Source organism: Manis pentadactyla, chromosome 5 (genome assembly GCF_030020395.1).
Source record: "Manis pentadactyla isolate mManPen7 chromosome 5, mManPen7.hap1, whole genome shotgun sequence".
NCBI lineage: Eukaryota > Metazoa > Chordata > Mammalia > Pholidota > Manidae > Manis > Manis pentadactyla.
The window spans coordinates 43,674,004-43,818,182 of NC_080023.1; the positions used below are offsets into that span (position 1 = coordinate 43,674,004).

The 144,179-nt window shown below is 41.2% G+C and overlaps 1 protein-coding gene across 8 annotated transcripts; it reads left to right on the forward strand.

The window, feature by feature from the left end:
- The first annotated feature begins 22,998 nt into the window (after positions 1 to 22,998).
- Positions 22,999 to 106,922, forward strand: KIT (KIT proto-oncogene, receptor tyrosine kinase). 8 transcript variants are annotated; one of them, XM_036895210.2, is made up of 21 exons: positions 22,999 to 23,175; positions 56,624 to 56,893; positions 59,485 to 59,766; positions 60,820 to 60,956; positions 64,834 to 65,005; positions 74,987 to 75,176; positions 77,575 to 77,690; positions 90,330 to 90,444; positions 92,059 to 92,252; positions 93,418 to 93,524; positions 93,619 to 93,745; positions 94,022 to 94,126; positions 94,220 to 94,330; positions 95,535 to 95,685; positions 97,563 to 97,654; positions 98,159 to 98,286; positions 99,316 to 99,438; positions 102,717 to 102,828; positions 102,944 to 103,043; positions 103,400 to 103,505; positions 104,660 to 106,922. In XM_036895210.2, exons 1-21 carry the CDS (start codon positions 23,109 to 23,111, stop codon positions 104,786 to 104,788), a joined length of 2,934 nt encoding a protein of 977 aa, XP_036751105.1. In that variant the 5' UTR covers positions 22,999 to 23,108; the 3' UTR covers positions 104,789 to 106,922. The 8 variants fall into 8 exon arrangements, with proteins under 8 accessions (XP_036751105.1, XP_036751109.1, XP_036751108.1 ...); XM_036895214.2 differs by having other exon boundaries at positions 23,000 to 23,175; positions 92,059 to 92,240; XM_036895213.2 differs by having other exon boundaries at positions 23,000 to 23,175; positions 64,837 to 65,005.
- The last annotated feature ends 37,257 nt before the right edge of the window (positions 106,923 to 144,179 follow it).

Below are 144,179 nucleotides of genomic sequence, written 5' to 3' on the forward strand. Positions count from 1 at the left end.
GACATTTTTAGTTGGAAAGATGGCAAAAAGCAGTATGCACACTCCCAGAGTTCACCTTCTGAGTTGAGAGAAGAGGTGCAGCTGTAGCCACCCACCTCAAAGCTCCCACAGAGTGTCCGTGATGGACACCAGAGCCCCTGGCAGCAATTCTGCCATGTCATCCTGAAACCCACAGCTAACCCAAGATCATCTGCTCTTTTCCCACCAACACACCATAGCCAAGGTTAAGGCCTCCAGAGGCAGACAGCCTTGGGCTGAACAGCTGCTCTGCTGCTCACTAGCCAGTGGCTAGAGGAAGCTATCTAACCTTTGCCCTCAGTTTCCTCATCTGTAAAATGGAGACAGTAATTTCCTACGGTGGTTTGGAGTGTTAAGTGAGATAATTCATCTAAAGCAGGGTTTATCAACCTCAGCACTATTGCCATTCAGCCTAGATAATTCTCCGTTTGTGGGAGGGTGGTCCTGTGCAGGCAGGATGTTTAGAAGCATCCCTGGACTCAACCCATTAAATGACAGTATCACCTCCGGGTGCTCCCCTCTCTCCCAGTTGTGACAACTAATGTTATCTCCAGGCCTTGCTAAATGTTCCCTGTGGGTAAAACTGCTGCCGTCCCCTCAAGCAATGATCTTTAGAAAGCTATGTAACACATGGTAGGTGCTCAGAATACATTAGCTGTTGGGAGCCACACAAAGACAACAAGATGGCCACAGTTCATGAGGTTCCTGCTTCACTTCCTGGAGATTAGCTGCGAGCCCGCGCGCGCCAACAAGAAAGCCCGCGCGCGCCAAGAGATACTCTTCTCCCCCTCCTTCCCCATTATCATATACCAATCAGAATGTAACTCGCTGCGCCATCCCTGCTATGCAGCCAATCCCCTGCTTACAAGTATCCTATGGCCCACTCTGCCCCTGAACACTGGTGTATATCTACCCCCGTCTTACAATAAAATTTGAGGGCTTGATCAGAATACTGTCTTGCCTTCGCTCTTCTCTCGCCCCCATTTTCTTTCAGGTCGGATCCCCCTCGTCCCCACAAATAACTAGGTCCCGCTGGACGGGACAAGTGGCGCCCAACGTGGGGCTCGAGGCGCGGATCCTTCGCAGGCGGACCCCCGAGTAAGATATCGTCTGGCCAGACCCCTTCTTGATGAAACAATAGGAGACGCCTTTCGCCGCTCACGGAGGTCGTCGTCCCTGGTGAGTACCGGCCGCCTTACAAGAAAATGGGAACTAAATTAAGTAAAGAAGCGGTCTTCATAGGAGACCTAAAAAGTTCACTTAGGGAGAGAGGAGTTCGAGTTAAAAAGAAAGACTTGGTAAAGTTTTTTATTTTTGTTGATGAAGTCTGTCCGTGGTTTATCATTAATGGCCCCGAAATTCATCCTAAAAAATGGCAGAAAGTAGGTAGAGATTTAAATGATTATCTTATCAAAAACGGCCCTGACTCTGTTCCTGTTTCAGTATTTTCCTATTGGGGTCTTATCAGAGATATTGTTGAAAATACTGACCCTGATAAACGTCAACTCTTGTCAGTGGCAGAATATTGCCTCCGCCCCCTATCTCGGGCGGCCTCAAAATCGTCTCTTTCGAGTGATTCCCCTGCCCCAAAATCAGCTAAATCCCCCTCCCCTAGCCCGACACCATCTTTGCTCGGTGCCCTCCATGATACCCCTCCCAAATGTTGCATTTATCCGCCTCTCCCTCGAGATTCGGACTTTGTCGATACACAAAAGGTTTTTCCAGTCGTGACTAAGAGCCAAAATGGCGAGCCTTTAGATCCGAGAGACGCGGCTGAACTAGAAGACGAAGCGGCCAAGTATCACAACCCAGATTGGCCCCTTGCCGCCCCGTCGCTTAACCCCCCTTCTTACACACCCCCAGTTTTGAAAAGAGCCTCTTACACTCCCCCTATTCGGCCTCCCAATGTTTGCGCCCCGGCCTTTTTGCCCCCGTCGGCCCCTCCGCTACCCCCTCCGGCTCCCGGTCCTGTTGGCCCCCCTACCAGCACTGAAGACCTAATAGCACAGATAGTAGAACAAAGAATAACTTGCCATCTCCAAAAATTAGTTGTCTCCCAACCAGTTCGTCCCGCATTATATTCGCAAAGGGGCCTCTCTAAGAAACCGCTTACAGCCACAGAACCTAAAAAACAACCTAAAAAACTGCTCTTTCCTGTTCTTACCCGGGCCTCCGCCCGCTCTGGCCCCACCTCCACAACACATAGCCCGGAGGAGGGCGATCTTGAAAGCGACGGCGAAGACGCCCCTGCTGCTCAGGAAATAGAAAGTGAGGGAGAGGAGCAGGCTGAGCCAGAGCCGGCCGAGCCTGCTGATGGCCCTAGAGAATTTCACAAAATCCATTTCAAAAGCTTAAAAGAGCTGAACGCGGCTGTTAAAGCTTATGGCCCCAATGCCCCTTTTACCCTTTCTGTTCTTGATTCGCTGTCTCGAAGAGGACATTTACTCCCAGGTGAATGGCTGCGTATAGTCTAGGCTGTGCTTACCCGTGGTCAGTTTTTAACTTGGAAGGCAGATTTTGCTGACCGCTGTCAGACCATCGCTGCTGCCAATGTAAAAGACCCTCATTCCCCAACAGCGTCCTGGACTTTTGATAAGCTTACGGGACAGGGCAGATATATCTCTGAAACCAGGCAGCAGCGCCTTCCCCTTGGTCTTTTATCTCAAGTGAAAGATGCCGCTTTGGGCGCTTGGATATCACTCCCTGCTTCCGGGACTGCTAACACTCCTCTAACTAAGATCACTCAAAGCTCGCAAGAAGACTATAGCGAATTTGTTAGCAGACTGTTAGAGGCCGCCGAAAGGACCCTTGGTTCCGCGGCTGCCAATGATAAGATTGTAAAACAGCTAGCCTATGAAAACGCCAATTCGGCATGTCGAGCCGTCCTCCGCGGTAAGACTCGAGACAAAACTCTTGATGAAATGCTGAGAATGTGTAGAGATGTCGATCCTTTTACATCCAAAGTCCAAGCCCTTTTAGCTGTAGGTGCCGCTGTTCAAACTCCCCCGGCTTCTTATCCTCCTTCCTTCCCCAGGGGCGCACCGCCTATGCGTAACTGCTTTAAATGTGGACAGCCAGGCCATTTCGCTCGCCAATGCCCTACCACAGCTCCTCCTCCTAGAGTTGGGTCAGTCCCCGGTATTTGCCCTCGCTGCCATAAGGGGCGGCACTGGGCCAAAGAGTGCCGTAACAATCCAACAAATCCTTTTTACAGTACCACAAATCCTTTCACCCCCCCTTTTCAGGGAAACGGGCTGAGGGGCCAGCCCCGGGCCCCCCAGCCAATTCCATTTCAGCCGGCCTCGGGGAACAGCCTAGCTGTAGCACTCCCGCCCTCTATCGGGCCACACCCGGGAGTGCAGGACTTGACCTCTGTGCCTCCTCCTCAACAATATTAACGCCTGAAGAGGGAATTACAATTATTTCCACAGCAATTTATGGCCCACCTCCCAAAGATACTTATTTTCTAATTTTAGGGCGAGCTTCCACCACAATAAACGGCCTTATTGTCCACCCTTCCTTAGTTGACAATGACTATACTGGAGAAATAAAAATTCTTGCTAGTGCCCCCCAGTGCCCTGTCAGCATTATGAAAGGTCAGCGCCTTGCGCAGGCGCTCCCCCTCCCTTTAAGTACATCTCACCCTGCTATTCATAAGCAGCGAGGCTCCTCTACCCCAGGTTCTTCAGACTTATATTGGATCCAAGCTATTACTAAAGAACGCCCCACTCTTAAACTTAAAATCCAAGGAAAAGTATTTGAAGGAATTTTAGATTCGGGGGCCGACTCTACGGTCATATCTCAGGCTTCATGGCCCTCCAGCTGGCCCTTACACGCTTCTTTGACCCATCTACAAGGAATTGGGCAGTCAAGAAACACCTTACAGAGCTCACAGTTATTAAACTGGGAAGATGAAGAAGGAAATACCGGATTCATTCAACCCTTCGTAGTTCCTGGGTTGCCGGTAAATCTTTGGGGAAGAGATATCCTTTCTCAAATGAAGGTCATCATGTGTAGCCCTAATGAAGTTGTAACACAGCAGATGCTTTCACAGGGTTACCTCCCTGGTCAGGGGTTGGGCAAACTAAAACAGGGAGATCCCAACCCGATACTGGCCACGCCTAAGATAGACCGCTCAGGTTTAGGGTTTGAAAAACATTTTTCGTAAGGGCCGTTGCTCCTCCTGCACTCCAGGCAGACAAGATTACTTGGAAAAGTGATGTTCCTGTCTGGATCGATCAATGGCCCCTTACCACTATAAAATTAAATGCAGCCATAGAGTTAGTGCAGGAACAGCTGGCTGCTGGACATATTGAACCTTCTACATCCCCTTGGAACACCCCAATCTTTGTAATCCAAAAGAAATCAGGCAAGTGGAGGCTCCTACAAGACCTCAGGGCGGTTAATAAGACTATGGTCTCTATGGGCGCATTACAACCGGGAATTCCCTCTCCAATAGCCATCCCTAAAGGGTATGTCAAATTAGTAATTGATCTAAAAGATTGCTTTTTCTCCATACCTTTGCATCCTGATGATTGCAAACGTTTTGCCTTTAGTATACCCATTACCAATTGTGTAGGGCCTTCTCCCCGGTTTCAGTGGAGAGTTCTCCCACAAGGAATGGCCAACAGCCCCACTCTTTGCCAAAAGTTTGTAGCCCAGACTATAGACCCCTTTAGGTTGCTCTTCCCCACTTTGTATATTATCCATTATATGGATGATATTCTTCTTGCCAGTCCTGACCAGCAACAGCTCTATGCGGCCAGTCAACAGCTAGTCACTGCCCTCCGAGATCGAGGACTACAAATTTCCCCAGAAAAAGTCCAGGTCCACCCCCCCCAACTTTTTTTAGGCTTTGAATTATTTTCTAATAAAATCCTCACTCAAAAAATTCAGTTAAAGAGAAGCTCCTTAAACACTCTTAATGATTTTCAGCGTCTGCTAGGAGACATCAACTGGCTCAGGCCTTATTTAAAGCTGACCACCGGAGAGTTAAAGCCCTTGTTTGATGTCCTACGTGGAGACCCTGATCCTTCCTCCCCCCGCTCGCTTTCATCAGAAGCACAAAGGGCATTAACCATTGTAGAGCGGGCTATTTCTGAACAGACCATTAGCTACTTCTCTCCACATCTAAGTTTGTGGCTGCTCATTTTCCCTACCCCCTTCTCCCCTACAGGAGTCCTTTGGCAAAACCATCCACTATTTTGGGTTCATTTGCCAGCCTCCCCCCCTAGAGTCTTAGCTACCTATCCTCAATTAGTTGCTGCCCTCTTACGTTTAGGCCGAGAGGCAGCTCTCAAGTTGTTTGGGAGAGACCCTGAAGTTATAACCCTCCCATACAATACATCTCAATTACAATGGCTTATTCAACATGATGATGATTGGGCAATTAGCTGCACCTCCTTCCAGGGGACAATAGACAATCATTACCCTGCAGACAGATTAGTCCAGTTCCTTCAAAAGACCCCGGTTGTCTTTCCCAAAAGGACTAAAACCACGCCAATTGCTGGGGCCGTAATGGTGTTCTCTGATGGGTCCTCCTCCGGTATAGCCACTTTCAGTATTAATGGGCAAGTTACTCGAATACAAACAGACCTCTCTTCTGCACAACTTGTTGAACTAACTGCAATAATCAAAGTTTTTGAGCTTTTAATAGATGCCCCCTTTAACCTTTACACTGACAGTGCCTATGTAGCAACCTCTGTTCCCCTATTAGAGACAGTGCCTTACATACGTCCCTCTACAAATGCTTCCCCCCTATTCGCAAAATTGCAAAAATTAATTCTAAACCGCGATGCCCCTTTTTTCATCGGGCACATACGCGCTCACACTGGCCTTCCAGGGCCGCTTGCCAAAGGCAATGACAGAGTTGATCTGGCAACTCAATTAGCAGCCTCTGTCACGTCAGTCTCACCCTTGGCTGCAGCCCAACGGGCTCATGAACTACATCATCTCAATGCTCATACTCTTAGACTCAAATTTTCAATCACCCGAGAACAGGCCCGCCAAATAGTTCGGCAATGTCAAGGATGTCTAACTCTCCTCCCAGAGCCTCATAACGGAATCAACCCCCAGGGGTTAGTTCCAGGAGAGATATGGCAAATGGATGTCACTCATTACCCTCCCTTTGGTAAATTAAAATATATCCATGTGTCTATTGACACATGTAGTGGTTTCCTATGTGCATCCTTGCAAACGGGAGAGGCAACTAAAAATGTTATTACCCATGTTCTCTCATGCCTGGCATATTTACCACCACCTAAAATCTTAAAAACTGACAATGGGCCTGGATACGCCAGCTCTAGCTTTAAACAGTTCTGTGCGCAGTTAGGTATTAAGCACATAACAGGAATTCCCTATAATCCCCAAGGCCAAGGCATTGTTGAAAGAGCCCACTTAACCCTTAAAAACATGTTATTCAAACTTCAGTCGGGGGGAGAAGTACTCTATCCGAAAACAGGTAATGCAAAGACACTCCTAAATCATGCACTGTTTGTTCTTAATTTCCTTACTTATGACTCCGCGGGTAAAACCGCTGCTGATCGCCTTTGGCATCCCTCCACGGCAGATAATTATGCACAGGCTATGTGGAGAGATCCGATGACCAACACATGGCACGGGCCTGACCCTGTGCTCATATGGGGGAAAGGACATGCTTGCATATATGATGCTAAGGCACAAAATGCCCGATGGCTCCCAGACAGACTCATTAAACTTCTAGACACAAATAAAAGCAAAAACAATGATTCTAGTCCAGGGCATATTAACCCCTGAGAAGCCTTCCCTTTCTGTTTAATTTCAGGAGGCAAGGCCGAAAGACCTCTCAGTGTCTCACCAGTTCCAAGCAAGAGACCTAGTCTCTGTGAAGAAAGCGCCTCAACCAGACCCGGACTGGCAAATAATTTGAACTGATAACCCTCTTAAAATTCGCTTGTGTAAAAATGATTGTGTCGCTAACAATTCTAATGACCCAGTTACTTCCCACCTTCCAGAACCCTAACCCCCATGAACCCAAGATACTCACATGGCAAATCATCACCCCGGCTTCCCAACAAGTAGTAGTCCAGTTAACAGGACAACACCCTAGGGGAACTTGGTGGCCTAACCTCACTGTGGACCTGTGCACTCTCTTCAAACAAGACCCTTGGCACGAGGGTAGAATAGGGATACCAGGATGCGGTTCCCAGAATTCCATGAAAGAACTCCAAAACACCTGCTTCTATGTATGTCCAGGCCCCCAAGCTGGCAGTGCCAAGATCTCACAGTGTGGTGGGTGGACAGATTTTTTCTGTAGATATTGGGGTTGTGAACAAACAGGGACATGTCATTGGCTGACAAAAGGTGCAAAGAGATCTCCTCTAAGCCTCATAAATATCCAGCGGAACACCTCGCAGAATACCGCTTGTACCCAATACCCGATCTGCAACCCTATTAACATCTCTTTCACAGATGCAGGAAAAAAGGCAACAAACTGGGAAAACGGGCTTATGTGGGGACTGAGACTCTACCAGAGTGGCTATGATAATGGAGTCTTGTTTATGCTCAAGCTTAAAGTAGAGCCTCTTTCAGTTGTCCCAGTAGGACCCAACACTGTCTTGCGAGACCAGCCGCGTCTCCCAGCCCCACCCGCGCCAACCCTAGCCCCACCTGCAGACGCTGCCACCCCTTCCTTCGCCTCCACTCTTAGCCGACCCACCTTCCTTCCTAGCACCGGACAGCGCCTTCTCAACCTCCTTGAAGGAGCTTTCCGAGTTCTAAATACCACCAACCCAAATACTACCAAATCCTGTTGGCTATGCTTTTCCTCTTCACCTCCTTACTATGAAGGACTAGGATTGTTGGGCAATTTTAACAATACGACCAGCCACGAAGCCTGTGGCTGGGGCATGCAGAAGTTAACCCTGACTGAGGTAACTGGAAAAGCTACATGTTTAGGAACAATTCCCTCAACCCATAAGAGTCTGTGTAATAACACCATACCCATAGTTACCTCGAGTGAATCTAGATATCTAGTCCCTCCCCGTCAAGGATGGTGGGCTTGTAACACTGGACTAACGCCGTGTGTTTCCACCTCTGTTTTCAATTTCTCCCATGATTTCTGTGTTATGGTTCAACTAGTGCCGAGACTTATATATCATGATGATCCCTCATTTGTCACTGAGTTCGACCCTAAAAATAGGTACAAGAGAGAATTAGTCTCGTTAACCCTAGCCACATTAGTGGGAGTAGGAATTGCAGCAGGAGTAGGAACAGGGACAGCTGCCATCATCCAGGGGAACCAAAACTATGAAGGGCTGAGAACCGCCATTGACGACGATCTAAAAACCATAGAACAATCTATTACCAAACTTGAAGAATCTCTGACTTCCCTTTCTGAAGTCGTCTTGCAGAATAGACGGGGGCTAGATCTACTGCTCCTAAAAGATGGAGGACTGTGTGCAGCTTTAAGAGAAGAATGCTGTTTTTATGCAGACCACTCCGGAATAATAAGAGATTCAATGTCCAAGCTTAGAGAAAGGCTAGACCAGAGGAAGAGAGAGCGAGAAGCTAGCCAAAGTCCCTTTGAGTCCTGGTTCACTAAGTCCCCATGGCTCACAACTCTGATCCCCACCATCCTTGGACCCTTAGCAGGACTCCTCCTTTTAGTGTCTTTTGGCCCTTGGGCTTTAAGAAAACTAACAGCCTTTATTCGAGAGCAGGTTGACCAGCTCGTCAAGCCAGCAGTTGCTGTTCATTATCACAGACTTACAGCCTGTGATGAAAGATCCGACACCGAACCAACCAATGCTCCCGGCCTCCAGTTTTCAACTTTACAGGCGCCTCAATCCTGGTACCATCGATTCTGGCACCGTAATTAATGTGGCCCATATGCTGGTCGGCCAGAACCAAGCATACCCCTAACTGTGAGGGTATGGGCATCGAGATGAGTGCGAGACAAAGTACCGCAAGGGAGGGTTCTTCCTAGAACCTCTCTGGTCCTCCCTGAGAATACGCCTGGCTTGCATAGAGGTTGGTATCCATATGTACATAAAGCCTTGATATATTAAGATTAATTTGGCTTTCAGCTCTGCCTCTCCTCCCTAAAAGATACCGAGAGCATTTGCGAAATGTTACCCTGCTGGAGGAGCCAGGCCTCTATTCCCTCACTCGATTAAGGCCCACCTTTCTGAAATAAATAGAAAGGGAGGAGATGTTGGGAGCCACACAAAGACAACAAGATGGCCACAGTTCATGAGGTTCCTGCTTCACTTCCTGGAGATTAGCTGCGAGCCCGCGCGCGCCAACAAGAAAGCCCGCGCGCGCCAAGAGATACTCTTCTCCCCCTCCTTCCCCATTATCATATACCAATCAGAATGTAACTCGCTGCGCCATCCCTGCTATGCAGCCAATCCCCTGCTTACAAGTATCCTATGGCCCACTCTGCCCCTGAACACTGGTGTATATCTACCCCCGTCTTACAATAAAATTTGAGGGCTTGATCAGAATACTGTCTTGCCTTCGCTCTTCTCTCGCCCCCATTTTCTTTCAGGTCGGATCCCCCTCGTCCCCACAAATAACTAGGTCCCGCTGGACGGGACAATTAGCTATTAGTATCATTTTGTATGGCTGTTAAGAAGCAGCAACTGTGCACTTAGGAAATCTCTTTGTTTCTTCCCTTGGCCTTCATGAGAAGGTGCGGACAAATGGTCAAATGCATGGAGTAGGAAAGGGTGGGCCACAAACTGTATAATCAGTTCCTGACAGCTTTGTTAAATGTAGTGATTTTTCTTTTATTCTGCCACTAAAGAAAAGAAGGTGACCCAACCCTTGGATCCTTTCTGATGTTGTCCAGGTTTTACCAGGCATGCAGATGCCTGAATGAAGAGAATGTTGTCATTTTACCAAGCCTGCTGTGTGAGAGAAGGAAAAAAATAATATGGTTAAATCACTTGCATGCTATTATAGAAGTTATGCTCTGGTGAGCCAAGCGGGCTTGGAATGTAATTTCCGTGTATTTCTTCACCTCTCACCTTCCACCATTGCTATTACTTAACCCACTGACCCAGAAAGCGCTTATTAACATTTAATACATGTTGAAGTGTTCATGGGCTTTGAACAAAACATGAAGAAGTTTTTGACTAGCTTTTAGCTCTTTGCCCTTGAACCATTACATGAGTAATTCTTCAAAGCCATCACTATAACCAGGGCATGGATTTTCTTGAAGATAAAAATGAACAATGTATGAAAAGAGCCTGCCCCCCTGATGCATGCAAGCCTTCATTCACTTAATGAATGTGATGAGTCCCTGCTATGCTGGATATTCTATGCTAGGGAGGCTCAGTGAGCAGAGGTGATGGTGGTTTTCCAGGTGTTCCTGGTAACGGGAGGCTGGGGCAAGGGGTTACTGAGAGACAAAGAGGCTAAGCAGGTACTCACACAGAATGGGCAAGTTCTAGGACACAGAAGATGTGTCAACAGTCACATCAATTAAAACACAGAGTGGGACCCCTGACTCCATCTTCAGGGTTCTGAAATATTGCGTCCACTCAAAAACAAATGAAAACAAAATACGCCTGATCCCCAAATGAATAAATAAGTGAATCACACCAATGCGAAAAATACAAAATCAATCAAGGAGAAACCTGGAAGTTTGTGACATCTGAAGTATGTAGTCCTGGTATACACCAAATGCAAAAATATTTGAGGATAACAATGTTTAATTTGACATAAATATTTAGTAATTCCTAAGTTCCTTCCAGAAAATATTTGGCATAGCTGAAGTTGGCAAATAGCAACTTATTCTTTTATTTTTTAAATTCTAAAAGTAATCCATGAACATCCTTGAATGAATGTTTAAACAGTACAGAAAGAAGAGGAAGAAATGATTCCACTACTAATACTCCCCACCCAGGCCTTAGGCTCCTCACCAGAGATAAGGCCCCAGGGGTCTGGGGTGTTTCCTTTCAGGGGTGTAGTTACATAGTGCGTGAAACTGTGCAAAACTGCTGTTTTGCTGGTGAAATGGTCAAATTACCAGCACTTTTGTATAATTCTTCCTAACCCTTTATATGGTTTGAGTCATATGTATTATTCTGCAACTTCCTCTTTCTAACATATCTTTAATCTTTATGAAAAAATAGAGATCAATTTTATTTCTTTGGCACATACATGTCTAAAAGGATTATTAAAACAATCATCCTGACACGGTAGATTAATGCTACAGAGAAGATGAGAGGCTGATGCTGTTGGTAGAGCTGTTGGAATTTTACTCATTATATGCCACTATTTGAAAAATAAACTGGCTGCCTGAGGTCAGCCAGCACAGAGGGCCCAGTCCTTTCTGAGGGGCCAGAGTACATGGGGGAGAAGTGTTTCAGTGTGGAAACAAAAGAACACCCCCACTCCTTCCCTGTGCCCAGGCTGGCTCTGGCTGCCTCTTGGAAGTCACCTTTCAGCCGTCCAGCATCCCCGTCTGCACAGTCCGGGCTCCAGGCTGTCTGGGAGAGAGGCTGGCTGGCTCCAAGACCCAGAGGCCAGTGTCTGCAACTCAGACAAAGTTTTTGTGTTAACAACAAATGTTAACTTAGTTTCTGATGACTGCTGGAGTCTTAGGATAGTATGTGATCCACCTAGATTATTGTTTGGTATAATTTTTCATAATTGCTGTTTTTCATAATAATGTCCTCAGAGGACAATCTGAGTGGATGCAGGAAACTCGCCTTTAAATGTCTGCTCCATTGTTTACTAAAACTGATAGCCTTCAACTAAATCACTTCTCCTCACTGGACCACAATTGCTGTTCATGGCTATAAAATAAGGATAGTAAAACATATCTTCTCATTTCTTGGGTGATTACTATATGCCAGGCACTGCTTTTAGCACTTGGCATATAGTAACTCATGTAATTGTCATCACATGTCACCCTTTGAGGTGGCTGTGACCCTCTTCTTACTCCATTTGCAGAGGAGGTGCCAAGTTTGAGTAACTCGTCCAAGATCACATAGCTAGGGAGTGAGAGGAATGAAACAAGAGGTGCACATGCTTGAAGGGTAAAGAATGAGTGGCTTGGCCACCCTTTCTTGGCCACCAGAGCAAAGAGCTGGTGATATTTTTTTCCTTCAACCATTGCGCCCAAATCAGAGAATCATAAAAATTTTGGAGCTGGATGGAACTTGAGAGATTGTTAAGGGCAAACATCTCATTTTAAGACAGGAAGACACTGGGCCCAGAGTATGTAAGGCACTTGGGCAAGGTTCAAGCTTGCCAACGGGCATGTGGGGGCATAGATTCTGTGCCTGCTGCTCTCAGGTCCATGGTTTTTCCCATTTGGTTAGATACCACAAACATTTTATTTTATTTTATTTTTTATTTTATTTTTCATGTCAATTGTGCTTTATTTATTTATTAACTTTATTATAGTTTTTTAACTAAAGTATCATTGATATACACTCTAATGAAGGTTTCACATGAAAAACAATGTGGTTACTACATTCACCCATATTATCGAGTCCCCTCCATGCCCCATTGCAGTCACTGTCCAGTGTATAGTAAGTTGCCACAGAGTCACTACTCAAATAGTTTATTTTTTAAACTGTTTATTGCCAGTAAAATAATCCACAATAATGGAGCCCCATGTCCCACCACCCAGTTTTAACAATCATCAACCCTGTAGCCCATCTGACTTCATCTACATTCCCACCCAGTCCCCACCTCCCAACCCCCCGCTGGATAATTTTGAAGGAAATTTCAGGTATCATATCTTTCATCATCAATACTGTATACATGTCTAAACTGTAAGGATTCCATTTTTAATAGCACAATATTATTACCACATATTAAAAACAATATTGCTAATATCATCACATAGCTGTCAGGGTTTGTTCAAATTGCCCCATTTGTCACACGCCTTTTTCTATAGTTGGTTTGTAGCAAGCAGTTTTGAACTTTCAACAAGTGCAAGACACCATGGAGGACACAGGGATGGGTAAAAAAAAAAATCCCTACACTTTGGTCTGAACAGTCAAGTAAGAGGTTGAAAAGCTGCTACTAAAGTGGAGCAAGTGTGTACTGGGTGCAGAGAGAAGCAGCCCAGTGTAGAGGCCTGCTGTTGGCTGCCTGTGTTCTAAGTCTACCTCCTTCACTAACTAACCAGGTGGACTTAAGTTAAAGTCACTTGACCTATCAATGTCCTCCTGTCTTTATCTAATAACAGACTTCAAAAGGCTGTTTGGAGAAGAAATGCAGTAACACAGGCAAATGCTTAGATCAGGGCTTGAAACATCAATTCCTCAATAAACATTAGCTATTATCATATTCTGACATTAAGAGCTATTATTAAGTCTTTTTTAAAAATTATTTTATTTTATTTTTTATTAAGGTATTATTCATACACACTCTTATGAAGGTTTCACATGAAAAAACAATGTGCTTACTACATTCACCTCTGTTACCATGTCTCCCCCATACCGATTGCAGTCACTGTCCATCAGTATAGTAAGATGCCACAGAGTCACTACTTGTCTTACCCATGATACATTATCTTCCCCATAATCACCCCCACACCATGTGTAATAATCATAGTACCCCTCATTCCCCTTCTCCCTCCCTCCGCACCCACCCTCCTCCAACCCTCCCTTTGGTAACTGCTAGCCCCTTCTTGGAGTTTGTGAGTCTGCTGCTGTTTTTTTTTCCTTCAGTTTTGCTTTGTTGTTATACTCCACAAATGAGGGAAATCATTTGGTATTTGTCTTTCTTTACCTGGCTTATTTCACTGAGCATAATATCCTCCAGCTCCATCCATGTTGTTGCAAATTGCAGAATTTGTTTCTTTCTTATGGCTGAGTAGTATTCCATTGTGTATATTACCACCTCTTCTTTATCCATTCTTTATCTACTGATGGGCACCTAGGTTGCTTCCATATCTTAGCTATTGTAAATAGTGCTGCAATAAACATAGGGGTGCATATGTCTTTTTGAATCTGAGAAATTATATTCTCTGGGTAAATTCCTAGGTCAAATGGTATTTCTATTTTTAGTTTTTTGAGGAACCTCCATATTGCTTTCCACAATGGTTGAATTAGCTTACATTCCCACCAGCAGTGGAGGAGGGTCCCCTTTCTCCACGTCCTCACCAGCATTTGTTGTTCTTAGTTTTTTCGATACTGGCCATCCTAACTGGTGTGAGGTGATATCTCATTGAGGTTTTTATTTGCATTTCCCTAATAATTAATTATGTGGAGCATCTTTTCATGTGCCTGTTGGCCATCTGAATTTCTTCTTTGGAGAATTGTCTGTTCATATCTTCCACCCATATTTTAATCGGATTATTTGCTTTTTGGGTATTGAGGCATGTAAGTTCTTTATATATTTTGGATGTTAACCCCTTGTTGGATATGTCATTTACAAATATATTCTCCCATGCTGTAGGATGCCTTTTTGTTCTGTTGATGGTGTCCTTTGCTGTGCAGAAGCTTTTAAATTTGATGTAGTCCCATGTGTTCATTTTTGCTTTTGTTTCCCTTGCTCGAGGAGATGCATTCAGAAAAAAAGTTACTCATGTTTATATTCAGGAGATTTTTGCCTATGTTTTCTTCTAAGAGTTTTATGGTTTCATGACTTACATTCAGGTCTTTGATCCACTTTGAGTTTACTTTTGTGTATGGGGTTGAACAATAATCCAGTTTCATTCTCTTGCATGTAGCTGTCCAGTTTTGCCAACACCAGTTGTTGAAGAGGCTGTCATTTCCCCATTGTATGTCCATGGCTCCTTTATCGTATATTAATTGACCACGTATACTTGGATTTATATCTGGGCTCTCTAGTCTGTTCCATTGGTCTATGGGTCTGTATTATTAAGTCTTAAAGCCACTTTGTAGTAGAAAGTTGGTATTTCTGCTTATTATGCCAGGAACAATCATACACAATAATAATTGTTAGGTATTATGTTGATGATGATGATTTGAGCCAGGAATATATGTTTGACTTCTTTTTAAAATGACAGAGTCAATTAATTTTAAAATCAAATAATTAAAATATAAAAAATATAAGATTATTAAAAAATTAAGTTAAATAATACAATAAAACAAAAAGTTAATTGACTTTGTAAATTACAAATAATGTGCAAGACCTTGTGCGCTCAAGCTCTTTCTGTCTCTCTCTCTGTCTCCTCTGTCTCTGTCTCTCTGTGTTCACACCCTCCTCCAAGCTAAGATCAGAAGGACTCAGTCTCTGTATAGCCTCATCTCCAAGGCATTTCTTTTCTTAAGGACCTAAGGTATAGAAGAGATGTGATTATGAACTGAAATGGGGTAGCAGCAGAGAGGTGGCTATAATCCCTGTGCTCAGGATAATGATTCATCCTGGATTGTTTGGTTTTTGCATGCTGTCCCCTTTCACTCCCCAAAGAGTCTTAATTTGGATTATAAATATGATCACCTTACCTATACCAAACTCAAAAAATCAGGCATGTCTTAAAAAATATATGGTTAGAGTCAACCTTCCTCCATTTATCCCCCTCTTTCCTCCTCCCCCATTGACCTTCCCACCTGGTATAACCCCATCTCCAGTCAGTTTAACTAGGCCTATGGCAAGCCATGACAAGAGCTACTTCTGTTACTGGGAATGCTTTCTGCTAGAGCACTGGTTTAACAAGGGCCATGCTTTATCACTATACTTTCAATTGTGAAAGTAGTTTCTATTAAATAAGAATGAGGGGTGGTTCCCTAATCTGAGATCTTTTAGTTGCAAATTTTAAGAAATTGTAAGTAGATTAAACAAATCTTGCTCCCTCCCTTACCTATCTACTTAATTTATATTATGTACTCTTTCTTGTGTGTTTTCGTTCCCTGTATTTACTCAACCATTTAATACTTTTAATATCAAAGTAAGTTTTTCTTACTTCTGCAATATAATTTATCAGATCCTAAGTAAAATATAAAAGGTGAGTGGTCATAGCACTCAGTACAAGATGAAACAGATTTAGATTATAAAAATTTATAACAATAATAACTTTTTAAAAAGAAGTTGGATTTCTTGGAGACAAAACAAACCCTGAAAAATAAAAATCATAGGAAAAAGCATCAGGTGCATAATTTGTCAGGAATTCCATATTGCAGACATGCAGTACCTACTGTGTGCACCACGACTGTTTTGAGCAAACCATTCAGAGAGATCCACAGTTGAATTAGAGCAGTTTCCTCAAAGAATGTGTTATTTGGTGGAGACTGTATGATGAGATTACAAATAATTTAATATAAGGCAATGAAAGATACATGACTTAGATGTATGAATCCTGTGCTGTGGGGATTTATGGAATGTGAATGTGACTGTGAAGTTTAGAAGTACTCCTAATTCTGGGAAGTACATTGGACTTGAATAGGAGAGCCTAGCAAATTTTTATTTGTTTATTTATTTTTATAAGTGCCCCAGGGGTAAGAAATTCTCAGCAGTAGCTGTTGATAATTATGACAAAGTAACCTTTAGTTTCATATTATAAGTGCTAAAATGTATGTTAACCTTAAAAACAAAAGCCAGTTATTTTATCAGCAAATATGGGTTTATTAGGGAATAGCAGAGAATTGCAAACTGGGACATGCAAGCTACAGCAAAACCATAGGCATGTCCAGAGAACAAAGAAAAAGGACACTCTTTCATAGAGGAAAGGGCCAAGTTGGGAGGGCTTGTGGGTTAAATTGTAATATTTCAAGAATATCTCACTAGGCTTTAGACATTTGCATATCAATAGGCGTTCAAAGGTGGAGAGAAGTATGGCTTTAGGGCGTTTGTATCATTTCTCAGGGGTGGAGAGAAGTTCATCTCCATATCAATGGGTAATTATTATCTGGGCAACTGAGGGCATGTCTTAACCTAAGAAGTTAAGGGCAGGGGGCTGGCCTGCTCCTTGGTTTTGCTGCTGCTGGAGCAGGAGAGAGAGAGATGGGCCGGGCTGTAGTTTGTAAGCAATAAACAGGTTTAAACTTTATTTCTCTCTTTGACTGATTTTGGATTTTAGAGGTATTTTGCCCCAGGATTTCTTCTCCCCGGATTTACAGGGCTGTTCTAAGCAAAAAAGGTCCACTGGTGTAAACTGGAAAGCCCATGTATCATATCATGGCTTCTCATTTTCTGGGCTGTCGTGGGGAGGCAGAAGGTGGAAACCTTTCTTGCTTTGGTTGCTTCTGGAGCAGACTGAGATCTATAAAGAGTGGTGGGCATGAGAGATTCTCCTGCAGGCCTCCTGAGGCCATGTCCATGAGGTTTCCCTTTATTAATTTTCACACTATATATGAGACTCCAGGGTTTTCAAGTTGACCTCACACACTTCCCCCATTCCTCACTGGACTTGTCCGTTGTGTTTTCCAATGTTCGTTCCTCCATCTTGGCGTTAGATTCTGTTTCTATCTCTCCTTTTTTTATCATTCTCACCCTCCAACTGGATCTTCAAAATTTCCTGCTCTGGTATTTTCACCTCAGGCTACAAATTGCTCAAAGCTCCCCAATCTCCCCTTGATTTCTTGTCCCATCCTCTTCTTTCTAATACCATTAAATTTCTTGAAAACTTATTAAGCAATAAATCCTTTGATCCATCTCTTCGCATCTAATGCTTTGCTCAACCCACCGAAGCCAAACTCTGGCCCCACAAACTGTGTGTGTGATGTGGTGGGGGGTAGTGAGAGTATGTGTTTAGTCACCAAAGACCTCTAGGTTAAGTAGGGAAATGAGTTATCGCAGTATTTAAGCACAGGGCCTAGGGAGTCAGCCTGCCTGGAGTCTAAATGCTGGCACAAATTTTGTACAAGTTTCTTAACTTCCTCGTGCCTCAGTTTCCTCAACTGTGAAGTGGAGGGCTTAGAATACCTAGCTCATAGAGTTATCATGAGATTTAAGTGAGTTAGTGTACATAAAGGATTTAGAACCGGCTGGGCATTGTCAGTTCTGATGGGACTACAGACTCCAACTGATGCCTTTTGTCCTTATCCTGCTTGACCTCCCTAAGATAGGACCCAACCCAACACTCCTACTTTCCTGAAAATCTCATTTTGCCACAGCCCTTTCTGTTTCTGCCTTTCTGATCCTTCCTTATCAGTTTTTTTTGCAGCTTGTCCCTTAAATGAGGGTGTTTCCCCAGCTGCAGACATCCACCCTTTGCTTTCCTTGTGGTATGCACTCTATCTGGGGTGATCTCATCCAAATCCTTGGCTCAGTTGCCTCCCTGAAGCCTGGCCCTGTCCTGAGCTCCAGGCCTGCATATCTAGCATTGAAGAAGTCCATAAGGACCTCAAACCCAACAGGCCCAACTCCAAATCCTTCACCTTCTGCTCCAACCCTGTTACCATGTGTTGTGGAAGGAAAGCACATTACTGCTTGGACCAGAAACTGGGGCACCATCTGAGTTCCTCTTTCCACTCACCTCCCACAGTACTGTTTGTGATCAGGGCCCACTGAGCATACTTACCTTCTCTCTTATTCAGCCCCTCAAATGATTCTCACCTCCAGTATCTTAATTCAGTTGACCATTTCTCCTGTTGATCACTGCATTTAGCTCCTTACTGTTTTCTTCCAGCCTCAAATTTTAGTCCCTTTCAACTTGTCCTTCACTGAACTTCCCCAGTTATCCAAAATGTAAATCTTATTGTATTTGGCCCCAGCCTAAAGTCCTTCAGTGACTCAGGATGAAGTTCACGTTTCTTGGCATGTGTGGTTTTTGATTGTCTGTGTGGTCTCAACTCTCCCCTCCCTGGCAGGCCCCATTTTCTTAACTGTGTTACAAGCTATTCTTCATTCTTACACGTTTCTGTGCCTCCAGCCCTTTGCATGTGTGCTTCCTGCTGCTGGAACATGCTCCTCTACCTGCTCTGCCTTCCTCTCCTCCTGATTCCTCAGTCTAACTGCCAAGGCTTTGAGGGAGCCTCATGAGATTACCATACAATAATGATTTAGTTGCTCATCTGCACTCAAACGTCACCCTGTGCACACCTCTGTTAGAGTCTGTATGAGAATTGAATCTTTGACCCCCTTATGTGGCTCTCTTCTGTCTCTGCAAATCCCATGAGGGCAGCATCTGAGTCTGATCTAACTTGCACTGCTGCCAGGCACCGACTGTGGCCCATCTGGCACATAGAAGGTGTTCAATAAATACTGAACAAAAGCTTGAACCAAGAGCATACACTACCTTCTTACAGCCTCACAAACTTGGAGGTCTTATTGTTTAGTACAGAGTCCACCAATAAGGATCATGTATTCATTTCCCACTTTATGGACAAGACTTTCAAATGGTTACTGGAAAATCAGGACTATTAAGTAGCAAACTCGAATAAGATTATACTGTTGATGAAGTAATTCTACCTTTAGAAATCTATCCTAAATAAATAACCAGAGGCAGAGAAGTTTAATTCATCAAGATACTCATCACCAAGTAATTTATGATAGGAAAAAAAAAACAAAACTGGAAGAAAAAAACTAGAAAAAAAAGAGACATGGTTAAGCATTCAGAATTATAATATATACATACTACTAAATATTATACTAACTTAATATGTTGTGTTTCCAAAGACTTTTTAATGATATGGGACAATACTTATATTATTGTTAGTGAAAAAGCTTGATAGAAAACTAGCAAATATTGTAAAATTCTAAATGATACAAAGGAAAAAAAAACCCTAACAAAAAGAAGAGAAAAAAGATTTAAAACATACCAAAATGAACCCTTCAGTCATTATATCTTGGGTGATTTTTGTTTTTTTTATAATGTTCGGTATTTTCTAAATGTTCTGCCATAGCATCTTTACTTTTATAATCAGAAATATAAAAATCTTCAAGTTTGAGATTTGGGCTGTGTGAGACTCTAGTGAACAGCTTTTGTTCTCTGCAGATCACTCCTCTGGTGAGAGTATCTCAATTTATCTTTGCACACACATTCCTTTCCATGTGTGCTTAGGCCTTGCAGTGGGGATGAAGTAGACCCCCAACCCCTGCTCCAGGGGTAAGGATGTAACTCAGACCTGGCCAGTTATCATATCATCATATTCCACCTGTCTGGCTTCATAACTGGTTCCAGAAAGGCATGTGACTTAAGCCAGGTCAGTACTTTTCTAGGAGATGTTTGTGAGGGCAGAAAACCTGTGTCTCCGTTGGTACTAATGAGCTATAAGCCTAGAGCTGCCTGAGTATACACATGGAAAGGAAGCAATACAGGGAAGTATTGTTGAAGGATGAAGCTGGGAAAAAATGCATGTGCAAGCACACATACACACACACACACACACACACACACACACACACACACACACACACACACACACACACACACACACACACACACACACACACACCACCTTCAAGTCCTGATGACTGAGTTCTTGCATCTAGAAAAGTCTGGAAGAGTATCATCCTCTGATTTTCCAGTTGTAAGAACTTTCCAGTTATTTTAGGCTTCTTTGTTTGCTTAGTTCAGTTTTAGCTGGGTTTCTATGAGCTGCAATCAAGAGTCAACACTAATACAACTATGAAAACAGAAAATTATAAAATATAATTCATGAAAGGGTCCAGGGCTGTCACAGAGTATGGAACTACTCTTATACATCCTACTTGAGATAAAAAACATTTCCATCACTGTAAATGTTTCTATTGGACATGATCTAAAATATAGTTCATTCTCATAGCAGTTCACTCAGCACCTTCTATGTCTCCTTTCAGTACACAGCTGGCAGGGATTATTATTAAAAATAGCTGATAATCCTAAAGGCACAGGGACTGGAGACTTTCTGCTGTACCTGGCACTAGGCCTTTAACTGCTGGATCTGAAGAGATTCAGGATCTCAAGGGATGGCTTGGGGTGAGGGGGCACTTAGCTATTTAAGAGAGTAGTTTTTTTCAAAAATCAGTATGAAAGGCTTTTAATATTCTACCAACCAATATGGCCAACTTGGTGTGCTCTGGCTGAACACAAGCAGATCCTGTGGTTTCTTATTTGGGTATCTGTTTTCCCTCCTGGACTGTGAATCTCCCCAGGCAGGGATTTTGTTTTATTGCTTTTGTAGGTCTTGTGTCTACCTAGGCACTCAATAGATGTTTGTTAAATGGTGAAGACGAATGGCAATCCAGCATTGTATAATTCCCCATTCTGGTATTTTTTTCTGATGGAAGTTTCTTGCCTAAAATTAAATTGCAATATGGTCTCTTTTCACCCACTCTTCTGAAGACTTGTTATTCTCTCCAATATCAGCTGATTGAAGAAGAAAATTGTAAATCTCTCTACAGGCATAATGTTGATATTTTAACTCAGAGTGATTTTTTTCTCACTACAAAATGGATTTTAGAAATAAATCAAGATCCCAGAAACTTATGATTGCTTTGAGTGGTAGCTTTTATCTCTGTCATTCTAAGAACAAGATGCGGTGTGATGGCCCAGAGCCCAAACAGAGGGCTTTGAATTTCAGTTCTCACAGCTGTATGACTTACACTATTTGCTAGGATATTGGGGTCTGTGTTCCCACACTTGACTGTAAGTATTGTGGCAGGACCCACATCTATTAATAATGGTACTTCAGGGCCTAGATCCTCCTGTTCACAATAAATACTTAAATGCTTGTTGAATGAATAAAGGGAAGCAATCATCCATATTGATCTACTAATAATAATTTTTAAGTGATTAGCTTTAAAAGTAATTTTTCTTAAGCCAGTTTAGATGTTATTAACAGTAAATAGGAGAGTTTTCAATATTAAAAATGAAGTGGCAGGGATGGGGAGCTGGTTAACTATGAATTTCAGATGTTACTTTAGAGAAAAGACTAGGTGTATCTAAATTGTTCCATCACTCTGATGGGCACCTCCCATTTGTTTTCCATTTTTAAATACCCTGGTTTATTAGAGTGCATAGGTAAAATTCCTCATACCTGGAGTCAGTCTTAAAATGACTGGGTACCCTGTTAGCTATGGGATCTTGGGCCACTTTCAGAACTAAAATAATAAACCTATCTGCTTTACCTAGCTCACAAGGCTGTCATTGTGAGCATGAAATAATATTCAATGTAATGAGGAACTATAAAATCCTATACAGATACTATTATTAGCTTGGATAAAGTACTTCCTAGGAAGTGGAACCTGGCTTAAAAGAATTTTACTATTATTTTGCTCTTGGGACAGGCTAAGAGGAACGCCGGAGTCCCCACCCTGGTAACTTTCATCTGACAGGCAGAAAAACTGTACAGGAAAAAAAAAAAAACAACAGCAAGAAAAGTCACCTAGAGGGCTTAGCATAAGGACTCTGGTGCAAATAGGTTTAAAAACTCGGGCTCCCAGAGCAAACTTTGCAGGGCGGCCCCTACCGCTCCAAAGCCGGGCTCCAGGAAGGTCTCCGCAGGGCTTTTTGGGCGGAGGCCACGCCGACCAATAGAAACGAACTGTGTTCTTGTAGGTTGAGGAGCAGGTGTAGATCCTGAGCATAAAGATTCCCCGTGCCCCGGCTCAACCTTTTACCTCCGTCCAGGCGCCACTCTTGGTCCCCCCTGACTAAAAGCAATAGAGAGGAGTGTCCGGCTCAGTTCTTCCCTCCCGCCCCCAATTCCTGTCCCTGCATCCTCTCTGCCACCAGTGGCGTCCAGCTGCCTCCCTCGGGAGCGTGCTCTAGAGGCGGGAGGCGGACCCTTATTATGTGGGGAGCACCTGCCAGGTGGCGGGCCGGCGCCCTAACGTGCGCGTGGTGCCCGGCCGCACAAAGCGCCGGCAGCACCACCATCGTCCGGGAGCCACCTCCCGCAGCCCGAGCACATCACAGGGGAGGAGGGGTGGAGAGATGAGATGAAGGGGCTCCAGGGTCGGGAGCGCGCGGCGAAGGCCGGCACGCTCTCCTCCTCCTCCCTGCGGGCTCAGCCCCAGGGGATTAGCACGTCGTAAGAGAGGAGGCCCGACGCCGCGGCGAGGGAGCAAGACCCGAGCGCGAGAGAGGGAGGGGAGGCGAGGAGGGGCGTGGCCGGCGCGCAGTGGGAGGGCGCTGGGAGGAGGGGCCGCGGCCCGCAGCTCGCTGCTCTGGGGGCTCGGCTTTGCCGCTCTCGGCACACTCGGGCGAGAGCAGGAACGTGCAACGGAGCTCCGATCCCAGCGCAGCCACCGCGATGAGAGGCGCTCGTGGCGCCTGGGATTTTCTCTGCGTTCTCTTCCTTCTGCTCCGCGTCCAGACAGGTGGGAGAGCGTTGCGGGCACTCGGGCCTCGCCTCCTGGCGCAGCCAGTGCCCTGAGGGCACCAGCACGCTGGGGTGTGTCGAGAGAGGTGGCTGCCGGCCCTTCGGTGCCGATGCGCCTCAGCTTCTGAGAAGATTCGAGGCGTCCCCCGAACTCTCCTGAGCCCTGCCTCGCTCACCTGCGCGAGGAGCCCCCCAGCCGCCGGCGCTAGGGGAGCTGAGCTAGGGGTCTTCCGGGATTGAGGGCAGCGAGGGGTCTTAGGAGAGACCGAGGTGCAGGCTGCGGGCTAGTTTGGGGGTAGTTTTTGTGTTGAGGGTGCGCGGGGGCCGAGGCGGGCGGGTTGGGGGTTCGCACCCAGCGCGTTATCTTCGCGGTGGGAGGCGCGGCCGCTGCTTCCTTTTGTTAAAAGTTGTGCGTGTGTGACCCGCGCACCCGAGAACGAGTCCGTAGGTTCTTATCCGCGCCGAGGGCAAACTTGGAGAGCCCTTTCTTTGCTCTGCGGCCGCTCCTTTCGAAACCGCGGGCGCCCTTTGTGCCCCAGAGCTGGGGACGGACGCGCTGCCGCTCTGCTTGGCGCCCCGGTGGATACCAGTCGCAGGCTGAGGCCCCAGACCCCTCGGTTATGCTTTTGCACGGGTAAACCGCGGCGTGTAGTTCTGGGGCCCGCCCCCGCTAACCTGGAGGTGGCGGCTACGGGGACAACTTGGGCAGGACGTGTGGAAAGCAGCCGCTAGGTTGCAGACTTTTTGCTTTATAAATTCCGTGCCAGAGGCTCGCCGCTTTCTGCCGCGGTGCTGTTTCTTTCCTGCCACGCGCCTCGGAGAGGCTGGCGGCTGCGTTTGCCGCCTGCTCCCAGGGGGTGGCGGGGATTCTTCGATCCGTGACCGCTGCCGTTCTCCCTTGCCCAGTCACTGCGCCTGGCCGGGCTGGCGGGGCTCTGCAAGCTGTTCGAAAGGTGTCTGCGACCTGTAATTTCAGGTCCTGTTTCTTTGGGAATTTCAAGATTCTCAACACTCCTTTCCCACGTGATATCTATATATCACCTCAGGGGAGGACTGAGGTGGGGTGCGGGAGATGGAGTGGAATTTTATGCACATCTACTTGGATCTTAAAGCTGTTGTGAAAATCCGGTTATATCCGCGTGGGAACTTGGGTGTGAAGGTGAAGAAGGAGGAATTGCAGGCTCTTGGTAGCCCTCCGTCAGATTCCTGTCCCTTCTTTCCTTTTTATCTGCATGTCGCTTGTGCTCGATCGAGTGCAGGTCGCCTGGCTAACCGGTGAAGCCCCGCTCCTTCCCAGGTCATTTTCCCCGATTGGGTAAGGATAAAAAGTGAGTCTTCACTGGAATTCAAAGGCTCCAGAGGAATCATCGCTAGGACCTATTGTGGGACTCAGCTGACTACTGGCCAGTTGTCCCAGAAAGTCTCAAGATGCAGCCCTCCCCCTTCCTAGGCTTTTAAGGCACTGAGAGGGCTTCCGTGTGGGGGAAGAGGGGCCTTGCATCTGTGAGGTAGCGGACATCCTGATTGAGTTTCCAGATTCTGTGGCTGATTTGACTGCCTGAGCTTCAGGTGGCATGTTTAGTCCTCACATCTTTGTGCCTTGGCATTTTGTATTTCAGTTAAGGTGTGTGAACTGGATGGCGTAGGGAGCTTCAAAAAACACACAGTGTGTCCCTTTTTAAAAATGAAATGAATCATTTGCTTCCTTCTTCCTCATAATTAGCCTTGCTCCATCCATTAGATTTTTGGCAAAGAAAATTTTAAGGTCTGGCTCCTGGGGGGCAGTATGGTACAGTGACAAAGCCTGTGCTGCCCTTCTGGTTCTCCTTTTCTCAGCCATTTGTTAGCTGTGTGCCCTTGGGCAGGTCGCTTAAATTCTGGGGAACCCAGTGGCCTCACGAAGACAGGCCTTTGTATCATAAAGGATCCTTTGAGTCCAAAATCCTCCTCTTGCAGTGCTCGGAGGACAGACTCTACACTTCTCTGAACTCTTTCCTGGATTCCTTCCTGCTTCCTTGAATTTCCACTCCTGATCACAGAGACCGCTTAGTGGTATCCTACTGGTCAACCCCTGGCTAAAGCAGAGCGATGTGATATATGCTGCCATCTCCTCAATCCACACATGCTCACCTGTTGTTTATCTTTTCAGGCTAGGAGGCACTAACCCCCACCCCCGCCCCCATATTTACAACTCCTGTGCCCAGCAGAATGCAGAATGAACCTGCAAAGAACAGTGAATCATATCTTCCCCTCGTTCCTGCAGGTGTGAAGCTAGAGTCATCCCCCACAGCTGGACACATGGACTATCTACAATGTAGATATCCTACTGGAAATAATGGAATAGTCTTATAAAAGGATCCCAGAAATTCATGTGTCTCCATTCCGGTCTTTCCCACTCATCCACACATTTTTTCCTAGGACTTTATAAATCATGTATGTTGTGCTGTTATAATTCATTTTCTGATGTGCCTTAAGTTTCACATTACATGTGAATGATACTGTGGTTGTTGCTCTTTAATTGGAAGCTGTGGGACAAGCCCTTTGCTGGGCCTTTTACCTGGTTTCCAGTCCTCAACAAGCCCTGGAGGTAGTACTGTTAACATCCCTACCATTTTACAGATGGGGAAACTGGCTGAGGATAAGTCAGTTCCCCCCAAAATCAGTGATGAAGCCTGAGATTGGGCCCATATGCCCAGTTGTATATTCATTCATATGACTTAACAAAATCAATTAAGTGAGATTCATTTCGAACTGTTTAATGAGTACCTGTTAATGTAAAACATTGTTGAAGGTTCTGGGGTCAGGATGGCCAAGGTCATTACCTCCCCAGTTTTGGTGAAAAAGATCTAGAATTTGCCTGTCTTGTGGTGTCTGAGTTAGTGTTCTTTATCTGAGGGAAGTGTTCACTGGGGGGGCAGGGGGGGCATCATTAAATGGTAGCTTCCCTGGGGTTTATGAAGACATTTGACCCTGGGTGTGAGGGCTTAAGGTGTGAGCTGCCCTATTCCAGTTAGGGTCCCTCAGAAATGAACCTAAGCCATCTTTAAAATGATGGTGTAAATTGGTTGACATTCTCCCCGTCCCCCACTCCAAAAATATCAAGGTGGTCTTAGTGCTATATAGGGTTACTTGTGAAAGAGAAAACCCCCAGTAATGAATGGGTCCTGTAACTGGCCATTTACCCTGCATGGGCACGATGAGATACGGCAGTTTACTACTCATAGCCTTTCTTCCCCCCAAACAAATGCTCTTCAGAAGGTGTCGCATATTCTGAGGGCCTCCCCTGGAGCATGTTCACATGCAGATGTCATTGTGCTGATGGATTTTGCTTTTGCTGCCATTGTTGTTGGCCGCTGGAAGTTGCTGTAAGGAGTTCAACTCATTTCCTCATGACTCCTCCCGCTGATTAAAAAGGACACCAGGAAATGAGCTGTGGTGTCCTGAGCGGAATTCTTGAAGCTGGACTGCAGTCCAGGGACCCCTCACAGGCAGTGGTCAACGTGACTGTTGCTTTTTGTCTAGAATGAGTTTAATTTAACAGTCAACAGACTTGGATGTGGGAAGTGCTTTATTTTACTGCATTCATGTATGGTAACTTTAAAAAAAAGGGATTGAAAGACATCTGAAGGAATCTTAAATTGTGAAATTTCATATGCAGTTTTCTGTAACTTGAATAGATATTTCTTGGCTGCAAATCCAGAGTGAGGAGGGGCCTACAAGGGAGTCACCCAAGGTAAAAGTTTGAATCTAGGGCAAATCCAGTGTAAATCTTTCTTGAAAGGAGAGAGGACTTGTGAGTCAGTGTGACCTAGCAGCTCTGATTTCTGGCATTTTGGATATGAGACAGCCCATCTTTTGTCTTCAGACTCTTAAAAAAGAGAAGTTGCAGGCAGATAGCCCATGGACATATTTTTTTTTTGGCCCACATGATGCTTTTTTAGAAAACATTGAGGCAATATTTAAAAATCTGGAGAATGTATATCAAGATCTAGATTTCTCTGTTCTTTTGAAGAATTGGAAACTGTGCTCCTTTAGATGGGATCCCTGCTCTTCAGGCAATATTGCTTTTTCCTGCCAGCCCTGAGGCATGTAGGCATTTTGCTTTGGGCTATAGTGAGTACAGATGGGACCACACTAATACCTAGTGGAAGGAGCACAGACAGAAGGAGTGAAGACCTCCTTTGTATTTGCCTATAGGCTCCATGGCTGACAGCTCTATGGCCTTGGAGCAGTTGCTTAACATTGATGAACTTTACTTGGTCATCCTAGTTTTAGCTGTGTGACTTTGGGCAAATTACTTGGCCTCTCTGTGCTGGTAAATGTGTTTTTACATATAAAATTTTCAGAATGGTGCTGCCTGGCATACTCACAGTTCAAGCTCAGTACAAATTAGCCATAGTTATTATCTGTAAAGTATTTTACAGATCAGACAGATCTTGGACATTTTTTCCCCAGGAAAAAAAACACCTACAGATTTCTCCAGTGAAAACATTCATACCTGCTAGTTTTTCCATTCATCTTATGCTTTAGCCTTCATGCTTACATTTTGATTGTGACACTCTTTTGTTAGATATCTTCCAGTGCATACCTTTCTGACAGGTTTTCAACACTTCTGCAAACTTTAAGATTTAAGCTAAGTTGTCATTCAGGGCATGTTACATTAGAGCTAAGAGCTTGGGCTCTGAAATGGACAAACCTGGATTTTTATCCAGTTCAGCCACTTGCCAGCCATGGGGTCTGGGATGAGACTTCATCTTACCCCTAAGCTTCATTTCCTCATCTTTTAAATGGGGATGACAAAATAGGGCTCCTCAAAGGAGCCTCCTAATGAGAGTATGCATGTCACGTGCTTAGCCCAGTGACCGTACCTCACAGGGAAAGCACCAGGACTCTACTATCAGGCTGATTTTATGTTCCCCTTTCAGCTTTGTCTGAGGGGGAAAAAAAAATGGAAACAATTTAAAACCAGATCCTATAGAGGCTTTTTTTTTTCTTTTTGTACTAAGATGAAGTTTATACATTTAATGTCTTTAGTGCTAATACATACTTTTTTGCTTGGTTCTTTGTTTAACTGTATACACAGTTTGCTTTCCATCAAAGGGGACACAGATTTCTGGATAGACGTTTTGGAGGGGGAAAGTCTAAATGGCCGTTTTCTTGAGGTGAATAAGCAAGTGTAGCTCACATAGGGTCCTTGAACCCTGTTACCTTTGGAGGTGGCAGTGAAAGCACCTTGAAAGTAAGGAGCTTTTTCTGTGACTGCTTGCACTAGCGGTGAGGAGCCCAGCTGAACTTGCCCATTGCCCCAGGCTAAGCGCACAGTGGTGCTCAGTAAATATCTGTTTAACATCTCTCCTATTCTCCAGTACTTGCATAGAGCTTTGAACATAATAAATGCTCATTTCGGATTTAGTTCAATGAAGATTTATCAATTCCTATGCCTTGGTTCTTGCAGGGACAACAGGTATGGGCTGGGGTTGGGGGAGGGACAGGGTTAAGAGCGCAGTCACCCATTTAAAGTAGAATTTGGTGTCATAAGAAGTCCAAAGTGCTTGGGCAGGATTTCAGAGGTGTAGAGTCTTATTTGAGGATTGTCAAATCTTTCAATTGGTGCGATGGCTGGGGGTAGGGAATTGGAAGAGAAAAGGCTCTCTGGTTAGCCTTGTGCAGCATTGGAGGGAGGGTATATTTAGGGTTGAGTTTAGTCCAGATTCTGAAAAAGCTTTGAAGTCAAGGGTAAGGTGGACTTGCCCCAGCAGTGGCCCTCCAGGCTTTGCTTACTAGTCCGGGATTGCTCACTCCACCATTCTGTCCAGTTGAAACACACCAGTCTGCTCTGAAAACTTGGACACCCTCTTGCTGTGGGCAGCTGAGACTAAGAGGTATGTGTGTGTGTGTTTAAATTTTAGTAAAATACACATAAAGTTTCCCATCATAACCATTTTTAGGTGTAAAGTTTAGTATTGTAAAGTACTTTCACATTATTGTGCAACCCATCTCCAGGGCCCTTTCCATCTGGCAGAACTGAAACTCTGTACCTATTAAATGCTGACTCCCTAGTCCCCTCCCCGAGCCCCTCCCAGTGATCATTCTACTTTCTGTCTCTATGAATTTGACTACCCTCGGGACCTCATCATTCAGTATTTGTTTTTGTGACTGGCTTGCTCATTTAGCATAACATCTCTCAAGGTTCATCCATGTTGTATTTGTGTGTGTATTTATGTCTATGTATATGCATGTGTGTGTATGTACATGTGTGCACATATCCCACTTTGTTTATCCATTCGTCCATCAGTTTTCACTTGGATTCTTTCCTCCTTTTGGCTATTATGAATAATGCTGCTATGAATGTGGGTGTACAAATATCTAAAGGAGAGTTTAAGGGGCCTCTTTGAGGAATATTAATCTCGTGGCTTAGAGCTGTGTGTCAGTGAGGAGGTGGTCAGGGGGATGTTCAGTCAGACTTTTGATTGCCTTTGGTTGAAGGGGTGAGGGCCTGGGTGTCAGGGTGCATGCTCTAAAAAGAAGGAAGAACATTTAATAAACATGAGGAAGATAAAGATGGTGAACTTAACTCACTGGGCAAATTAACTGGCACCCAGTGTGTGTCAGGTCCTGATGAGTTGCAGAGGAGCAGGAGTTACTGTAGGTGTGGGCAGCTGGGAGAACTGCTGGTTCTGTGAAATTAACTGAAATAAAGCCAAGAGGAGGAGCAGCCCTTTTGAGGGAGGGGATATGATTTGGGCTCTGCTGTTTGTTCTTTGAGCGTGTGCAGGCTGCATTTACTTGAAACTCAGTTTCGCAGACATAATGCTAATTACAAATGAAATTCTTCTTAGGGTTGGTCCACGTAAGAAATAAAACTAAACCCCAAAGTTCACAGAACATGGTTCTATAATATTATGGTGGGATTATAAAGAATTGTGTATTGTGTACCAATCATATAATGAAAAGTAAATTTTCATGAAAAGAAGTACATAGCAGGAAGATCCTGCATTTATTTTCTTCATTAGGCCATTTTTAAAGTATGTTTATTGGTTTTCTCAGAGAACAAAATGGACATTTGGGGTATAGAAGAGGACAGAGTTGATTAAAGCTTTGGGAAATAAGCCCTTTGAAGGTAACATAAAGAAATTGGATTTATTAAGCCTGGAGAAGATAAGGTAAAGGAAGTTTGAGTGAATGACAATCTTCAAATATTTATAGTACCTGAGTGAAGAATGGGACAGAATGGGAGTAGCTTATATTGCCCCTCAGGAAATTGAGTTTTTGTGGGAAAATTCTTTGGAAGGGTTGGAGAAAATGATTGCATTACCAGAGTGAGTTATGGGGACTTTGTTGCAGTTATGAGGAAAACCAAAATCGTCATTTTGAAATGGTTAGGTCCTGCTCACCTCTGCTGGTTTGAGGACCCTCTCAGGGCCTGTATGAGAGCTTTTCTAAATAAAATAATGAGCTGTTTTTCTTTTTTCATTGCCTTGGCTTGGGGTTAGAGTGTTTTTCATAAAGTCTGGGTTAACTCTAACCTGATTCACTGTTCTCTTCACAATTTTTGGCTGTATTGAAAATATCCATGAAGAACCCCACAGCCTAAACATGGGTTATTGATCTTTTGTGAAATGGGGGAGGGGGAAATCTAACCATAAAATGAATTGTGCAGTATGATAGCTTAAGCTGAGTGTCAAAGTAAGAAAAACAAAAGGAAGTTTGAGGTCTGGAGAAGTCCAGAATTGATCATAATTTGCCCTAACTGGAGAATGAGCATGTTCTGTGATCACCCAGCTGACTAGTCATTTTGATGAGATACCGCCAGCCATGCTGTGCACACAGGCTGAAAGACACGTACAGGTGAAGAAAGTCCTTGTCCCTTGATTACTCGGGGACGGGCTGTTCACTCTGGTTCACCCACCATCCTGACTTCTGACTTCCCTTCCTGCCTGTCCTTTCCCTTCCGTCCCTTCATGGTCAGGGCTCGATGGCATGTATGAGATCAGCCAGCTGGGGAAGGCGGTAGAAAAGAAAGTGCAATCCCACAGCTGCTAGTTGACGACACCGTTTCACTTGTTATGTCGAAATGTATGATGATATCTGAGATGTGATCCTTGCCTTTAAGGAGTCTAATTTCTGTTCTTGGAAAGTACTAGGTTGATACCAAGGTAAGAAGATTTGTAGTAAGATTTAAATGACAGTCCTGGTCCCAAAGCTAGGACACATATTCATTCCCATTGGAATGGACAAACAGGCATACTTCTTGAGTGCAATGGCTGATTCAAAGGAAGATGTGAGAGCTGAGTTAAATCTTGAAGACTGGGCATGGGAACTGGTCAGTGTGTGAACCCAAAGTAAAGGGTCACAGTGAGGCAAAGACTCCCTTAGAAAAAAATCTCTGTGGAGACAAAACTAGCAGAAGATGAGATAGGATAATTTTCAGGGCACCTGGATTTTTATTCTTCAGTAATTGCAGTATTTCCTACAATGCCATATGTGCTGAAATTTTTGTGTTATCTAGTTATGTAGTTACTTATTCAGAGAAATAAGTTAAAAAAATGGATAAGTACTGATCTTACTTTAGCATGTATTACACATATTGTATGTACAATGCAAATCCAGGGTAGGTCCATGGACATTCACTTTGACTTCCTTAAAGTTCCAAGCCTAACTTACTCTCCACCACCTTCATGCCCCCTCTAGCCAAGATCACAGAGAGGTTCAACATCTAATAGTGCCAACAGATGACTTTTGATCCTTTGAGGTTTTAAATATTTAGTGAAATAATAAACTGAGTATGTAGCAGTCTGCATAAATTCATTCATTAAACACAAAACAAAACAAAACAAAAGAGCAATAAGCAAAACCCCCACACCTTGAATAAGCATCCTGTGTGGTTTAGGACATGTTGAGATTTTTCCCTGGCTTCCCAGCCCTGTTTTAGGAGGTAATTAGAAGGTCATTAGGGGCACTGGTTACTGCCTTCCTCAAGCCACTGAGCCTTGGGGAGGAGGTGGCTGGAGAGGCAGAAGTCTGTGACTTAAGGAAAACGTTGTGAGTGATGGCACTGGCCAGGGAATACCTTGTTCTTGACCAAGTGGAAAAAAATTAGTAGGGAAAATGAAAAGAGAAGAAACCCTTACTCCTTTTTTTTTTTTTTTTTTCCTATTTTTAAGTTCTTTAGTGGGACAAAGCATCCCACTTCTTTTGGCTTTACCCCAGATGACTCCGGTTCTTTCAAAGGATGTTACAAAATTCTTCAAAACAATCTAGGGCTGCCAGTAATTTTAAGTATAGTGGCCTGTGTAGACTGGTAATCAGAATTGCTTAGCAGAATTAGAACAAAGGAGGCATCATCACATGGAACTTTGGAAATTATTTAGTGTCTTTTTATTGGAAGTAAGTATTTATTGAAAGGCATCTAATGTAATGTAGATTCGGTTTCTGGGGAGAAACATTTGCAGGCAATCAGAAGTGTGAAAGGTGGCCCATGGCACTGGCTCTGTTTATTCTGCTAGGCTAGTGCATGCTTAAAAAAAGAAAAGACTACGTTTTAAAATTTGAGCATTCTACTGGAAAAGCTATGGGTACTGTTAGAGTGATACCGTTGTGTAGTTTGCAAAATGTTTTAAGTGCTTTACCATCCTAAATTGCACAATGTAGCTTTCTTTTTTAATGACTGATGTTGAGTAAATGTACCTTGGCAAGATTTTCATTTTAAGAAATGACCTAGTAAATCCTCATCGACTGGTTTTTGGGCTTTTTGTCATTGTTAAATTAAACCAGGATTCTTAATTCCAAATACGTCACTAGAATAGCTACTTGAAAATGGTTAATTGGGACATTTAAATATCTTTAGTATTATATGTTAGTATAGTCAGTATATTCACTGCCGGGAAATAGTAGACACATTTCTAGCTTAACCAAAATGCATCACTTTCATAAAAAGTACCCCCCTCTCCTGTTTTTTAAAATAAACTAGCATATGTAGAAGGGTTTATGAATTTTTTAGTAGATCTGAATATGTAGCCTAATTTACATTCCAGCATTTTCAAGGGTTATGATTTAGAATGATCACCTTAGTTTTAGAATGACTGTCTTCTAAAGAGATGCTGACCAAGGGGGTAGATGCCATTAGGGCTACTGGAGTGGCCTGCCATCGGGGACATGCACCCAAAGCAGGCAGTAATCAACTTCTCTCTCCCTATGGGAAACCCAGAACAGCAGCTCCGGCCATAAAACTGAGGTGCTGAAGATTTACAGCTTCATTCTGGCCGCCCCTTCTAGTAGATTTTAAGTTGACCCTATACCAGGAATTCATAGATTTGTTAAAAAGTAATTATTAAAGCATTGGGGGGTACAGCAGTGAAGACACCAGGCAGAAAAATCCGTGTCCTTTTAGAACTTAAGTTATAGTGAATTCTTTTTTGTCACAAACCCAGGCTCACAAAGAGCCCAGAAAGAAAAAAAAGAATGTTCTAGGGTCTCTCATAGAAAGCAGGTAATTGAGACTTACTCAGTTCAGTATTCCGATCAATTAAGTAGGAAGCAGAAAAAGGTAAGTTTTCTCAGAAGATCAGAGGGACTGGGTTCCCTGGGAAGGAGGGGCCAGTGAGGCAAAGCTAGAGAACAGGGAAAGGAGAGAGAGAGATGGGGTGTGGAGGAAGGGCCTGCGAGTAGGGGCTGACCCAGAAGGGTTTTTTGGGGTGTCCGTCGCTGGAGTCCTCTCTGTCAGGTCCTGCCCTGGAAAGGGCTGCGCTGTGGCCACTGTTCCAGCTTCTCACTGCTGCTGTCTTTGCAGCTTCTGTGAGGGAGCCTCTTCTGCAGGCGTTTCTCATGATGGACCCACCAAAGGGGGTTGAGTAATCGTGTGCAACACTGGGGGACACAGGTAGGTGTCTTCAGTACTCTGGAGCCTTTAATGTGCCAAAATGTGACATCAGTGTGTAGGTTTGGAACCACTTTTTCCAGAATATACCAGAATGCTTTTTCACAGCTGAGAGAGACACTTCAGGGTTCCAGGCTGAATGCTCTTCGGTATGTCTCCAAGACGAGGTTCTACACCTCCAGTTTAAATTCTTTCATCTTTTTTCTTGCTAAAACTTGACCATCTTTGGTTTTAATACCTGTGTGCCACTGATGGCACTTTGTGCCTGACACTGTGCATGACCGTCAGCCATATTGCACATCATATTTCAACTGTCCTGTTACTGTAGCTGGCCCAAGTGAGGTGACATCAGGTTGACTTCATCTGACTTCTTGTGTTTTAGCCTGACGATGGCTTTTCAGAGGTCCATTTAGTGATAAAATCTCCAGTTTGAAGTCAAGGACTCCGTCCAAATAAGAATTGCCATGTTGAATTACTCAGCACTGAAGAGTTCCTACTCTGTCAATTCTTGGCTGTGGAGTAGGACCCTGCTGCCTTTGGTAATGTTTGTGTTGATCCTTGGGAGGGAATCCAAGGTAAATACTGTTGAGGGACCGAAAGTGGTACCCTCTCGAGTTCTGGGAGAAGGCATCCCCAGTGACCACAGTTTTGGTTGAAGGCATTAAGGACGGAGGATTCCTCAAATGCTTGACAGGATGTCAGTTAACAATTTTGATTGAACTACCAGCTTCAGGTATACTAGTATTGGGACTTTAAGTAATTATGAAATCAGTTGCTTTATTTGTTCTCAGTTTGTGAAAAAACTAGTTTCTAAGCCAGAGAATTCTTTTCATTCAGTGTAATCATCATTGATTAATCAGCATCTATTGTTTTGGGTGAGAATTTCAGGGCCTAAATTTAAACAGACCCTGTTTAAGTTTGCTGTCAGTTGACCAGGGAAAGGTTAAAAAAAAAAAAAAAAAAACTTGGGGGCCTACGACTTCTAGGCTATTCTCTGGGTTGTTTGAAAACCTATTAGCAGCCATTTTATTTCAAGTGGAAATGAACCTCATTAACTTAAAAAATATGTATTTTATTATGGAATATTTCACACATAGATAATAGTGTAATGAACCTTCATATACTCATCTAGCTTTAGCATTTGGATCAACAACCAGTCTTTCTGCTTTACCTCTGTCCACTTCAGCCTCCCATTACTTTGAAGCATATCTCAAGCATCATAGAATTTCATCTGTAAGTATTTTCAGTATGTTGTTCTAAAATCAAAGACTCTGTTTTCTAAACATAAAGTGACAGTGTCACTCCCTTCCAAATCAGTGTAACTCCAGTGTCCAGTATTCACATTTCCCCTATTTAAAATAAACGTAAATATACAAAGATATAAATATGTGATTGAATCCAAATCAGATCCCCATATTGCAATTGGTTGATACGGCCTTTAAGGCATTTCCTACTTGTAGATTCTATTCCCCTATTTTTTTTGAAGAAATTGAGTATTTGTCCTGTGCAGTTTTTTGACAGACTGAATTCTGCTGGTGGCATTCCTCTGGTGGTGGTGAACATGTTCTCTGTTTCCTGCATTTCCTGTACATTTGTAATGTAGAGGTTTTATCTTATTCAGTTTGGGTTTTAAAAAAATAAAGATGACTTAATAGATAGTGTGTCAGCCACCATTCTACTTTCTTTCACTTTTTAGGGTATACCTTTGGGGTATTTGCAACAATTTGTGTTTTTTGTTCTAATGGTTGACTTTATACCGCTACCTTTACAAATGCCCCTGGTTTGCTCTTTCTGGATGGCTATTGTCTATTGGCTTCCTACTATGACATTTAAATTAGCTGGTAGCCTGTTCTTTCCTCTCCTCTTCTCCCCCTAGCTTGGGATTTGAGGTAGGATCCTTTTGCTCCTAGTTAACTAACTATAAGGCAATCTGAGCATATTCTACTTTTCAGATAATCCTCCCTCCCCTAATTTTTCTGACAGCTGTACTAAAATTACTTTATCAGAATATACAACAGTCACATACTCTACTGTCTCCTTTATTAATGCCATTTAGTCTTAGTTCTGCAAGTAAATATATAGTAATACTTGCCACTAACCCATATGTCCTGTCTTTCCTGACATTTTGGTTTTCTGAGGCTCAGCTTCTAATAGGTGCCTCAGGAAGCATTCATGGGAAGTAGTTCCTGAATTACATGTTCAGAACAGCTTGCCTGAAGCCTTTTTTTAAAGTCAATTTGGCTGATATAAAATCCTTCCCCCATCTTTTCTTTGCTCAAGTATTTTTAATATTTTACTGTGTTTTTACCTTAAAGTGTAATTAAAATCTTCTGACAATCTTATTTTTTCCCCTCACACTTGGTATGTTTGCTTAGACACCCAAAGGAACGTTTTTTTACCTTTATTCTTTCGATTCCAGTAGTGTTATAGCGTTGACCATGCTGTATTGGTTTTTCCAGGGGTATGAAATGCCACTTTAATATGTAATTTCAAGTGTTTTCTTAATTTCCGCAGTAAAATTGTCTTACAATATAGCTTTTGCTATTTGTTCTACTCTTCCTTGACTTTGGGGACTCCCATTATGTGTATGTTAGGTCTTCTTTGCCTGTCTTCTATATTGACCACTTTTCTCTCAAATCCTTTTAATGTTTTCATAATCCATTTGAATTTAAAACTTTTCCTCCTTTCTGTCTTCTAATTCTTTTAAGGCAAATTAATTTTACTTGCTCTTGTGTTCTTTTATTTGCTCACTTCTGGAATGATTGTCTTTTGCTTTTAATTCTTAGTTCTTCCATTTCAAATCTTCATTTTTCTTCAACTCATTTCTGAGTTTTAAAATTCTGATTTATGCTGGTTTTTATAGTTTTCATTTATTTAATTTCTTTTAGCTCATTTTGAAATATTACATTATAGCTTTCAATTTGTGTCTTTCTGGCACAATTTCATTGTCCATACTAGGGATATGATTTGCTTATTTTTTCTTCAATTATTTAAAATTCAACTGTGATTCTTTTCTGTTACTCACTATGAGTTTTCCTATACTTTCAGTAGGGCCAGTATAGCTTTTCTAGCCTTACAGTTCCAGAGTACCTACTTAAAAGTATTCTCATAAAGTGGCAAAAAATACGGACTCTGTTTTTTACATCCTAATATCTTAATTTTTTTGTCCCCATTGCCACCCTCTGAATCCCTCACCCATCTGAACATTTCCTTTTTTCTCATTTGCTCATTTAGATTTATCTCCAGCGGTTTCTCCTCACTATGGGGCTTTGTCTAGTTTGTTAGGTCATGGGGATCAGCCTTCCCCCACTGCAGAATATTCCAGCACATTGCACATACATGGGTCATAATCCCCTCTGCATTCATTAATGAAATTAGCCTGCAAAATCCTCTGCCAGTTTCTGTGGGTGTCCTCAGAATGGCCCTCTGAGCTTTCTAGTAACTACCTAATGGCAATTCTTGAAGCTGTTGGTAGTTCATCCCCACCACCTGATATAAAGGGTTCCTGAGGATACCTTCACACCTGGTTCACTGTAGATGCCTGTGAGTTTTTGGTTCTGCCCTATTTGTCTGTCTTTATTGTTGGAGCAAGACAGTTATTTATACTGTTAACCACTATAACCACCGCTGGAATCTGTGTAGGCTTTTTAAAGCAAAATTTGGTAACCTTTGAGTCTTCCAGATCAGGACCGAAGTAGCAAAGTCTTAAAACATTAAATCACTGGCAACTGCCTTGAAAATAGTTTTCTTCCAAAATAAGTTTATAAAATATGCTATATAGAGAAAAGTTAGAGTATATAACCGCCTGAAAACTGGAATTGAACACTTTACAGCCTCCCTAGCATTAGCTTTCTAAGCTTGTTGTTTATGCCAAAATGTAATGGTTGAAATCATCTGAGTATCAGGAAGTTCATATCTAAGCTATTATTTCTCAGGAAACTGTATGAAAAAGTGACATATTTTTGCTATTTTTTTTTGTTTTGGTGTGATATTCCCTGAGTTACAAAGGAGATAATGCTATTCTATAGTTTTAAAAGCATTAAACCACATTTATACTTTTAATGCAATATAATAAAGATAAAATAATTACTTAATTATGTACATTTTTCTCTTCCAGTTTTTTCACCATTGAAAAATTTGCATGTCTCTAATTATAGTCATTTGAAAAAAGTGCTGCCAGGGCTTGACATAATATTAATTTAGATTTCCAAAAGTACTAAATTTCCTTCCTCCAACTTGAGTTTCCTTCAATTGGCCGTGGATTTAAATTGCATACTAACAGGTTACAATTTTAGAATTGGCCTCTTCCCGACCCTTGCTTTTAGGAATAGCCATTTTCCTAAAGCCATATAAGGAATAAGTAAAATTTTCTCAATGGACATATTGGACACATTTTTTTTTTAATTCTGGAAAATAGAGTGAGATCATTTTCAGATATTTCCTCTTGTTTTCTGCAAAGAGATTGAGAAGAAATCATTTCAAACACAGAGCTTGGTCATTAAAAATTCTTTGCAAAATGATATCAGGCTTAATGTATTGCTCTAAGTGAAAGTCACCCAAGAAGAATAAAGGCAAACGTGAGCACTCATTAAGCAAATTGACCAGCAAGTGTTCTGATGAATGTTGCAACAAATTTGAATGAGCTAATTTTGTCCATTAGTGTGCTTTTAGACCAATATGATTGCTTTGGTCTAATTATGTTTTATTTTGTTTATTCAAATGTAGTATGACTGAAGAATTAACTATTGCAGCAATTATCTGATTAGCAGTTTAGAAATTGGTGAATGGCATCTGCTCACCACGAAATGTCTGGTATTTGATAGGGCTGTGTTCAAGAACACATACAGTCTAAGGAGAAGCCTGTGCTGTTTGCAGTTTCTCACCCACTGCAAGTTGGGTGCTAGGAGGCCCTCACTGAAATAGAGTGGGCTGTGGACATGGGCTCTGGGTTCTCAGATGTAGTGCACCAGATTGAGGTCTGATGTGTTACAGAAGTTGTATTTGCCACCCAGTGTCACTATTCTGGAGTCCTGTAGCTGTGAGTGGTGAATTCTGCAACATTTCCCACTTTTAAAGCTTGGGGATTCGAGAAATCTGTGCCCGAGTGTCTGCCAAAGCTTGTCAGGGGGACCCAGTGCGAGGCCGATTTCTAGGTGTAAAAGCTAGGCAGATTTGCTCACTCAAGAAAATCTGCTTTTGCAGGTTTGCTTTGAGTTCCAAGACACAGATCCTGGTAATATTTTTTTGCTGCACTAATGCCACGGTTTTCTTCTGGTAGCTGACTGTTGAAGGGGAAGGGAGTAACTGGTTCTCCAGGTGGGGTCCTGGACCTGCAGGGCAGCATTACCTGGGACTTGGGAAGTGCATTCTCCCCCCCACCCCCCACCCCTGACCTATTGAAACTGGAAACTCTGGGAGCAGGGCCCAGCAATCCATTTTAACCAAGTTCTCCAGGTGATTCTGGTACAGACTAAAGTTTGAGAACTGCTTGTCTGGAGGGCAAAAATTACTGGGCTTTGTCACAGTGTTGGGCTGTGATAATTAAGAAGTTAAAGCCTGTGTGGCCTCTTGAATGTCAGACCACGGCAATTCTCAGTTCTCCTTGTGTTACACTAAAAAGATAGATAGGAGTTTCGGTTGGTCCAGACAGGAAAATAGACAATTGCAGTACCTCTGGACAGTGCCTTGATAGAGACTGCAAGGGGCCTTCAGAACTTGTGCCTGTGACGGGGGTGAGGAGATGGGAAGGCCCTTCTAGAGGTGGTATTTTAACAGGACAAATATGATCATGTCCCTCTGTGATTTAAACCTTTTGAAGACTTCCCAGTGCTCTTAGATACAGTCTCTCCATGTAGATCCCATGCAAGGCCTCCCTCACCTCCTTTTGATCTGCATTGTGTACACAGTACCTGCCTCGTCCTTTGCTCTCCGTGATTTCTTCCCTCCTTAAAGGTGCCCAGCTCCTTCGAGCTGCGGCCTCCCCAGGAGCCACCCCCCTGCCCACTGCCAGGAGTCCCACATTTATCCCTTGGCTCCTAGTGCACAGATCCCAGCTCCCATGTTTCCTTTCCAATCCTTTGGACCCCCGGGGTAGGTCAGGCCAGCTCTCATCCTACAGTGTACTTTTTCACACTTATTGCATTGTAATTACATAATTATTGGTTTATTGTTCACAAGCAGACTGAAATATATATTCCATTGAGGGAGAGACCTTACCTTGTTTGCTGCTGCCCAAGGGCCCAGCACACAGCCAGTATTCAGTAAATATTTTTAGATAAGTAACTGAGTGAATGGTGTGGTGGGGGGCATCCCATCTTTATCCCTGGGACATGTGGGCTGGTTATGCAGTTCTGATAGAGGTATCACCTAATGATATTTATTTATGGTATTTTATTTATGGGAGCAATTGCCTCCACTATCTAGTTACGACTAAAAGGCGAGTCCCTTGCACAGTGGCAGCAGAATCTCATAACTTGGTTCTAATTTGGGTTCTGACCTATGGGACCTCCGAGAGAAGTTCTTGAATATTACTCTTCCGTGGATATGGGAAAGGAGAGAAACCCTCTGATGTTGGAGATGTTCATACACCCAGGCCAGAAGCCAGCAGCAGGAGTGGTAAAGGTGGCACCTGGGAAGTTTTTAGGGAAATAATTGTTGCCCCCTGTCCCCTCAGGGCTCCCAAGAAGAGTTGCCTGCTTTGCTTATGGGAGTTGAAGTTGGGCATCAAATTTCTTCCATCCACAGAGATGCACTCCTTTGCCTTATTTTAGTCAGTTTATCTTGGCCTGGATAAAGCTAGGGTTTTTCATTCCTATCCTAGAAGGTAAAAGCATGGGATTTGCCTCCCAGAGACAAATGCTCTAATGCTTCAAGGTGGGGCATTTGTCTCAAATAAGAAACTAAGCCTGGCTAATATTAAATAGAAAGATTGCTAATAGCACACATGTGTGTAACTTATAAAAATACATATGTTGAGAGTGAGGGCTCAAACTTTTTTTTAAAGATAGGGGATTAAAGATGCTGACATGCTGTGGGAATCTTGCTTTTAATAGAGGAACCGATAACCTGCTATTTCTAAATTAGTTGGTGGTTGTGTTTGTTTTTTTTTTACATGGGAAGCTCAGTGTATTCTCTTGTACCTATTGTAAACTCCTGTTAGCTTAAGTGAGTGTAATAAACACGGTACATTTTGGAACAAAAACCACAAACACAATTTCTCAGAAATAGCTAAAATCAGAATAGCTGTCATCTGCTAAGCTGGCCAGGAGTATTGATAGTGTGAATAGCTATAATCCTGTGTTTGGGTGCCTATGTTCTTTATCAGGTACCATTTTCCCTCATGACTGTAGCTCAGCCACATCCCCTGCCTTCCTGCCCATTCAGAAGCCCAGCATGGCTCTAATGCTTCCTGTAGTCCTCTCTTGTCCTCCTTTGTTGCTGTCAAGCACAATAATTACAGCAAGTAGTAGTAACAGGGCCATTTATTGAATGCAAAGTACACACAGGATTTAGAGATGACATAAAAATTCAGAAATATTTTATCCCCAGTTTATAGACATCAAAACTGAGTCTGGAGAGATCAAGTACTTTCTCCAGCATCTCACAAAGCTTGGATTGGGATCCATGAGTCTGACTCTAAAACCCACCCTTTTTTCATCATATTCCTATTGCTTCACTTGCTCATGGAAGCTCAGAGAAACACCTTCATTTCATCTCCACTCTCGACTCACTTCCAGACTTTAAAATATTTCTGAATAACCTTACAAAAGTTGGAAGATTAGCACAAACTCCAGGACACCCTTCACCCAGAACCAACAATTGTTAATATTTCACCCATTTGCTTTGGCTATGTGTATATATACAATTACTTCTTCTGAACCAATTGAGAGTAACTTGCTAACATGCCCCCTAAAGACCCCTCTGAAGGAGACTTTGCCTTGTATTTTATGAGAACATTGAGGCTGCCTAGAATGAGTTCCTTCTTCTGCCCTCCACTCCAATGTGGCCTCCCCCCTTCGTCTAGGGTGGGGCCTTCCTCCAAGGAGGGACACGCTTCTCACTTTTGGTCTCAACCTTAGTCTGAATCCTTTACATTAAACCAAGATCCTAAAACCCCATCCGTCACCTTCCTGGAAATTGGTTCTCTCCAGTACCTAAAAAACAGAACTTCTTTTCTGACAAGGTAATGCAAAGGCAATACAAAGAGACTCCCTCTATGTTTCCACCTGTTCTGTGAGAAGAAGGGAGAGTGGGGATTTGCCTCAGCTTGTTATCCAGATCTGCAGCTAAACTGTTTTGCCCCCACTAATTCAAGTCTGTTTGCAAGACAGTTATCAATGCTGGTAACCTTTTCTCTGGCAACTGCGTGAGATAAAATTCCTCCTCCTCCTCCTCCTTCTTGTTTTTTTTTTTTTTTTTTAAATTAATACTTTTGTTTTTACTTCCTTTGGTGTAAACCAGTCCTGTGGCTGTAAAATGACATTTTGAAAGTGAAAACAGAAGGAAAAAATACGTTCCGTCTGTTCTGTGTATAGGATGGAGGAGAAGGCACAATGGTCCTTTATCTGGCAGGTCCATAAAAGGCAGGCTTTAGAATATATTCACTAGTAAAATGTATTGATTTACCTATTATGGTGAAAATTAGCCTAAATATCTATTTAAGCCAAGAATAATTCCTAGCATTTTTCAGAGTTAGAAAATGAGAGAGGCCTTTCAAAAATGTAGATCTCATTTAAAGACAGACTTTAAAAAATGCCCCAAGAAAGCAACCTAAATGTCAGGATGGATAAATAAACAAGTGTGGTATAAGCACACAATGAAATATTATTCATCCTTAGAAAGGAATGAAATTCTGACACATGCTACCACATGGATGAACCTTGGAGATATCATATGGAGTTAAATAAGTGATACATGAAAGGACAACTTGTATGAAGTTTCTTGAGAAGTCCAATTAACAGAGACAGAAAGTAGAAGGTGGTTGGGGGCTAGGGGTGGTGACGGAATGGGGAGTTGCTGATGAATAGGTACACAGTCTTACTTTGGGATGATGAAAAAGTCCTGGAGATGGGTGGTGGTGATGGGTGCACAACACTGAATGGACTTCATTCCACTCAGCTGTATAATTAAAAATGGTTAAAATGGTAATTTTGTTATGTATATTTTGCAATAGTAAATTTTTTTAAAATGCCCCCTACTTAATAGTATTTAATTTGATGTTATTAGAATTAAGCGTGATATAATTAGAAGTAGAGTTTATGAAGTCTTTTTTTTTTTTAAGTTTTCATTTGCTGCTAGCACAACCTCATTTCCCCTCCAGAGCCTGGGAATTGGTATTTTGAGGAATTCTCAGTTTCCTGGTAGGAGGAAATGGTCTGGTGATCAGTTAGTATTGGAGCCTTCTGCCACCACATGCACCCAGGACAGCGTTGATATGAAGGCAGTTTATACCCTAGAGGTCCTTCTGCAGAATCTCATGACAGGGCTCTAACGCCCTGTCCCTGGAGCGTGCAGCCAGGAGGGTCTGCCTGGAGGAGGTGAACCACCAGCACACAGGGCTCTTCCTTAGCACCTGTGCGGGTCTCAGGGTGAGGCTGGCGTTTGACTGGGTGGCTGACCCTCCTGTGCTCTCCTTGCCCTAGGCCCTTCTCCTTTGTTCTGCAGTCATTCTTTAAATTAAGGAAGTTAATGTTGAAAGAAGTCCAGAGCGTCACCCCTCCCCACCCAAACCGTGCAGATGGTGAGGGTCTTGTTTGGGTGTTTATTGTATTCAAATCCATAGTACTTCTTATCTGGGTGAGATTTCTGTAAGTGCTTTTCAGAACTCAAAACGCGGAAATCTACACACTTAACATGGGAGCTGTGCTGGGCGATTGGGAAAAACCCACTGGAAATGAGAAAGTTCCTCTTTTCTGCTGCAGGGATGGATCCTAATATATTGTGCTTGTCAAATCCAGACCTTATCTGACTCCCCAAAGACTGACTTGATGAAGGCGGAGAAAGGCTTCCTCTCTGTACTATGTTTGTCTGAGATCAAAAGGGGAAGTCCTGCTTCCTCAAACATTGGGTTGTATTTTTCTTAGGATGAGAGAGTAGGAAATAACAAAAAATAGCCCTAGGAAAGCCTTGCTGCTGGTGATGTTTGCATATCTAGAAGAAAATCTGCAAAATAAGCTGAGAAGGGTCTTTCCTTCAGACTTGAATGATACAAACATCACCAGCTTATTGTTCACTTAATAATAAGTAAGATCCAGAAATCAAATTCCATGTTTAGGTCCTTTTACTATTCTGTGTTCAAACAGTAGTTTCAAAACAAAGTAGGTTATTAGTTGTATTATTTCCATCATGAGTCACTGCTATTTTTTTTATTAAGGTATCATTGATATACACTCTTATGAAGGTTTCACAAGAAAAACAATGTGGTTACTACATTCACCCTTATAATCGAGCCCCCCCCATGCCCCATTGCAGTCACTGTCCATCAATGTAGTAAGATGCTACAGAGTCCCTACTTGTCTTCTCTGTGCTACACTGTCTTCCCCATAACTCCCCCTACACCATGTGTACTAATCATAATACCCCTCAATCCTCTTCCCCCACCCCTCCCCCTTTGTAACCACTAGTCCCTTCTTGGAATCTGTCTTCTGTTGTTTTGTTCCTTCAGTTTTGCTTCATTATACGCCACAAATAAGGGAAATCATTTGGCACTTGTCTTTCTCTGCCTGACTTATTTCACTGAGCAAAATATCATCTAACTCCATCCATGTTGTTGCAAATGGTAGGATTTGTTTCTTTCTTATGACTGGATAGTATTCCATTGTGTATATGTATCATATCTTCTTTGTCCATTCATTTACTGATGGACACTTAGGTTGCTTCCATATCTTTTCTATTGTAAATAGTGCTCCAGTAAATATAAGGGTGCATATGTCTTTTTGAATATGAGAACTTCTTTTCTTTGGGTAAATTCCTAGGAGTGGAATTACCGGGTCAAATGGTATTTCTATTTTTAGTCTTTTGAGGAACCTACATACTGCTTTCCACAATAGTTGAACTAGTTTACATTCCCACCAATTGCTATTCATTCTTGTGACAGATCTCTAAAATGGGGTTTCCTTATCTTGACCCTCATATCACCTGAGTACTTGGTTACAGATCCTAGAATCTTAGAGCTCTTGATGGCCTCTTTATAGTTTTTCAGATGAGAAAACTGAGGCCTAGAGAACCTAAGTCACTTGCCCAAGATTTAGAATCCAGAACTGCTGTATGTCCCCACCATTACAAACAAAGAGGTTGTTTTTCTTCACATCCTTCACTAACTGCTCAAGAGCAAATATAGGTTACATGTTTTATCTAAAACATACAAACATTAAGTATCTTAGCAGATACCAAACAATTAATACTTTGCTTGTCTCCTCCAACCTGAGAAAAGTTTTGACAGATGTCATATCTTCAAAAGGCATTTACTGGAAGCTTGAATCTTTGCTGACGGGCCCTCCTAGACGTTTCCCTGGAAGCTCAGAGAATGTGTAACTGTCTCCTTGATGTTGGGTGTGCTTTTCAAAAAGCAAAAGCAGCCCGAGGGCTTCTTCTCTTGCCACCAGAGGGCATGCTTGTGAATCAGTGATCATGGAAGGAAGGAGTTGAGGGTTCAACTACAGTGGAACTCCTGTAGGGCCATGTTGAGGGACCTGCAATAAAATGCTTCAGAGCAGAGACCGAGGCCTGCCTGGTTTGCCGGGGATTACAATAGCCTCCAGAAAAACAGACAATGCAAATGCTGCAGGAAAGGTGTGACGGGCTCAGGTGATTTTTTTAGCCCTAGGTTTGTCCATGTAGTTAAAGCAGAAAATAGAGGACTGACTTGGCCCTCAGGAGGAAACTGCTCTCAGTAGCAGAGGCAGGAAGGGTCCAAACCACAGGTGCCACCCACTCACCACTCAGGCTGAAAGCCCACAGAAAGTCAGGTGGGTGGGAAGGTGGGGTGGGAGTGGCCAGGCTGGGCTGTGCCTTCCCAGAAAAGGGCATCCTGGTTTGTGGTGGAACATCCCTTTCTAGCACCAGAGAGCCTGGTGAACCACCCACTCCTGCTTGGATGTCCATGGGGAATGAGACCCATGGACTAGCTCCTCTGCCACTGATATTATCCTGAAAAGACTAGGTCCAAAGAAAGAAGGTCTTGAAAATCGTGTTTTTGCCCTGCCTTTGGTGCCTTTGAGCCCCAGATGGGCTTATGTGTGCCTTTTGGCCACATGCACCAGCCCCTGAGGTCAGGCAGCCACAGCCTAGGAGCCATTGGCAGGTACGCTTAGCAGCCTTCTTTGCTAGTCATTTCTGTCTCTGTCTCTGCCTCCCGTTTCTTCTTTGTTGTCCTCCTTGGCCACCTGCCTCTGTGGATACTTGTCCCCCAAGTCTTCATCTGAGTTCTCTGGGAGTGTGTGTGTCTTCCATTTAATTAGCCACTGCCTCCTGGGTTCACTGACACTAAGAGTTCTCCCGTTTCCCCCTTTCTCCTGCCCCAGACTGGGCCTAGGCTGTCGCCCCCCAGCAGCACATGCAGTCAAGGTGCCTCTCCTCCCGCATCCCATGTCTGCGCTACTGTGGGAGAGTCTGGTGTGGGATAGGGCTGGGACATAGGCGATTCTAATGTGCAGGGTTGGGAATTAGTGATGTACGTTAAACGAGTATCCCTCTTCACTACTGCCAGTGACAGTCCTGTGTGCGGAAGATTTGGGAGCTGGTTCTCTGTCAGTTTCTGCTCTCCCACCTGCTGTCATGTCCTTTGAGATTCTAGCATTCATCTAGAAGGCCATCTGCCACATCTGGTCCAGAATTTCCTGGTTCTCAGTCCGTTACCAGCCAAGTCATTGCCATCTCTTCCCTACCCCAGCCACCTTGGGCCTTTCATTTCCTTCTTGGCCCCTTTATTCTTTACTCCCCACTCCTTCCCTGGATGATATGGACATCCCTGTTACCACCCGTAACCACCCTGTATGCTGATGGGTATAGTAGTATGTCTGTGACCCTGACCTTCCCTGTACTTCCCCTCCCCCCCAATTTCCAGAACATTCCTGCTGTCACCTGCTGGTTCACATGCCTCGAAATCTGTTTTGCCTCCTCCAGTCTTTTGGTGCTGCATCTCCCCATCACCTAAGCCAAAACCTGGGTGTCCTCTCCTCCTCCTCGTTTCTTTAATGCTCAGATCCAGTCTGTCCCCAGGCCCCCTTACTCTCTTCTCTGTCTCCACCACCTCTGGCTTCTGCTCTCAGCAGCTCTTGTCTGCATCTAGTCACTCTTAGCTGCCCTTGTTTAGTCCTGTCTTGTTAGTACTATCCTTCACTGCTCCCAGAGGGGTCCCCCAGTTACACCAGTAGCCATGAGGGCAAGCTCTCCCCTTTAAAGGAGGGCCTAAGGGGTCCTGCCCAGTCTTTCCCTGGCCTCAAACCTCTGTGCTGCAGCAATTCTGAATGATACTGTGACTCCTAAGCACACGCCTCACCCTTGCTGTAATATTTGCTCTTGTGCCTCCCACCCTCCCCCAGCTAATAGACCTCTCTCCTCTGCAGCGTAGCCAGGCCATATCCTTTCTTTAATTTGACTCTAGGAATCCTTTTCTGACCCCTCTTCTTGCCCACCCGCTCTTGTTTCCCTTTTTGTCTGCACTTGCTTCATCGTTCAGTAATTAAGTGAGCCTGTCTTCCCCGCTGGGCTCTGAGCCCCAGCTCTGTATTCCAGTCCCAGCCCCACCCAGGCCAAATGGTAGGAGCTCATTACCATTTCATCAATGAAGACGGGTTTCAGAAGTGCTTCTGTTGTTACTGATCCATCTTTCTTTGCCACTAATGAGTAACATCCCACTTTTATTTCTCTGTCCTTCAGTTCCCTTCTGTCAATTAGTTCATAATCTTTAAACCAACACTGAACTGCATATACCTAAGGAGCTGCTTTGTGAAACTGTGCTGCAGCTTAGTCTTTGTTATTTTGTGATTTTAAACTGACTCTCCAGAGGCTGATCACTTTACAATGGTATATGGTTATTGCTCGAAACCATAAACTGTGCCAAATATTGAAACAGATTTGTATAATCACTAAATGTCCTGTGCCTAATGTAGTACAGAGACCTAGCATATACAGGTAGAAAATTTCTTTTCATTTTTATAAGTTAAGTACAAATTTTCATTGTACCAACGAATTGCTTTTTCAGACCTTGGAGATAGGAATTTTAGCTGAATCAGAATCATGAGACTCTTTAGGACTGTTTTAAAGTTGTCCATGATTTCCATGCTGTTTAAGATTGGCAGTATTAGGGATTTGGGAGGTGTGTTTGGGAGTATGTAGTTGTATGGTAGTTCAATTTATTTGAAAGCTCATGCTTTTCCCCCTGGAAAATGCATTTTATTTTGCTTTCTATTTTATAATACATAATATAGTTGACTCTTGAGTAACACAGGTTTGAACTGTGCGAGTCCACTTATATGTGGATATTTTTCAATAACTATATTGGTAAATTGGAGATTTGCGACAACTTGAAAAAATTTTTATTTTCTCTAGTTTATTGTAAGAATAGTATATAATATATTTAACATACAAAATATGTGTTGTTCAACTGTTTATATTATCAGTAAGGCTTCTGGTCCATGGTAGCCTATTAGTAGTTAAGTCTTGGGGGAGTGAGAAGTTTTATGTGGATTTTCAACTCCTTGGAGGGACGGTGCCCCTAATACCCAACTGTTTAAGGCTCAACTGTATAGCACAAAACAGTGTTTAAAATTATTTGTCACCAAGCAGAATTGACCTTCTAGAAGACTCGTTGACAAGCACCCCAGATCAGAGCAGCACTGTTTGTAGGGTGGCGTCCCGATTGCCTCCCCCTATCCCGAGCCTCCACATTTCCGATGATGGTCATTCATGTGCACTCATCAAGCACCTTCTGTATTCTTTGTGCTTTGTGAGACTTGAAACTAGAGATGGATGTAGATCTTGCTTTAGATTCTGAGCACTCAGTTTGGAGAGGTAGGCATGGGGTCCTTACAGGACTAGCTTCTCCGGAATCACCACCACACGCCTCCTTATAGTCTGAGAACTTTGCCTTTGCCTTCCCCGTCCTTGACCACACACACAAATACAGATATGTACAGACACACGGTCTGCCTGGGTTGGCTCTCTGGCCCTTCCCCCTGGAGTTTTTCAGGGTCCTTTTAGGCCGAGTAATAGCTACTCCCTTGGAGTCCTGGAACATGTTTGTTTCTGTATTTTTATTTCATTTGCATTGGATTTGTCTCCTACATGAGGCTGAGTTCCTCATCAGCATCTAGTCCATTACTGTAGCAATAATTATGCAATAAATGCGTGTTGAAATTAAAGACTTTATTTTAATAGTTATGGAAGTGTGGCCAGTAAAATGGGGCCCCATTCGGTCCTGTAGTACATGGCGTCCTTCAGCGTGTGTGCATGATCTCGACTGGGTTCGCAGGCTCCCTGACCCTGGGCAGGAGCAGTGTTTAAGACCTGGTGGTTTTCACTGAGCTCATAATCTCCCTCCCCCTCCCTTTAGTCTATTTCCAGTATCATCAACTTGTTTTAAAGCCTCATGGGTGTTGTGGGCCATTACTAGGATCCTTCCATTTTTGTTTTTATCCAGTTTATTCCTACAGGGAGAGAAAAGTATGTCAGAAGCAGTAAGATATACAAATCATTAGCTTTTTTTATGATGAATTGTGGTTAAACAGTGCATGAACCAAAGAGTAGTTGAACTTCCATGAAGCTTTGAGCTTTTGCCTTAGTCACAGCTATTCCAACTCAACTTCCCCAAAACTAGAGGAGGCCTTTCTATGTGGGCTTTCTTCCCTGCCATTATTTTACCTGGTTCCTTATATTTGTGTTCAAAGGAGAAAAGGTTTTAAAATTACTTCCTTACTTTTAACCATAGCTATAAATCCAGTCTCTGCAGCTTTAGACATCTGTGGAGGGTATAAAGACCTCCGGAGGGTTATGGAGACTCCAGATCGCAGTAACGGTTGGCATGGTCCAACCACTGCAGGTGACTGGGGAGCACTCTGTGCTCAAGCAAGTCGCTCCCACTTACTCAGGTCATTGAGAGCCTCTCCAGTAGAAGCCCAGTCTGGACTCTCAGTTAGGCTTTTAATGGACGGATCACAAAAAAATACAGATATACCTTGAATATTTAATTTTCACTTAAGAAAAGAAAGATGGACAGCTGCATTCTCTTTGATGGAGAAGCAAGATCTTTTCTTTGCGATTTGGTGACTTTGAGTTTGAGTTGACTGATGGAAGTTCTCAGGGGAGTTTTGAGCTGCGGTCCTCACCACACCCCAAATGCAAGGTCTGCAATTTCAAATTTCAGTTTCCTTATGTGTGGGGCTTGTGAAACACCTGGAATGCAGAATTCCTGCATTTGTGAATTGGAGACCCTCTCCTGGTCTTTTGTTGTCCCATTTTTAATTCAGCAGTGGTCTTTTTAGTTGAGCCACACTTATGTAATGTTTCTTAGTTATCTAAGGATCGACAGCTCTCTTCCAACACAAACATGTACTTAATTGTTATACCAGAATGTCAAGTTCAACTTCCATAAACAGATTTGAGGACAAAGCCACATGACTCAGATGGTGTGAGAAGAAAAGCAAAGAGGTCAGAAAGAAGAACCCATAAGCCTTGAGCAGTCAGTCTCTTGGGCAGTGTCATCATGGTTTAAAACTTACAGGCTGTTCAGCCCAGAGAGTTAAAGGAGCTTCTACTCCAAATGCCTACTTAGTATATGAGGCGAGCAGAGAGAGGGAGGCAAAGATGCTGTTTATACCCTCAAGCACAATGTGTGGAACAAATAAAAACACCGACAAAATTAATTTTTCTAAAATGACATGGTTTAAAGCAAAGTTGAGGGGCTTACAAGGGAACACTTGGAGTTTGGAGTGGTCAGATGAGATGGAGTCAGTATAGCTGAGAAAGTTTGAGGGTTCACCTGGGCCTTGAAAAATTGTTGATTTTTAAATTTAATGTTCTCATTGTGGTAGAATACATACAATAGAAAATGTACCATTTTTAAGTGTCCAATTCAGTGCCATTAAGTACATTCACAATGTTGTACAACCATACCATCACCACTATCCATTTCCAGAACTCTTTTCATTTTTATCATCCCAAAACAGAAACTCTGTACCCATTAAACAATAGCTGTCCATTCCTCCTTCCCCTTTAACCTTTGTTAATTTCTGTTTCTACTTTCTGTCTCTGAATTTGTCCTATGTTATCTCACCTATATAAGTGGAATCATATAATATTTATCCCTTTGTATCTGGCTTATGTCACTTGGCATAATGTTTTCCAAGTTCATCCATGTTGTAGCCTGTGTCAGAATTTCATTTTTATGGCTAATATTCCATTGTGTGTCCATACCACATTTTGTTTATCCATTCATCTGGCAGTGGACACAGGTTGTTTCTACCTTTCGGCTGTTGTGAATAATGCTGCTGTAAACGTGGTTGTACAAGTATCTGTTTGCATCTCTGTTTCCAATTCTTTCAGGTGTGGTTGGATTTCATACATATTCATGAGGATATTCTGGCGTTTATCTTGAACTACCATTAAAATACTGCTTTGTTGAGTGTTTCTAAGTGCCCCTCTCATTGTCCCTTATTTATGCTCTTTGAAAGCAAGGACTGTCTTCCAGGTTCAGCACTCAGCATGGTACCTGGGATAGATACTTGCTGAATAGTTCCTGGATTTCCTAGCCCACAGCCATCACTCGCTATAGTAGTTGGTTCCCAGAAAGGTGGGTTTTGACACCTATCTTTTTTATTTTTAGCTCATTAATTAACGTGTATTTAAGGAACAGAAAACAGAACAGCTCTTAATATTAGCCTTACCCAAACATAATTAGGGAAGTATATTTTCTAATGGAAAGAATCCTAATGTAGCTAAAACCCAACTCAACAAACATGTTGAGCACTCACTATGTACCACATTTCATAATGTGTAGTTTCACAGCAATTTCAAAGCTCAGTTGGAATACCTTACTGGTATTGAATTTTAGATATAATAAAGGTAGTGCATATATTTATATATATATACACATACACATGTACACCTTTTAACGTGAATCTCTAGTCTTTTTTTATTGTAAGAATGTTATAGCATTCAAGGTGCTTTGGAAAAAAGAGTAAATAATAACCACAGTCCTGCTGTAGTATGTGCTCTTTTCATTTTATTGTGTGAGTTTGAGGGTTGAACATATAATTTGTTTTGAAAAATAAAGCCCTGAATGCTTCCTGTGGTAATTATTTTAAAGTTTTCTTTTTTGAAACTCTGGAAGTAAAGCAGAAACGAATGATTTCCAATTTGCAGTCTCCTTTTTCTTTGTCGGAAGATCCTCAGTAGTTTTAGTGGATGAATTAAATCATTCCCTTTTCTGAGTGGAGCAGCAGGATGGACATGCGCCATCTTTTGCAGATAGGTCAGTGGACCATTGACATTTGTTATAGGGGCTGGGTGTTTAGGAACCTGTCATTCCTTCAGTCTTTCATTATGTTCAGTGATTGAAGGGAATGCTTTTATGCCTGTGCTAGGGGAAAAAGTACAATTTAGGACCCTTACTCTGAGGGCTCTAAGACCCTGGATAGGTAGAGCAGGCAGGTCTAGAAGTAGACCACTATCAAGCATCCTCAGTACAAGCCAAGCGGGTGATGGACTGGCCATGTTGGAGGGATTTAGTGGGACGGGTGACTGACCTGAAGGCTTAGGGAACCACATTCATGAAGACTGGGCTTTCCACAGGACAAGAAGGTGAATAGATGGTGTGTCCTGGGAACAGAAGCAGGTAGGTGGGCATAGTGAGGAATGAAGAATGTTTGTGTAGTATCCTTAGGATCCTAAGGATCTGTCTTACTGGAGTGGTAGGTCCATAGGAGACAGCTGGAAGTCAATCCTATAGAAGGGCTTGCTAAGTGTACACAATGTCAGTGTTAGCTGCTGCTGCCTCTGTTAGGGTTTCTGAGGCCTAGAGCAGGATTGTGATGAAGGAGGTGTTTGAGGCTAATGGATCTCAGGGTCCTGAGGTTTGGTGAGATGGGCATGGAGTGAGCAGAGGCTGGCTGCATGGAGGTCCTTTAGGGAGGGATGTTATCTCTCTGAGAGGTGGTAAATGGCTAGGCTGGGATCGGGCAGCAGAAATGGAAAGGCACACAAGGATGTGTGGCAGAGGTTTGAAGGAGGGATTGCGAGGATTTGCTGCCAAGGAGGGAGAAGTCAGGCAAGGTCCTGTTTGGGAAATGATGGAACCTTTCACATCTGTAGGAAGTGAGTAACTCAGGATTGACTGGAAGAGTGATAAGTGGTTCTGTTTTTAGAATAATTGTGTCTACTATTTATTAAGTGTTTTCTGTGTGTCCAAGCCCAGTTCTGAGTGTTCTACATAACAGTGTTATGAGGTAGGGGCTGTTACTGAGCCCCCTTTAGAAATGAGGAAACTGGGGCAGAGTTGATTAGTTACTTGCCTAAGGATTACACACTTGATAAGTGGCAGAGGCAGGATGCAAATCTCCAGTCTTAACTCAAGAGCCAAGTGCTTCCCTAGTCTGCTTTACAGCTTCACTATAATAACTAGCATTTATTAAAAACTACCCAATCCTGTGTTAAGCTCCTTGCATGTGTTTACCACATTGGAGTCCCGTGAGAACTCTGAGGTGAAGGCATTTTTATCATCATTTTCCAGATATGGAAACTTGGACACAGAGAGGTTGAGGGGCCTGACTTAGGTCACACAGCTAGGCCTTACCTATATTGGCACAGTAGGTCTCGTGGAAGTCACAAATATTTATTCTACTGAATTGTAATATCTACATATTCCCCTTAGATCTTCTCAGGAGAAAACTGAATTACTTGAAATATATTGCAATATAAATTTGTTAAGAATTTTTGGATTGAATTAACGATCGACATCACTCATGTTCACTTGGATCTACTTCCTTCTTAAAGGGCATAAATAATTGAAATAATAGTATCACCATTTATTGCTGTGCCCATTTTCATTATTTAACTCCCTTTCAAAATAATCCCAAGCACTCTGTTTCCATTCTCTGGCTGCTCCATTTGGATGCTGAGCCCAGTGGGCACAGACAGTCTTGACTACAGCCCTTCCTATACTGTCGGTGCTGAGCAACATTTGATGGTGATAATTGGCTTTGCCATTTCCTATGTGCACCAAGCTTCTTGAGTGTCTTCTGCTGTGGGGCCTCCTTTGCATGACCTCATGGAGCTACAGTTGATGCTAGGGTAAAAGTTACCCAGATGAAATACTTGGATAACAAACTGGAATTGAGACTAGTCAGCTCCACCTCCTGCAGGAGATAGGTTCAGCCCTTCTTCAGAACATCTTGGGCCCATCCCTCCCCACAAACCTCCTTCCTTTGTCTTCGATGCCAACAGGTTTCCTGTTTTCTTTAATGGACTTTTGCCTTGCTAAACTTTCTCCTTATTTGACATCAATCCATTACTCGGCCTTCTCCTGCCATAGCTCTCCAAGGAGAGGCCTACGCTTGCTGCCTCCAACTTTGGAGCAAACAGAAATTCCCACTTAATTGAAATTGTACTCTGGGATTTCCTGTGGTCTCTTTCTAACCACATTTAGGGGCTTTTGTTCACTCCCTTTGATCTTGCTCAGGGTCAGCCCCAGGACCCACCTACCTTCTCTTGGAAACCTTCTGATGTTCTGCCATCCTCCCCTCTTAGCTTCTCTTCTTCCTTTCTGGTGGTGGCTGTGTGTGTATGTGTAAGTCTCTCTTGAATGTTTCCTAGAGCCTCTGAGGTAGAAGAGCTCTCTAAGACTGGCACTCTGTGTGTTCCATTTTCCCCCATAAGCCCTTTTCCTCGATTATCTGATCCTGTCTTAACTTCACACATAACGGCTCCTCCTCCACCATATGGTTTCCAGGTTGTTAGGTGAGAAGTCCCTCTACCACCCAGGTAGCCCCTGGGAGCAGGGCTCTTGCCAAGGCCATGCCAACGCCTTTCTGATCATGTCTCTCCCCACCCCATCCACCCAGTGCTTGTGGAGAGTTCCCTGGTTCAGCTTACTTGCTCTTGCTGCCTTTGCCTCCCACCTACCCCTTTCTTCACCTGGCCTGGTTTTTACTCCTCTTCCAGAACTCAGGTCATTTCTAGTCTCCAGTGTGTGTGGAGGTGGCACAAACCCCATGCGTCTGAGCCATTCCCCCCATGATCCTGCAGAAGTGATTGAAAGCCCCCCAGGGAGTCCTGTTATCCTGTTGCCCAAACCCACCTCGTCCAGAGCCGTTTTCTTCCATCTCTCTCTCCCAGGTCGTATGTGAGTTAACCTTTTATATTTTTCATTACACTATGACCTATAATCCTTAATGTTTTCCTCTTCTGACAGTATAGTGCATCTTCTTCTTTAGTCTCAAATCCTTGCTGTAGGTTCTTGTTGTTTCTGCCTACCTGAGGACCAGAGCATTTCACTGATTTCCTTGACCTTGTTGACCTCTGGTGTCTCTGTTCATGTCAGTTTTCTACTGAAAAACCTCTAGACCCTCTACACAGTATCTCTTGGTGGTGTATGTCTGTCTTCTCTTTCACCTCTTATGATATTGTGCAGGTCCAGCCCACCTCTTCCTTTTCTTAAAGTTCAGTGTTCTTGTAGCTCTGTTTCACTTATTCCGATACATGAGCAGTAAGTTCTTTAAGCTCTGGAGTGTGTAAGGACCATGTGTCACACTTACAGGGCTTTTCCCAGCAGCTAGCATGATGCTTTGCATATCATAATTAATGAACATACCTTTGCATTCATGCAACACATATATGAATGAGTGAGTGAGTAAATTGGCTGCTGTGATTTTTCTAGTGATTTTTCTAAGGTTCAGGTTGTTTATTCAGAGTCTGAAGTTTGCATCTTTACACTGGTTTCCTATCTGACAAACCTCTATAGGCATTAGGTTGATCAGGCTGCAACCCAGAATGTACTATGAAATGCCTCATGGTCTGATCTTTAAAATGGGACTTTTATTTTTTGCCTCATTGTTTGAAACTCAAATAGTTGCCCTTTTGATGAAATCACCATATAAGGAGAATTGCATAGAAATAACTGAATTCACAAGGCTTTAAGAAAAAGCCAAGCTATGTCATGGTCATGTACATTTTGCCAAAAGAAGACAGGACCATAATTTTTATAGTGTGAGATATTGTTTTTGCTGTTTTTAAGCTGTGTGACAGCATGTCAGTACCATTGTGATTGACCATATTCAGGATGGAAACTTGACCCAGTTGTATGTTTAACCCAGAGAAGTTCATGGCATCCAGCAAGTCTTGGCTTGCATACCAAGTATGCCCCTCAGGATTAATTGAGGGTTGCAGAAAATAATTTAATTTTCTAGATGAACTTAAGAAACTTTAAACAGAACTCGTTCTAACCATAAATAGCAGGACAGCTTTGTCCTATTTTTATTGTAGAGTACACAGAAGATGGAAATCAATATTGGAAGAAATGCTTTATTTCGCCAAGGAAAAAGATCATACTCAACACAATTCTCATTTTTCTTGGCAGGCTCTTCTCAACCATCTGTGAGTCCAGGGGAACTGTCTCCACCATCCATCCATCCGGCAAAATCAGAGTTAATAGTCAGTGTTGGCGACCAGATTAGGCTGTTATGCACTGATCCAGGATTTGTCAAATGGACTTTTGAGATCCTGGGTCAACTGAGTGAGAACACACGCAGGGAATGGATCATGGAGGAAGCAGAGGCCACCAATACAGGCAATTACACATGCATCAATGAAGGCGGCGTAGGCAGTTCCATTTACGTGTTTGTTAGAGGTAAATGCTTGACTTTCTTTAATGCTGTGCTTTAGAGACCTTAATATCCTGTTCTTAATTATCTATGACATACAGATGGCTGAGCCATAGAGAAAATATTACTGGCTGGGTCTAGAAAGCCTAAAATAAATTTTTCTCTGTTAGCTTCCCTCATCTTCTGGTACACAATAGCTTTGGTGTGACTGTGGATGAAGGTCTGCAAGGCTGTGATCCTCTTCCTAAGGAGATCAAAGGATGGTTAGCCCATTTGTCCTGGTGCTGTGCGTAAACCCTGAGAGTAAATTATGCCCTTTGGGAAAGTGGCATTTTAATGCCTTGAGATGCTAGATACTCTCACTAAGTAAAAACACTTCAGGAAACCAAAGGCCTCTAGAGGCCTAAATAGGCCTGCACTTCAAAGGAATTGACTCCCTTTTAGGGAGTAAATTCCAGAAAAATAACTCAGTTAGCCAAGTACCCCATGGCCTTCCTAGGTTCTTAGTAGATGTCAGTTGATTGATTAAAAAAATTGTGACCTCTTAGAAACAAAGGAAAAACATAGTTGGATTTCTGTATCCCATTCCCTATGATGAATTCAGTGGTTCATCTGTGTTTGTGCTTTGAACATCCTTATCAAGAGGATGTTTGTCATTGAGGGGCTTCATGGGGTAATGAGGAGGAGTATCTTTTTGTTGGTATAAAAAGCCCAGTACTTAAAGGTTAAGAGACCGACTTGGGTTTCAGAGGAGAAGCAGTCCGAGCATTACTCCTGGGTTTGTATAATTGTAACAGGCCAGAGCAGGCCGCATCCATGGTATTGTCAAAGGATAGTGAATAAATTTATTCTAGATTGTAGATCTGAGCAACCTAGAGAGTCTCAGTTCCTCACTACAACATACGGATGAGATGACCAACTCTGTCTTCCGGATAATTGTTGTTCAGGAGGCAGAAATGTGCAAGTTCCAACTCTATCAGGGGTTGATAAAATTGGCTCACATGTTTGCCCTAAAGAAGGTTGTTAGGAAATTGATTCTGCCTCTTCCTAGTTTATACATTATTCTTTCCTAGGCAGGTAGCTGAAAAAGAAATACACATTAATAAGTCAGAGCTTAGCCTCTGGTATCGTTCCATCATTGTTGACCCAACCTGTGTGCTGTTCCTTGACGTTCAGGAAAGTACTCTATTTATAATTTTTAGGTGGTAATGAAATATCATTGTGTTTATCAGTAGGGTGAGTGGACAACTGAGTAAATGGGGAGAACTGCTGAATTAGCTAAATCAGTCTCACAGAGCTCACTGGGGAATTCATCTTCAATAACTTAGAACTATAGACTTAACTACTACTGATGTAAGATGCTTGGATACTTAAGCAATTTATGTTCTAGCAGTGGAGGAAACTGGGCATTGTGGGAGCTAGACTCAAACAACTGAGAAAGAGTAGGTGGGAAAATAACCAGTTATGGCCTCAGACCATAGTTCAGCCATCATGAAGGTAATTTATTTGCAGGACAAATTAGTAAGGCTGGGAGGGGCATAACTCATTTTGGAAAGCTCTTTTTCAGAATTGGTCAAAGTGAAATGTTAAGTATCTTTAAATGGTGTCAAATTGATTTTGTGGAATACCTGATTTCTAGATGGAAAGGACATCTCCAAGACATTATGAATGTACTCTGCTGGCCCAACAGTATATCTGTATGATCTTTCCACAGTAGGGGTGGCAGGATAGTGTGTGTGCGGGATGAGGCTTGTCTTCGCTTCTACGAGGTCCCAGTCTGCCTGAGGCTTTTCCAGTCCATGCCTCGTGTGCAGATATAATTAACAATACTGCTTTGACTCACAAGTGTCCTGGTTTGGACCATAAACCATATGCCACAATGTTCTTGAAACTCTTACACTCCCTTTGTGCATAGGAATTTCTTTGATTTTCAGAAGTTTACATTTATACGTAAGTTTCAAGGAGCACAAATAGAGGAAGGCCCACATGTTATTTGTACTGGGTGACCCACAGATAGTTTTCAAGATTCTATTCAGAAGCTGAAAGATCCTGGAGACTAGAAACTCTGCAAAGGGGCCCATACACAGGGGTAGGAGGAAGAACGCCTGGCCTGGCACCATCAGACTAGCTTATTCTTGGCCCATGCTACTTGGAGTATTACCTGTTGTAGGAAGAAGAGTACCATTGTTATAAAATACTCTCAGAGTTTCAAGAGCTCATGTTGTGGCTACCAATCAGACTGGGGTTTTCAGTTCTGCTCAGCCATTTCTGGCGATGTCATTTTAGGAGAGTCATTTTTTGAGACTTCAGTTTCTTCATCTATAAAATGGTGATGATAGTGTCCATCATATAGGGATGTTTTGAAGAAGATAAATGATAAATGTTTTAAATAAAGTGTGTAATGGTCCAAGCTTTATGCCTGACATGTGGAAACTCTCATAATAAATATTAGCTCTTGCCTGTTAGTATTACTTGGATAAATTCTAGTTTTGTTTGCAAAGGAGCCATTTAGGCTACTAGGGGTTGTTATTATGAAAGGCAACGTTTTAGATCTTTTAAAAATGTTTTCAGTGCCAGTGACCGGCCATTCAAACTGCCTATTTCTGATGTGCTGTAGATCCTGCAAAGCTGTTCCTCACTGACCCACCCTTGTATGGGAAGGAAGGCAATGATACGCTGGTCCGCTGTCCTCTGACAGACCCAGAGGTGACCAATTACTCCCTCACGGGGTGTGAAGGGAAACCTCTTCCCAAGGACTTGACGTTTGTCACTGATCCCAAGGCCGGCATCACCATCAGAAACGTGAAGCGTGAATATCATCGGCTCTGCTTGCACTGCTCTGCAAGGCGTGATGGCAAGTCAGTGCTGTCGAAGAAATTCACCCTGAAAGTGAGGGCAGGTAGGGCCCCTTTCTTACTTTCTTTTGTGAGTCAGAGAATCTGTTGATCAAAAGAAGACTTCTTGCTTCTTGCTGGTCTATCTTGGTATATATAGGGTAGCTGGCTCTTTATCAGTTCCCCTGGCTTCCAAATAATGTGAACTTTTTGTGAGTTCTTAATTTCACAGGCCAAACCCCACATGACCAGCCATGACCTCCACTAGTTCTGTCCATATGTTGGCATTTGGACCTCAGGACACCCCAAAGTTTAACAATTGCATGAAGTGTTCCTTCTAAGAGAAACCCCTTGGGGGAGCTTTACACTGTTTGAAAAGATTAACATACAGATTATCACTCCTTGATTTACTATTGGTATATGAACTGACTATCTCTTCCACTCTTTAATTTTAATGCATTCTCAAACTGTTCACAGTCTAAGGGGGGGGAAGAACCAACTGACTGACTATGGACCTCTTTTTGTGGCATTATATTAAATATTTTGGTAGCTGGAAGATAATCCAAATTTTGTATTTGATAGATCATCTAATTCAAGAGTAGCTGACATTCAGCTATTGAGCAGTTTTTATTAAGGCTTTTGAAAAAGTATGCTCATTGAAATTACAGAAAGTTCAGTGATTAAAACCTGGGGTTTTTAGAAACAAGCAAGATACTATTTTTAAAGCACATAGGAAAGAAGCCTGTTTGGTTAAAATCATGTAATTAGTTGTAGGTCACATCTTCATGAAACCAGTCAAGGTTGTGTGAGGCAAGATTAAAGCCACTTTGCTATGTTAGGGCTTCTGCCGGTTCTGAAATAGCATTTTCCTGGACCATTATTATCTAAAGTAGACATTCCTATCTTTTTCACTCCATGTTAAATGAGTTTACTTGAAGGATGCATGCTTTAATTGCTGATGTCTTCCCATATGCAAGTAGTACAGATTGGTTATTACCAAACTTTATATTTTATTTGAAAGATAACAAAATAAGCTATGTGCATTTGAAGAAAAGTGGTGAGTTAAAATACGCTATAATAGAACAAATTATTTGAGGACCACATTCTTTTTATTCTAGCCATCAGAACTGTACCTGTTGTGTCTGTGTCCAAAGCAAGCTATCTTCTCAGGGAAGGGGAAGAATTTACAGTGATGTGCTTGATAAAAGATGTATCTAGTTCTGTGGACTCAATGTGGATAAGGGAAAACAGCCAGGTGAGTGAATTGTTTCCCTCATTTTCTCAATATGTCATGCTTTCTATGTGAAAGATTTTAAAGGTTTTCTTTAAAAGAGTCTATTAATTGTCCTGGGGATGGCTCAGCGGGCGTGTCAGTCTGGGAGTATGCATATTTCTCCCTTTCCTACCACCATATGTAGATGTGCACATTCACTATTAGTAACAAATAAATGTTATTTTATAAATTTATTTTGAGAAAATTGAAGAGAGAACTTTGGACTCATATTATTATTTCATGCCGTTTCTTTGAATAATTTTAGTAGGGAAATTTTTTTAAAAAACCAATGGGTTAACTGCACAAAACCTTGATATTTAAAGCTATTGTCCAAACTGTTCATACCAGATTATTTACAATATGGGGAAGAGTCACCAATCTTTTTTCCTTTCATGTTTAAAAAGAATAAATGTTTTTCTTTTCTCCACAAACTGGCCTATCCATTTGAGAGATGTGTTTCTTTTTGCATGGATCTGATTTCCTCCTTTGAGGCTGGTTACCTGAGATCAAGTTGCTAATGGTTTTCTATTTGTTTTAGTCGCTATTAATAAAACGGTTATCTTTAACCTGAAACATTTGGACGTATTTTGGTTCTCATTCATTTAACAAATGCATATTGAATGTCTACTACTTGTCAGTACCTTGTTAGACATATCTTAAAAATAAATAAATTTTAACAAGTTATATTTGTTATTCTCTCTAAATATTGCAAGGTCTTTAAACATCTAATTTCCCTTATTTTTTGCTTTAAAATTCCCATTGACTTGGGTTTTCAGTAATTTTTGTTTGAATAATCTTGGCCATCTAGTTAATTAGCTATGACAGTGATTTTTTCTTCAGTGTGCATTGTTGTGGAAAAAAAGAAATATTATGTTTTCCTCCTTCCTCTTTCTCTTCTTCCTCCTCATGCTCTATATTCAACATTAGCAATCTCATGTGTGCTTGAAGACTTCTTTGCTAAATAAGTAATCGTGATGGTGATTAGCATAATGCAAAGTATTATGATGGTATTCATTAGGCCTGTGATGAATGGTGCCCTGCTAAGTGAAGCCTGCCATTGCCTGGGAGAATGGATCATCCTGTAGACTTGTTCTTTGAAACCAATGACTTAGAGAAACAAATTTTAATTTCCATATCCTGTGATTCAATAAAAACAATAGCTTGTACATGGGTTTTTGACTACCCTTATAAATACAATTCCGTATTAACTCCATATAGCTTTCTATAATCCTTCATTTCAGATGAAAGAACAGTTTAGACTGTGTGTATTTGAGCCTCTTTATAACTAGAAATTAGCCTTTTTGAGATGAGAAATTAAATTGCCCCAGGCAGTTTTGTTCTGAGCCATTTTTCCCAGGAGCCCTGCATGCCATTCCCAATTAATCCACTGGCGCTGGTAGATAAGCCTTCAGTGTTGGGAGCTCTTTGGGGAAATCTCAGTGTGCACCTCCAAGGGTTAAGGAAAACCAAATCACGTGCAAACAATATGTAATGTGTTAGTTGCAGATGGGGCTCATGGCTCTAGGCCAAGGTGCATCTGTGAATCTTTTTTTGATGTCCTTTGGCTTAATTTGGATACTGAGCACTGTTAGACTATCAAATTATTTTAAAAATCCATGGTATTTGATTCTGACCATTTAGAATAAGTTTAACTCACAATGAAATTTAGAGTAAGGTGACTGTTGTAGAGTTTTACAACTGTTTGTTGGAAAACTTAAGAGAGTCTTGGAGTTTATTCAACACTTGTGAATCTTGGTTAACTTTTATAATGCTTCTAAACCCTTGTATTTTTACTTTTAATTATGATCTTTGACAGTATCCTAAATTATGGTCTGGGTTTGGGTATTAGTATTGCATTTTTATGATCATCTATTCCTTTTGGTACGACATGTTCCTTGTTCCTGTTTAGCTCCCTATTTAGACTCTTGGGCTCTTGCAAGGACTGGAAGGAAGACACCAGAAATATAGAATATGGTGTTACCACCTATCCACTGTCAATCTGCCTTTGCAGAGAAGTCTGTGTTGTGATAGACTAGGAGAGGTTAGAGAAAATGTCACTTTACCTTGTTGTATCTTTTTAACAGTTGCTTTTATGCAATGAAATGGTGGATTCCTGCCAATTATTATAAAACTGTCTTAGAAGAGAGGATCTACAGATCTACATATTGTTCCAAATTGGAAAGGCCTTTAAAGATCTTTTTCCCCTTATTCCCTTTTAGAAATAAAAGCTGAGACTAGTGGTATCCTTGACTTGCCCAAGATCTCAGTTAACAAAGCAAGTGTTTTTTTTTTATTTCAAACACTCAGCTTTGGCAGTCATCTTTGATGTGTGCTTATTTTAATGTAAAAATGTTTCCAAAAATACAATAATAGAGAAATAGATATAATTCCACTGTCATATATAGCAGTGATGTGCAATAGTAATATAATATGAGCATCCTATGTAATGTAAAATTCTCTAATATTAAGTCTTCAAAATCCAGGACATATTTTATATTTATAGCGCAACTCATTTTGGACTACCACATTTCAAGTGGTCAGTTGTCACATGTGGCTAGTTCTTATAAATTCTATATTGCCTGCCTGCATTTTTTTTTCTTTTTCTTTTCTTTGTGCCCCCATGCATATGCATTATCACAGGGCCGCAGTTTTCAGGTACACTCTATTTATGCCTTTTAAGTAATATAAACATTTTTCTTATTTTCACATATTCATAATTTTGATAGACATTTAGGTCATCTCTGAGTTTTCACTGTAATATCTTGGAGCTTTTGTTTTGTACTGAGTTATTTCTTAGAGATGAATTTTCTGGAATTGATGAGGGTTATGACCATACTGACAGTTGCTTCCCAGAAGGATTGTTCTGATTTGCAATACTGTCAGAATGGTCCGGTGCTAATTGGTTCACCATAACCTGGCCGGCAACTTACCCTTGATCTTGTTCTATGTCAGTATCAGCTCCTGTTTACTTTCTTTTTTTAGTTGTTTTTTTCCCATTGTAGTAGAAATGTGTTCACATAACAGAAAATTTGGAAGATCTACATCTAACTAAATTAAAGCTATTTGCTACTCCCTTTAATTTTTTCAGAGAGTGGCTACAGTTTGTATTATGGTTTCTTTCCCATGACATCTCCATACAAAAAAAAATCTTCCCATATCTTGTCTACAGACAAATAAGAGTAGAATGCTGTCACAAGAGTAAATTTGGACTTTTTCTCTTCAGTTTATGCTTACATAATTTGGGGCTTGATTTTGTTATCTTACATACTTAGGAATCCAATTGCCAGAAGTTTGCTGGGTGAGAACTATAGGATTAATTCCTAATTAGTTTTAGATGTTGCAATTCTATTTTTCTTTATTCATGAAAATAACATAAATGTTCACAAAATAGAACATGACTGTTATTAGCATTATGTTTTCTTTCGATCACTGGGATATAGAATAGGAAAAATGTAAGAGGAAATACTGATATGATGTAAACATGCTGAAACTAAAATATCAGTATTCTGTAATATTTCTTATATACTAAGTTTTAAATTAAATTATAAACTAAGTTTGGCAGTGTTAAAAAATAATTAGCGCTGCAGAGAATTTGGAATTATGTATGCTATGGTTATTAAGAAATGAATTTTCATGTTTTTTTCCTCATCATTAGTAATAACTCTTTTTCAATATAATCCTGTAGTATGAAGTGTCCCAATGACAGACCTGTCATGATGCTTTAGTATTCTTATTTAAGTAGTGTATAATGAATGCTAATATGGAGAAGTTAATTGCTGCTATTTTTAATTTATCTAGGAAAGATCGTGAATATAAATTGTATGGTAATCTTTAATTTTTTTTCCCCTTCTGAAACCAGCAGACTAACACACAAGTGAAGAGTAATAGCTGGCATCAGGGTGACTTCAATTTTGTGCGTCAGGAAAGGTTGACTATCAGCCCAGCGAGAGTTAATGATTCTGGAGCGTACATGTGTTATGCCAATAATACTTTTGGATCAGCAAATGTCACAACAACCTTGGAAGTAGTGGGTAAATATCTTCATGGGACTGTATAAATTACTGGCAGTAGTGAAAGAAGAAATTACTACATAGTTTCCTTTTTATGTTAATGGAATGTTGAACAGATTCTTAGAGATTTTATTATCGCTGAATGAATGAATGAATAAATGAATGAATAAAATAAAGAAAATTATCATTTATAGCCTCTTCCAAGTCGAGCACAAAAGCAAATTCTACCAATTCAATAGAGGTAAGTGGAAAGCTGTAACAGAAGCTGTTTAAACATTTTCTGCTACCCACCCTTCCCCTTCCCGCCAGACAAATAAAATGTAAGTTTTGAGCTTCTTCAGAAATTCTAGTCCTTGCTGAATGACTTGAGTTTGGAAATGGAATTAGACTCTCTCTGAAATATTGCAAATGCTTAGAGCCTAAAGTATGTCTCTGGATCTTTTGGTGATGCTCCTCAGCCTAGGGTTTCTCATTCCACTGCTCATGGGCTCCAGTTCACTTGTAGCAGGAAGGGCTGAGTTGGGCTTCTCTCTAGAATGCCCCTCACCTCGCCCAATCCTCCAACGTAGAGACCATAGCATGAACCTTCAGGAAGGAGGTCCACTGCAGCCTGGAGCATGGGTCCTTCAGAGCATCAGCTGACACATGGCACCTGTGCCCTTAACCCCAACATACTTGGTATATACAATTGGTTTAGCCTTTTCTCCCCCACTCTAGAAATCTCATTAAATATTTATTTTTCAAGCATCTGTTTAATGAAAGAGTGTAGTGAAGTACTGGATTTTTTGATTTACTGAAAATAATAATTTTCAAATTACTTCATGTATACACTTTTTTGAGTATTGTTTGAATTTAGTCTTATTTTCTTGTCTTTGATGCAACCATATTCTTAGTGCTTGACTTTGATTAAATACATGTATGATGGTGAAATTCGTCATCATGAGCAATAATAAAATGATACAACATTTATTTTCATTTCTCTACTTTCCTTCATATTTCTTCAATAATTTATGGAGAAATGTTAAAGGTCTATGATTTATCCCACAATTATCTCATATAATTTGGGCATTTCTGCCCATGTTGTAATGGAAAGGATCTCACCAGACGGAATGTGGAAAAGACACTTTACTTGCAATTTAGTGTTAGCACACAGAAAGAGTATTACTTTGTCCCTAAACGTGATTGTAAACCATTTGTTAATTCGAATAGAAGGCTATGCTTTTAAAATATTAAACTCCATAAGTGCTAATTTGCTAAGTTGATTAGGGAGCATGCTGATATATCAGCTTCAGCTCCAGAAAGCAATTAGTAAGGATATTTTGAGTATATTGTTGTATGTAATCAAATTTTTAAAATCCATTCATCAATTTCCAAGAATATAACTATATAACTGGAAAGACTTGGGGCCATGAAATCTGAATCTGGTTTTGTATTGTTTCAGCAGGGGGTTGGGACACAACAGGAGCAGGAAGAGACAAAGAGAAACATAATTTCTTTAGGGGCTGTGAATAAAATTTGGACATAACGTGGAGTGGTGGAGAGAACAAGATTTCATGAAGACGGGGACCTGGTTTCGAGTTGGGGCAGAACCACTTAACTTTTTAATGCACCCTACTTTAACATGGCCTGCATTTTCTCTTCTGAGAAACACAGCCTCTCACTCCCAGGGCTGTGTAAAGGTGGAAAGACAATAGATTTTATAGAAGTGCCTGGCATAGTGTTTGTACTTGATTAAATGTTAGTTTATCACCAATTTCTTAATGCAGAAGTACTTGAAAAAAAAATCATGTAACAACTTAGATGGAGTTTTTTGATTCTAATAATTCTTATCCTTCATGAATTTGAAGCTCTTCCACTATAGACATAAAAATATATTGAGCAAACTAGTCTATAGAAAACTCAGAAGGAACTAGTGATAAGTGTTTTGTATGTGGTGATTGTGAGAGAAATAATTTGTGTGACTATTGTTCGTAATATTTCAAAGTTTTGCATGGCACAGTATTGTTGTATTTATGACCTTGAGAACCTGAAAATTTAATGTAGCATTCAGATGAAACATTGATTCCCTCAAAATAAACCTACATTAGCTTAAACACTGTCAGGGGGTAGTTCTGATTTAGGTATTAGAACAAGGTGATTGTTTTCATTTGGATGATTTTTCATTCTCATCCTTTTTCCATTGGTACGAAGGATGGTGGGATTCCATTTTTTATTCTGAATGTGTAGGGAGCTAAAGGGCAGTAGCAGATACTATATGACAGCTCATGTGGGACTTAAATATATTTAATCAAATAGCACCAACAATAATGATAATCTTAAATTTTATAATTAATTTAAAAATTTCAAAAAATAAGAATAAAATAAAAATTGTTCCATAATCCCACTAACTTGATATAACCATTTTTAAGATTTGGTATATTGCTAGTATATTTCTGTGCAGCTGGGTTTTCTACACAGAGTTTTATTCTGTCTCTCTCTAATTGAGAGTATATAGTGATGCTAGGGTTTGCTCTGGTAAGAAATGGTGAGCCTTGGCTTTTCAAAGACCTGTAGACCTGTATTCAAATCTAGGTTCTGCCATTGCGTAGCAAGCTATATGCCTTTGTAAGACTTGATTTTTTTCCATCTATACATTAGGAGTTATAAGCTTTCTCTTTTATTTATTTATTTACTTATTTGTTTATTTATTATTTATTTATTATTTTGGTATCATTAATCTACAGTTACATGAAGAACATTATGATTACTAGGCTCCCCCCTTCACCAAGTCCCCCACACACACCCCTTCACAGTCACTGTCCATCAGCGTAGTAAGATGCTGTAGAATCACTACTTGTCTTCTCTGTGTTGCACAGCCCTCCCCATGCCCCCCACCACACTATACATGCTAATCGTAATGCCCCCTTTCTTTTTCCCCACCCTTGTCCCTCCCTTCCCACCCATCCTCCCCAGTCCCTTTCCCTTTGGTAACTATTAGTCCATTCTTGGGTTCTGTGATTCTGCTGCTGTTTTGTTCCTTCAGTTTTCCTTTGTTCTTATACTCCACATATGAGTGAAATCATTTGGTACTTGTCTTTCTCCACCTGGCTTATTTCACTGAGCATAATTCCCTCTAGCTCCATCGTGTTGTTGCAAATGGTAGGATCTGTTTTTCTCTAATGGCTGAGTAACATTCCATTGTGTATATGTACCACATCTTCTTTATCCATTCATCTACTGATGGACATTTAGGTTGCTTCCATATCTTGGCTATTGTAAATAGTGCAGCGATAAACATAGGGGTGCATCTGTCTTTTTCAAACTGGAGTGCTGCATTCTTAGGGTAAATTCCTAGAAGTGGAATTCCTGGGTCAAATGGTATTTCTATTTTGAGCATTTTGAGGAACCTCCATACTGCTTTCCACAATGGTTGAACTAATTTACATTCCCACCAGCAGTGTAGGAGAGTTCCCCTTTCTCCACAACCTGGCCAACATTTGTTGTTGCTTGTCTTTTCGATGATGGCGATCCTTACTGGTGTGAGGTGATAATCTCATTGAGGTTTTAATTTGCATTTCTCTGATGACAAGTGATGTGGAGCATCTTTTCATGTGTCTGTTGGCCATCTGAATTTCTTCTTTGGAGAAGTGTCTGTTCAGCTCCTCTGCCCATTTTTTAATTGGATTATTTGCTTTTTGTTTGTTTAGGTGTGTGAGTTCTTTATATATTTTGGATGTCAACCCTTTATCAGCTCTGTCATTTACGAAAATATTCTCCCATACTGTAGGGTACCTTTTTGTTTTATTGATTGTGTCCTTTGCTGTACAGAAGCTTTTCAGCTTGATATAGTCCCACTTGTTCATTTTTGCTGTTGTTTTCCTTGCCCAGGGAGATATGTTCATGAAGAAGTCACTAATGTTTATGTCCAAGAGATTTTTGCCTATGTTTTTTTCTAAGAGTTTTATGGTTTCATGACATACATTCAGGTCTTTGATCCATTTCAAATTTACTTTTGTGTATGGGGTTAGACAGTGATCCAATTTCATTCTCTTACATGTAGCTGTCCAGTTTTGCCAGCACCATCTGTTGAAGAGACTGTCATTTCCCCATTGTATGTCCATGGCTCCTTTATCGTATATTAATTGGCCATATATGTTTTGGTTAATGTTTGGAGTCTCTATTCTGTTCCACTGGTCTGTGGCTCTGTTCTTGTGCCAGTACCAAACTGTCTTAATTACTGTGGCTTTGTAGTAGAGTTTGAAGTTGGGGAGTGAGAGCCCCCCCCCCAACTTTATCCTTCCTTCTCAGGATTGCTTTGGCTATTCGGGGTCTTCGGTGTTCCATATGAATTTTTGAACTATTTGTTCCAGTTCGTTGAAGAATGTTGCTGGTAATTTGATAGGGATTGCATCAAATTTGTATATTGCTTTGGGCAGGATGGCCATTTTGATGATATTAATTCTTCCTAGCCAAGAGCATGGGATGAGTTTCCATTTGTTAGTGTCCTCTTTAATTTCTCTTAAGAGTGTCTTGTACTTTTCAGGGTATAGGTCTTTCACTTCCTTGGTTAGGTTTATTCCTAGGTATTTTATTCTTTTAGATGCAATTGTGAATGGAATTGTTTTCCTGATTTCTCTTTCTATTAGTTCATTGTAGGTGTATAGGAAAGCCACAGATTTATGTGTGTTAATTTTGTATCATGCAGCTTTGCTGAATTCTGATATTAGTTCTAGTAGTTTTGCAGTGGAGTCTTTAGGGTTTTTTATGTACAATATTATATCATCTGCAAATAGTGACAGTTTGACTTCTTCTTTACCAATCTGGATTCCTTGTATTTCTTTGTTTTGTCTAATTGCCATGGCTAGGACCTCCAGGACTATGTTGAATAACAGTGGAGAGAGTGGGCATCCCTGTCTTGCTCCCGATCTCAGAGGAAAAGCTTTCAGCCTCTCGCTGTTCAGTATGATGTTAGTTGTGGGTTTATCATAGATGGCCTTTATTATGTTGAGGTACTTGCCCTCTATGCCCATTTTGTTAAGAGTTTTTATCATGAATGGATGTTGAATTTTGTCAGTGCTTTTTCAGCATCTATGGAGATGATCATGTGGTTTTTGTCCTTGTTTTTGTTGATGTGGTGGATGATGTTGATGGATTTTCGAATGTCGTACCATACTTGCATCCCTGGGATGAATCCCACTTGGTCATGGTTTATGATCCTCTTGATGTATTTTTGAATTCGGTTTGCTAATATTTTGTTGAGTATTTTTGCATCTACGTTCATCAGGGATATTGGTCTGTAGTTTTCTTTTTTGGTGGGGTCTTTGCCTGGTTTTGGTATTAGGGTGATGTTGGCTTCATAGAATGAGTTTGGGAGTATCCCCTCCTCTTCTATTTTTTGGAAAACTTTAAGGAGAATGGGTATTATGTCTTCTCTGTATGTCTGATAAAATTCCGAGGTGAATCCATATGGCCCGAGGGTTTTGTTCTTGCGTAGTTTTTTGATTACCGCTTCAATTTCGTTGCTGGTAATTGGTCTGTTTAGATTTTCTGTTTCTTTCTGGGTCAGTCTTGGAAGGTTGTATTTTTCTAGGAAGCTGTCCATTTCTCCTAGGTTTTCCAGCTTGTTCCATATAGGTTTTCATAGTAGTCTCTAATAATTCTTTGTATTTCTGTGGGGTCTATTGTGATTTTTCCTTTCTCGTTTCTGATTCTGTTGATGTGTGTTGACTCTCTTTTTCTCTTAATAAGTCTGGCTAGAGGCTTATCTATTTTGTTTATTTTCTCGAAGAACCAGCTCTTGGTTTCATCGATTTTTGCTATTGTTTTATTCTTCTCAATTTTATTTATTTCTTCTCTGATCTTTATTATGTCCCTCCTTCTGCTGACCTTAGGCCTCATCTGTTCTTCTTTTTCCAATTTCGATAATTGTGACATTAGACTATTCATTTGGGATTGTTCTTCCTTCTTTAAATATGCCTAGATCGCTATATACTTTCCTCTTAAGACTGCTTTTGCTGCGTTCCACAGAAGTTGGGGCTTTGTGTCGTTGTTGTCATTTGTTCCATATATTGCTGGATCTCCATTTTAATTTGGTCGTTGATCCATTGATTATTTAGGAGCGTGTTGTTAAGCCTCCATGTGTTTGTGAGCCTTTTTGTTTTTTTTGTACAATTTATTTCTAGTTTTATACCTTTGTGGTCTGAAAAGTTGGTTGTTAGGATTTCAGTCTTTTAGAATTTACCGAGGCTCCTTTTGTGGCCTAGTATGTGGTCTATTCTGGAGAATGTTCCATGTGCACTTGATAAGAATGTGTATCCTGTTCATTTTGGATGTAGAGTTCTATAGATGTTTATTAGGTTCATCTGTTCTAGTGTGTTGTTCAGTGCCTCTGTGTCCTTACTTATTTTCTGTCTGGTGGATCTGTCCTTTGGAGTGAGTGGTGTGGTAAAGTCTCTCAAAATGAATGCATTGCGTTCTATTTCCTCCCTTAATTCTGTTAGTATTTGTTTCACATATATTGGTGCTTCTGTATTGGGTGGATATATGTTTGTAATGGTTATATCCTCTTGTTGGACTGAGCCCTTTATCATTATTTAATGTTCTTCTTTATCTCTTGTTACTTTCTTTGTTTTGAAGTCTATTTTGTCTGATGCTAGTATTGCAACACCTGCTTTTTTTCTCTCTGTTGTTTGCATGAAGTATCTTTTTCCATCCCTTGACTTTTAATCTGTGCATGTCTTTGGGTTTGAGGTGAATCTCTTGTAAGCAGCATATAGATGGGTCTTGCTTTTTTATCCATTCTATTACTCTGTGTCTTTTGATTGGTGCATTCAGCCCATTTACATTTAGGGTGATTATTGAAAGATATGTACTTATTGCCATTGCAGGCTTTAGATACGTGGTTACCAAAGGTTCAAGCGTAGCTTCTTTACTATCTAACCTTCTTACTTAACTCACTTATTAAACTATTATAAACATAGTGTTATGATTCTTTATTTCTCTCTCTTCTTATTCCTCCTCCTCCATTCTTCATATGTTGGGTGTTTTGTTCTGTGCTCTTTTTAGGAGTGCTCCCATGTAGAGCAGTCCCTCTAAAATACCCTATAGAGGTGGTTTGTGGGAGACAAATTCCCTCAACTTTTGCTTGTCTGGGAATTGTTTAATCCCTCCCTCATGTTTAAATGATATTCATGCTAGATACAGTATCCTTGGTTCAAGGCCCTTCTGTTTCATTGTATTAAATATATCATGCCATTCTCTTCTGGCCTGTGAGGTTTCTGTTGAGAAGTCTGATGATAGCCTGATGGGTTTTCCTTTGTAGGTGACCTTTTTTCTCTCTCTGGCTGCCTTTAATACTCTGTCCTTGTCCTTGATCTTTGCCATTTTAATTATTATATGTCTTGGTGTTGTCCTCTTTGGGTCCCTTCTGTTGGGATTTCAGTGTGCTTCTGTAGTCTGAGCAACTATTTCCTCCCCCAGTTTGGGGAAGTTCTCAGCAATTATTTCTTCAAAGACACTTTCTATCCCTTTTTCTCTCTTCTTCTTCTGGTACCCCAATAATGCGGATATTGTTCCTTTTGGATTGGTCACACAGTTCTCTTAATATTGTTTCATTCCTGGAGATCCTTTTATCTCTCTCTGCATCAGCTTCTATGTGTTCCTGTTCTCTGGTTTCTATTCCATCAATGGCCTCTTACATCTTATCCATTCTGCTTATAGATCCTTCCAGAGATTGTTTCACTTCTGTAATCTCCCTCCAGACATCATCCTTTAGCTCTTGTATATTTCTCTGCAGCTCCGTCAGCATGTTTATGATTTTTATTTTGAATTCTTTTTCAGGAAGACTGGTTAGGTCTATCTCCCTCTCAGGGGTTGTGATTTTGCTCTGTATCAAATTTTTCTGCCTTTTCATGGCGATAGAGATAGTTTGCGGAGCTGGCCCAAGTGATGTCTGGGAGAACGTCCCTTCTTGTTGGTTTGTGGCCCTCTTCTCCTTGGAGAACAGCGACCTCTAGCGGCTTGTGCTGGGCAGCTGCACGCTGACGGGGCTTCTGATTCTTGCCCGGCTGCTATGGAGTTTAGCTCAGCGTTTGCTGTGGGCATGGCCTGCCTCAGGCCGCTGCTCCGATATGGCAGAGCTGCATCGGAGGGGAAATGTCCGGGAGGCCGTTTATCTCTGTGAGGGGCCTCCAAGCTGCCCTGGTGCCCAGGGGATTAGGGTGCCCAGAATTCCCTGGGATTCCCAGCTGCTCGGGTAAGTGTCCCGGGACGCTTCTGTCCAGCTGTGGGGTCCCTGTCCCTTTAAGACTTTCAAAAAGCACTCGCTTCTCTTTGTCCCAGGGGCGCCGGCTGTGGGGACCCGCTCACAGGTCTTACTGTCCTGTTTCCCTAGTTTCCAGCACCCCATGCATGCACTGTGTCTGCGCTCTGGTGCAGATGGCTGGGGCTGGGTGTTTAGCAGTCCTGGGCTCCCTCTCCCTCCCTGCTCCAACTCTTCTCCTCCTGCCGGGAGCTGGGGTGAGGGGCACTCAGGTCCCGCCGGGCTGCGGCTTGTATCTTATCCCCTTCTTGAGGTGCTGGGTTCTTGCAGGTGTGGATGTAGTCTGGCTGTTGTCCTGTGCCTTCTGGTCTCTCTTTTAGGAAGAGTTGTATTTGTTGTATTTTCAAAAATATATGTGGTTTTGGGAGGAGATTTCCGCTGCTCTACTCACGCCGCCATCTTGGCTCCTCTAAGCTTTCTCTTTCAGTATTATTATGAGATTTAATATTTGTCATAATTATTAAATAAAATGTATGCCAAAGCACTTATTGACAGTTCTTGGCACATAGTAAGATTCCATAAGTGGTGGCTATAGAAATTATAATTGGCATTTATTTTATTACATTCTTTTTCAAGCTCTTTCTTATACTATTATTATATAGCCATTTCTAAGGGCCAACTTTTTTGTTTAACCAGTTCTGTCTCTTCATTTTAAAAATTATTATAACTAGTGTAAGAAGCACTTCTTTTTTGCATGTAGCTTTCCACTAAGAAGAGTTCTCAAATGGAAATTACAGGATTAAATTGAAGAATAGATAATTTTAAAAAAATCTATACTGCTAAATGCTTTCTAAGACAATTGTGCCATTTTCCATTGCATAGTTCAGAGTGCTACTTTTACCACACTTATAAAATTATCAAGTTTATTTCACATTAATTTTGTTATTGTTTGCCCATAGGATGGATATACTTTATTTTTAAAGTTTTGTTGCAGGTTTTGCCATTTTTAATAAGTGAAAAGTGATGCCTTATTTTAATTATATGTTTAAATGCTTCCTTCTATATTTTTATGACCTCTTTTGCCTATTTCCTTAATTAATTTTACTTATATAGACATTTAAAAATGTTTATGTAGTCATATTTTCCTATTATGATTTGTTTTCTTCCATTGCTTCTAAAATTAGCCTGGAAAACTGCTCTTCTGTAAAAGTTAGATAGGATTCAGTTCTGCTGTTTAGTTTAAAGTTTGGTTTGACTGTTCAGTTCTGTCCTTGATTTACCTATGGTAAATGATGTGATGAGATGTAAGTTTATTTTTCTGCAAAGACTAAATGACACTCTTCCAACATTTTTATTGATCATGAGGACTCTCTTTCCCTTTTTCATTTATGATGCCTTCTTATCACATACACAATTATATTGAGTCTAGGTATAGCCTATCTATTTAGTCCAAATACTTTTTAACCTAATAAACGTCAAGACTAGTATTTCTAGAAAACCTGTAAGATGGTGATAGCATTTTAAGAGAGTTGCTTAAGAGACAGAGATGGGAGAATAAATGTTTCAAGTGTGTGTCCTTTCTCACTTCATGACAGTGATTAAAGGAGCAAAGAGAAATGTAAAATGGCTTGTTAAATTCTCTTCCTTGTTATTGCCAGTTAGTACTGGAAACCAGATATCTTTGGGATCCAAAGATGAAGCTTGGTTTTTTGTTGGGCACTTGGGGATAACAGTTTCTTTCTGTTTTATTCTGTTAAAATTAGATAAAGGATTCATTACTATCTTCCCTATGATGAATACTACAATATTTGTAAACGATGGAGAGAATGTAGAGCTGATTGTTGAATACGAGGCATACCCCAAACCTGAACACCGACAGTGGATATATATGAACAGAACCTCCACGGATAAATGGGAAGATTATCCCAAGTCTGACAATGAAAGCAACATCAGGTAAGAAAGGGGCCTGGCCCTGCAGATTTCACTCTCCCCCCTTTTCTGGCTGGTCCCCTTGTGCCCTGTAAGTGTACGCGAGGACGGCAGGTGTGGAAGGAAGTTTGGACTTGCTTCCTGAGTCTTCATCCCAATCTTTCATTTAGAGCACACACAAAAAAGTCTGCTCCTCAGTTTTCTCTTTGGTAAAGTGGACGACAGTTCTTTCCCAGAGTTGAAGACAGTTCACAGCAGTGACCAGAAGATACTAGGGACACATTAAATAGTTTCTTTTCAGAGAAAGAGGAAAGTTAGTACCTTTAATTTTTTTAAACTATAAGAAACTGAAGCATCATTATGGAGCTTTGGGCTATGCAGTGAATACCACTTGTTTTATATGAGACCTCCCATGTGATCTTTGAAAACATATATAATAAAAATAGTAGCAGTAATTACACTCTTGTAAGCTGTGGGTGCTTTTTTCTGCATGCATTGTTCTAAGCACCTTATGTATGTGGACTCAGTATTAGTTCTGCACACCCCATGAGTAGGCACTCTTCTTTCCCTTATTTCTGGGGAAGAGGAAGTTGAGACACAGATGACATAAGGAATTTGACCAAGATCGAAGGGCTAATAAGAGGTAGGTGCCTAGATGGAGTCTGTATTTTTTTCTAGTCAGGAGCTGTTGGCTGTTCTAAGAATATAGGTAAGACATGATGCTGTCCTGGTCCAAAGTCTAAGGGTCGGAGGGAAGAGGGTGGGTGGGGAAGTGGCCACACTACCTCCTCAGTGTGAGTTGGTGACTGGGAGGCAGGAGAGGGGCACTCGGGAGTCTGTGCACCTCAGCCAGGTTGAATGGCAAGGGGGCGCTGCTGGTTGACGAGGAGGAAGACGGACAAAGATAGCGAGTGTGGCCTGGGATTTGTTGAATTTGAGGTTGACCCTTGGATCCTGAGTGGAGAGCTCAGGTAAGAAGTATCCCAGGTCAGGTTCCCTAGAAGTAGAGCCTGAGACAGGAATTCTCAGGCAAGAGATCTTTAAGGAGGAAAGAGACCTTCCTGGGGGTTGGGGTGAGGGGAGGAAAGAAAGGGTGTGGGTCAGCTGCAGTCTGATCCAGGGGAGCCATGGCTCTGGACTATAGCCCCTCCCATGGCTCGGCCCCTCATTGGCTGTAGACCCTCCCGGCAGTCAGCTTCCTTGTGGGTCTGATCTCCCAAGGGCTAGACTGGGGGAAGGTTGCAGGTGTGAGTCATTATTAGGGGGCCCACAAGGCAAGAAGGATGGGAGCATGCAAAATAGCCCTGCCAGGGAGGCGTCAACAGGGAAATCTGGGCTACAGATAAGGATTTGAAAGTTGTGAGCAAACAGCATATGGTTTCAAGTGACAGGGGATTGCCTGTGGAGCATGTGCTGTGGGAGAGGGCAGTCAGAAGCCACTGCCTGCGCAGAGGTGGTTGTGCAGCTTGCACGGGTGGAGAGCTCCCTGGGGCGCTCCATGCACACCAGCTCATGTCAGTAACAGGCCCCAACAGGCAAACCTGTGGTCAGTCTACACAGCTGAATCTGGTGGCCCTGCAGTGAAACAGAAGCTTGAATACCAAATCATGCAAAGGACACTAGGAAGAGGTAGTGGGGTAGAAGGGAAGCCAGGAGATGGTGGTGTTGCAAGAACAAAGATGAGGGGGCTCTGAAGCACCTGCATGAAGACACCCACATGTGGGCGGTGCCAGTCTTGGGAATTGCCAGGTGAGCGTCGTTAAGGCAAAGCAGGGTGGGTGAGTTCAGGACACCGGTGACAGGGAAGTTTGGCCAGGGACCATGGCAGAAAAGGAGGCAGGTGTGAGGACAGCATGGGAGGAGGGAGAGGATGCAGTGGCTGGGAGGTGGCCTTCATGCTGAGAAGACCTTTTCCCACCCTGTTCTCTCACAACAGGCATCTCACTGTGTGTGTGTGTGTGTGTGTGTGTTTCCCACCCTGTTCTCTCACAACAGGCATCTCACGGTGTGTGTGTGTGTGTGTGTGTGTGTGTGTGTGTGTGTTTCCCACCCTGTTCTCTCACAACAGGCATCTCACGGTGTGTGTGTGTGTGTGTGTGTTTCCCACCCTATTCTCTCACAACAGGCATCTCACGGTGTGTGTGTGTGTGTGTGTGTGTGTGTGTATGTGTGTGGAGGGAGAGGATGCAGTGGCTGGGAGGTGGCCTTCATGCTGAGAAGACCTTTTCCCACCCTGTTCTCTCACAACAGGCATCTCACGGTGTGTGTGTGTGTGTGTGTGTGTGTGTGTGTGTTAATGTGGATCTTCTTACTATGAATTAGGTCATATTTTTTCTCTATGAAGGCATGTTATTTCCAGAGGGAAACTGGGAAAGACTCCACGACAGGCCATCCAGGGTGACTGATTGTCCTTTCTTTGTAGATATGTGAGTGAACTTCATCTAACCAGATTAAAGGGGACGGAAGGAGGCACTTACATGTTTCTAGTGTCCAATTCTGACGTCAGTTCTTCCGTGACATTTAATGTTTATGTGAACAGTGAGTAAAACGAATAGTTCCTTATCTTTATATTTTTCATTATTTTAAGTTATGGCTTGTGTGTAACAGCAGCAGAACTGAGCTCATTGTGTACCATGTAAACAATGTTTCATGATAATTTTGACCTTAACAAAGACCCTGTGGTCTGGTGGTTGGAAGAATGTTACAAAAACTAATTCTTTGTCCTACATTTCACCCACCAGATGACCTTGTGGACAGTGCTCAAGTTCTGGGTGCTGCTTTTGAAATAAACAGAGGAACTATAGAAGTTAAAAACAACAGTTGTTTGAGGGCCAATGCATTATTTTTGATCATTGAAATGGGGAGACAGAAGTTAAATAGGAGCTGGATAATGGTATTAGTTGGGAAAGAGGTACTGTTAAGCCTTGACATGATTTCTTTGTTACAATGCTTTCTTTTTTTGGTTGTGATATTACTTGTGTTTAAGTTGTTCTCCCACTAAGGTGAATGCAATATTGATCCAGTTCAACCAGTGGCTACTGTGTACCACCTAGGCACCGTGGGAGAGGGAGCAGGTGGTGCAGGGGCTGTGGCCGTGAGAGCCTGCACACCTGAGTCCTGCCCTGCTGTGGCCTGCACCCCTAACAGCATCTTGGAGAAACGTGTCTGCACAGAGGTTGAGGCCAAGGGAGCATGGCACCAGCTGGGGCTTTTGCCGAGTGTAGGGCATCCTCTGGCTCTCTGTGCATCTGTCTGCATTTCTAAGGCAGGTGCCTGCCACACCACACCAGAAGGGGACCAGAGGACAGGAGGCCTCCGAAACCAGAATTCCAAGGGAGTGGCCCACAAAATGACTGCTAGAATTAGCCATCCTGGATTTGTGGGGTTGGGAGTGTGAGGAGACATCCTGGAACATTCCCTAGAGACCAGCTTTGTGCCGAGCACTTGTATATATGGGGCTGCAAGAGGGTTGTGGGAACAAAAGGACCTGAGCTAATTCCTTGCCCTCAAGGAGTACATGGATGTATGAAGTGATTTTAGATCATTGTCTCCTTGATGCTTCTGCTTAGAAATGGGAGGTGGGGGGGAGGGGTAGTGTGATCCATTTACAAATGAAGACAAGGAACAGCTAGTAAGTACTACTCAGGACAGGTATTTGGTAGCTGATGTGGAGTCCTGAGTATTCCAGCATTTCGAAGTTGCGTTGCCTGAACACCATGTTCATGTGTGTTTGGATAAAGAAGGTCACATCGTGCAGTGAGACACTTTTCTTAGCTACAGACCTTCTCAGGATCCTTAATATGCTGATGTGTTATCATTCCTCCCCAGGAGGGGGCTGTGAGATTGAGCATATATCCCAAACTTGTTTGACCACAGAACTCTTCCTTCCCAAGGGAATCATGTTAATTAATATCTCTGGGAATCATGTTAATTAATATCTCAGTTCCTCAGAACAGTTTTGATTATATGGTATCTCTTTGGCCCGCAATTGAAATATCTCTAGATTAATTCAGATGATAATCAGAGGAATTTAGTGTGTTATACATGGGCAAAATTATCTCTTTCTGAAAAACCTTAATATTCAAGTAATTTAAGAGATGATTGCAGGTAAATCAATACACTTGCAAGCATAATATGCATATTGTCTGTACAAAATTATATTTTGGGTTCCCTAGTGCAATGCTTCTCAGACTGCCTATGGTAAGAGACCTTTTTTTTTAAAATTTCTAATTCATTCTGAATCAATACTTCTTACAAAATGCAGTAAGAACCAATTACTAGGAAAGTGAAATGAAAAAAAACAGAAATATATAAATCCAAGCTTGGAATTTTTTTCCCTATCAGATTCAATAGATATAAATACTACTTTGTCAAATTGCTGCTTCTAAATGCTTATTCTCAGTTTTTGTACTTCAGTCCTGTGGACCAGTAACAGCAGATCATGCACATGGCCTGTCCCACAGACCTCACTTTGAGAAGCTCAGTAGTTGGAATGTTACAAAATCAGTGCTATTTGTGTATCTCTTTCCCTGGCTTCAAGGCCAAGGAGACATGAAGATCCGTCTCTTCCCCTTTCCATGCTTCCATTTACCAGTGTGGTCTGCCAGTTGGTGTGAGTCACTGAACTTCAGAAGACATCTCTGAAGTCACTCTTACTTTTCTTTGGGAGACAAAATTGCTACCTTTTCACTTACCAGACTAATTTGCAGTCCAACAGATGAGCTTAATCACCTCTGCTGGTGAACTCGTGCCTGTTTTATACTAGATAGGAAATGGCATTAATCTTCCCAAGTGACCTTGACTCCCAGTTGGTACAGGAGGTCTTCTCCGTATTCTGGGCCCTGGGGGTGGATACCCACCAGCATGTACTGAGCTCCTGCTTGGTGGCAGTGTGCAGCCAGGGAGTTGTAGTCTCTGTCCTCTTTGATTAATCTCTTCAGGAAGTCATTTCATTGATGTCAGTTTGTTACAAACTCTGAACTGACTGAAGGCATTTATTTCACTTACCTAGCATACTGGGTTTCTTGATCTTCAAATGCTTTGACGGGTAGCATTTTTGTGTGAAGCTGAGAACACCTACCTCTGGTGAAGTATGTCCCAGTTGTTTGTCACAGATGTAGTTAGCTGATTTCTTCATTGACTTTTTTTTTTTTTGATTGAAAAAAAAAACCTGCTTAACCTATTATGGGGCAAGGTTTTTTTATGTTAAATTTGGAAGCCGAAAGCTAAAAATAGTTTTAAAACTTGAAATTAGAGCAGTTGTGTCCATTTTGACAACATTTTCACTGAGCCAAATACATCTGTAGATCTACTATATGATTTATTCTGTAAATAAGCTTAGCCCCGAGGATGAAAGGAATTGTGCTCTGCAAAAATTAGAATTAATAGAAATCAGAATAATAACTGCATAATATTAGTGCAGAAGTTCATGCTACTTTTATGTAGTGACATTGATGCATAATTGCTTAACAGATTCAGCTGTGAGAAATGCACATGAAAATCCATGGTTTTGAATAAATGTTTGATGGTTGCAAAATCAATTTGTTTTGAAAAATTCCACATGTAGATTTGAGGATATTGAGTGTGTGTGTATGTGTTTTAATTGCTTAAGTGGGAGGTTTTTAAGAAAAATCATGTTCTGTCATTTTGTGTTAAGAGAGAAATATGTTAACATATTAAACTTGAAAATGTTTTAATACTGTTTTTTTTTTAACTTTAATTCAACCATGATTTAGGTGGTCTGTTCAGTTGGCTCAGTGACATTAAATGTGGTTTATAATGGCCAACAGCTATAACATATTTGCCATGTTTGAGCAGAAATCCCAGTAGAAACTAATGGGAGTTTAAAAATAAAAACAGAAAGAAAAAATGTGGTTTTGATTTGCCATTAAAAAAAAAAAAAGAACAGAAAAATCAGTGATTCTTTGCACTGAACTTGTATTATTGTAATTACTGCTCAGGTGTTTATTGAAGATGAATGAAAACCAGATTCTTAGTACTAAAAAGAAGTTTGTTATCTTTGGTGAAAATGGCCACTTGTTTCCCTTGCACATCAAAACTCGGAGAAAACAGAGTTTAAAAACTATGTAACTACCCCAAAGTGCTTTTTTAATAGGCACTACTCTTTCCAAAATTCCTGGAGATACTAGAAAATGTGACATCCCCAAAATTCTGTAGGCAGTGTATGATACTTAGTTGGAAACCTACAGTCTATCTGGTTACAATAAATGCTACGCAGTGAGGTTTTACCATATCCAGGACTAATAAAAGATACACATTTTAACCTCAGTTTATCCATTTGGCTCTTCTCCCTCTCCACCCAATGTTTCTTTAAAAAATTTCAGACTTAATAATGGATTTAAATGTTAGTCATGTAAATATTTTGTAAGTTTATTTTGGCTTATAATTTCAAATATCCCATGGGAATCCTGAAATAATTTACATAATCAGGGACAGAAGTTGAATAAATCAGTTGTCTTTCAGACCTCTGGAATGAATTTAAAGAAGATCCAGTAACTTTTTTTCAGCTTTATTGAGATATAATTGACAAAATTATAAGATATTTAGAGTATATATGTGATGATTTTAATATACACATACATTTTTAAAGGATTCCCCCACTGAGTTAATTAATATATCTGTGGCCTCACATATTTACCCTTTTGTTTTTGGGTTTTCTTTTTTGGGAGAGGGTGAAAAGATTTAAGGTCCACCTTCTTAGTAAATTTATTATAGTCACTGTGTTACACATTAGATCCTCAGACCTTGTTCATCTTATACTGAAAGTTTGTACCCTTTTACCAACCTCTCCCTATTTCCCCCATCCCTTGGGGGTGGTTGTCCTTGGCAACCATTTTTCTACACTTTCTATTAATTTGACTTTTTTTTTTAAGATTCCGCATATAAGTGATACATGCAGTATTTGTCTTTGTTTGACTTATTTCAATTAACATAATGCCCTCTAGCTTATCCATATTGCAAATGGCAGAATTCCTTTATTTTTTAAGGCTGAATAATATTCCATTGTGTATGTATGTATATGTATATATCATATACATGTACATATATATCATGTATGTATAATATATATACATATGTATGTATGATGCACATATCTCATTTTCTTTATCCATTCATCTATCAAAGGAAATTGAGGTTATTTCCATACCATAGTTATGTGAATAATACTGCAGTGAACATGGGAGTACAGATATCTCTTAAAGTAATGGTTTTGTTCCTTGGGCTATGCATCCAGAAGTAGGATTGCTGGATTATAAGGAAGTTCTATTTTTAACTTTTTGAGGAACCTCCATACTTTTTCTGTAGTTACTGTGCTAATTTACATTCCCAGCAACAGGGCACAAGGCTTCCCTTCTCTCCACACCCTTGCCAACATTTGCTATCTCGTTTGTCTTTCTGATAACAGCCATCTTAACAGGTGCTGGTGACATCTCATTATGGTTTTGACTTGCCAGTAACTAACCTTAAAAGGACTCTTCAAAACATCTGATAGCATTTCCAGATCAGTATTATGAATTTAATATTTGAGGGAAATATCTAGGGACCATAAATAGAATCTCTCCAACCCTGAAAGTCTGTCCTGTACTGACAAACTTAGCCAGTGAAGTCAGAGTCCTGTGGTACATGGGTGATGACAAGAAGGCAGGCAGGGTAGGGAAGGTCTAGAGAACTAAAAGGCTCACCTTTCATTGCTGGACTTATGTGGAACCCAGGTAGTGTTAAGCTAGGCTGGCTATCAAAGTGACTGCTAAACTGTACCAAATTAACTTTGAAAAGTCACCAGTTTCACTCTACTTACAGCAGAGTTATAACCATAAGTAGACTGAAACAATTTAAGGAAGTGCTAAATAATGTATTATTTCTAAATCACTGTATCATATACTCACATCCTGTCTGGTGTGAGCAGTTATTTATAGCTAATACAGTATAGCCAAATGAGTCAAAAGCAATAAATCACCCAGAATGAGGTCTCTTAATGAGAAGGTTTCCCTTTGGCTGCATTTGCAAAATCTGGGCTGCCTTTTATGTAATTTTGGTCACAGTTAAATCCAGTTGTGGATGGTTAAACTCTCCTTCTCTGAGGGAGAAGCCACTATAAATAAATTTTAAACCCTGCAAATAAAGTACATGGCCAGTGAGGGCAGACAGGTCTTGCCTGCCATGTTAATAGGTGGCTTTGGACTGCCTGTCAGCCAGCCCTCTGGATCACCCACCTGGCCCGAGGTCTAAGGGACCTTTACCCAGGGAAAAATAAGAACGGTGGGCTTGCCTTCAGGAACCACTCAATTTTGGGGCTTTGGGTCTGTGCCTTTTGAGAGTCTCATAAAATGAGAGTGAAGTTTCTAGAACCTTGCCTTTTTGGAAGGTAGAAATATTTTCCTACCTCTCAACCTGTCAGCCTTTATATCTCCATTTTTTAAAGGTGACAGGACCTCCCAAACATTTGAATGTCCAAACTATACTTGTGTTAGAGGCCAGAAAATTCTTAAGACTTACTGTATATAACACACCTACCTACTGAGTTTTGCTTGACAGGCTTTGCTGTTAAGTGTTTTGTGTTCACCTATTAGGTAGAGTCTGTTAGACCTACACCTATATTAAATTATGAGCATTCTTAGATGTTAAATAATGCTAGTGCTGAATAGAGCTCCTTTCCAACTTATTCACTTGCTTTGGAGACTTTGCTATAAGGCTACCACAGTAATCAGAATGTAGCCTGGTTTTTGCATACATTTGTATAATGTATTTTTTAAATTGAAACAGTTTTTTCTTATTATAAAAGTGTTATGTGAAGGATAGAAAAACTAGAAAATATAAATAAGCAAAAATGAGAGTCATTTTAATTGTACCTTTTAATACTTCCATTTTATAGATTACCATTGCTAATATATCTCTTACATATTCTTCCAGACCATTTTTTAACTTTTTTTTTTTACAAAAATGAAGTCATTGCTTCATAGTCTTGTGTGTTGGTGCTGAACAATGAGTTCATTTTCAATTTTTCCATGTTATACTCTTACTACAAACTCATTTTTATATCTTATTGCATGGTTAGTTGCTAACTTCTTTAACCTGTGTCTAATGCAATTTTGAGACATTGTTGAGTGCAAGGTGGGACTCTGAAATGATGTGACTTTCTTTTTAAAGAAACCCATTGAACGATCACTTGAAGTTCATAATTATCTTGTTTATTCTCAAGTGAATGACCTAGCCTAAGTGCGTGGAGGTCAGTAAGGTTATCATCTGCCATTATCTTTCATGCTCCCATGTCTTGGACATATGTCATGGAAGATACATGGTCTTTCGGGACAGTTTGACATTAAGGAATAATTCTCAGATCATCTCAGATGATACCTAATCTGTGTAAGAAGAGTTGCCCGTCTTTTTACATTACTCTTATTATAGGTAATGGGTGTTCCTGTGCGATACCTGACAGTGCCTGAACTGTTTTTATTTTCTCTTCCTGAACTTGTAATGAGTTTTTGTTCTTAAATTGCTTGGGAGTTATGAGTGTTGTTTTTGATGTGACACTTTAATATCGCCTTCTCCTTACGAAGAGTATCTCTGTGGATGCGAGAATTGTAATAGACGTTTAAATTGGAAGAAAAAAGGGATATCATGGCAACCTACTCCTAAAATAGAATTTGATTCTCATATGTTCTGAACAAATTTAGGAAGCTGTCCGTATCATTTTTCCTTCATGTCTCATAGGAAAGTTGGTCAGCCAGGGTGTGTTGCTAAGTTGGGAACCTACTACTGAGCCTGTTAGGGAACAGGGTAACCTGTCTAGATTACTAAGGCCCTTTGTTGGTGTGGGCTGCCCATTTTTTCACATTTATGGTGGAAAAGCAGGAGAAACAGGTTTAGATTATGTAACCATGTAAACTTGTGCTAGGATTGATCCCCAAACTTGGAACATATTTTACATAAGTAGTCCCTTTCATATTAGTGGAACATCCACTGTATGGAAATTTCCTTTCCAGTTGAGCCATATATATTTTTACATCCAATTAGCCCCCTTCATTTATAAATGTATACAATCACCTATAATTTAGTGGAAATTTAATCCAAGAATAGGTATGTAATTTTTCCATGGGCATTATGTCAATAACCTTTCTCCTCCCATTCCTGAATTAAGTGGCAGAATGAATTCACTACTTTTACAGAATAGAAAAATAGCTTTCATCATGTGCTTCTGGGCAGCTGGGATGTGTGCATGCATCCCTGCCTGTGTCTAGGGCATGTGGCAATGGTGCTCCCTGTAAACTGAGCACAGTGAGTCTAGCTGAGGAAGGCTTTCTCCAAGTAGTTTAATCTTTTTTTTTTTTAATCTTAGGATTGGGAGATCTTTTTTGATAGCTGTTTAGAATAGGGATTGGCAAATGGTAGTTCTTGAACTAGATTCAGCCTGTACTTTGCTTTTGAATGACCCCATTAGTTAAGAATTTTTTTCTTTGAATGATTAAAAAAAAAAAATCCAAAGATTTTGTGAGACATGAAAATGAAATTCAAATTACACAGATGTGCACATTTGTTTATATGTCTATGGCTACATTGGTAGTACAATGGCAGAAGTGAGTATTTATAAGAAAGATGCAGTGGCCCACAAGGCCTCAAATATTTACCAGCTCACCCTTTGCATTAAAAGTTTGTGTATGCCTCTAGTTTAGAACATCACTTCATTAGGAGAAAGATTTTTATTTTTAATGATAGCCACTGTTAAAGATAGCTCGGTACAGGAGACTATAGTTAAAGTTTTATTTCATTTGTTAAGCAAAGCTCTATTAAAGTGCCCATACACCAATTTCTGGCAATCTTTAAAACCGTGTAGAAGAAAATATATTTCAAAATATCTATTCTGGGGATTTTTAAAAAGTGAATATTCCTTTTATGAGTAACAGCTAACCTGAATTTTTAAAAATATTCTTATTTTAGCTGATTTAAGTTCCTTTGTTTTAACAGTATTAAGGCAGGAGTGTAGATTGGACCCAGACCCAAACCAGGATGCTGACAAATTGCTACAGAACATGGCTGCGTTACCATTTAACACCAGCAAACCTACAGTCAGAAAAACAACACACATGCTTATGATCTCCCTTTAGTCTTTTATTACTTGGAGACTTAAGTTGTGTTCTTTGCTGATTGTAGTGTGGGCAAATGTGTGTTTATAGCAGGAGGCTGGGAGAGAAGAGCTGTATTCAAAAATGCCTCCCCACCAGTTACTTGTGTATTTCCTCCTGGCACTCCACCCTGCCCCCCGCCAAGCCTTTGTAATCTGTGCTGTGTTCTTAACAATTCCTTTTGTTCCTATATTCTGTATGGACATGGTGGTGAAAAGTAATATTTTTCAAGATCACATATCTGTGGGATAAATCAGCAAATGACTAGGATTTTTAATTGCATAAGCAATGTATTCTCAGTAGAGGTATAAGCACTTTGAAATCTGCCTACCAGCTGATCCGTGCTGTTGGAGCACTGAATGACTCAAATCCACAATGCTTTCAGAGGAGAAAAAGGCTATTTTTTTAAATCTCTACAGGAAACACATGACTTATACACCTCTTAGGCATATCTAAACCTCCAACTTGGGAGGAATTAGGGAATGTGTCATTTGGTGTATTGCTGATTGCAGAATATCTAAAAAACCACAGCTCAGATTTAACCTGGTGAATTGCAGAAAGTTATGTATCTTTAAAAGCAAAATGCATATTTAATGCCTTACACAGTGCATTGAGGCACTTACAAAATGCAGATGAGCCCAGATTTTCATTTTTAGGAATCAGATTTGTACCTGGCTCACTCTTTATGCATTAAACATTTTCACAGTAGAACTTGCCATGTACAGCCCAAAATGTACTTGCATAATTTAGCCTTTTCAGAAGGAGGTCTCCCTCCATGGACATTAGGGATGGGCTGGGGTTAGGGTGAGGTGAGAGAGGGGCCCAGAGGGCAAATTTAAGGAGGTACCCATTTTCTCATGCAACCTTATATTTGCAAGACCCTGAGGGTGAGTGCCTTTATTTTGCACACTAGGTGCTTTTCCTGCCTCACCCTAGTTTCAGTACTGATCAAGGTCCCTTCGGGGTACTTTAAAAATATACATTGCTGGGTCAGATCCCAATTCATGATATCTCGGGGTGGGGGGGGCAGGAATCTGCATTCTAACCTTTTAGTACTTCAAGTGCACCTTGAAGTGTGGGGGCCCTCCGAGCATAGTTGGCCAGCCTAAGGACCGGCAGGACAAAAGCTGTTCTGCCAGCCTCCGGTTAGGACCCACCTGGGTTGTCAGCCTCAAAATCTGCCTGAGGAGCCAGCACACAGGAACAAGCAGGCCGGCCAGGCCGCACCCCTTGCCAGCCTTGGCCCTTGTGTAACTGCTACCAGGTGTCCTGCTGGAAGGCTTGGCTCTTAGAGCACTTGTAACCAGAGCTAAATGTGATTGATTATGTAATTTTGAGCTGCTCCAATTTTTTAAATTAAGAAGTGTTTTATAGTTCATTATTAGCTACACATTTCATTATAAAAAATTAGAAAATTAGTCAAAAGAATGAAATAAAAACTAACCATAACTCTGCTACCCAGAGATAATCTTTGTTAATATCTTCAGGTATCCTTTTAGCTTTTTTTTCCTATTGAATTGATTCATTCTACTAAAACTCCATCATATGGTGGTAGGAAGGATGGCTGACAAAAGAATGTTGAGGTGAGGAAGTCTGTCTTAGGAACTTGATTTCCATTTAAGCCCTATCCAGTTATCTTTGCCAGTTACATGTAGATCTTTCCCTCTTATCATTAATCTCAATATAAGAAATAAGAAACTTATATGACCAGATATACGTACAAATATGTATGGCCCACTATTGTAAAAACAGCAGACATACTGCCTCTTCACAGGCAAGTCACCATTAGGCTATTCTTCCAGGTCCCAGCTTGTGACTCTAATTCCTTTGAAATCTGATGGGCTTGTTCCTTCGGGGAGGGGGCTTAATCATTTAACAGCTCTTACTGTGTGTCTTCCATAGGTAGACCCTGCGAGGAGTCAAGGGTCCAGTCAGTAGATGTGGTTCCTGCCCCAGACAACATACAGTCTGTTGGAGGAGACAGACCGAGACGCTGTATGAGTGTCAGGTGCTCCAAAGTGCTGCAGGACTAGGGAGGACAGACCCACCAACTTGGCTTTGGAGAGTTGAGGATGGCTTGGGAAAAGCGATGACATTTGAATTAAATCCAGTAAGACCTGTCTTATGGCACCTGCAGTCTCCCACCAATAGCATTCTCCTAAAGTTCTGCTGTTTTTTGTGTTATGTCCTACTTTTCAGCCGATCACACAGTTGCCCGTGATAATTAAATGAAACTTGCCAGATGGATGCTTTCGCAAGACGGTGGCTTGTCTTCTTGCTCTATTTGTGAAAGCTGGCATTGGATCCAAACTCTCAAGGATGCTCCTACCTTGAGATTGCTTTGGAGTGTTGCTCTTTTGTGTATAGGAGCCAAATGGCCTGCCCATCAGCAGGGTCAGGTTGAGTGACAGGTGGGTGTGACATGCATGTGGACACTCTGATCCCTGCCAAGCTATTTTGCCTGCAAGGAGGTGAGGTGCTGAGAGATTGTTCTACAAAGATGTCATTATCACAGTTAACTTTCTTTGAGGAAATAAGCTTCCTAAGTGTCTGATCTGACCTTCTCACCACATATGTTTTTTCTAACAGGGGCAACATAATTGATGTCAAATTCCAGTGCACTGGTTTGAAACACATACACATTATCACATTGTCTTAAAGATGCAATTTTTAGATCATTGAGGAGAATATTCAGAGTGGCAAACACATTTAACTTCATTGGTCACAAACTTGATTAACCAAGGAGGGTGGGTACTCTGAATAGAAAAGAATAACTGAATCATAATTACATCAGTAATTTAAAAATTACTGATATCTTTCATTTCTGTGAATCATTTTGGTTCTTTGTGTGCTCCATCTCAATTAATTGTCACAGCATCCCTGTGACATGGGTATCGTTGTTATTCCCATTTCACACAAGGAAACCCGATAGCAGGCAGAGAAGTGGTATGCGTCAGAGCCGGGGTGCAGGTCTGTCTCCCCCCACGTGGCCCCCCATGGTTGTCTACACAGGCTTGTGCACTTGATGCTGTACTGAGGTTACAGGGTGAGTGCCTCACTGTCCTGCTAGCAGATACTTACAGTTTAGCTTACTCATTCTCAAAGGGTTAGAATCCCTCAAGGGTATTACTGGTGGAACAACTCAATGTTCATCTTCCTTTCACTTAAGAAATAACTTCAAGAACTTGCCAGGCTTGAGGGCATTCTTGATTGAGTATCAGTTGATCATTGTAGTTACACTGAAATGTCAAATTAGAGCACTCCTGCTGATACAAATTTATTTTTTCCCTGATTGTACTCAGGTTTAGATAACATGTATGAATGAAACTCTTGGACTTCCTTGTTTAATTTTCTTCCATATTTTGCATTTGAAATAAAAATGTGGAGCTAAAAGTCTATGTTGTATTTTACTCCTATGTTTTGGCTTCTCTGTAAATAGGGTGATTCAGCGCTTTATCTGCACCATCCCTTCCACACTTCCCAAAAGAGGAAATTCCTGAGAAAGAGAGAAGGTGGGGGGGGGGGGCGTCCTTTTCCTGTGATTCCTCTTAATTTCATCTATTCCAGACCCCACAATAACTTGACATTCCTATGGTAGGTTCACTCATTTGAAATCCTGATGGCAAAAGGTCTTTAAACAGGATTTCCACCTTTAAAATACTTTGCAATCCTAAAGTCTTGATTAGAAGCCGTCTTTCAGACTCCCGCTCACTGGAAACTGAAACCTTGCCAGGTGGTCCTGTGACCTCTGCTTTAGCCATCCCTGGAGCAGGGGGTCCTGGGGGACCCTGCATCTTAGGGCAGACAGTCCACACTGGGCCTGCACCCCTGCCAGGGAAAGTCTTTTCTGATCTGACCCTCACATTGGCACCCCCCGTACCTTCTACTCACTAGTTCAGATTCTCCCCCTTTGAACAACATGTTCCTTCAGGGTCCTCTTGAGCCTCAAGAAAGTTCCAAGGATTCAGAAAGAGTGGAGTGAGTCTTGGTGAGGTTTTCCAGCAGTCTGACATACGGCTCTTCCCTTTTCCTGCAGCAAAACCAGAAATCCTGACTCACGACAAGTTTGTGAATGGCGTGTTCCAGTGTGTGGCCGCTGGATTCCCAGAGCCCACAATAGATTGGTATTTTTGTCCAGGAACTGAGCAGAGGTGAGATGATGATTTGGGTTCTACTTAACATGCATAAGGGAAGGACTAAATTCAGTTGAATTTGAAATGTTTTCAGGGTTTTTTTCCTTAAACTTTTATTTTGATTATTATTTTTTTCCATCCAGGTGGCTTTTTAGAGGACATAAATGCTCTCTTTTTCTTGGTAAACATTAATTTTGTTTGCTGAAAAATGATATTCTCTGTTTTGGTGGTTGACTTCTCTGTTTTGGTGGTTATCTTCTGGATCTATCTTGTTTCTAGCCTACAGGTAGATAAAGCAATTTTCCAGGACAGAGTAATTAGATTTCCATTCTATACACAGGAGGTAATGTGTGTGGGAAATGTGGCTGTAGTTAACATGAAAAAATTACCTCCAGTGTTAATTGCCAAGTTACTAAAAAGTAATGACAGTACAATTACAACATACATACGGCGTTTGTGAGCTATGTGTTTTTAAAAGGTTTTCTCCGTGATTAGGCACCCAGCCCCTGAGCAGAGCACATCTGGTATTGAGCTTCCCGCCCTCAGCATCCACTCTTAACCTTAAATTGTCCTTTCACATTACCTAGGATGAGAACGGGGTCAACACTGCTCTTTTTATGCATCAACTTCTATTCTGTGCTCAGGCTGTAAAAGCCCAGTGTAACATCACAACTGAATAGTCAGGATGCTGATAGAAATTTTATTTTTCACAGAATAGACCTTTTCATCACAAGCTGGAGCAGGTTACATGGGATTGTTGTTCTCAGTTGAGTTTTAATGGAATGTTTTATTTGGGGAATAGTAGGAAGGATTCAAGACCCCTGTAAAGTATGTCCCCAGTGGAAGCAGCCCTGCTAGTTAGTCATTTATTGAACAAATATGGAGTGCCAGCAGTGTGCTGGACATCAGTCTTGTGAACAAAGCATGCCTGAGTCCCAGCTTTGTAAGTTTGTTGTTTAATGAATAAAGATGGGCAAAGGGGAAATAAACAGCTAGCATCTTGCAGGTAGTAAAATGCTAAGGAGAAAAATAAGGCATGGAAAGGGAATAGAAAACCTGCTGGGCATATGGGGAGGCGGGGTAGTTTAAAATAGGGGCATGGGTCTCACTCTTGATGGTCTTGGCCACCTGGAGCACAACCCTCCACTGGAGCCCCAGGGTCTTCCCTTCTGGGGTTTTGGGGGCTACCCTGTCTTCATCCTTGTAGACTCCATGGCCCTCTCCTCTTTGCTCTTCCTTTTTAGCCCTTCCTACTTGCTCACAATTATTTCCTAAAGGTCTGCTGTGTCCCAGGATGTGTGCCAGCCCTCTTACTTCATGCATTTCTAATCCTTCAATAATCCTCCCAATGGCTATTATTACCACCCCAATTTTAAGCTGTAGGAACTGAGTCTTGGCATTTAAGTACCTTGTCAGAAATCAATCAAATAGGTGTTTGAGTCCACACCGCACCTCAGAATCTCACTGCCCTCTTGTCTCCCACAGAGCTTTGCTTGCTTACTGTGCCAGACATGCTCCTTTACCATCAGACGCTCTGGGTTGTAAAAGGAGATGTCTGACCACGAAGCGTGCCACAAGTGTGCATGACTGGTTTTCCTGGAGTAAGCCTGGGTTGTTCTTTTCTTTCCCTAGATGTTCTGTCCCCGTTGGGCCAGTGGATGTGCAGATACGAAACTCCTCTGTATCACCATTTGGAAAACTAGTGGTTCAAAGCTCCATCGATTATAGCGCCTTCAAACACAATGGGACGGTCGAGTGTAGGGCTTACAATGATGTGGGCAAGAGCTCTGCCTTTTTTAACTTTGCATTTAAAGGTAACAGCAAAGGTATATTTCTTTTTAATCCAATTTAAGGGGATGTTTAGGCTTTGTCCTACCACATCAGTCATGATTTTAAGTCCATTCCATCACTGGCCATGTCATTTCTGGTAATTTCTACACTGCACTGTACTGTCTTCAAGTTCACTAAGCTTCATTCTGTACTAGCTGATTAACAAAATGTATGCAGAAATTTTAACCATGTAATATATATTTTTCATGTGTGTGTGTACACATATATGTGTGTGTATGTGTGTGTATAATGAACTGTGTATTTCGATTGTTTTCATTCTAAATGGGTAGAGAAAAATGGAATATATTTACCTTATATGCAAATGGAACAGAATTAGGGCCATTAAACAATTTAAGTTCAATTAAAATTTCAGTTATTTAAAACAATTATTTTAACACATTGCCAGATACTATATCAGAAAGTTAGCAGTGCTTTTTATGAAGTCATGTTAGTGAGCTGTTTTAATATCTTTAAATTTTTATTCATGGATGACTAGCTCTCCTAACATAAGTAAAATGATCCTTCTGGATGAATTGATGAATTGGTATGTAGATATAAGATAAAGAAACTGGGCACCTACATTCTTAGGGCTCAGTTTCTTGTTTTCTTGAGTTGGCAAAGATGAGTGCCAAAAAGTGGTATATTTTCAGATTTTGAGTAATGAGGGGAAGAATTTTACATCGTTCTTTCTCATAGATTTTTTTTCAGACAGGATAATGAAAACAACACTTCACAAATGTTTCCTCAGTTGTGAAAAAAATTCATGCTCACTGTAGAAAATTTGGAAAATACAGGAATACATAAAGAAGAAAATATAAACCATCCATAAAGGAAACTCCTTAAAGACTGTCCAAGGCAGGAATTTGGTTCATGTGCAAAGTTCTTCCAGGTGTTGTTTTTCATTGACAAAGAGCATAAAATTATTTTGTGCTATAGAAATTTCACCTTCTCTTCCATAGTAGTCTGGTTTAAAGCTGTTGCTTTACAAGATTCCTTTGAATAACAAGGGAAGATACTAATCAAGGAAAGGAGCTGAGATGCACATGGCTTTGAATCTTGCCATGGCTTAAAGTGGGAGATAGGTGAATTGGAGGTTAGACAGTTGTGGTGAAGATCCCACCCTGCTAATAGGTTGTGATTCCTGTTTCTCCTTCATTTTAGAACAAATCCATTCCCACACCCTGTTCACGCCTTTGCTGATGGGTTTTGTGATCACAGCCGGCTTAATGTGTGTCATTGTGATGATCCTCACCTACAAGTATTTACAGGTGACCATTTATTTGTTCTCTGCCCTGAGCTCTATAGTGACTGAAACATTAATCATTAAAAGATGATATATCTTTCCCTTTTTCCCCCTACCAGAAACCCATGTATGAAGTACAGTGGAAGGTTGTGGAGGAGATCAATGGAAACAATTATGTTTACATAGACCCAACACAACTTCCTTATGATCACAAATGGGAGTTTCCCAGAAACAGGCTGAGTTTTGGTCAGTATGAAACGGGCTTTCCATATAACCCTTTTTTCTACATATATCAATGATTTCAGGGAACCCCTATAGCTCTCTTTGTTTTATTCTACCTGAAACACATTGTGTTTTGTGAAATTTCATCACCCTTGATAGACTTGGCATAGAGCATATTATAAGGAAATGTATCAAGGCAAATTCCTCCTAAACTCCTTTGCTGTTCTTGAAATTATACAAATGGTCCTTCAGTTCCCTCCCCAACCACTACCACTTATTTTGATGTCTTCCTTTCTATAGGAAAAACCTTGGGAGCAGGCGCCTTTGGGAAAGTTGTGGAGGCCACTGCATATGGCTTGATTAAGTCAGACGCAGCCATGACCGTTGCTGTGAAGATGCTCAAACGTAAGTTTCTATTGAGTGCACTCAGCATTGGTTTGTCAAGTTTGTTTTTTACCAAATTTGTTTTTTGCTAAAATAAGATGTTTCTAATTTTAGCAAGTGCCCATTTAACGGAACGAGAAGCCCTAATGTCTGAACTGAAAGTCTTGAGTTACCTCGGTAATCATAAGAATATTGTCAATCTTCTTGGAGCGTGCACCATTGGAGGTAAAGCCATGACCAAGTCACCTTTTAATATCTGTCAAAATATTTAAAATTTTAACATGATTTTGACAATGCTTGATTGTAAACTCCTTGCAAGAATTTTATTCACTTTATTCACTTGCTAGATTTATCTCTCTGAAAATGTCCTTAAGAATGTAAATTTTAGTTTTATCATCATGGGGTTGGACAGCACAGGACATATCCTAGTTATATGCATGGACATTGACCTCTTGAATATCTCAGGAATGTCTCGTCTCATCCAGAACGCTTCTGTTTTATCTTTCAAGCTTTATATTTTGCTGGCTCATTCTAGCCACTAAAGGTTAGCGTTCATATGCATAATACTATAATTAAAAGTAGTCCTTTAAGCCCACCAGCTCTCAAATATACACCAAATGAAGCAAACGGTTCACTTTTGTAAAAACTACATTTCTAAATCTGAAGCATTAGTCAGGCCTCCCATCAAGGATTTCTGTGATATTTCCAGAAAGCATTTTGGTCTAAAGGAACAAAGATGTATAATATAAAGTGGTCTTCAAGACCTGGAGATATGCAGTCAAGTTGATAGCTTTTTATAATTTCTTAAAACAACCCCCACCAGTGTTGCTTCACCACATCATGAATTGTTCATGAAAATTTCTGCCTAAGTTAATTAGTTGCCTCTTAACTTCAGAGCTGCAGTTTTAGGCATTCACAACACTAAAAATCCATTGACGAGCATGTGCAGAACCAGGTGAAGCCCATCATTTCAGGTTTCCACCCACTTTCCATTCTTGTCTCAGCTGGCTGTTCCGGTGGTTGGTTTTCCCATTATGCCACAGTTTGTGCTCTTCATCATTTTCATAATAATGTTACTGAGAGAGCATGAAGCTCCGCTGTAAACAGAAGTAAATCAAAGGATTCATGTACAAAATTTGATAATAGTATAATGTTGAAAGCAGTAGCTGCTGTTTATAAAACCAACAGTCACTCCTGGCCTCAAACACTAACGTCTCTTAGAAATTCAGGTGACAGGGGGCTGGTTTGTTTAGTTTTACTGCTGCTCTTTGCAAAGCAATGTTAACAGATAGGATTGTATTAGTGCTGAGTAGGCTTATCATTGAACCTGTATGTTAATAGCCACAATCACCCTTGGGTAGTATTTTTATGGAAGGCAGGATTGTCTATATATCTCTTCTCTTTCTAACCTTTTCTTATATGCTTGTAGGGCCCACCCTGGTCATTACGGAATATTGTTGCTATGGTGATCTTTTGAATTTTTTGAGAAGAAAACGTGATTCCTTTATTTGCTCAAAGCAGGAAGATCACGCAGAAGCAGCACTTTATAAGAACCTTCTGCATTCAAAGGAGTCTTCCTGGTAAGACTGATTTACATGAACAGTCAGCTGTTGACAGGCAGCTATGTGGGTCATAAGTGTTTGCAATCAAGGCTGATTTTAAAAAAAATGAACTGAGATACTTTGAGGTGCAAAATCAGAATTATTAAATCATTTAAATGTGATCAACAGTTTAGAGAGTTCAAATAGGGGATTTAAAGGTTCAAACTGTGTTAAACTTGGATGTTGGTTGATTTTTTTAAGTGCATCTTTGTTTTTTCTTCTAGGCTTTTTTTCTAGTTCTATTCAGTTAATTGAATTCTATACCCATTTCTTTTATCATGATTCTGTTTTTGCATGTGTCATTCCATTTATACTGTTAAGTTAGGTACAATATGCATCTTTACAGTAAGACACTCTTTATAGGGAAAAGTCTAAAAGCCTGTCAGGTTGTCACCGTAAATTCATTTAAAACCTTTAACAGGTTGGTGGAGAGCTCTGAACATATCTGCACATAGGTTTCTCACCATGTACTCTGAATTATTTCTGTATACCTTGCCCTTGTTAAGAAAAAGCTCATCATGCTGTGAAAAGGCACAACTACTCTAGCACAGTTTAAGAACTTCTTTATCTTATTTTCATCTCTTACATCATTGATGCTATTTTGAATTTGAACAATGTGTAAAGAGCTTGAAGTTCCCTTAAGGAGAATGTGTGGTTTAAACCAGAATAGAATTCTCTGCCATGCCTTGCCTGTTTTTTGCAAATGTTAAGATCCATCACTTAAGGAAGAGTTCCTAGATCACCAGCCCGACAGAAATCATACTCATCGTGCCTGGACCCTTCATACTTTACATTTCTGCAGCTGGGTGCTTGGTTTCTCCTCTCATTTTTATTCACTCTATCCCCTACATTTTGAGATGGCAAGACTTTGTCTCCTAAACTTAACTCCAGGCCCACAAGGAGACCTCAGTAAATATTACTGATGGGCAGTTTACCTCTTAAAGCCATTTTTCTGTACCCCTGGCTCAGGTTTTAAACCCTAGGTGAAGCTTTTTTGCTTTTCAATCCTGTAAACTCGAGTAGTGCCAAGTGGTAGTAAAATAGAGTACAAGCCACCTTCTGTTCATTTCTCCAAAGTACATGCTCTTTGTATGAATAAATAGGCTACTTTGCCTTTTTTCTAAAACCTTGGCCCCACATATATTTTTTTTAACTTTCTGAAATAATAGCCTAAATTGTTCAAGCCTGTGTGGTGTTCTTTGTGCTTTGGGATCCCATATGGGATTGGAACCACCAGCACACTCTGAAGAATGTTGTCATGGTGTTTCTATGCTAATCAGAAGCAGGAAGTACTAGAAATCTTGAAGACTTTCCAGCCAAATGTTGCAGATTCAAGAGGTCCAGATGGTTCAGAAAATCATCCAAATTATTGGTGTTTATCTGAACCAGACTTGGTTTTTTTAAACCTTCCATCAGTCGCTATATGTTAACAGTCTCTGCCTTCCCCCCCGCCGTAACACATCTCAGTAGTTCTTGTTCTTTGTGACTTTCTTGTCTTTCATCTTCTCTCTAGGGGCTAATTAAGAGAGTTTGAAGTAATGTGGGATAATGTTTTTGGCTCTCTGTTTCCCATTAAATCCCTGGTGTCAAGAGATGGGAAATTTCAACCTGACTTCCATGTATGATTGAGCACAAGAAAGGCCATCTAATTCCTGGGGGTTGGACCCTAACATTAAATATTAAAAACTCATCTTACTGAACATGACTTTCTTCATTCAAACTTGGCAATACTTTCTTCAAATAAAGCTAGCCTGTTATGTGACAAAGGAAGTGAGGAGATAGCGCCCGCCTTGTTGGTTCTCCCACATTTCTCATTTTGTTCAATCCTGATTTGATGGGTGTTTCATCTCTCCCAGCAGTGACAGTACTAATGAGTACATGGACATGAAACCTGGTGTTTCTTATGTTGTACCAACCAAGGCAGACAAAAGGAGATCTGCGAGAATAGGTGGGTACCTACCAAACAATAAAAGCAGTTTCATCTGCGGAGAGTTTCTCATACCAGTACAGGATGTAACACCATTCCCAATACTGACTGGTTCTCCTTGACACCAGGGTCCAACGACAATGCCAGTCGTCAATGGAAGTTAAGGGTTGCAGATGGGGATTTGGGGTCAGAGCATGTTACTGTATCTGAGCATCTTACTGCATATATGAAAATATATGCCTATCAAAGATGTATTTTGCGTATCAAAATATATCAAGTATATATTTTTCAAATCAGAAATATGAAATTTTTATATTGACTCACCACTTTTCTGCCCTAAAGATTTTGTAACCTAGCCTGGGATTGTGAATGCTAACTGTGTGATTCAACAACTACCTTTCCTCAACGTTGGGAAGGTGATTTGCCTGCAAGTTCACACACCTTTAATAGTGCTGTAGTCACCGTCTTTTATTTTCCTGGCCTTTAAGGTTTTATTTGCTAAGAAAACCCTCCTCCTCCTAACAGGCTCATACATAGAAAGGGATGTGACTCCTGCCATCCTGGAAGACGACGAGTTGGCCCTAGACCTGGAGGACTTGCTAAGCTTTTCTTACCAGGTGGCGAAGGGCATGGCATTCCTTGCTTCAAAGAACGTACGTGTGGGAATGGTTCTCTGATGAGCCTGTCTTTTTCTTTCTCCCCCAGAATGGAGCATTTTAGAGCCATAGTTAGAATGCAGTGTCATTTTGAAGTATAATACCCCAAAGCAGAGGAAATTTAGTTCTTCATGTAGCAACTGCTGTCTCTGGAATTCCTGTTCTTATTTATAAGCTTTAAAGTGCATGCCTGTCTAAATGAGCTTTCTATGAATATTTTTTATATGCAATGAATTCATTTAAGACTTCGGGCTTTTAGGATTTAAGAGCTGCTCTTAGAAAAGAGAGAAAAATTATTCTATCAGCAAAAGGAGGGGATACCTCATGTAGTTGTTTGGTGAAGAATACACATGGGTTTTCTTAAAGTTAGACCCCAAGTACTGCAAGTGTGGCTTATGAAGTGTGGTGGAAGAAGGAATCAGAGCATAATAAATATTTGGGAAAGAGATGGGGATGGGAGGAGAATGCTGGAATCAAAATAAGGAACAGTCTGGTAACCAGCAGATTAGAATGAGACTATCCATCCTACCCATAGCTGTCATTGGTGACATTTCCAAACAGTTACCAAACTAAAAAAGGATATGAGATGGCTGGAATAAAGAGCCTCTTCCCTCTGCCCTTGGGAGATGTCAAACTGAAGTCACAATGACATTTTAGAAACTTTGTAAAAGGACATTCAAAAGGAAGCATGCAAATGGAGTTTTCAGTTTAAAAAAAATCTTAAGATTATTTGTAATGTGTTTTCCTATGAATGAAACCTGTCCTAAGAAGAAAAAAATGCATTTATCCAAGTTGATTTTGAAAGTGATAATAGCAATTAAGGTCCTAACAATGTGAAACACAGATTTGAAACATTAAAAACATAATTTAGATATTTATTTTTGGTGTACCAAATAGTTAAAATGTAAAGCCAAAATATTGAATTTGTATAACATAAGCAGCATTCTAGCCTTAAACATATTTTTCAGTCTTCAAAAGTTTAAAATAAATTCAAAGGTTTTCTTTCCTCCCCTACTCTCCTAATAGTGTATTCACAGAGACTTGGCAGCCAGAAATATCCTCCTTACTCATGGTCGAGTCACAAAGATTTGTGACTTTGGTCTAGCCAGAGACATCAAGAATGATTCTAATTATGTGGTCAAAGGAAACGTGAGTACCCAACTCTCTGCTTGACATTCCAGTGAAGGATTTTTATTTCAAGTCTTTATAAGAATTGTTTTTTAACGATTTTCCTAATGCAGCTCCTACCTTTGAGTTTCCATGCATTTTAGCAGTCAAATTAAGTATACATCAGCAAAATTTGCATGGTATGCTGAACATTACTACAACTAACATTCAGATAATAGAATGTCTAATTCTAATTGTGTAATTATGGGGCATGTGAAGGAAACAGAAATAGCTTTAATTTTCATTAAAGCCTGAGAATAGCAATGAATTTGATTTTGTTCAAGTGAAACAAATGTGGACCTGAAGGTCACAGCAGGAGAATTTTATTTTGAGATTGGTGTGCTATATGAGAAAACATGAAAATCTAAGCTAATATTCAGAATTAGTTATATAAAGTGGTGTTGGATCTCATATATCAATAGAGAGCTTAATACATAGGTTCATAAGTAATAATTGGCTTATAGAACATAGTGATTTTATATCAAAGTGCTTTATTTCATTGCCAGTTTTTATTGTATCATTAGAACAACACCAAGGCATTAGAATGCAGTGTCTTTGCATTTTGAGAAATGCAGAAACTAAAGCTCAATATATATTAATAATAAACATCACTAATTCTGAGATGACACTGATCGGTAGAGGCTGAAACCAGAGCCCATGATTTCCAGAGTAGTACCCGATTAGCATGGGAAACCATACAGTCCTAGATATGTATTCTTCTATGTCTGTTTTCCCAGGCCCATTTCTATAGCCCAGATTTATTCCTGGAGGCACCTGTTGGTGTGCCTTCTGATAATGTAATGCCTCTCCTTTATCACTGTGGCATCTCTGTGGGAGAGGTATATTTGCTTGGTTTTATGGAAATGTTGCTTGGTTTACTTCCTGATCAAAACTAGCATTTCTGGTAAATCCTCCAAGGCTAGATTTCATCATTAGGAGGGTTAGTAAAACCCAGTTCTATCCTTCCTGGTGCACTTTTGGAAGGAAGAACGAAAGGCGGTTTCTTATCCAAACCTGAGTATGGACAAAAGGTCAAGAGGAAGAAGATAGTGGGTCATGGATCTATCCTTTAGTGGCTGTGTGATATTTGGCAAGAATTACTCAACATCTCTGAGCCTTGGTTTTTCTCCTCTTGGGAATAATAATGTCACATGAAGTCGTAAAGATTAAATGAGTTAGTGTGTTGAGTGCTGAGAACAGTGCTCAGCACGTGGCTGACACTATGTGGCACTTACCATTCTGACTCTTTGTAGGCATCTTACTGGGAAGGTAGGTAGTCATGACAGTGGTCGTACTGCAGCTTCTTAATAGCTTGTTACTGGTTAGTGAGCTTAGCTGGAACTAAAAGCCTGGGTTAGCCTCACAGGGCTTCCAGATTGTGGACTCTGGCTCAAGCCCTTTGAAATAACCAATCACAGATCACTTTTCATTAGGTCACCGGGTACAGAGAATTCACAGGACAAGTTTAAAGCAAGGAAATTCACACAACATGTTACCACCCCCCAATTTACATAATAGTCACTTGAGATCTCCTTGCTGTGCCAGTTACTCTGAAAGTTCTTCCGTTCTGTTTGAGTTTTTGGCCCTTTCAGAAGCCTGGCAGAACGCCATTCCAAATGCATGTTAGAAAATACGTTAGGATTACCAAATTAAAACACCATAATCAAAATATTAACAAGCAGATATGTGATTCATCAGTAAATGTGCTTTTTTGTTACACAGAAAGACAAGTTCTAACTGTGGGCCCCAGAACTTTCAAAGTGATGATGCATGTAAACATTGTAATAAGATGAAGGTCTCTGTGACTGCCCTGGGTGACAGTCACAGATACATATGGGACTGTGGAGCTCTGATGCCTTCATTCATAATTAAGGAAATGGTAAACTTCAATTAGAAACTAGGAAAAACAAGAGTGTAATTTTGTCCCTCCCAAGTTGACAGGACTCTGAATTCAAGACACCTGTGGATCTCAGGTTAAGAACTCCTAGAAGAACTGTAACATAAGATCTGGGAATACTGGCAGGCTTTTTTTTTCCTACTGACTAAAATAACTTTAAGACCAGAAAAAACTGTCTTCCTGGTTTTCCAATCATAAGTAGATTAAAAGAAGGATTGACTTAGTTTTTTTATGGTAGATTAAGATCCAGCAATCCAGAATGTCTCTAAGAGGATAGTCAGAGAAAGTTTGGCTCTATTTTAGTGGAAAGAGTTTGGGATGTGAAGTTCAGCTGTTGAATTTAAGTGCTGCATCTGCCACTCGTCTCCTTGGAATAGTTATACTCATTGTCAGCCACTCCTGCTTACTGAGCACTTGCTTGTCCCAGGCAGTTTTTCAGCTAGAGTCCCATGCTAAGCACTTCTACTTGTGTTATCGCATTTAACCCACAAAACAACTTAGGAAATTGGGAGTATTGTGTTTGCCTTCCAGAAGAAGGCACCAGGGCTTAATTTCAGGTAGTTAAGTGACTTTCCCAGTGTATTAGTAAGTGACAGTTTTGGTTGTATATGACAAAAAAAAAGTCCCAAAAGAAAAATAAAAGAAGTGTAGAAGTAGCAGTCCAGGGCTGGTACAGAGGTCGCGTGAAGTGCTCGGGAACCAGGTCCTTCCCCTTTCTTGTTTTTCACTGGCCCTGGTATAGCATTCATCTCCATGGCCCAAGGTGGCTGCTAGCTAGCCAGCCACCACACCTAGAAGGTAGTGTTGAGGAAAGGACGAGAAGGAAAAGGGTAAAGGGCACATGACATGCCAGATGCAGTTGAGGGAGGTTTTCCTAAAGCTGTTGTCCAACACGTACAACTTAGCAAAAAACAAGTCACATGGCTACAGTAGATGCCCAGGAGCTGGGAAAGTAGTCCTTACTGTGGGAGGCCATGTTTCTAATACTAAGAGAAAGGAAAACATATTCAGTGGTAACTAATAAGACTCAGTGTTACTCAAAGCTGGTGGTGGAGCCAGGATTAGAACCCATGGGTTTGTCTCCAACATCTGTGCTCTTAGCCACCATGCTGTGCTGACTTGGAATTGATGCATGGCATACACAGGTCCCATGTTGAAAGTGGGGATAATATGCTTGTGAGCCACTTATGTCAGAGGAAGTTGGGGTCATCTGGGGTCATACAAGTAAAAGGCTTTGTGAGGTGTGGGTCATGTTTTCACTCCCACCTCTCAACAGGTGCAATGTCTATAGGAGTATTTTCTATTCAGTTTTTTTTTGAGCTTCTTGACTGACATTGCTGAGTCTGTCGTGCTTCCATTGCAGGCTCGGCTCCCTGTGAAGTGGATGGCACCCGAAAGCATCTTCAACTGTGTGTACACATTTGAAAGTGATGTCTGGTCCTATGGGATTTTTCTTTGGGAGCTCTTCTCTTTAGGTAAAATGCCTTTGCCAGAGACCCCTTGATTAGACTTGGAGCATATTGCTTAAGGTTTTGTCAGTGTCCTGCTTGCTTATTATTAACACTGATTTGCAAACCATTTGTGCCTCAGGAAGCAGCCCCTACCCTGGAATGCCTGTCGATTCTAAGTTCTACAAGATGATCAAGGAGGGTTTCCGAATGCTCAGCCCAGAGCATGCACCTGCTGACATGTAAGAGTCAAGGCGCTTGTGCTTCAGAGAATGTTTCCCCTTTTGTTTTCCTTTTTAAAGACAGTAACCCAGATGTTGAGGGTTTTTATTAGAACAGTTTGAAATGTCAGTGTCACTTGGTTCCTTTTTACAACATCCTGGTCAAATGTATCTGTAGCTTATTTTCATAATCTCATCACAAAACGTACAGAAAGTTTTGGCAGCTTTACGTACATATGGTGTTTTATTTCATTCACTTGCCATTCAGTATGTCCAGTTGCAAGGCCCTGGAACTATTTTTGGAATTGATGCATGGCATACACCTGATGACAGGTAAGGGCATTGAAGAGTGATAGTAAATGGCCCTCATTTTGCAGGTATGACATAATGAAGACATGCTGGGATGCTGATCCCCTAAAAAGGCCAACATTCAAGCAGATTGTGCAGCTAATTGAAAAGCAGACTTCAGATAGCACCAATCACGTGAGTATACTCTGGCCAGGGACAGAGTCTCCCTTCTCTTGGTTCTAAGTGTTTCCTTCTCAGGCTCTGGGGTTGAGGACTAAGCTGCCTACCTCTTCCCTTCTTGGCTTAGTATGTAAATTGGGCTTTGGGTAGGAAAGTAAAGCAATGGAAACAAATTCTTCTGCTCATCCCCCTCTTCTAAACCAAAAGATGTGAGATGAGTAGGCAAAAGAGTTAGAAGGCTTTGTGCTCAAAGTGTGGAAGGAGGAGTTGCCGTAAGGATTTGCTGTGTTTCCTTTCCCACCCCAAATGCTGGTCATGGGGTTGGCATGCTCTTTCTCTCTCGTGTCAGGGCCACTCAGGTTTTAGACGGTGGGGGTGACATGAGCTACAATAAAAGCATAGAAAAGACAGCTTGTTACTGCAGTGAAGTAAGCCCGCTGCTGAGACAGGCATAGCCAGAAAATGGCAGAGAGCTGTCCTGCCCACAGGCCATGTAGAATGAGGGGTTGTTTGAAGTTGAGAGATCCCTCCCAGTGATCTGGGGAAAGGGGAGTTCACAACTCAAATCCATTATTTCTTCTCTTGGCTTTTAAGGATCCTGTGTTAGTGATCCTTAATTTTAACTCAAGATTTTTTTAAGCTGCTTTCTTTCTGGATGGTGTACTTGGAGCTCTCTCTTCTTTTCTAGGCATATACCACCAATACTTTTGGGTTAAAGCTTGGTCTTCTGGGTGTCAAAGCATGTTTCAAATGAAACAGCGTTTTCCACCCAAATGCTTGAGTCTTTGTGGAAGACCCCTGGAAGGGCCTTCCACCGATTTCTCAGCAAATGACATCAGCTGTTGGGTTATGTATAGTTGGCTATAGAGATTTATGAACGTTTTTAACAATTTAGATAAGTACATGTTCCCAGATGTGTCCCTGCAGAAAAGCACATTCTTTTTTGCTATCACTTCTTATGTAATCAGACCTTGGTAAAAAATGGTGTATAAAATAAAGCTGCTGTTTTTCTTTTGTCGGTGCAATTTGGTTTTGGCTGTAGAGGCCTGGCAAGCTTCCTCTCCTTCAGTCTTAGTAGTCATTTGCGATTCTGAGGCTGCAGACACGCCCCTTTGTCGCTGTGTTTGTTGTGGGGACTGGTATATTGACTGTGGGCTTGTTTTCCTCAGATTTATTCCAACTTAGCCAACTGCAGCCCCCACCAGGAGAACCCGGTGGCGGACCATTCTGTGCGGATCAATTCTGTCGGGAGCAGTGCTTCGTCCACCCAGCCGCTGCTCATACATGGAGATGTCTGAAGCAGAATGAGGGCGTCGGGGTCTCCCCGACAAGAACAATCCCCATTCTTTTGGTTTCTGTAATGGTTATTTCATTTTACTTCGGCTTACATCCTACTCCAGGGTGGTGGACACCTGCTGTCGTGCTGTCTTTATGAGCACACTTCAGTGGCTGATGACTTTTGTCATCCACCACCATTCCATTGCAAGGGTTCAAATTTCATATATTTCTAATAGCAAGGTACCCCCTTAATGAAAAAAATTTCAGACATGGAGAAAGGGAGGTGGGGTGGTCTAGACACCCTGAGTCCTTTACAAGGCTTCTGTAGCGTTTGTTTGAAAAAGTTGATAGTTTATTTCAGTAAATGGCAATAATCACCCTGGGCCCATGTAACCACCTGTAATGATATGATGATGCAGCGAGATTAGAAGCTGAAACCTAATCCTTTGATGTGGGAAATAGAATGTTATTAGAACAAAGGGCAGATGTCTATGAATATCTGGGCTTACAAGATCTAGTATTTCATGCTGGGAATGAGACACAGGCCATGGGAAATGCTCCCAAAGCGTGAATGACGACCCGCTGCTATGCACAAGCCTTTGTACTACTGACCCAGTTTGTAAATAGAGTTCACTATTAGGGAGCTAAATTGGAGAGAAGGCCTCCCAGCCAGCATTTGTATATATCCATCTATAAAGTAAATATGTTCATATGTTTGAGGGGGAAAAACCCACAGGTGTAGTGTCTGGACTCAACCCTGGCTCAAGTCTGCTGTGTGTGGGAATAGATTAAGAGCCAGACAAGTTTGAAGGAAACAGTTATGTTAGTGCTTTTTTTTTTTTAAAGATAAAACATAATTGCCAAGCACAATCTTAACAAAAAACTCCTTTCCTAGCCGATTAACTTGCTCTGTAGATTCTCCAGAATAAGCCTACCAGCTTCAGTATGGCATTATGCTCAATGGATTTGATGCCATTTGAAAAAGTGATTTATTGCATGACTCCAGCAGGAGTGATGAAACAGTGCTGTCTTAGTTTGGATTCTTTCATAGCAGGAAATAAAAATGTAGATTCCACCTTTGCAGGTATGTCCTGGACGCCAGGCCAGTATCTATAAAAGTGTGTATGTGTGTATGTGTGTGTATGCTTTTAGACATATATTTTGGGGGCATTCTTGCCTTGAGCCTCAGAGGGTCCCTCAGTACCCACAAGGTAGCTTGGCCTCTCTCATCAGTACTCTTTTCCTCTCCACCTCACTGCCAAGAGAGGCTTACCACCAGCTCCTGGAGAGGTATGTAGGGCAGATACTTCTGTACCTATTTATTTTCAGTCCACCTGCACTAAGGCACTCTGTTATTTATGCTCAGCATACTGTACCTGTTCCTTAGACCTTATTTACTACTCTCTCACTGAAATGTATTTAAGTTTTATCTTTTTAGCCTGTAGCCCAGATATTACTCTTAGAGCTGACCTTTTTCTTTTTCATCATATCCAACTCTAAGAGGTCCCTGTGTACGTGGCAAGTTTTATGTGTTGTCTTGCGAGATTCATTTATGCAACCTTCAGGTTTTCTGTCGTAGGTCCCTTAGATTACATGTAGAAAACTGTGGCCATTTACCTGGAAGTAACCATTTGCACTGGAGTTCTGTGCTCTTGCACCTTTCCAAAGGCAACAGGTTTGGGGGTTTCCTTGTCACGTAAGACACTGTCGCTGTTTGCCACATACTGTCTCCAAATTCCTCTTGTGTTTCTGTTGATTTTGATTATAGTAAGAAAAGTGTTGTTCACTATAGATGTCTAGGTACTTCAGGGGCACTTCACTGAGAGTTTGGCTTGGATATTCTTGAAAGTTTATATTTTTATAATTTTTTTTTTTTTTTTACACATTGGATGTTTCTTTGCAGTGGCTTAATGTTTGAAATTATTTTGTGGCTTTTTTTGTAAATATTGAGATGTAGCAATAATGTCTTTTGAATATTCCCAAGCCCATGAGTCCTTGAAAATATTTTTTATATATACAGTAACTTTATGTGTAAATACATAAGTGGTGCAAGTTTGAAGGATGTTGGAATTCCATGTGTTTTTTTTCCTGATATGTTGTCCAGTTGTTGACAGTTCTGAAAAATTCTAATAAAAATATAAATATATAAATCAAATGAAATGTTCTCATTATTTCTACCTTAGTGAAATTAAACTTTAAAGTGTTAAAATGCATTCACCCTAACATTAGAAATCTTCGAACCTAGTATGCTTAAGATACAATCAATACTGTCAGAGTACTAGGATTTATATACATGAAGATTCAACAGGCATTTAATAAGAATTTAGTATGTGCTATATTTTCTCATTTTATTTTTACTACCCAAGGTCTCCATTTATATGGAAAAATAAATACAGAAAACATTTGAAGAATACCACACATTGCTCTTGTTATTAGGTTGATTCATGTGACACGAACATTTTTATGGGCCAAATAGTGGTCATATAGTAGCACATTCATATGGTTCAATCTAATATAACTGGCATGTTTACTCCTAAACAAGCTTGTCTAAAAATTAACATGGACAGTAGAGTAATTCCCAAGGTTGACACAAGGAATCCCAAGCAAGGGGTTTGTGTTCTTGTTGGCTTGGATTTTGAAGACAGGTTATTTGGTCATGAGATGTTCATGCTCCACCTTCAATCCTTATTCTCACTTGCTTGGGGAACAGAGTTAAGGTCTACCATTTGCGTAGTGGGAGAAGACTGTGCCCGTTAGTTCTAGTACCATCTTGCGGCTAGAGCATCCTCTGTGATCAGTAGGCATCGTCCAGACCAGTGGCACCTGCACTGAGCCTCAGAGTTCTTCTAGCTTGAAATGAAGAATCACCCTAAACTGAGTAATCCTATTAGAAAATGAGTTAATTTTGATTTTCTTTTTTGATAGGACATTTATACCTGCAGAAGTATCTCCTGAAAGGAAAGGGAAGGGGGTGAAAGGTGGCCTTTGATGAAGAAGAATCCTTTTAAAATCAGGAGGGAATTGTGGGGCCAGGGCCACGTCAATAGTCCGTGAAAAACAGACACACATTTCAGTCCAGTGTTTTCTGTTATTTTATTACAAACAAGAATGAAGGCCAATTGACCACACAACAAAGAAGTCCTTTCTTTCTGAATGTTTTCATGGGCTCTCCTCTCATGTGGGTGAAGTTTTGAGTTGAGAGCATTCAGCAGCCCCTGTATTACTAGTATGTAGCTATTTCCCTCACTGGTCCAGCAGTTTAATCACAAAGTAGTATCAGGTGCTTGGTGTTCATGCTCAAACTGGGTTCAAATCCTGGTTGCCAGCCTAGTCTCTACTACTTACTGCTGTGTGGTGTTGGTTGGATTAACTCTTGAAATCTCAATTTCCATAACAGTATCTGCCTCAATGTATTAATATAAAGCTGTCAAGATTACTTTGTTCATATGCATAAGACAACAAGTGCTCAAAAATGTCAACTTTTATCATGGCTACTTAGGCATTTTAGAAAGGAGGAAGATGCTCAGGACCAACCTAACCCAGTTGTTACTGCCTAGAGAACCATGCAGTGAAAAAGTTGTTTCTAGTCATTGCCTTTCACTTAATTGCTAACAATATTGTGCTAGTTTGCTCTGAAACTTGACTTTGCTGTAGAGATTTCTGTGTTTTATTAAAATCCCAGCTTTTTAGTCAGGAATTCAAGGCTCTGAGTTCTTGCTCCAGCCTGCCTTCCAGGCTTCTCTCACCATAGACCCATGAGTGTGCTGCACTCTTTCCTGCTTCTGTCCGTTCAGATGTCATATTGTCTCTTCTCTCCCAACAAGCTCCTACTTTCAAGACCAGGAAACTAATCTCAGTTGGAAGTTGCTCTGAATTCTGTGATTCTGATTTCATACATCTTACTGCTCTGACAATCTGTTCCACCTTGTGTAATATTTTGGATCTTGTCTTACCTCCTTCCCACTCCAACAAATCCAGTCTTAAATCAGTTAACATAAAATACCTGTATGTCTAGGTTCACTGGGTTTCACTGGTTGTCATTTATTTGTTAAAGTATTTAATTATCCAGGCAGCCAGAGGCTAAATTGCTCAAGAGATTGCAAGAGGTTAAGACTTGCCGAGTTCACTTAGTAGGACATGGAGCCAAAATTTGAAACCAGATCTGAGTGTCTGCACATCAGTGGTGCAAATCCCTGGTCTTCCCCTGCTGGTATCTCTCATTCCATGTCCATGCAGACATCACTCATCACAGCGCTCTTTCCCATGGAGCCAAGATGCCGTAGAAGTCTCAGCCTCCTCCAGGAAGCCCATCCAAATCAATGGGAGCTCGCCTAAGGAGGGACTTAGCTGTCACCCTCAAAATGATTATTCAAGTTTCATGAAGCACAGGTGTTCTCTACCTTGGTGCTCCTGAAGTTTCTAGCACATGCTTCTGAATGGTTAATACTTTTTCAATGGATAATTAAGCATTCCATCAGTATGGGTAAGGGAGAGCCATCTGGAAGGAGACAGATTCAGGAATGAATGGAAATAAAACAATTCAACCAGACTGGGACCTGGGAAGGCAGCTTCATTTCACACTGGGGGTGAGACTTTGGGGAGAAGGGAAAGGGGAACTAGGCAAGTGTTGCTGGGCAGGTTTACTGAGACCTGCACAGCTGCTTTGTGGGAACGAGGAGAGAAGTAGAGAAAAGGAGGGCTTGGGGGGATGGGGATGGGTGGGGAGGAAGGGAGAGTGGCACAAGTTCCCTTTCCTATTACAGAGGCCAGGGAGACTGAAGCTGCCAAGAAGTACTACCTGGGCGGGAAGTATAGAAACTGGAAGACAGGCGACTCTCATCCCAGACCTGACCTTGGGAGAAGGTCAGCTGGGCCAGTGTTTCCACAGCAAAACACCCCCCAGGAGAGGTCCTGGGACCAGCTGGACATCTTTGGGTGAATTTTAGTAAAGGGAAGTGTATTTATCTGCTAGGGCTCCCATAACATAGTGCCATAATCTCGGTGGCTTAAACAGCAGAGGTGTATTTTCTCATAGTCCTGGTGGCTAGAAGTCTGAGATCAAGGTGTGGCCAGGGCCAGTTCCTTGTGAAGGCTGTGAAAATCTGTTCCAGGCCTCTCTCCGGTAGCTTCCAGATTGGTGGCAATCTTTGTCATTCCTTGGCTCGTGGATCTCTGCCTCCATGTGGCATTCTCCCTCTGTGTGTGTGTGTCTGTGTCCTAATTCCCTCTCTTTATAAGGACACTAGTCAAGTTGGATTAAGAGCCCACTCTACTCCAGTATGACCTCATCTTAACTAATTACATCTGCAATAACCTATTTCCAAATAAGGTCAGATTCTGAGGTACTAAGGATTACCTTTATGATTTAAACACATGAATTTGGTGGGGCACAATTCAATCCACAAAAAAGGGTTCCCCAAACGTTCTGTATTGTAGCACGTGACCTGGGCCTCAGAGAACTGAAACTGACTTTCTAAAAACCAAGAAAATGACCTTCCAAGTGCCCATCTCAGAGTACTCTTTTCAGCTATTCTGTTGTGTAGAACAGTGCCTGGCTTGGAGCCCACACTGTGCTTGTTGAATGAATGAAGCTTCATGCAATGGGAAGCTGTCCTCCTCAGCTTGCCCTTGCAGCTTCTCCTCTCTGTTTCCCTCCATCACCCTAAGGGTGGGGATTGCAGAGTCTGCTGCTTTATCGTCTCCCTGCACCTGGTGTGGTCTCACCAAGCTCTGGTCGATCTCACCTAGTCTCTGGAATGTGGCTGTCCCCTACAAACTGATAGTTTTCAACTACGTCTCTGACACCTCTCCCCTCACAGGCTGTGGTTGCCAGGTAAATTAGAGGATGCCCAGTTAAATGTTCCAAGCAATCTAAATATAATAACTTGTCTAGATTTTAGGCCTCTTGAAATTAGGACTGGACCTCATTCATCACTTAATATTCAAGATCCAACACATGGAAGAAATGTGGGGTTTCAGTGACAGTAAAAAACAGAAGAGGAATTTCAGTGAAGATTCATAGAGGTGGCAAATCTTCATTTTTGCTGTCTAAAATGTTATTTCGCCTTCATTTTCAAAAAAAAACCTTTCACTGGATATAAAATTCAAGAATGACAATTTTACTTTTGAGCACATTTGTTTCCAGTCTTTTCTGATTTCTGCTGCATTTGAGAGATCAGATCAAGCTGTTCGTTTGAAAATAATTATCTTTTTTCTTTATTGCTTCTAACATTTTCTCTGTCTTTGGTCTTTGTAGTCCCACTATTGTAAGTCTAAGCTTGCATTTCTTTTTATTGATCTTACTTGGGATTCTTTGGCTTCTTGAACCTATGCATTGGTGTCTTTCCTCAATGCTGGGAACTTCTCAGCCCTTATTCAATTGCCTCTGCCCTTCCTGTTTCTCTTCTGGGACTCCAGTTCAGTGCAGCTTAGAGCCACTTGCTCTATGCATGTCTCTTAATCTCTTTCATATTTTCCTTCTTTTTGTCTTATTATGCTGCAAGCAAGGTGATTTCTGTTCTTCCTGTTATCTGAATCCCCCTGCAGCTCCTGTCTGTAGAGAATTATTTTAGCACCTTTATTGAGGTGTAATTAACATACCATAAAATCTCGTTATCAGTGAATAATTCAATGATTTTATTAAATTTATAGTTGTGCAACCATCCCCACGATGCAGTTTAGAACATTGCTGTCATCCTGAAAATTTCTCTCATCCCTGTTTGCAGCTAATAGGTATTCAAGTAATTTCAGTGAATTAATTTTCAACTATTCTTGCCTTGTAAGATGACACCATGTATTTGACTCTCAACTGCATGCACTTACTCACTGAGTCATTTATTGTCTCTGGGATCTTTCTGGTTCTTTCTAGATGTTTTGGTCATATAAATGGACAGTGATAATTGATAAGATGCCTTGTTTGGATAATGTCAGTGATGCTGACGATGGTGGTCCTGATGATGATGGCTACCTTTACTGAATGCCTGCTGTGTACCTGGATCCATATTGTATGTTTTACCACCGTATGTAAACCTCATAATAACACTAGGAGGTAGGGATAATTGACCTACATTTAAAGGAGAGAAAACTTTCCCTCAGAGGGGCTCACTACCTTACCCTAATACTCATGGCTATGAGCGAGGGAATTGAAAGGCAAGCTTTACTTCATTTGACCCCTGAATCCTAGGATTTTTAAACAACCACATCATCAATCTATTTGGCATACCTGGGCAAGCCCTTTAGTCTCCTTTTCTGGGCTTTGCATGAAGCCATTTCATTTCACTTCCCAAAAAAACAAAAGATATATCAACCCACTTTGCCACTCATTACCAACTCCTCAAAGGCTGGGGAGAATGGTGCTTGAAGTACAGTCAGTGTGAGGCTGCAGAATTATCTGTTGACTTCACAGGCTCCTGATCTGCCCACTCCCTATGCACCATGTAAACTGCTCCAGTCCTCCAAAAACATTTTTCCCTTTATGTTTCAAACAGTCTTGTTTATTTGAACCTCATGAGGAAAACAAACTGTGGGCCCAGTGGAGAGGGCTGGGGTCTGAAGAGTGGAGAGGAGTAGCAGAAAGCTAGGGCATGCCAGCAGGTGCAGATCAGGGTGAGTGTGGGTGGGAAACCCACCTTTGCTTTGCTCCAACAGCTGTTATTGTTGGTTACAAATTAACAAGCTGTTCCCCATGTGTCTCCTTCACTGCTGATTCCACCTTTCATTGGTTAAACCAGCTTTTGTGATGTGGGATCCTCTATGAGGGGTTTCAGCTCACCAGGGCTGGGACTTCAGAGTAAATGCTCCTAGTTGAAATGAATATTCTCAAGTGGCTCGCCTGTGCGGCTCCGTCCAGAGCTGGCTTTGAAGTGTGCATGGTTTTTTTGGTGTCATTAATGTACAATTACATGAGCAACATTATTGTTACTAGACTCCCCCATGATCAAGTCCCCACCACATATCCCATTACAGTCACTGTCCATCAGCGTAGTAAGATACTATAGAATCACTACTTGTCTTCTCTGTGTTGTACAGCCCTCCCCGTGCCCCCCACTACATTATGTGTGTTAATCATAATGCCTCTTTTTCCCCCTTGTGCCTCCCTTCCCACCCATCCTCCCCAGTCCCTTTCCCTTTGGTAACTGTTAGTCCATTCTTGGGTTCTGTGAGTCTGCTGCTGTTTTGTTCCTTCAGTTTTTTCCTTGTTCTTCTACTCCACATATGAGTGAAATTATTTGGTACTTGTCTTTCTCCGCCTGGCTTATTTCACTGAGCATAATACCCTCTAGCTCCATCCATGTTGTTACAAATGGTAGGATCTGTTTTCTTCTTATGGCTGAATAATATTCCATTATGTATATGTACCACCTCTTCTTTACCCATTCATCTACTGATGGACACTTAGGTTGCTTCCATTTCTTGGCTATTGTAAATAGTACTGCGATAAGCACAGGGTGCATATGTCTTTTTAAAACTGGGCTGCTGCATTCTTAGGGTAAATTCCTAGGAGTGGAATTCCTGGGTCAAATGGTATTTCTATTTTTAGTTTTTTGAGGAACCTCCATACTGCTTTCCACAATGGTTGAACTAATTTACATTCCCACCAGCAGTGGAGTTCCCCTTTCTCCACAACCTCACCAACATTTGTTGTTGTTTGTCTTCTGGATGTTGGCCATCCTAACTGGTGTGAGGTGATATGTCATTGTAGTTTTAGTTTGCATTTCTCTGATGATTAGTGATGTGGAGCATCTTTTCATGTGCCTGTTGGCTATCTGAATTTCTTCTTTGGAGAAGTGTCTGTTCAGATCCTCTGCCCCTTTTTTAATTGGATTATTTGCTTTTTGTTTGTTGAGGTGCATGAGTTCTTCATATATTTTGGATGTTAACCCTTTATTGGATCTGTCATTTATGAATATATTCTCCCATACTGTAGGGTTCCTTTTTGTTCTATTGATGGTGTCCTTTGCTGTTCAGAAGCTTTTCAGCTTGATATAGTCCCACTTGTTCCTTTTTGCTTTTGTTTCCCTTGTCCGAGGAGATATGTTCATGAAGAAGTTGTTCATGTTTCTGTCCAAGAGATTTTTGACTATTTTGTCTTCTGAGAGTTTTATGGTTTCATGACTTACATTCAGGTCTTTGATCCATTTCTAGTTTACTTTTGTGTATGGGGTTAGACAGTGGTCCAGTTTCATTCTCTTACATGTAGCTGTCCAGTTTTGCCAATACCAGCTGTTGAAGAGGCTGTCATGTCCCCATTGTATATCCATGGCTCCTTTATCATATATTAATTGACCATATATGTTTGGGTTAATATCTGGACTCTCTATTCTGTTCCACTGGTCCGTGGGTCTGTTCTTGTGCCAGAACCAAATTGTCTTGATTACTGTGGCTTTGTAGTAGAGCTTGAAGTTGGGAAGTTAGATCCCCGAAGTGAAGTGTGTGTGCTTTGTCAGGCACACTAGTGTCAGGGACTGTGGTGTATTTTATGAGACTGACCTTTCTTTGTGGTCTGTGGCTTAGCAGTCACTCTTACTCTATAGAACGTGAAGAATGAGGACAGATGAAAGGACGTTTTCATGGCTGTTTGGCTCAGGATGTAGATAAGCATTATAGGGCAGCTGAAACCTTTCTGTCCACATGACGGTTGCCTGGCCTGAGGACTTCATCTCCCTTAAATGGCGTTATTTGCCACTGATCAGGTTACATTTTACTCTTGTAGTGTGTTTGGCATATAAAATTGGTATTGGTGACCTACTTTCTCTACTGCTTACATTCAAATATTCCAGTTGACATTGAACGTGATGTGAAAATAGTGTTCATTTGGCTAGCCCATCAGTTAACAACTGCATGGCCTGGCTTTGCTGACAATGATGCAGAGACGCAAAACAGTCAGTGAGAAAGAACGCTGTCATTTAGTCCTATCTGCCTGGCCATGACTGTGGGGAATGTAGCATATGTGCTGACTCTGCTGTAGCATCCGTATAGAGGTCTTACTATGTTCTAAGAGCTTTACATCATTAACTGGTTGGATCCTCTTGACAGCCATATGTAATAGTTACTATTTTATCAATAAGGAAACTAAGACAGAGAGCTGGAGTGACCTGACCAAGGTCACATAGCTAGTAAGTGGCCCAGGCAGGATCTGAATCCAGGCAGTCTAGCATCAGAGTCTGTGTGAAGCGCTATGTCAAACTGCCTCTCTAGGTGTTTACTACCCTGTTTGATCAAGGCAGGCCACCTGGGTCAGCCTGGGTCAGTAAAGGCCTCACATTTTTCCTGACCTAGGATACAAGAAGGGGTCTTTTCCACCATGATGCTTATTAGACATGAGCTTCATGGGTCTCTTTTGCCCTGTTTTCCTCTCAGGCTGACAAAGATTTAGTTTGTTGTCCTTGCAAAATGAGACTTTCAAACAGAAGAGGAAGTCCCTGGGATGCTTAGGTGCTCAGATCACATGTTGGTGTTTAACCCAGTTTAGCTCACATCTCTGAAATGCGTAATGTCTAAAGGGGATAGAAGAAGTTGACAGTTGACAGTGGAACACAAGATGTTCCAAGCCCATCACTTGTGCCTCTGTTTACCAGGCAGATGACCCGTATTCCTTTAAGCAATGATTTATTAAGTGCTAAGCTCTTATGCTCTGGACAGCCCAGCAAGTAGGGATTTGTCTGCATTTCAGGAGGAGGAAAAGAAGACTCAGGAAGATTAGGTAGGTTTGGTATGGCTCCTGAGTCCCTCGGTGGAATCACAGAGTTTCAATTTCTTTTGTTGTTGCTACTGAATCCCAACAAAAGGAAAATCCCAATAAGCAACATGGACAGTGGCAATGGGGTCCCAGAAGTCGGCCTGCCAGGCTCTTCTCCCCCTTTTCCCGCAGTTACCCCCACACCCTAGTCCTTCACAGACCGCATTCGGGAAACCACTGAAAGTCCCCTGCTGTTGAGCAGCTTAGAATCTCATCCTGGCCTCGGTGTGGATGGCCATGACTGATGCGTCTCCTCTTGCTGGAACACTTGCTGAGCTGGGGCACATGGCGGGCAGTCTGCAGCCACTTCATAGACGCCCCATTTGATTTGACAGGAAGATATGGAAGAAAGTACACTTTCCTTCTTTGAAAGCTTTCTAGACTTCTCCAGCATGAATTTGTTTTCAAAGTTCTTCATTTTTATGTAATATATTATTATTTTGAAAAGATTTGTTCAACTGTTAGCTGATCAATGTTATCTTTGATATGCTTCCTTCCATACCTTTATATTTTTATGTAAATTATATATAATATATACACACATATATATTTCCTGTTACTTAAAGAAACAGCGTTGTTAAATGTATTACAATGTACATGTTAGACTTCCAGGGCATCACGGTTATCACTTCAGATCATCACATATAAATTAAGCTTTATAATTTCCCCTAGTATGGATGCACCAGAAGCCTGATGTTTTGAGATGAGAACTTTTCACATTGGCTACTGGAACCAAGACCTCATACTTTTAGTCCACTTCTAACAAATGTAGTGGATGACATGCATTTGTTTATTTGGATTAAAAGCCAAGTTAGGGGGAACTGTGTGATAACAGATTTCAGTCAGTTTTTCAAACAAAGATGGTGCACAGGAGAGGGCTTAGAGCAATGCCAGACAAGGCGCATAAAGCTTAATTAAATCTGAAAGTATAATATCCCTTGTAAGTAAAAAAGGGCTGAGAAAGGAGAGGGAATATTAGGGTGCCTGGATTGATTTTTATTCAGTGTATTTTAAAAGTTAGATTATAAGCTTTTCTTAGATGTCTGAAGGAAAGTGAAAGAAAAGGAGTTATTTTCCAATCACACACATGCTTCTGCAGTTCAGTTGCCTATGATTAAAATAAAGCCAAACCATACCAGGGTTACATTAGATATTAACTGTTCAGATAACAATAGGTTATCATTTTCTCTTTGAACTGCTCTCCAATGATTGCAACTCCCCTACCCCCAAGAATGTCAATCCTTACCCCTGTTTGGGCTGATTAGTAAAGCATTAGCCTGCTCTTAACCGACAAGGAAAATAGCTGCTCTCTAGGTACTTGTCAGCAGTATAATCGCCAGCTCCCTGACATCCAGAATCCATCAAAAGCCTAGCTGATGGAAACAATGCTTGTGCACAATTGTCTAAAGAATAATCAGTTCATCTCCCCCACTTTTGAAATTCAAGTTCTATCCATGAACATAAGAAAGCAGTGTGCATGGACTGTGTTATATATATGTGTGTGTATATATATATATATATATATCCCCAGAAATGCTTTCACTGAATTATACTTTGGGGTAGTCCATCAACTTCCACCTTAGATTAAGGAAACTGTAAACATGTGATTAATGTTTGGTGGGTGGAGTTGAGAAGACCTTGGTTTTAATCCTGGCCCTGCCATCTATTAACTCTAAGACTTTAGGGAAGTCATGTCATTTCTCTGCACCTCAGTTGCCTCATCTATTAAATAGAAGTAATAACAGTTCTCAGCTCCTATGCCATTTGTAGAACTAAATGAGATAATCCATTCTAAATGCTGGCAGATCACTTCATGAAGTGGCATGATCAAATCATGATCACTCATGGTCTTACTTGAGCAGCCATTGCTTTAACCAGAGCCCCCCAGGCCCTGTGTGGAACAGAAAAGCTGATGTCCAGACCCACAGAAGGCTCTTGGCCTGTGGCTTATTCTCTAGTTCGCCCACCCATTTGTGCTCACACCCACCAAGTTGCACGCTTACCAAAGTCAATTGTTTTGTTCCCAAACATATTTATGTCAGCTGAACTTGTTGACATGATAATTATTATTTCAATAAAAATCAAGGGAAATGTTTGGAGAGACTTGATAAAGGTGAATGGCCAAGAAAATTTGCTCTCAGAGTAGATGTGGATATGACAACTATTAAAAAAAAATGGGGAAAAGACTGTAAAGAAAGTCCTCTTGCCCACCTTTCCCATGCCTGCCTTCCCCAACCCAACAGCAATAGCTGGAGCAGGAGGGAACAGGTGACTGCCCACCCTCACTCCCACCTTCTCAACTTCATATAAGTACTTCTAATAGGTGGAATCGAATTCTTCACCCAAGCTTGAAGAGAGCCTAGGAAATCTAGCCAAGTACTCTGCAGTCCTGCCAATCAAACTAGAAATACACACTCAGAAAGTTTCACAAATTGTCTAATTTCACACTTTCAGTTTAACTCCAAATCGTAATGATGTATTGTGGATGTGATTTATAGAAGAAAGATAGCACATAACTCAAATCAGAGGACTCAGTCAAAGAAAGGGCATTGCCCCACACTGAAAGACTGGAGAATGAACAATAGCCATGGGATTCATTTAAATGAAAGGTGTAAGGCATGCCTGAATCATGATGTTTTCATAAATAATTCCCCTCAGCTTTAGCCAGCTTTGTTGTTATTTTAAACCAACCAGTCAGTTACTGTGCCCAGATCACTTTTCATGGGTCTTAAAAATGCTGTTGATGATAATAATACAGTAAGAGAAATCTCTTTCTGGTCGCATAGCAAGTGGTACTTTTCCATGAAGCAGAATGTTTTGGCTTAATGGATTTTGTGAATCAAATACTTATTTTTCCTCTTGGTAGTCACTCCTAGAAAGGTTAGAACCAAATTAGTGATCTACCCCTTGCAAGTGGAGACAGTTTGATTATAGACCCTTTGTGCTCATCTCATGGCTGGCTCCTTGTTTCCCCTCACTTCATTTTCCCTTCAGTTTTTCTAAGGATGTTATTCTATTTATCATTCAAGGTACAAAGGCTAAACCCATAACTGTCCTATTTCAAGCAGAGAGCCATCTAATACAGGGGATTCAGTGCTTATATAATGGTCGAAAGAGCTGGAAAGGGGCTCTTGGCTGGTCCTACAAGAATGCTTCCCTGAACTATCCACAAAAGGAGCTGCTGTCTCTGGCACGCCAGGACATGGCAATCAGGAGGCTGCCGCCGCAGCTGATTTCAGAAGCTCGCCATGGAGCTGCTGCGCTGGGATGGGGAAGCTGCTGCTGCTGGGCGGTGGCTGCTCTCTTCCACACCCAGGAAGCTAGGGGCTGGGCAAGGGACGCAGCTGCAGTCTTGCCCACCTTTCCCATGCCTGCCTTCCCCAGCCCAACAGCAATAGCTGGAGCAGGAGGGAACAGGTGACTGCCCACCCTCACTCCCACCTTCTCAACTTCATATAAGTACTTCTAACAGGTGGAATCGAATTCACAGCCAGAACCCAAGCTTGAAGAGAGCCTAGGAAATCTAGCCAAGTACTCTGCAGTCCTGCCAATCAAACCAAGAAGGTTGCAGTGAATGCAAAGGGCCAATTAACTACACAGCAAGTATTTTTGTAAGTCACCATAGAGTTTCTGGTACAAGGGTGGGGGAGTTTAATAAGAAAAGTAGTCCTGACCCTTTTCTACTCTTTTTTTTTATTAAGGTATTATTGATATACACTCTTATGAAAGTTTCATATGAAAAACAATGTGGTTACTACATTCACCCATATTATTTGTGTCCCCCCGACTTACCCCATTGCAGTCACTGTCCATCAGTGTAGTAAGATGCCACAGATTCACTATTCGCCTTCTCTGTGTTACAGTCTTCCCCATGATCCCCCACACACACCAGGTGTGCCAATCATAATACCCCTCATTCCCCTTCTCCCTCCCTCCCCACCCACCCTCGCCCACCCCTCCCCTTTGGTAACCACTAGTCCCTTTTTGGGGTCTGTGAGTCTGCTGCTGTTTGGTTCCTTCCGTTTTGCTTTGTTTTTATACTCCACAAATGAGGGAAATTATTTGTCGACCCTTTACTTTTTAAAAGATTAAAGTAGCAAGTTCTCACATATTGTCATATCCAATATCCCTTTCCTTCCTGAGTCCAATCTTAGGAGTAATACTTGGATCAAAGAGGAGAAGACTCAAAGTTAATGGATGAGAGTGGAGTTTGGATTCTACCTTGACTAGCTGTGGGACACTAAACCACTGGGACACCCACTTTCCTCACTGATAAGATGAAAATAACAGTAATATATGATATTGCAGGGATCAAGATCATGTGTGAGGCACATTTTCCTTCATCAAACTTGTCTATGACTAGGATTGTAGCATTTTGTCTCTAAGAGATATGTTACATTTCTTCTTCTAAATCAGATTTTAACTACTCTACACCCCCATCCTATCAAGCTGGCAAGAGATTATTCATAAGTGTTCTAACCAAAAACTAAATAAATACAATAAGTTAAATATGTTAGGCTGTTGAATACATTAATTAACTCGATTGTGGGAATCCTTACACAATGTATACATGTATGAAATCATGAAATTGTCCACTTTAGATAAATTACAATTTTATTTATGAACTATGCCTCAATAAAGCTGTGGGGGAAATAATGCCTGGTCCCCTGAAGTGAGGCATTTCTGCTGCTTCCATGCAGCTGGGGGATCTGGCCTTTGCCTTGAGAGACCTGGGGACCTGGTTCTCCTTTCCCTTTAAGGATTTGCCTCTTCACAGGAGTGCACAGAATATAACTTAGGGCTTTGCTCTTTGTCTAGTCAGGCTGTAGGCTGGTCCTAACAAGCAGCAACATTTCAACTGCAGGCTTCAGAGGGTGCCCTGAAAACTGCACACTAGATATATAGAGCGCCTTTTTCGTCATCGTTTTTAACGGACTTGCATCTGTCATAAAAGATGCAGAGGAATTGTAATGGGGGCAATTCTTCGGATCTGTTGCATCCGACCCACATGCTGCATAGCACCTAGGTGGCCTCCTATGGGTCATTTAAGGTCTGTGGGGGATTGGATTCACTATCTTTGAAATGAGATGGTCCTATCAGTGGTTTCAAAACAGCCTGAGGATGAGAGAGGGTGGGGCTTTGAATTCTCACCCTTGCTTTAACCAGAGCTACCTGACATTTATGTGGTTTATGTGTCTGGTTAGAAGAAAGAGTTCTGCCTCTCAGAGCAAGAAAAAGTTTTTAAAAACCACTGGATTGGTTGATCTCTAGGGTCTGTGATTCTGGGAATACAGCTGCATCTGCTGTAAACAGGTAGTGACCTTCCTCTTGCATGGTGTCCTAACTGGCTCTCTTGTAGATGTGAGCAAATGATAGCTGCAGCCCCAGCCATTGGCTCAGAACCCAGAGATGCATCAGGGCAGAACCTTTCTGGGACATGTACAGCAACTTGGGAAACTGCTGCAATGTCTCCTACCCTGGCTTTGGTGATTACATTCCCTTGTTCTGCATCTGCGTGTCTTACGTGGGCTGCTCAAGCTTGAGGTAGATGAATCAGGACCCAGACGGGCAATTGTACACTTTCTCTTTTGGCTGCCTTGGTTGCTGCTTTGGCACTTTCCGTACTAGACAAGTGAAGCCTACACTCCTACAATCTGAGGCACTACCTCCAAAGTTATAGCAGATAATATTAATTAATTAACCAATCATTTAATCCCTATTATCCAACAAACAATCCATACAAGGCACTGGACTAGGTGGCAGGCATACAATGATAAACAAGGCTCAGATCATGCCCTCCAGAAATGGATGGGCTCCTGGGGGAGATCATGGCCTCCAGAAATGGATGGGCTCCTGGGGGAGACAGATCATACATGTACAATTTATTATGATGGGGTCAGGAGTATACACAATACTTTGGGAGAACAGACAAGGGAACAGTTGGCTTTGCCTGGGGTGTTTGTTGGAAGAGACTTTATGGTCCCTGGAATATAGTAGCTCCTCCGTAAATATTTATTGAGTGAAGAGATTTGTGAGAAGATGGATGCTGAAACTTAATCCTAGCTCCATTGCTTTATCAGATGTATGACTTCTGGTGCTATTTAACTTTTCTGTGTCTCAGTTTTCCTGTCTGAAAAATGGGGTTAATAGCACCAACCTCACCTCATAGGGTTTCTGTAAGGATTAAAAGTTCATACAATTAAGGTCCTTAAAACAGAGTTTGGCATGTGGTAAATGCACTCTTTGGGCTTACTAGTACCATAGGTATTGAACAGGAGTTTGCTGGGTAGTGAGAGGAGGGAAGGATAGTGCATGGGACCAGATAAAAAATGCAGGAGTTCCCTTTGTTACCAGCTGAGATGCTGTTTTTCCCAGGATTGTGTCTTGGACGTGATGAAGAATGAACCCAGCAGGCAGGAGTATGGAGCAACCAGCAAAGCCTTTAGTGAGCAGTGGAAAGAAGTGGAAAGAAGAAAGATAACCACTAATCCAGAGGGGCTCCAAGGGAGGAAGCCATTTGAGCAGCAGTATCTGGGGGATTATACACTCTGGAAAGGAGGAAGTCCACCTGGTGGCCTAGGAAGTCCACTGGGGCTGGGCTGGAATCAGAAACCCCTGTTGTTTCCCAGGCTGACCATTCTAGGGAGTGGTTTCTTATGCGTCCCGCTTGGCCGGCTGACCACAGTGCCTGATGTCCGCATCCTGCTTGGCTGACTCTATTGGGGCAAAGTGTCCTGTTGTACCTACCCCACCAGCTACCTCCTGCCTCAATCCCCCCTCAGAATAGGTAACCCTAACTGCCATTAGGAAAGGGGTGAAGACTGCTCTGACTGCTTCCTGCTGGCAATGGGTGATGGCTGGGGAACAGAGTCTGACTTCACTCCCTGAGTGGCCTCTCTAGTGGCCCATAGCAGCATTCGTGAGGAACTGACATAGGGGGTTCCATCTGCACCACCATTTGGAGCTTTATGGATTCTAGGTGATAAGAAACAAATTTGTTTAGAAGATTGAGTAAGCGTGGCTGAATAGGAGAACTAGGAACAGTAAGACCCCAACTGAAACAATGGAAGAAAATTGGAAATGTTTAGAGAGTCATAGCCAGATATTTTGAGGAAACCAGAATTCAGGATCCAGTCTGTTTTGCAATGACTAGTATTAGAATCTAAAGGCTGCCTACAGAAGCATAATTCTTTTCTCTCTAAAATCAACCTCATTTTTATTAGAGGTAACCATATTAAGACTAATCTGTAAAATAAGTTTAGCTTCAAAACACTTGGCTTGATTATTTACATAAGTGCAGCAAGAACAGCAATTGATCATATAGGCTCTTTTAAATGTGCTTTGCTAGAACTTTTCATAAGGTATTCCAGATTGAACTTTTAAAGGCTTCTTGAAGCCAGGAAAGCCAAGCTAGACTTACCATCAGGTTTTGCCTACAGTACCTGTAGATTTTGGTGAATTCCTGTCTTCTCGAGGTCCCCCAAGATACTCTGAGGTTCCTGCACCTGCCAGGAAGTGACCTTCCTTACTCACCTGGTAAGGCTGCTGGGAACGCAGTAAGCAAGGTACTAGACCAATTCTTCCAAGGGGCTTTATTCGCTCTATAAAGTCAACTTTAGTTCTTTAAAGCTGTCTGGTCATATCTGAGTTATGTATGTCTCTTAAATAGGACATTCCAGTCAAAGCCTTGGTCATATAACCAGTGTTTCTAATTGGTCCTATTACAAGGAGAAAGATTCTTATTGAACTTATGCAAATAAATATATTGCCATAAAATATAAAAGTACTCACTGAGAGTTTCTAAGTTCTGGAGGGGTCAGGTAGAGAGAGAAAGATAAATGTTTTAGTTCTGCTCATAAAGGGATAATTATTTACTAAACTGTTGTAAGTCAGCTTAAGAGAAAAAGTTTAAAAACAGACACTTTTTTTTTTACTAGCTTTGGAGTAAACAGTCCTTACCTATAAATGACAAAGACTTAGACATGGCAATGGTTGAAGATCTGATGGGAATTCATCATAAGGCAATTGACAAGGAAATCTGGTTATTTCTGAAACATGCAGCAGTTCAATAATCTAAAGTTTAGCGTCATTGATTTGACAGTGTTCCCAGGTAATTTCATATCAAGAAAATAAGCCAAATTACCTAAATATTTCTCCTTTATAAAGAGAAAATCCTCTGACATGTTTTAGAGGCCCTCTGGAAAATCTCAGAGTTAACTAGAGGTAAAAGCACCTTTCTGAATTTTATTTTGGGAAGTTGTCAAAAAAGAAAGCTTTTAAGGCATTTGTGTAAATAAGAACATAGGTCACCGTGAAACAATACTTATCCATTTAGTTCACTTGTTATTAACAACCATGCTAAATTACCTGCAAAACCTTCATTAAACATCAAACAAAGTAAAGCCTCTCCTTTTTTTTTACCCCCACAGTCATTCCAGGCTGCAACTCCCACGAGGGCTGAGGGCAGCCTGGCAGGACCCAGCAATGAAGTTTTAATTCACATTTCTGTGATCATAGGGTCTCCAACTTGATGGTTATTAACTGATACAAAGACTCTCTAGTTATTAATATCTAATTGCAAAATGGTGTTGTAATCAAGGGTCTCATTTTTCTCTGCCTGGCAGTTTGTGTTGAGACCAAGTGGCATTACAGAAGGAAATCAGCTTTTTTCTTTTTAGCTCTCTGTTTTTACACACCCTAAGAGTGAGTAGTCTGGAGTGCCATTTAGGGGCCAGGCTGTATTGCAGAAGATTAATTTATTCTGTCTCAGGGAGTCTAGTTAACAAACCTCCTAGTTTTCAGAGAGACACCCCAGAGGGTTGGTAACTGAGGTGGTTTTGGATTCTGATTTCTTCTGGAAGGCACCAGGGAAGAGAAGGGTGTCCCCTTTTCTATTGCTGGTATCTGGGAGCCAAGGCGTCCCGTGGCCAGTCCCCTCCTGCCTTACTTGGGAGGTCTGTCCCTTGCTCCCATGTCTGCAGCAACATCAAAAGAAGCACATTCCCCAAGCCTGCCAGTATAGCCGGCCTACGGTACTGGGGAACCACTCGGGAACTGGTCCTGGGCTCACTCGGTCATAATTATGTCTCCTAATGAGGCCTTTCTGGCTCAGCACTACTTCTGTTAGAGAGGGACACTGGGAGCTAAGGAGATTTCTCTTGATGCCTGAGGTGGAGTCAAGATAGTCTTTTGGATCAAACAGACAGATTGTAATATTCTTTGTGTGCACAGTTTAGGAGCGGGGCCCAAGGTGTCCTGACTCTGGTCTCAGTGGGGCCTGACCCACTCTCCTACCCTCGAGTTCCACTGACACTTCAGCAGATGGTGACATAGGAATATTCTCTCTCTCTCATAGTCAAGGGAGGACCTCTCTCTATTTGCTCTTGACCTGAGGGCTGAGGCAGGTGTCCGAGGGTTAATTTCTTTTCTCTATGTAGGAGCTGCCCACACATCTGCTGAAACACCCCCATGGAACACCAGGAGCCTGTGCCCAGGATCTGACCAAATTGATAGATGCCTAATTCTCCCAAATCTCAAATAAGGAGGATGGGGAAGAAGGAGGGGCTAGAGGGACCCCAGACAGGGAACATAATTCTGTTATAGAAGCTGAAGAAAGAATAGGAAAGAATCACTCAATCCACATAAGGAGCTTCCACGGGGGTTTGGAGGAGATCGTCCATGTCATTCTGAGAAGAGAGGACACACAGGGAAGCCTCCCCCCAGCTGTCCCCACACCTACTAGGAGAGCAAGACAGGAAAGAGGAAGCAACTCCACATGAACACCCGGTTGCACAGCTGGGGTCTAGGTTTCAACAGGAGACCTCAGCGTGTCCACCAAGGAGTGAGCTTGGCCTGGGCCTCACAGTTGTCCCCCCATCTCCCTCAGTCCCTCACATCCAAGGAGAGCTTTGAAAGAGAATTCTGACCCTCACTCAGCCAACACTTGTGAATCCCAAGAGAGACAGGGGATTAACCGAGGAGAAATCAGAGGAAACTCATCTATGTCTTAAGATTGGCAGCCAGGCTAGTCCCTCTTAGATGGCTGATGGGTGCCTGAGCTAGTGTGCAGCAGTTGGCATGGCTTCTTAAAAGAAAAGCAAAGGTAAGATGCTGGTTGCAGCCATTACTCACCCTTCAAAGTCAGATCCTGGACTAGTCTCCAAAGGAAGTTCCTGGCTGAGATGCTGTTCTTCCCAGGATCATGTCTTGGAGGCAACGAAGAATGAAGTCAAGAGACAAGAGTACAGAGAAACCAGCAAAGCTTTTAATGAGTTAAAAGAAGAGAGATCCCACTAACTGGGAGGGGCTCCAAGGGAAGAAGCCATTTGGGTAGCAGTGTCTAGGGTATTATAAACCCTGGAAAGGACGAAGTCCACCTGGTTGCCCAGGACTTGTTGTGAGGCCCAGAATGGGGAGCCCACAGGGTTGCCTAGGACTTGTTGCAGGGGCTGGGCTGGAATCAGAAACCCCTGTTGTTTCTCAGGCTGGCCATTCTGGAGAATGGTTTCTTATGCGTCCCGCTTGGCCGGCTGACCACAGTGCCTGCTGTCAGTGTCCCACTTGGCCGATCTCTACTGGAGCAAAATGTCCTGTTCTACCTATCCCACTGGCTACCCCCTGCCTCACTTTCAGTAACTCCCAGAGGGAACCTGCTGTTACTGGAATTAAAAAAAACAAAATAGCAGTGTGGGAGCCACAGTTCCCTGCATGTGCCTTCACCTCCTGCCGTGTCTCAAGCCCCTTTCTCTGCCATCCCGCCCTTTCCTCTCCGTTCTGCCCTTCTCATTTGGTGCCTTCTCTTCCCCTCCCTCCACCCCTCTCCTCTCAGCTCCCCTGCCTCCCCTCCAGCCCTCTGCAGCCCTCTGGGAGGCCCTTTCTTTTCTTCTTCTTACTTCCCCTCCGATTCCCCTTGTCTGCTGCTCCTCCCTTTGCCCACCCCGACCAAGCTGGCCTTATAAATCTCTCTCCAAAGCCAGAAAAATCAGGCCCCCCTCTTCTCTGTGCCCCTCTCCTTCCCAAGAAGCATAGCAATAGGATTAGGATGCCAGAACAAGGAAGTAAATCTCTGTCTGTCATTGTTGCCCCTCAGTGGGAAGTGCCCGTGGGCGCCCTCTGCTGCCAGCACAGCCGGTGCCCTCCTGGTGACATTTGTAGCCTGGGGTGATTGACTTTCGGTCTTCTAACTTTTCACTGTCACACACTCTAGCGGTTTTCAGGGTTTAAATAGCAGTAATCGGCATGGACAGAACCACCCCTGCTGACACCCTGAGGGGGACAAAACCTAGATCCTCAGAAAGATGAAACTCATGAGTTTACTGCATCAGAAATTAATGCTCAGGCATGAAGAGTGAGCCCTGAAGCAGGGCAGAAGACCTCTGGCTTGGGTACCTCCTGAGAAGGGCCTGCATTTTTTTTCTATTCTGCAAATGACTCCTGGACATTGACTATGTGCCAGACAGCATTGAAGGTTCTAGGGTTGGTGAGGCAGAAAGGGTCCCTGCTCTCCTGGGATAACTCCTCATGGGACAGAGAGGCCATGAACAAGTAAGAGTATGAACAACATACTTCTAGATAGTTGCAATGTTATAAAAACAAAAATTAGGGTAATAAAGGTATCTTGGTAGAAGGGTTTGCTTCAATCACACAGTCAGCAAAGTCCTCTCTGAGAGGAGCCCTTTGAGCTGAATCCTCAATAACAGAAGAGCTGCAGCATAAAGACCCCAGGAAGGGCAGGTGCCAAAGACCCAGGTGGAAGGACGTGGAAGAAAATGCACAGAGGGATGGAATGTAGGGACACGGGTGCTGGGAGGTGTATGATGAAGATGGGAGGGAGGCAGGACTTGTCAAGCCTGTAAGCCATATTTATAAGTATTCATGGAAGTCAGAGACTGATGGGATGATGGTATCAGAAAAGGAATTAATTGGAAGGAGATTAGGTAGCCCACAGGATTGCCAGCAACAGATGTGGAAAAGGGACAAGTGAAAGGGAGCAGCAGCTGGACACTGACAATGCTAGTGCTATGCTACCAGCCCTCCAGCACTGGGCACCGGGCACTTGCACTGGTGGCAGCCAGCGCTGCTCCAACCACCACCCAGACCAATTCCCGCAGCCACCGAAGCTTGATTCAGTGGTAGGTATACTAGGGTTCTCCAGAGAAACAGAACCAGTGGGAGGGAGGGTGTATGTGTGCATGTGTACATAAAAAGATTTATTATAAGGGATTGGCTCACATGAATATGGAGACTGAGAAGTGCCAAAGTCTGTCGTGGGCATGCTGGAGACCAGGAGAGCCAATGGTGTAAGTTTCAGTCCCTGAGTCCAAATCGGAAGGCAGAAGGCTGATGTCTGGCTCACAGATAGTCAGGTAAAGAGGGAGAATTCTCCCTCACTCAGCTTTTCACTTTATTCGGGCTTTTAGTGACAGCATGAGGCCCACCCATACTGTGAGGATAGCGTTTTACTCAGTTTACCGATTCAGTGCTAATCTCATTGAGAAACCACCTCATAGACACACCCAAAATAATGTTTAACCAAATATCTGGGCACCTGGTGGCCCAGTCCATATGACACCTAAAATTAACCATCACACAGGACAAGTGCTGCCAACTGGCTGAGTCACTCACTCACTTCTTGAGGACAGAAAAGCCTGGAAAGTGAGTATCTGAAGTATTCTAGAGTGGGAGCAGAATCTACCACCCATCAAAGCTAAAAAGTCATGGAATCCCCCAAATGTATAAAGTGGGTTAAGATTCTGGATAGCCAAAGAAATGACAGATATCTACTCTATCATGGCAAGAGTGAGCTTTTTATTTAAATGCAATAGGGAGTCATTGAGGGACTTCAAACAGGAAGTGATATGAGCTGACTTATGTTTTTAAAAGGTCACCATGGCTGCTAGGTGGAGATGGATGGTAAGGAAACAAGAGGGAATGAGAGGGTGCGGGAGTAACGTTGAGAAGTAATGGTGACTTGACTAGGGTGGTTGCAGTGGAGGTGGTGAGAGATGGTTAGATTCAGGGTTCAGTTTGGAGATGAAATGAACAGGACTTGCTGATGGATTGTGGGTAAGGGATTAGGGAATGGGGGGAGGCAGGGGTGACTCTAGTTTTTCAATGAAAAATAATGGTGCATGGTGATATAAATTACTGGGATGGGGAATCTGGGGGGAAAAAGAGGATAAGAATCCAAAGTTCATTTCTGGCATGTAATTTTGACATGGTAGAGTTGCCTGTCAGTCACTCGAGTGACAATGTAAAGCAGACATTTGGTATTGTATGACTTAGGAAGGAGGTGAAGGTTGGAGACAAATTGGCAGGATGGTCTTCGGAGGCAGACAGCAATTCCTTTGACTTTTGGTTCTGCTAATCACTAGCTGTGTGAACTTCAGTGAGTTGTGCAACATTTTTGAGCTTCAGTGTCCTTAATTCTAAAGAAAGTTGTATTAATTTCTTAGGGCTCATAACAAAGTACCACAAACTGGGTGACTGTAAACCACAGAAATTTAGTCTCTCAGACTTCTGGGGTCTAGATGTTTAAAATCAAGGTGTAGGCAAGGCCAGGCTCCCTCTGGAGGCTCTAGGGAAGAATCCTTCCTTGCTTCCTTCTAGCTTCTGGTGGCTGCAGGCAGTCCTTGGCATTCTTGGACCTGCAGCTCCAAGTCTCTGCCTCTCCAGTCTCTGCCTCTGACACCAAGTGGCACTCTCTTCCCCCCTTTCTGTATGTCTCCATGCCTCTGTGTCCCCGTGTTCCAACTCCTTCTCCTTGCTCTTATAAAGGCAACAGTGACTGGGTGGGGCCACCCTACTTCAGTATGACTCCATTCTAACTTGATTACATCTGCAAATATCCTATTCCAAATAGGGTGACATTCACAGGTATCACGGGTTAGTTGTCTAACATATCTTTTGAGGAGACACAATTCAACCTATAACAAGTGGTAATATTTTAAATGCCTGGTATGCAATAATTTATCAAAAAATTCATTTTGTTCTTTTTGATATGGACTCCATGGGATGCTATTGTGATGGGTCTTTCTGGATATATTGGTAGAAGGCAAAAACACATGCTTTCTTAGCACAGTAATTCTGGATGCTTAAGGATTAAGAAGACAGGACTCTTCCAGCTTTATTGTTTTTGCATTTGTCATTTAGAGCTTTATGTATCATGTTTGAATTCAGTCAATAAACACTTGTAAAATAAATATTGGTTGAATTACATTGTTACTTTCTTATGTTCCCTTGTGTAATTCCAGTAGCCTCTCTACCTTTTAGCACTACCCTCAGTTCCTAAAACAGGGCTTGGTACATAGTAGGTGCACAATGATTGAATTGATAAATGATGAGAAAAGCTATGCAAGTGTCACAGACATGATATTTTCCCAGACTTAAGGGGTTTCAAAAATGACTTGCAAGTCATTGCTACTGGCAGGAGTTTGACAGGGTTACTGGGGACACCCTTTTCATTAAATCCAGCTATATGGCTGAGATTGGAATACTTCTCAATAACCATACACAGTGGGCTATGTGGACTATTCAATCACCTATTCATTTGTTTGTAACACTTGTAAACTCAGACACCATGTCAACTAGTGTCAGTACAGTGACAGTATCCAATAAACCAATGCAATTTGAAAATCTTTTTATTTGGAAATAACTTTAAGAGAAAAAAATGCTAGAATAAGAATAGTATATAAAACACAACTAATATCCTTTACCCAGACTCACCTGTTGTGTGTGTGTGTGTGTCTGCCTGCAAACACACACACACACACACACACACACACACACACAGAATCAGGTGAGGCATTTAGGCATTGTGCCTCTTTAGGCTCCTGTGATCTGGAATGTTTCCACAGCCCTTCTTTGTTTTCATGACACTGACATTTTTGAAGAATATGGTCTTCCCTCCCCCTTTTTTAAAATTCATTTTATTATCATTAATCTACAATTACATGAAGAACATTATGGTTACTAGACTCCCCCCTTCACCAAGTCTCCCCCACAAACCCCATTACAGTCACTGTCCATCAGTATAGTAAGATGCTGTAGACTCACTACCTGTCTTCTCTGTGTTGCACATCCCTCCCTCTGTGTTGCACACCCCCCCACACATTATACATGCTAATCGTAAGGCCCCCTTTCTTTTTCCCTGCCCTTATCCCTCCCTTCCCACCCCTCCTGCCCAGTCCCTTTCCCTTTGGTAACTGGTAGTCCATTCTTGGGTTCTGTGATTCCACTGCTGTTTTGTTCCTTCAATTTTCCTTTGTTCTTATACTCCACAGATGAGTGAAATCATTTGGTACTTGTCTTTCTCCGCCTGGCTTATTTCACTGAGCATAATACCCTCTAGCTCCATCGTGTTGTTGCAAATGGTAGGATCTGTTTTTCTCTTATAGCTGAGTAATATTCCATTGTGTATATGTACCACATCTTCTTTATCCATTCATCTACTGATGGACATTTAGGTTGCTTCCATGTCTTGGCTATTATAAATAGTGCTCCAATAAACATAGGGGTGCACCTGCCTTTTTCAAACTGGAGTGCTGCATTCTTAGGGTAAATTCCTGGGAGTGGAATTCCTGGGTCAAATGGTAAGTTTATTTTGAGCATTTTGAGGAACCCCCATATTGCTTTCCACAATGGTTGAACTAATTTACATTCCCACCAGCAGTGTAGGAGGATTCCCCTTTCTCCGCAACCTCACCAACATTTGTTGTTGTTTGTCTTTTGGATGGTGGCAATCCTTACTGGTGTGAGGTGACATCTCATTGTGGTTTTAATTTGCATTTCTCTGATGGCAAGTGATGTGGAGCATCTTTTCATGTGTCTGTTGGCCATCTGAATTTCTTCTTTGGAGAACTGTCTGTTTAGCTCCTCTGCCCATTTTTTAATTGGATTATTTGCTTTTTGTTTGTTGAGGTGCATGAGCTCTTTATATATTTTGGATGTCAAGCCTTTATCGGATCTGTCATTTATGAATATATTCTCCCATACTGTAGGGTACCTTTTTGTTCTATTGATAGTGTCCTTTGCTGTACAGAAGCTTTTCAGCTTGATATAGTCCCACTTGTTCATTTTTGCTTTTGTTTCCCTTGCCCGGGGAGATATGTTCATGAAGAAGTCACTCATGTTTATGTCCAAGAGATTTTTGCCTATGTTTTTTTCTAAGAGTTTTATGGTTTCATGACTTACATTCAGGTCTTTGATCCATTTCAAATTTACTTTTGTGTATGGGGTTAGACAATGATCCAGTTTCATTCACTTACATGTAGCTGTCCAGTTTTGCCAGCACCATATGTTGAAGAGACTGTCATTTCCCCATTGTATGTCCATAGCTCCTTTATCATATATTAATTGACCATAAATGTTTGGGTTAATGTCTGGAGTCTCTATTCTGTTCCACTGGTCTATGGCTCTGTTCTTGTGCCAGTACCAAACTGTCTTGATTACTGTGGCTTTGTAGTAGAGCTTGAAGTTGGGGAGTGAGATCCCCCCAACTTTATTCTTCCTTCTCAGGATTGCTTTGGCTGTTTGCGGTCTTTGGTGTTTCCATATGAATTTTTGAACTATTTGTTCCAGTTCATTGAAGAATGTTTTTGGTAATTTGATAGGGATTGCATCAAATCTGTATATTGCTTTGGGCAGGATGGCCATTTTGACGATATTAATTCTTCCTAGCCAAGAGCATGGACCGAGTTTCCATTTGTTAGTGTCCTCTTTAATTTCTCTTAAGAGTGACTTGTAGTTTTCAGGGTATAGGTCTTTCACTTACTTGGTAAGGTTTATTCCTAGGTATTTTATTCTTTTTGATGCAATTGTGAATGGAATTGTTTTCCTGATTTCTCTTTCTTTTAGTTTGTTGTTAGTGTATAGGAAAGCCACAGATTTCTGTGTGTTAATTTTGTATCCTGCAACTTTGCTGTATTCTGATATCAGTTCTAGTAGTTTTGGAGTGGAGTCTTTAGGGTTTTTTACGTACAATATCATGTCATCTGCAAATAGTCACAGTTTTTCTTTACCAATTTGGATTCCTTGTATTTCTTTGTTTTGCCTATTGCTGTGGCTAGGACCTCCAGTACTATGTTGAATAACAGTGGGGAGAGTGGGCATCCCTGTCTTGTACCCGATCTCAGAGGAAAAGCTTTCAGCTTCTCACTGTTCAGTATGATGTTGGCTGTGGGTTTATCATATATGGCCTTTATTATGTTGAGGTATTTGACCTCTATGCCCATTTTGTTGAGAGTTTTTATCATGGATAGATGTTGAATTTTGTCGAATGCTTTTTCGGCATCTATGGAGATGATCATGTGGTTTTTGTCCTTCTTTTTGTTGATGTGGTGGATGATGTTGATGGATTTTTGAATGTTGTACCATCCTTGCATCCCTGAGATGAATCCCACTTGGTCATGGTGTATTATGATCCTTTTGATGTGTTTTTGAATTCAGTTTGCTAATATTTTGTTGAGTATTTTTGCATCTACGTTCATCAGGGATATTGGTCTGTAATTTTCTTCTTTGGTGGGGTCTTTGCCTGGTTTTGGTATTAGGGTGATGTTGGCTTCATAGAAAGAGTTTGGGAGTATTCCCTCCTCTTCTATGTTTTGGAAAACTTTAAGGAGAATGGGAATTATATCTTCTCTGTATCTCTCATAAAATTCTGAGGTAAATCCATCTGGCCTGGGGGTTTTGTTCTTGGGTAGTTTTTTGATTACTGCTTCAGTTTCTTTGCTGGTAATTGGTTTGTTTAGATTTTGTGTTTCTTCTTTGGTCAGTCTTGGAAGGTTGTATTTTTCTAGGAAGTTGTCCATTTCTTCTAGGTTTTCCATCTTCTTAGCATATAGGTTTTCATAGTAGCCTCTAATAATTCTTTGTATTTCTGTTGGGTCCGTCGTGATGTTTCCTTTCTCATTTCTGATTCTGTTGATATGTGTTGATTCTCTTTTTCTCTTAATAAGTCTGGCTAGAGGCTTATCTATTTTGTTTATTTTCACCAAGAACCAGCTCTTGGTTTCATTGATTTTTTTCTATTGTTTTATTCTTCTCAATTTTGTTTATTTCTTCTCTGATCTTTATTATGTCCCTCCTCCTGCTGACTTTAGGCCTCATTTGTTCTTCTTTTTCCAATTTTGATAATTGTGATGTTAGACTATTCATTTGGGTTTGTTCTTTCTTCTTTAACTATGCCTGGATTGCTATATACTTTCCTCTTAAGACTTCTTTTGCTTCATCCCACAGAAGTTGGGGCTTTGTGTTGTTGTTGTCATTTATTTCCATATATTGCTGGATCTCCATTTTAATTTGGTCGTTGATCCATTGACTATTTAGGAGCGTGTTGTTAAGCCTCCATGTGTTTGTGAGCCTTTTTTGCTTTCTTTGTACAATTTATTTCTAGTTTTATACCTTTGTGTTCTGAAAAGTTGGTTGGTAGAATTTCAATCTTTTAGAATTTACTGAGGCTCTTTTTGTGGCCTAGTATGTGGTCTATTCTGGAGAATGTTCCATGTGCACTTGATAAGAATGTGTATCCTGTTGCTTTTGGGTGTAGAGTTCTATAGATGTCTATTAGGTTCATCTGTTCTATTGTGTTGTTTAGTGCCTCCGTGTCCTTACTTATTTTCTGTCTGGTGGATCTGTCCTTTGGAGTGAATTTTGTGTTGAAGTCTCCTAAAATGAATGCATTGCATTCTATTTCCTCCTTTAGTTCTGTTAGTATTTGTTTCACATGCTGGTGCTCCTGTATTGGGTGCATATATATTTATAATGGTTATATCCTCTTGTTGGACTGAGCCCTTTATCATTATGTAATGTCCTTCTTTATCTCTTGTTACTTTCTTTGTTTTGAAGTCTATTTTGTATGATATTAGTACTGCAACATCTACTTTTTTCTCCCTATTGTTTGCATGAAATATCTTTTTCCATCCCTTGACTTTTAGTCTGTACATGTCTTTGGGTTTAAGGTGAGTCTCTTGTAAGCAGCATATAGATGGGTCTTGTTTTTTTATCCATTCAGTGACTCTATGTCTTTTGATTGGTGCTTTCAGTCCATTTACATTTAGGGTGATTATCAATAGGTATGTACTTATTGCCATTTCAGGCTTTAGATTCATGGTTACCAAAGGTTCCAGGTTACTTTCCTTACTATCTAAGAGTCTAACTTAACTCACTTAGTATGCTATTACAAACACAATCTAAAGGTTCTTTTCTATTTCTCCTCCTTTTTCTTCCTCCTTCATTGTTTATATATTAGGTATCAAATTCTGTACTTTTTGTCTATCCCTTGATTGACTTTGAGGATAGTTAATTTAATTTTGTTTTTGCTTCATAATTAGCTGTTGTACTTTCTTCACTGTGGTTTTATTACCTCTGGTGACAGCTATTCAACCTTAGGAACACTTCCATCTATAGCAGTCCCTCCAAAATAGGCTGTAGAAATGGTTTGTGGGAGGTAAATTCTCTCAGCTTGTGCTTATCTGGAAATTATTTAATCCCTCCTTCCAATTTAAATGATAATCTTGCTGGATAAAGTAATCTTGGTTCCAGGCCCTTCTGCTTCATGGCATTAAATACATCATGCCACTCCCTTCTGACTTGTAAGGTTTCTGCTGAGAAGTCTGTTGTTAGTCTGATGGACTTTCCTTTGTATGTGATCTTATTTCTGCCTCTGGCTGCCTTTAACAGTCTTTCCTTATCCTTGATCTTTCCCATTTTAATTACCATGTGTCTTGGTGTTGTCTTCCTTGGGTCCCTTGTGTTGGGAGATCTGTGGATCTCCATGGCCTGAGAGACTATGTCCTTCCCCAGATTGGGGAAGTTTTCAGAAACTACCTCCTCAAAGATACTTTCTATCCTTCTCTCTCTCTTCTTCTTCTTCTGGTATCCCTATAATGCAAATATTGTTCCGCTTGGATTGGTCACACAGTTCTCTCAATATTCTTTTATTCTTAGAGATCCTTTTTTCACTCTGTGCCTCAGCTTCTTTGTATTCCTCTTCTCTAGTTCCTATTTCATTTATTGTCTCCTCCACTGTATCCAACCTGCTTTTAATATCCTCCATCGTGCTCTTCAACAATTGGATCTCTGACCTGAATTCATTCCTGAATTCTTGGATTTCTTTCCGTACCTCCATTAGAATGTTGATGATTTTTATTTTGAACTCCCTTTCAGGAAGAGTCACAAGGTCCATATCATTTAAATCTTTCTCAGGAGTTGTATTAATAATTTTACTCTGGACCAGGTTCCTTTGGTGTTTCATATTTGTATATGGCGCCCTCTAGTGTCCAGAAGCTCTATTCTGGAGCTGCTGATCCCCTGAAGCAATGTTGGGGGTCGCAGGGGAGCGGTACTGGTGCCTGGGGGGAGGAAAGAGCTGTTCCCTGTCTCCTGGCTGCTGTGCCTGTCCCCACTGCCTGAGCCAGTGGGCTGAGCACACAGGTATATTTTTGTCCCAGAGCAGCCAGATATGGATCCCTGCTTTCCACAAGCGGCCAGAATCCCAGTCTCCCCAGGAACTCTGCCTGTATTAACTTTCCAACCCCGTAGTCATGTGAGTCTCATGAAAGCACCATGAAATGTAGGTTTGTGCTCCCAGAGCAGATCGCCAGAGCTAGGTATTCAGCAGTCCCAAGCCTTCCACTCCCTTCCTGATCCATTTCTCTTCCTCCCGCTGGTGAGTTGGGGTGTGGGAGGGGCTCGGGTCCTGCAGAGACACAGCGCTGGTACATTACCCCGTTCGCTGAGGTCTGCTCTTTTCTCCAGGTGTGTGCAGTCTGAGGCCGTCCTCTTTCCTGTTGCTTTCACAGGATTAGTTGCGCCAATTAAATTTTCTAATTGTATCCAGTTTTAGGAGGAAGCCTCTGTCTCTCCTCTCACGTCGCCATCTTTAATCCAATCCTGAGACTTCCCTCCCCTTTTAAATGGATTTTTCTTATTTGAGCTTTAAGTGATGTGTCCCAATGTTTAAATTCAGTTTCTGCTTCCAGGCTGGACTCTTACTCACATCTGAAGGCAAAAGAGGGCCATCTGTCCCATGCTGGATAAGTAATTGTTTAATAACAATTTTATTGAAGTATACTATCCACACAGAAAAGGGCATGAATAATAAGTGGACAGCTCTGTTAGTTATCTCAAAGTGATTCACACCCTTATAATCACCACCCAGTCTGTAACTGAGCATCAGCAGCCACCAGAGCCCACCTGTGTCTCCTCTCAGCCACTCCTTCCCCTCTTCCCCTTCCCTGAAGGTAATCTCTAATCTGACTTCTAATATTATAGATCAGTTTTGCCTATTTTTGAACTTTTAGAAAGGGACTCATGTATATATACATTTTGGTGCATTTGGCTTCTTTAGCTCAACATTTTCTTTGGAAGTTTCACTCAAATTGTTGTTGTAGTTCATTCATCCTCACTGCTGTATAATATTCTCTTCAAAAATATACCACAATACATCCATTTTACAACTGATTGACGTTTGAGTTGATAGTTTGGGGCTATTAAGAATAGTACTGCTATGAGCAGATCTGTACATATGTTGAACAGAAATGTTGTGTGCATTTCTGTTGGGTATATTCCTAGGAGTGCAATTTCTAGGTCAGAGACTATGCATGTCTTCAGCTTTAATAGGTACTGCCAAACATTTTTGCAAAGTGCTTATGGTAATTTTCACTCACATGGGAAATGTATGAGAGTTCCCTATTGCTGTACGTCTCTCTAACACTTAACTGATTTTTTCAGATTTAGTCAATCTGGTATATTTGGAACAATCTCATTGTTGTTTCAGTATGCATTTCCCTTATTGAGGACCTTTTTAAAGGCATATTGGCCATTTGGTCATCCACTTTTGTAAAGTTTCTGTTCAAGTCGTTTGTGTATTATTCTATTGGTTTTTTCTGAGATTTTCTTATTGACTTATAGAAAGTATTTAAATACTCTAGATTGGTTCTTGGTTTGATGTATTGCACATGTCTTTTCCTACTCTGTTGCTTGCCTCTTCACTCTCTTCATGATAACTTTAATGAATCAGAGATTTAATATACTCTAAATTTTAACAGTTTTCCATTTAATTTTTACTCTTTATGTTCTATTTAAGAAATATTTTTCTCTTTCAAGGCCATGAAGAAATTTTCATATTTTATATTCTAGAAGCTTTAGTGTTTTACCTTTCCCATTAAAACTCCAATCCACATGGAATTGATTTTTGTATGTGGTATGAGGTAAGAGTCAAGTAGCATGTTTTCCATGTGTATATTCAAGCGACATGTCTCTGTTCATTGAAAAGAGCATGCTTCTCTTCTGCCTTGCTTTGCCACTTTTATCATTAACAAAATATCCATATATGTGTAGATCTATTTCTGTGCTCTCAGTTATATTCCTGTGTTTATTTGTATAAACATCACACTGTCTTTATTACCAGGATTTTATAATGTTTGGATGTCTGATAATCTAAATTCTCTAAATTTGAACCTCTTCACAATTTTCTTTTTGGAGGGAAGCCATTCTTGATCACACATATTTTCATATAAAATTTAGAATTGCCTTGTCAATTTTTAATAAAGTTACCTGCTGGGATTTCAATTGGCATTGTATTTAGTCATATAGATCAATTTGAGGAGACTGACATCTTTACAATATTGATCTTGTTCATGGAAATTGGCATATCTTTCAATTTATTTAGGATTTCTTTAATTTCTCTTAGTAACATTTTATAATGTTCTGTATGTAGGTCTTGAGCAACTTGTTTAGTCCTAGGTACTTGATTGTTTTGATGCTATTGTTAATGATATTTGAAAAAAAGTTATTAGCTGATTCTAACTGCTTTATAAAAATAGAAATAATCTTTTAGTTGATCTCATATTTGGCAATCTTACTAAATGAACTTATTATTTGTAATAATTTATATGTGGATTTCTTAGGTATGGATATGAATCACATTATCTGTAAATATTGACAGTTTTCTTTCTTGACTTCCAAACATTTGACCTTTTGTTTATTTTTATTACATTGTTGCACTTATTGCATTATGATGGTTAGGACTTCCCATATAATATTGAATGGAAGCAATAATAAAAGCATTTTTCCCTAGCATGTGATCTCAAGGGACAGTATTCTCCAGGATTTTTGTAGATACACTTCACCAGATTAAAGATGTGAATTTCTATTTCTAGTTTGCAAGAGTTTTATTATGTATGGGTGTTAAATTTGGGAAATGTTTTTCCTGCTTCTATTCAGATGATATATATTATTTCTTCCTTTATTCTGTTAATGTGGTGAATCTCATCTACTGATTTTCACATTTTAAAACATCTTTGCATTCTTGGAATAAACCCAGCCAGTCCTGATGTGTTTTCTTTCTTACAGTCAATTTGCTAATAATATTCCTGGCATTTTGCATCTATGTTTATGAGACACTCTGGCCTGCACTGTAATGTGCTTGTAAGGATTTACTATCAAAGTTTTATTGGTTTAATAAAACAAGTTGGTTAAGTAGTTCCTCTTTTTCTATCTCAGGAAGAGATTGTATAAGATGGATGTTCCTTTAAGTATCTTAAATATTTTGAAGAATTCACAGATAAAGCCATCTGGGTCTGAGTTTTGTTTGCAGGAAGGTTTTTACTACAGATTCAATTTCTTTAACAGATATAGGGTTGCTTGCATTTTCTATTTATTCCAAATCAGTTTTGGTAAGTTTTGTTTTTCTAGCTATTTATCCAATTCATCCAAATTTTTTAACTTATTGGCAAAATTGATCATAGTATCGTTTTTTGAAAATTTTTATTAAGGTATTATTGATATACACGCTTATGTATATCAATGAAATACATGAAAAGACAATGTGGTTTCTACATTTACCCATATTATCAAGTCCCCACCCATACCCCAATGCAATCACTGTCCATCAGTGTAGTAAAATGCCACAGATTCACTATTTGCCTTCTCTGTGCTACACTGCTTTCCCCGAGACCCCTCATACCTTGTGTACTAAACATAATACCCCTCAATCCCCATCTCCGTCTGTCCCCACCTGCCCTCCCACACCCCTCCGCTTTGGTAACTGCTAGTTCCTTCTTGGAGTCTGTGAACCTGCTGCTGTTTTGTTCCTTCAGGTTTGCTTTGTTGTCATACTCCACAAATGAAGGAAATCATTTGGCACTTGTCTTTCTCTGCCTGGCTTATTTCACTGAGCATAATATCCTCCAACTCCATCCATGTTGTTGCAAATGGTAGTGTTTGTTTCTTTCTAATGGCTGAATAGTATTCCATTGTATACATGTACCACCTCTTCTTTATCCACTCATCTACTGATGGACACTTAGGTTGCTTCCATATCTTGGCTATTGTAAATAGTGCTGTGATAAATATCTTTTCACAGGGGTGCATATGTCTTTTCAAGTCTGAGAAGTTGTATTCTTTGGGTAAATTCCAAGGAGTGGGAATCCCGGGTCAAATGGTATTTCTATTTTTAGTTTTTTGACAAACCTCCCTCCATATTGCCTTCCACAATGGTTGAACTAGCTTACATTCCCACCAGCAGTGAAGGAGGGTTCCCCTTTCTCTGCATCTTTGCCAGCATTTGTTGTTCTTAGTCTTTACGATGCTGGCCATCCTTACTGGTGTGAGGTGATATCTCATTGTGGTTTTAATTTGCATTTCTCTGATGATTAGCAATGTGGAGCATCTTTTCATGTGCCTGTTGGCCATCTGAATTTCTTCTTTGAAGAAGTGCCTGTTCAGCTCCTCTGCCCATTTTCAAACTGGTTTATTTGCTTTTGGTTTGTTGAGGTGTGTGAGTTCTTTATATAATTTGGATGTCAACCCTTTATCAGATATGTCATTTATTCTCTCATACTATAGAATACTCATACTATATTTATTCTCTCATACTATAGAATACATACTAGAGAATATATTCTCTCATACTATAGAATGTCTTTTTGTTCTATGGATGGTGCCCTTTGCTGTACAGAAGCTTTTTAGTTTGATGTAGTCCCATGTGTTCATTTTTGCTTTTGTTTCCCTTGCCCGGGGAGATATGTTCATGAAGAAGTTGCTCATGATTATATTCAGGAGATTTTTGCCTATCTTGTCTTCTCAGAGTTTTATGGTCTCATGAATTACATACAGGTCTTTTATCCATTTCGAGTTTACTTTTTTGTATGGGATTAAACAATAATCTACTTTCATTCTCTTGCAAGTAGCTGTCCAGTTTTGCCAACACAAGTTGTTGAAGAGGCTGTCATTTCCCCATTGTATGTCCATGGCTCCTTTATTGTATATTAATTAACCACATATATTTGGGTTTATGTCTGGGCTCCCTAGTCTGTTCCATTGGTCTATGGTTCTGTTCTTGTGCCAGTAGCAAATTGTCTTTATCACTGTGGCTCTGTAGTAGAGGTTGAAGTTGGGGAGCATAATCCCCCCAGCTTTATTCTTTCTTCTCAGGATTGCCTTGGCTACTCAGGGTCTTTTGTGGTTACATATGAATTTTAGAACGATTTTCTCTAGTTCATTGAAGAATGCTGTTTTGCATTGAATTGCATTGAAACTGTAGATTGCTTTAGGTAGGATGGCCGTTTTGACAATATTAATTCTTCCTATCTATGAGCATGGGATATATTTCCATTTATTGGTATCTTCTTTAATTTCTCTCATGAGTGTCTTGTAGTTTTCAGAGTATAGGTCTTTCACTTCCTTGGTTAGGTTTATTCCTAAGTATTTTATTCTTTTTGATGCAATTGTGAATGGAATTGTTTTCCTTATTTCTTTCTGCTACTTCATCATTAGTGTATAGAAATGCAACAGATTTCTGTGTATTAATTTTGTATTCTGCAACTTGGCTGCATTCAGATATTAGATCTAGTAGTTTTGGAGTTGATTCTTTAGGGTTTTTTATGTACAATATCATGTCATCTGCAAACAGTGATGGTTTAACTTCTTTACCAATCTGGATGCCTTTTATTTCTTTGTGTTTTCTGATTACCATGGTTAGGACCTCCAAAATTATGTTGAATAAAAGTGGGGAGAGTGGGCATCCTTGTCCTGTTCCCAATCTTAAAGGAAAAGCTTTCAGCTTTTCACTGTTCAGTATGATGTTGGCTGTGGGTTTATCATATATGGCCTTTATTATGTTGAGGTATTTGCCCTCTATGCCCATTTTGTTGAGAGTTTTTATCATGGATGGATGTTGAATTTTGTCAAATGCTTTTTCAGCATCTATGGAGATGATCATGTGGTTTTTGTCCTTCTTTTTGTTGATGTGGTGGATGATGTTGATGGATTTTTGAATGTTGTAACATCCTCGCATCTCTGGAATAAATCCTACTTGATCATGATGGATGATCTTTTTGATATATTTTTGAATTCGGTTTGTTAATATTTTGTTGAGTATTTTTGCATCTATGTTCATCAGGGATATTGGTCTGTAATTTTCTTTTTTTGTGGTGTCTTTGCCTGGTTTTTGTGTTAGAGTTATGCTGGCCTCATAGAATGAGTTTGGAAGTAGTCCCTCTTCTTCTACTCTTTGGAAAACTTTAAGGAGGATGGGTATTAGTTCTTCACTAAATGTTTGATAAAATTCAATGGTGAAGCCATCTGGTCCAGGGGTTTTGTTCTTAGGTAGGTTTTTGATTACCAGTTCAATTTCATTGCTGGTAATTGGTCTGTTCAGATTTTCTGTTTCTTTCTGGGTCAGCCTTGGAAGGGTATTTCTCTAGAAAGATGTCCATTTTGTCTAAGTTATCCAGTTTGTTGGCATATAATTTTTCATAGTATTCTCTAATAATTCTTTGTATTTCTGTGGTGTCTGTCATGATTTTTCCTTTCTCATTTCTGATTCTGTGTATGTGTGTAGATTCTCTTTTTTTCTTAACAAGTCTACCTAGGGGTTTATCTATTTTGTTTATTTTCTTAAAGAACTAGCTCTTGTTTTCATTGATTCTTTCTATTGTTTTATTCTTCTCAATTTTATTTATTTATGCTCTAATCTTTATTATGTCCCCCCTTCTACTGACGTTGGGCCTCATTTGTTGTTCTTTTTCTAGTTTCATTAATTGTGAGTTTAGATTGTACATATGGGATTGTTCTTCTTTCTTGAGGTATGCCTGTATTGCAATATATTTCCCCCTTAGCACAGCCTTGGCTGTGTCCCACAGATTTTGTGGTGTTGAATTATTGTTGTCATTTGTCTCCATATATTGCTTGATCTTTGTTTTTACTTTGTCATTGATCCATTGGTTATTTAGGAGCATGTTGTGAAGCCTCCATGTGTTTGTGGGATTTTTCATTTTCTTTGTGTAATTTATTTCTAGTTTTATACCTTTGTGGTCTGAGAAAATGGTTGGTACAATTTCATTCTTTTTTAATTTACTGAGGCTCTTTTTGTGGCCTAGTATATGATCTATTCTTGAAAATTTTCCATGTGCACTTAAGAAGAATGTATATTCTACTGCTTTTGGGTGCAGAGTTCTGTACATGTCTATTAGGTCCATTTATTCTAATGTGTTGTTCAGTGCCTCTGTCTCCTTACTTATTTTCTGTCTGGTTGATCTGTCCTTTGGAGTGAGTGGAGTACTGAAGTCTCCTAGAAAGAATGCTTTGTACTCTATTTCCCCTTTTAATTCTGTTGGTATTTGTTTCACATATGCAGTTGCTCCTGTGTTGGGTGCATAGATATTTATAATGGTTATATTTTCTTGTTGGATTGACCCCTTTATCATTATATAACGTCTTTTTTTGTCTCTTGTGATTTTCTTTGTTTTGAAGTCTATTTTGTCTGATACAAGTACTGCAACTCCTGCTTTTTTCTTCCTATTAGTTGCATGAAATATCTTTTCCCATCCCTTCCCTTTTATTATGTGTATGTGTTTGGTTTTATAGTGAGTCTCTTGTAGGTAGTGTGTAAATGGATCTTGTTTTTTTATCCATTCAGTGACTCTGTGTCTTTTGATTGGTACATTCAGACCATTTACATTTATGGTGATTATCGATAGGTATGTACTTATTGCCATTGCAGGCTTTAGATTTGTGGTTAACAAAGGTTCAAGGTTAACTTCCTTACTATCTAAGAGTCTAAGTTAACTCATTTAGTATGCTATTACAAACATAATCTAAAGGTTCTTTTTTTCTACTCCTTTTTCTTCTTCCTCTATTCTTTACATATTAGGTATCATATTCTGTACTCTTTGTCTATCCCTTGATTGACTTTGGGGGTACTTGATTTAATTTTGTATTTGCTTAGTAATTAACTGTTCTACTTTCTTTACTGGGGTTTTATTATCTCTGGTGATGGCTATTAAACCTTAGGAACACTTCCATCTATAGCAGTCCCTCCAAAATACACTGTAGAGATGGTTTGTGGGAGGTAAATTCTCTCAGCTTGTGCTTATCTGGAAATTATTTAATCCCTCCTTCCAATTTAAATGATAATCTTGCCAGATAAAGTATTCTTGGTTCCAGGCCCTTCTGCTTCATTGCATTAAATACATCATGCCACTCCCTCTGGCTTGTAAGATTTCTGCTGAGAAGCCTGATGATAGACTGATGGGCCTTCCTTTGTATGTTTTCTTATTTCTCTCTCTGGCTGCTTTTAATAGTCTGTCCTTACCCTTGATCTTTGCCATTTTAATAACTATATGTCTTGGTGTTGTCTTCCTTGGGTCCCTTGTGTTGGGAGATCTGTGTAC

Coding starts and splice junctions, on each gene's coding strand:
- KIT (XM_036895207.2), top strand. CDS start 56,542: ATGGAAATCAATATTGGAAGAAATGCTTTATTTCGCCAAGGAAAAAGA. Junction 77,691..90,329: donor ATTTAATGTTTATGTGAACA/GTGAGTAAAACG, acceptor CTTTTCCTGCAG/CAAAACCAGAAATCCTGACT. Junction 94,127..94,219: donor TGCTGTGAAGATGCTCAAAC/GTAAGTTTCTAT, acceptor TTCTAATTTTAG/CAAGTGCCCATTTAACGGAA.